The sequence below is a fragment of the Quercus lobata genome, chromosome 7, assembly GCF_001633185.2.
Source record: "Quercus lobata isolate SW786 chromosome 7, ValleyOak3.0 Primary Assembly, whole genome shotgun sequence".
In the NCBI taxonomy this organism is placed as follows: domain Eukaryota; kingdom Viridiplantae; phylum Streptophyta; class Magnoliopsida; order Fagales; family Fagaceae; genus Quercus; species Quercus lobata.
In genome coordinates this window covers 19,014,210-19,158,388 of record NC_044910.1, presented here as the reverse complement: position 1 = coordinate 19,158,388, position 144,179 = coordinate 19,014,210, and the positions used below count along the sequence as shown (strand labels likewise).

Here is a 144,179-nt window from a genome sequence, read left to right as displayed (position 1 = left end):
TATCTCCACATTTGAATGCCAAGTAAATATACTCATGTTCATACTAATTTATGTACTTGATAATCTTGTAGTTATTAAGTTTCTTTAAACTAGAACTAAGTTAATGTACGTTTCTTTGCACAAGAAAGCAGTAAATCATTTTGATGAAACCCAACAATAGCCAATCTTCCCCATCACATGATATATTTCCGCATACAAATTAAATTGACTTTCCACTAAAATCAAACGATACAGCCAGCCTATGGAATTCTCATAACCAATGAAATTGTGCATAAAAACATATTACATGTTGAATATGAATTAAAGAAAATCCAAACACCAAAAATGAATTCTTTCACCAATATATAATTTAATTTTGGTATATAAACTAATAACTGTAACCTGCATTACAAATACTATCCTATTGTCCTTCCTAGTTCTATTAAACATCTAACATAATCAGATTATTAGAACTATAGTTTAAACATAAGAAATGAGAATAAACGACATAGGTAAACATATGTGACACTAGAAGTGCATATGGAGACCAAATCAACAACATCAGAAATGAAAATAAATGACCTAGGTAAACACATGTGACACTAGAAGTGTAGATGGAGACCAAATCAACAACAAAGAGATTTGCAACTTTCAATTTCATCATCACTATGACTAATGCATGACAACCCAATCCCCAAAGGAATTTGGGGTTAAAGATCGACAGCAATCCACTGAATGGTGAATTATGACTAATCCAATATGAACTTAATGCTTAGCGATCCTTTGATAGGATGGGTTGAGTCAGTCTTCAAAAGAACTTCATCAAGACAATTTTTGTGCTTCTCATTTCCGTGACCGCACAAGCCAGAGGAGACTAAGGGCTCGAAGACGAGAGGAATAGTCATTTATTGCAAGAAGTGCACGTGCTAATTGCTTGGTTATCAATATATGGTGCATTGTTATAGTGTTTTTTTTATGCACATTGTCAACCTAGTAATTGCAAGAAAAGAAAAGAAAAAGTGACATAAAATGGCCTCATCAACAGTTACAAGAAGACCAAGTTATGTACAAGTTGCATCAAAACTAGCACCAAGCCTTTTAAATGTATGATTTATTTCACCTAGAAAGAGGACCAAGTTTTTATAGACTCTTTTCTTTTTCTTTTTTTTTTTTTATGGGAAACTGAATGAACTTCATTGAATACAAGCAGCAAAAGAAACATCTTGCAGGAGAGCCTGATCAATAAGGCTAGGACTCTCCTCCACCCAAACATTAAAATCATTAATGTTTTTTGCATATTTGGCTAATAGATGGGTAGGCCTATTGCCTGCCTTCTTTACATGAGAAATTTCTACCTTACGGAAGTCCTTAAGAGCAGAGAGGGAACTATAAACAATTGCAGCAACAGCAGAGGGAGGAGGAGAAATTTCATTAAGGGCATTAACTAATAACAGGGAGTCCCCTTCCAAAATGAAGTCATGAATAAGCATGTCTTTAGCGAATTGGAGGCCTACCTCAAAAGCTTTGGCTTCGGCTTCTAGTGCACCCATTGGAGCTTCAATTTTCTTGCAGCAAGCACCCAAAACTCTCCCTTCCTCATCCCTAACCACCACCCCAACGCCCACAGCTTTTTGCGCCCCAAATACCGCACCATCCACATTGATCTTATAGCGAGAAGGGGGAGGGGAAGACCATAATGTAGGCCTGCTAGAGGCAGGATGCTCCGGACTGTCCAGACACATCTGGTATTCAAGGAGATAATCCAATGCTCCAAAGACAATAGCCTTACCCTCCTTCCGCTTCTTACCATGCCACACTTCATTTCTATTAGTCCACAACGCCCAAGCCACCATAACTGCCTTCGCCACATCCCCAGGATCCCAATTCTTCTCCATGGCCCCAAACCACAGCAAGTCCAAGAAGGAAGGGAAGAAAACTCTATGGTTTGGCGGGAAAAGCTTGGTCAGAGCCCAAACCTCCTGAGTCCGTGAACACTCCCAAAATAAGTGACCTGAGGTTTCTTCCATAGTCTTACAAGCATCACAACTCCCGTCTAGCAGCACTTTCCTACGCTTCAAATTAGCCTTGGTGGGAAGGATATCCTTGCAAGCACGCCAAGTGAAATGACGAACCTTATGGGGGACCTTAAGGCTCCAAATATACCTCTAGAACTTGCACATTTTACTGTCATCAGAGGCCGAAGCTCTGTCATTCCCAAAGGCAGCTTCCAAGGCCAAAGTATAAGCACTTCGAACCGAGAATCTACAATTTGCAGTCGGGGCCCAGATCAGCCTATCCTCAGGCATGGCAGCGCTTAGCGCTATTCCTCGAATAGTATCTGCCTCGGATGGGAGGAAGACACTTTCCACAAGCTCTGATTTCCACTCCCCAATAGTTCCATCAATAAGCTCATTTACCCGAGCCTCATGGTGAAGCAGGGAAGGTGGAGAGACTACCTTATACTGTGACGGATTAGGCAGCCACCTGTCCTTCCAAATCTGGATTTTTTGGCCATTACCCACTTGCCAACGAATGCCATTCTTCACCACCCCTTGTGCAGCCAACAAGCTCCTCCAAACATACGGGTTATATCCCATTTCAGCTTGAACAAATTCACAACTGGGAAAATACCGAGCTTTAAACACCCTAAACAATAAGGAGTCTTTACCCGATTGAAGCCTCCAACCTTGTTTAGCCAGTAAAGCTAAGCTGAAAAGCTTTAGCTGTTTGAACCCCATTCCACCTTGAGCTTTCGGCGTGCAAAGTTTATCCCAGCTAATCCATGCCACTTTCTTTTCTTCCTTGCATTGACCCCACCAAAAACTTCTAATTATGCTAGTAATTTCATCACATAATGAATCAGGGATCTTGAAGCAGCTCATCGAGTATGTGGGGATTGCCTGGGCTACAGCTTTAATGAGAATTTCCTTACCCGCCTTCGAAAGGAGTTTTTCCTTCCATCCAGCAAGTTTTTTTGACAGCTTTTCTTTTATTTCCTTGAAGGAATTTCACTTATTCTTCCCCACCAACGAGGGTAATCCCAGGTACTTTTCGTGTTGCTTTATGACCTAGGCCCCAAATCTAGTTTTTATCTCTTCCTTTACGGTTTCCTTCGTGTTCTTGCTGAAGAACAGGGCCGTTTTAGCTCTGTTGAGTTGCTGCCCTGAAGCTTGCTCGTACACCATCAAGACCCGCTACAAAGCATCACAATCCACCCTAGTAGCTTTACAAAAAATAATGCTATCGTCAGCAAAAATAGGTGAGAAATCCTAGGGCCTCTCCTACAAACAGCAATGCCTTCAATTTCCCCCAAAGTGACAGATTTTTTAATAAGTGCTGACAAACCTTCCGCACACAAGAGAAAAAGGAAGGGGGAGAGGGGGTCACCTTGGCGAAGGCCCCTCGTAGGGGTAATATGCCCCCGAGGTTTCCCATTAATCCTAATTGTGTTTGTGACCGAAGTGATGCATTGCTTCATTAAATCCCTCCACCGTTGGTGAAAACCCAACTTCTCCATAATTTTATCAAGGCATGTCCACTCTACCCTATCGTATGCCTTACTCATATCAAGCTTAAGTGCCATCTCTCCAACTTCCCCTCTCTTCCTCTGACCAATGTGATGCATAGTTTCGAATGCTAGCAGCACATTATCCGATATAAGTCTACCATTAACAAAGGCACTCTGTGATTCACTGATAATAAGGGGCAGAATTTTTTTAAGCCTATTAGCAAGTGTTTTGGATGCAATCTTGTATATAACATTGCACAGGCTTATAGGGCGGTATTCAGTCACTCTTTTGGGATTGTTATTTTTTGGGACTAGAACTATGTGAGTTTCATTAAATTTAGGGGGAATAACCCCATTGTTGAGAAAGTCTAACACAGTTTTAGTAACCAAATTACCAACAGTAGGCCAAAAATGCTGGAAAAAGAGGGGGGGCATACCGTCCGGGCCCGGCGCTTTAGACGGGTGCATTTGCTTTAAGGCTCTCAGCACTTCTCCCGGCCCAAATTCCTTGGTAAGCTTAATGTTCATATCCGGAGACACTTTTGATTGCACAGCTTCCACTATTTCAGAAAAATCCGAGGGGTTAGACGAAGTAAATAAATCAGAGTAATACTTCACAAAACAATCTTCAATCTCCCCATCCTCCTCCCACCAAACTTCGGTGGCATCAAAAACCCCCTCAATGAAGTTTTTCTGAAATCGAGAAGAGGCTTTAGCATGGAAGAACCTTGTGTTCCTGTCACCCTCTTGAAACCAATTCTGCCTGGATCTCTGCCTCCACATAGCGTCTTCCCTTTCTAACCAGCAATTAAGATCAATTCTAGTTTCCTTTAACGCCTTAATTGTACCTGGAGAAGCAGCCAGCAATTCCAGCTCCTCAAGTTGTCGCTGAAGCCGAGAAATCTCGTTGCCCACATGCCCAAATTCAGCCACATTCCACGCCTCCAATTTATGCCTACACGACTCCAAACAACTGAGGATTGGGAAGTCCGACCCACTGACCAGACCTTCTTGCCAAGCATCCAAAACCACCCCTTCGCACCTTTGGTCTTGTAACCACATAGATTCAAATCTAAAGATCCTTTTAACATTCTTTTTCTTTTTTGTGGTTGTAAGCTGTAAGAGAATAGGGCTGTGGTCAGACACTGATGAGGAACGGTGAAAGAGTTTGGCTGAAGGGAATTTCATGGACCAATCCACAGATACAAAAGCCCTATCCAAGCGTTCCCTTATTTGAGACCCATTCCTCATTTGATAGATCCAAGTAAACTTGGGCCCAATATACTCCACTTCTTTCAGCCCACAGAAATTAATAACATTCCTGAACCCAGCCATTTGTTGGTTGGGTCTTTGTGCACCACCTTCCTTCTCAGAAGCACAACAAATTTCGTTAAAGTCTCCAATCACCAACCAAGGAAGACTAGACCCGACACAAAGAGAGCTGAGTAATCTCCACGAATCCAACCTCAATGATGTAACCGGGTTTCCATAAAATCCCGTTAAATGCCAAGCACCCCCAATACTAGAACCATCCACATTTGCATCAATATGGGATTGAGAAGAGCTGCTGACCTTCACCTTATTATTCGAATTCTAGAAAAGAGCTAACCCACCGTTGGCGCCCAAGCTTGGAACTACAAAACTTTCCTTAAAACCACATCTGTCCCTAACACTAGTCATCCACTCCTTATCAGACTTTGTTTCCATTAAGAAAACCAAATCGGGCTTCTCTATCCTAATAGCCTTTTTTAAGGCATTCACTGTCTGGGGGTTCCCAAGCCCCCGACAGTTCCAACTGAGTAGACTCATTGGGTCCGGCGGGGCTGTTCAACAGCCTCCGCCGATCCTAGGTGCGTAGCAAATAAAACGCTTAGCTTTTTTGTCTCTTCATCAGTTTTCTGCCTTTTTTCCTTTTCCTGCTTAACATTCTCAGAGCTGCACTCCTTCCTTTCCTTACGTTTCAGGCCCACATCTTCCTTAGCATCCTTATCTGCTGTCACCTGCTTGGGCCTAGTGGCTCTTCTGGTCCAGCAACCTGATTTCAGTTCACCATTTACACTAGGTCCATCAGAAACTAAGTCAGCCCCCTTCACCACTTTATTTATTTTTCTACGACCCACTTGACCCACTTTAGAAATAGATTTGGGCTCTGATCGGCCCAACACAAAAGTTTCCATAGGCCCACCCCCTGTATCTGCTTGTCCCATTTCCTGACTGTCATCTACATTTGCAACTAACTCCAACTCCCTTCGTTCTTCCCTATTTGGGCAGACAGTATCTATTCCAATCTCCGCTTGATTTGACGTCTGACTCTCTATATTAATTGCATTTTCAATTTCCTTAATGAGCGCTTCAAAATCTTGTGGAGGTTGTGAAGTTTTCTTGGACACACAGCCTCGGGGTTAGCTGAGATTGCTCCAGATTTCAGTCCTGACACCTCTGTGACTTCCCCTGTCACCGCCACCCTAACTTCCTGCACAGGCTCCTTACCTGCCCTTGAATTCCCCGAGGTTAGGTCACCTTCCTTACCACCGCCCCTGCCTGTCTGATGCACAGACTGATGCATCTCAAAGCCTTTAACCTCCATGGTCTGCCGCCTGGCCGGACTAAACTGAGAGGCTCTCAACCATGGACCGAATTGTTGATTATCTACTGATAACTCTCCCTTGCTTTTAAGCCACACTTCGCACTCTTTATCAGCATGAGTGAGCATACCGCACCAATAACATATGTTCGGCAATCTTTCATATTGAAATTCCACCCATCCCTCGCTAACATCATCAAAGATGATTCTACGGCCCCTACAAAGGGGGGCAGAGATATCAATGGTGGTTCGGACACGCATAAAAGATCCCCCTTTCATCTCCGAAACATCTTGGGACCGAGATACCGGACCTATAGTTTCTCCTATTACCATAGCAGTCTCTGGAAACATGAACTTGTATGGTAGATTGTGTAGTTGGACCCAAAAGGAGCAATGTTTGAATTCTAACTCTGCTATAGTTTTCCTCCCGTCAAACCGTTCCAACGCCACCAGGTGTCTATCGTAAGACCACGGTTCTCCCATCAGAACTTTATCAGCATCCACTTCTCTTACAAACGCAAACAGTAGCACGTTATTCCCTGTATTCGTAACCTCAAAGCCTTCTTTCGTTCGCCAAAGGGGACGAAACGTACACACTACAGCCTCCATGTTCAAAGTTCTCCTTGTAAAAAACTTTGCTGCTACCATGAAGCTAGGTGTACTCTGCTTTTGTGGCAGAGTAATTTTCTTGTCTTCCCTCGCAGAGAGAGATAACCTATCGCATCGTCTCGTTAAATCTTCCATTCACCCTCGCTCTGCACTTCACAACACAAAACAGAGGTCAAACCACTCTTCCTAACAGTAACCAAGTTACTAAAGGGACGTCTCTTCTTTCTCAGGGAGAAAGGAACCACAATACTACAGGCTAGGGTACAGAGAGCATAAGGCTCCTAGACTCTAGTCCGAGAACTGCCATTATAGACTCTTTTCTAAAAAAACAAATAAATACATAATGGGAAGTTAATAAAAAGTAACTAGACTCTATTTTTTGCAAACCCACCCCCCCCCCCCCCCCCTAAAAATTCCCAAGCAAGATTAAATGCATAATGCTTTAAAGAACATATACAAATACAACAATCACATGTAGGATTTGGTTTATTCCTCGTGTTCCAAATACCTGAAAACATACCAAAGTGCATTTAATCTTAATGCTATAGGAACACAAATTGGTTAATTATGGACAAAGAATATGAATTAAAATTTTATAATTGCGCAAGGGGTATTCCTCAAAACAATTATACTTACAGATTTCCTACTATTTTACTGACAATATCAAAGTAGTTAAAGAATTTTAAAGCAATCCCAAGAAGCAATATTCTACCATGTGTAAGGATTATCCTAGCACTGCAAATCTATCCTGTTTCAAAATTGAGTTTCATTTCATCATCATTCCTTCCTAGCAATGAGTGCTTGAACGATAGTGGGAAAACAAATAAGTGGGATCAAACCAGAATAGAAAATTATCTGCCGAAGGAATCTCTCAAGTGTTCCAAGCTTTCCTATGTAGTTTGCTACATTCCCAGATGATCCTAACCGGCCAGGTGAGCCATTGGCCAATTTCTCAACCAAGGATTGTTGCAATGCCTCCATGCCTAGTAACAGAGCATCTCAGTTAAAGGCTCCAATTGATTCACAAGAAGCTGCACCATTTGGCAAGTCAGTCAAAAACGTTACAAAATCATTTTTAAAAATAAAGAGTAAAGAAATGCTGCCAACATAGAAACAAGGTATTAAAGATTTTAATTTTTGACACATAAAGTGCCCTTTTTTTTGTCACAACATGTAAAATACATCAATTCCAAAAATGGGTGATGAATAAGAAAGCACAATGTAGAAATCAGAAGGGCTAATCAGAACTTCCTTTACAGTTAAGAAAACCAAAACTTCCATTACTCAAAACGTAAGAAAGAAGACAATATAGTCCTTACATTCATGTACATAGACTCCAATGTAGGAATCAAGGAAAAACAAAAAACGGTGGGGCAAAAGAGAAGGGCGGGGGGGTTCATTTTATACTGACATCCTTCGTTAAATATGTATGTGTGTGTGGTGCATCTTCCCCTACTAATGCCATACATGTGTTAGAAAAATAGTTAACTAAATTCATCATTGCTTAATAATTTAAACTTTTGGGACAAGTGGTAGTATGTCATACTATCAGAATAGGTGGCCTTGAGTTCAAGCTTTTGTTTTCTTGATTACAAAATCCACAATTTTAACAAGGCTAAATTCTAATCATGCCACAATTAAAAGAATTGATAATGTAGGGAATTTTTTGTAAAACCTACAGCCTTTCAACTTGTACATCCTTCTTCTTCTTTTTACATTCATATATTCTGAAATCTATTCTTTCCAATGCATTTATTTGTCTTCATTCTCTAACAAAGTCAGTTTATTCATCTGATACACCTTTTTGATGTTGCTCTTTTACATGTTAAAATATTATAACTATTGCCTATAACACTAAATTAGCTTTTCCAATTCTCAAAAAAAAAAAAAATTCCAAAACCTGTTGCTCTAATGACTCTTTCTGAGTGTCAATGTCATTTCTGAGGGTAAACAATTACTGTTTTCTATATAAAAACTTCAATAGTTTTTATTTTCTTATTTTTGGGTTTTTTGGTTGCATTTTATATGGCAAGAAAAAACCTAGGATTTTGCAAACAAATTGAGCAATGGGAGGGATTATATTATATTAAAAAAATTATTGAGACTTTAATTTTCATTAAAGAAAGGATGCCATTGATAATAGACATGGCATGCCTAACATTATTGGTGTTAGTATTTTTTTTCCCTCTTAAATTGTAACTTATTTTTTCAAGTGATCATAACTTTAAGCAAATTTAAAATTTAAAATTTTTGTTCAACTAATCCATGCACCGCATGGGTTAGCGACTAGTCTAAGTATATATGTGTGTAAATCTCCCTTTTAGAGACTTAAATCCTGACTCTTGTCCCCCACCACAAGAACTTTGTACTTATAAAGTAATTATCATGCCAAAAGTACATAATGGTATATGAAAGAGTTAACCCTTTAAGAAAATGGATGAATCAGTAAATTACAAATAAAAATCATGTACTACTTTTGTATTTCAATTTATTCTCCACTAATCACAATTTTCTAAACACAAAAAGCTGTACAAATGATTTTTATTCATAAATTACAAGTTTAGCTATACTAAAATCTAAAAATTTAATTGCTAAAAGCCTTGTAGCTCAATTAATTGGTACTTCCTAGTGTTTCCAGGACATTAAAGGTCCAAACCCCCTCTTCTCAAAATTCCTATCTATTTTAGTATAACAACCTACTTTTATATTTTTACATACTAAATTTTCAAAACACTTAACATCTGACTATCTATTTTATACTATGGGTTTGTTTGGATACTGTTAGGTTCTAAGGAATTAGGAACTAATGTATTAGAACTATATTTTGTAATGTTGGCAAACCATGATCAAAATGTTTTAGTCTTGTTTAGACTTGCTCAAAGTATATGCTTTTTATGTAAAGTTGGAATCGAGTTGCTTTAGGATTTACTGTGTAAATCTACTGGCTCAATCAATCGAGAATTAGACTTGATCGGTCGAAAGTCGTGTAGATTATTTTTTCTGCAGAATTTCCAACTCAGCCCGAGCCTGTTTGACATGTAGGGTTTTATGTTTTGCCCTAGATATAAAAGGGAAAACCCTAGCCACGTTTTAGGTTGCTCCTTATGCTGTATGTGTGAATCTTTTGTGAGATCAAGAAGTGGTTGCCTTCACACATACTTAGGGTTTCCAAGATTCAAGACTATGTCAAGAACTTGGTGATCAATTTAGTTGCAGATTCAAGAGCTTAAAGATATATAAGCGGGAGTGCTTGTACTTGCTGGGAATCCAAAAAAGACTGTCTGTGGACTCAGAATTGACACATGGTCATGATAGTAAATTTCCTACTCAAAGTAGCAATAAGATGTTAGTGGTCTAAGTCGCTATTGTGTAAACTTCAATTCTTTCATAATGGATTTTGTTTACCTTGAGAATAGCTAGGTTAAATCCTCCCCAGGTTTTTTACCGGTTTGGTTTTCCTAGGTTATCATATTGTTATGTTCTTTATTTTCCGCACTTTACAATAATATGATATATGTGTGTTAACCTAGATTTGATAATTTGACTAAGTAATCACTTGGCTAATTACCTAGGTTAATTTGGTTGTGGTTTTAAGGGGTTTAAAAACAAACAGATACCGCTTATTGCTGAAAACTAAAAACTAAAAATTGAAAACACTATAGCAAAATAATTTTTAAATGTGTGAATAGTGTCATGAGACCCAGTTTTAAAGTTGTTTTTGCTGAAAAAAGTACTTGCGAGTCCTGTGAACAATGAACGGGACCCCAAAAAAAAAAAGCACCGCTGGGAAACACAAAATGCGCTTCCCAAACAAAGGCTATATTTCATTAAAATATCAATTTTTGAGATACACTTTTTCTACTCATCAAGAAATTTCTCTCTAACTTTAGCTTTGAGGCATTTCATTTTCATTCTTTGATACATATTACCATATTTACTTCAAATACTCAAATGAATGACTAACCATAACTATTCTCAATTTGTCAATGACTAAAGGAGATTGTTTAGGAATTGTGTGTGTGTGTGTTTTTTTTTTTTTTTTTTTTTTTTTGTAATTAAATGGCATTTGTTTTACTCTAAATTTTGAAGTGTACATACATAAAAGAATTGTTACAACAAGTGTGAACGATGGATTTGAATCATCCTTGTAAAAAAGACCCATTAAATATCATTGAGCCACAATTTTCAAAATAATATAATTTCTTTTCTTTTTTTTTTTCTTTTGTTAACAGTATTCATTAGGTGCTGAACAATCCAATCCACCTTTATTTTCCTCTTGTTTTCTCTCCAACCTGAATAATTCTTTTTCCATTTTACTCCCGTAACATTTGAGATAGTACTGACTACTGAGTTACACAGCATGACAACACCACAAAACACACGCATAATGTGAAAAAAGCTATGAAACTCTCAATGTCATAGACTTTTCCTTTGATCTTTTAACAATATTGCATTATTGTTACCACTGCACTCCCTTGGTGCGATGGTCACTCTACAAGTATAAGTGTTTGTGGAGTGTGGGGGGCAAGGGCCGGGGTTCAAGTCTCCAGGAGGGAGCTTCACACACATATACACTTAGATTAGGCTAGAGTAGAATTCTATCTTGTATAAAAAAAATAAAAAAATAAAAATAAAAATAAAAAACAAAACAATATTGCATTATTGTTAGGGAAATGAATAGTGTAGGTTCACTAAATGCAGCTAAATGCCATCATGAGTCACGACATCGCCACTAACTTTATTTGAACCCTTAAATCAATTTTTTTTTTTTTTATGGAAAATCAAATCTAATTTCAAATGTTAATCTTCTACTAACTTTTTACTCACTTTTTTATATCTTTTTTAAAAAACTCCTAAATTAAATGGGGTTATAATACATTGGATCCAAATCTCCTGTTGGATAGTTCCACTTTGTTTTTTTTAGTAAGTAAGAAAATGAGAGGAGTAAATGAAGGCCTTGTAGTGGCATTTCCGAATTTAATATCAAGATTACTCCATTAATTCATTTAGGTCATTGTGGTCTTTTTTTTTTCTTGCCAAACTAGAGACAAATGAAACATGTCCACACCAGTGTTGTTGATACCGTACCGTACCGGCCGGTACGGCCGGAATATACCGTACCGGCCGGTGATCCGGTACGGTTAACCCCTACGTTTCGTACCGGTAAAAATACCGGCCGTACCGGCCTCGTACCGGTCGTACCGGCCAATACCGGGCAATACCGGCCGGTACCGGGCGTACCGGCCGGTACAGAAATTTTTTTTTTTTTTTTTTAAGTTTTGTAATTTTTGAATTTTTGTTAGGAAAGAATGGTAACTTATTTGCATTAACTTATTAGTATTATTTGTTTTTTTAGTATGCAATGGTAACTTTTAAGCTTTCTATTTTATTTTTTTTATTTTTTTTCCCTTTTAATTGATACTAAAGTTTAAAACCATGAATAATTAGTTTTGAATTGAGGAAATGTTTTATGGTAAACTTTTATATTTATTATAATATATATATATATATACAAACACATACATACATACATACATATATATATATATATTTATAAATATAAAAATAGCGGTAAACCCGAAACGGTATACCGGTATTGACCGGTATCCGAAATATATCGTACCGGTAGCCAAACCGGTACGGCCTCCGGTACGGTATTGACATCCTTGGTCCACACTCTGAATATTCCATATTTAGTAGTGGATCATATCATAGCACTATATTTATCATTCGGACAAGTCCAACTAGAGATTAATTTTCTCTAGCTACATCACGATGCATAAAACGTTGGCCTATATCCTCCCCTTGAACTTGTAAGACACCAATTTGAAATTGTAAGGCCCATTTTCTTTACTGTCAAAAGTTAGAATCTTTGCTTTCACGGTGAACCAAATAAAACAAACATGAGAGGGACACTATCATGCCACACCGCTTGCAAGGGAAATTATCGATCCCCGAGTACCCAACTCCTCAAGAAATTGTAATAAACAGTCAATTGTAAATTTGTATATCCTCTAAATCAGAAAGAAGTCCAAATTATCCTATACTACTATGACTACGAGGGCGAATCTTACTATATTGCTGGCAAAATACAATTCCTTCGATCGGGAAGGAGTAATTCTTGGAAGAAACTCTACAAATAATTGAGAAGAATCATTTGGAAAAGAAACCACTCTTCAAAAGAAAAATAATAGTAAAAAATAAAAATCTATTACCATTAGCATTAGAATTTAGGAGCAGGCGAAACATTAGAATAATGATAAATGCAGGTTTTTCATTCTTTATTGTTTGAGTTTTGTTTCGTTTTTTCTTTTATTTAGTTTGAATAATCTTCGCCCACTTGAATTAAAAAAAAAAAAAAATCCATAAATTCTTTGAGCTTATGTTAGGCCAAATCATAATAATAATTTATTATTATTATTATTTGTGAATAGAAGACATGATCAAGTTTTACCCCCCACCACATACACACAATCAAAAAAGAAAAACAAGTGAGTTTCAGTTAACTCAATTGGTAAAGTCTCTAATAATTGAATAAGAGATCTAGAGTTCAATTCCCGCCTACACCAAAAACCGATTGATGTTTTGGTCTGATGATAAGAAGCTATCATCAGAAGTGAATATCATAAGTTGAAAGTCTCTCAAAGAAAAAGAAAAAGAAAGAAAAAAAAGATTAAAAAATTTATAGTTTATAATAGTTCAAAAATAATAGATATAAATGCTGCTTCATAAACCAACTCTACCAAACATGCAAGGTTTAGGTTGGGAAAAATTGATTCTATTTTGGTCCCTGTCGTCAACCCAGTAACAGAAAATGCATACATGGCAAATGAAGTGCACTATTGACATGTTACATGCTGACGTAGCTAATAAAATTTAAAATAAAAAATAATAATAAAAAAACCACATTGGCATGCCACGTAATCATATGATTCAAAAATATATAATTTACCAATTTTAACAAAATTTTAAATAAATAAAAAAAAAACAAACAAACAAACAAACAAAAGAAAATTAAAAAACAAACAAAATACTTAGATTCAGATTTGAACATGAATACACAAAACATAAACCCAGATCATAGGAACTCAAGAACACAAAAAATATACAGGCATTCAACATCTTTCCCAAAAAATTTCTTTCAAACCAAACACTAAAAAAATTCACATCTAAAATGCCAATGCCTAAGATTTTCATCACAACATTTTCTTTCCACCCAAAACCAAATATTTTCTTATGAAATAAACATACACACACATAAACCCAGCCAATTCGACTCACAATAACAACAAACCCAACCAACCTCATAAATTTTCCTTAAACAATCATCAACATTTACCCCAGAAAATCAAGATTTGCTTTCAAACCAAACACTAAAATAAAATAACTCACATTTAACAAACAAACATAAACACAAGCCCAACCACCACCTTCACCGATCAAACCCATAAATTTTCACCCAAACCCAGAAATTTTCTTATGAAACAAACATGAACACAAAACCAATGAAAGGCCAAACCCCACAGAAACATAAAAAAATCCAGCCACCACCTCCACTACAAAAACAATCAAACCCACCACCATACCACTTATCAAACTGTAAGGTTGAATTTAATCAATCATGTGTTGGCTTTATTCCGTGACAAATTTGCTTGTAATACAGCACTTAGAAACTCTGTATTTAGGTGGGAATCATGTAAGGGTGGTGTGTGAGAGAGTGTGAAGAAATGCTCAAAACTGTGCAGTGAAGCAGGGACTCGCGGGAGGCTCACGGCTTGCAAGCCGCCAAAAGTTGCACACGCGCAGAGCATGCAGGGGAGCTGAACAGTCATGCCAACTAAAGCACTACAGGACAAAAATCCAAACTGGCCATTTAGTCAGCTCACGGCTTGAACTCGCAACTCAGTTAAGTCGCGAGGTCAAGTCGCCAACCAGCCCTGTTTTTGGAAAAACTGACTCTTCGCATTCCATTCTCACACCAGTATAAATACCCCTTATTCCCACAAAATATGTGTGGCTATTCAGAAAGAAAAACCCTAAGAGAGGTTTCTTCAAAACACCCACCAATTAGAGAGAGCTACTCATTCTTAGAGAGAAATCTTTGTAGTCTCTTCTCATTCCCTCTCTCATTGTCATACCTATTGAGAGGAGATTTATATCCAAACACTACCCACACCCATTTAGAGTGTTGAGTGTTTTTGGAGCTTTGGGAAGTATTGGAAGATGCCAAGGATGGCGAATGTTATGGATTATAGCGGAATCCGGTAAGCTAGAAAAGAAAAAGGTTTGGCGCAACCTCGTTGGAGCAAGAAGCTTGGAGGGCTTAGGTACATCGGGTAGATTAGGCTTGGAGGATCTATTGTTGTTCATGTATCTCAACTACATTTTCTAGTGGATTATTGACCGCTTGGAGGGGGGCGGAGAGGTTTTACGCCGAAGGCTTCGGTTTCCTCTTTGATAACACATCGTGTGTTGTCCTTGTGTTTGCATCTCTCTTCCCTTTATCTTTGCCTTTTATTTTCTGCTGTGGATGTGTTTTTAATTTGGCTTAGATAGTTTTCCAATTCTGTTTATAACTTTTGTTCATTTTCCGCACACTAGTTGTTTGACATAAAACTTGAATTGGTTATTTTGTTATTGGAGGTCTAAACGTTCAAGGGTGTTTTACACACTATTTGAACTTTCAATTGGTATCAGAGCGGGTACACTTGTTGTGGTTTAAATACCTAAGTGTGATCCTTGACCCCTTGTGTTTATTTGCCATGGATTGTGCTTTGTATGCCTCTTTGTATGATTTGGTTGGTGATGAATGTAACATGCCACGTGTTTGTGAAAATGCCTCTATGAGTGTTAATCCTCATAAGTGTGATGACACGTCATTTGAATCTATGGGTGGTATTGACAAACTCTTGAAAAAAAATGCTAAGAAGTTTCAAAAAAATTTGAGCAAGTTATTTTGTGAAAATGGTGATTTGATTGCTAAGCTCAATGAATCCAACAAATTGGTTGAGAAATATAAAAAACTTGCTGAAATTTCTCTTGAAAAGCTGAAAGAGTTTGAATATTTGAATATGGACTTGGATGCTAAACTTGTTTTGTCTAACAAACTTGTTGATGATCTTAAATGTGAAAATGAATCTCTTAAAATGCATGCCAAGTGTTTGATTGCTGAACCTATTGTTAAAAAGGATGAAAATATTTGTTGCAATCATGTTGTGGTACCCGATTTTGTGCCTAGTGTGTGTTCTACCTTAAAGGACAAATCGGTGTACATTCCTCCACATAAAAGAAATCAAATGGTAGAGAGAAAGGCTGTTAAGTCTAAGCCTCTGTTTAGATCTCAACCTAAGGTTTTGAATGGATTTAAGTTTGTTCCAACTTGCCATCATTGCGGTGTGATCGATCATATAAGACCTCAATGCTCCAAGTTGAAAAGGGAACAAAACAATGTTGCTAGATCTCTTCCTAAAAAGCCTAGTAGACCTAAACGCATTGTTTGTCACCATTGTGGTGTCTTTGGTCATCTAAGACCTCAATGCTCTAAGTTTCATGCTTTTAAAAGAATTAAAAGAAAAGAGAAACTTAAACTTCATGAAAGTTATGCTAAAAAGAGTAAACCAGTTTTCAGTGAAAACAGCATGTTGTTAAAGAAAGTGTTTAATGCTCTTAACTCCTTGACTATGTGCATCTCCGGTTCTCATTCTTCCAACCCTCGTCTCACTTCTCTTGAGACACTCATTCCAAACAATCATTCCATTTGGATGAGGAAGAGTTCCTATAGTTGAGCTTTTGCTCTTTTGGTCCTTGATCTAATTCTTTCGATCTTTGTAGGACCCTTCATGCATTAATTGTCATATCTTCATGCATTTTGTGCATCTTGCATTTATTTTTATGCATTGTTTCGTTTTTTATCTTACTTTTATGTTTCTGTTTTGTGTGAGTAAAAATCTAAAACCACATAAAAAGTGAAAATTTCAAAAAGTTTGATCGTATTTGTTTGAGCCATATCACATGTAAGTTTGGCCTTGTACCTTTGTACAAATGGCTTTGTGCATTTTCGAGTTTAGCTTGTTATTTTTGCACTTATATCTTTGTGGGAAAAATCTTGACATCTTTGTGTGATTGTTGTAAATCGATCTTTAAACTTGTCATGAATGATTAGTCAATAGTCATGTTGGTTTTGATACTTACGTAGACTTGTACTTATATCTCTTTCCACTCTTTTATTTTTATTGCTTAAAGAGCTCAATAAATGTAAATCTCAAAATGAAAAGAGACAATGAACTGCAAAAGCCGTCGCACATACCTATTCGACTAGGAAAAAGGGAAAGCGACTTGTATTGAAAATGTTAGATGCCCAAAAGCCAAAGGTTTGTTCATCAAATTGAAATATCAAAAATTTCAGGCATCAATCTCAAAAATGAGATATATTGCTCAAAATGAGTTGTATTGATTCAAAATGATCAAATGATATGAATTGTTAGAAGCCAAATGAAAAGCTTCAATCTTATGTAATCATTTTCTTGTGGGAGGTCATATATGTTCATTTCTATAATTGAGATAGACCACTTGACTTAGTACTAGTTGCGTATGACTTGATTGAATTGATCATTGAAGTTTTACTCTAGACTAAGGACTATTCCACATTTGATACACACACACAACACACATGCCTAATGTTCAATAAATGTCTTATTCATTTGTTAGATTGTACTTGTTTAAATGTGATGTGTGTGCTCAATCATATATGGTTCAATCTAAAAAGATTTTTGATCATTTTATATGTTTTTAGAAGTGATTTTTATCACTCTTTGTGTTCATGTTTAGTGTTTACTTTGTTTTTCATTGTTTAAACATGTTTTGTTTTGAAAAAACAAGTATTAGAGCTTTTCGCGGCTCAGCTAGCGACTCGCCAATCGCGAAACCCCAGTCGCAAGTTCATCCGGAAGCTTTTGGCGACTCACTCGCGGCTTACTCGCGACTCACTCGCGACTCGCAAAAATTTTCGGGACTGAACCTCGCGACTCGTCCAGTCGCGAAACACCCAGTCGCGAAACGCCTAGAAATAGCTTTTAAAAGGCTTTTTGTGGGAAACTTGTTTTAAACCTCTCCCATCCTCTCTTAAACCCTTCTTTCACTATTTTTACATCTAAACCCAATCAATTTGAATGGTTTTTCATTCCATTAACATCTCTAAGGTAATTACAAACTCTTTTCATTGATTTTGATCCTTAGATTATGTTTTGGAGAGTTTTATGCTCTTGGTTGGGATTTTTATCATAGGGGTTGGGAAAACTTAATTTTTGTCAAATTTCTTCATGGGATTGGTTTCTTTTGCTGATTTGCATTGGATGTTGGCTCCTTGTGGCAGAAAGAACATGTATTAAGGGTGGATTTCATGATGTTCATGTATTGTTTCACATTATTGTTCATAGTGTGCATGCTAGGTGTTTGATAAAATACCTCTTAGACATTTTCTCGCTTGTTTGGACTTCGATGAGTACCAAACTTTGGGGTTTCTCATGTTTCCTCATTAGGAACATGTTTGGTTCATTGGTTATATATTTAACACACCTTGCCCCACTTGTGCATTTTTCATGCATTGCACACAGCCACATCTTGCACACACCTTTGTTACCCTTATCATGCATTAGGCTAGACCTTACTTCTTCATCCTAGCATGTCTTGTCTACCTTATGCTCTGTAGCATTTTACATTGTCTTAGGTTTGAGCTTCATTTTCTCATTCATCTCGCATCCCTCATGCATTATTAGCATTGTTCGTACCTTCATCTCTTGCCCTCGTTTCTTTTTGACCCTTTGTCTATTCCTGACAAAAAGGGGGAGAGTATACTCTAGAGAGTATATCGGTGTGTTTTGCCATTTCTATATGACTCTTGTGTACATCCTTAGGGAGAGAAATTTTATTTCTCATGCACATTGTAGAGGGAGAGATATTCCATAGGGGAGATGCATATACTAAGGGGGAAAAGACATTGACATAATAAGAAAACTTTGTTCTGTTTGTTTTCTTGTTGGTTTTATGGTGCTTTGAGTTATGCTTTGTGGTTCTCATTGTATCATGTTTTTGTTTTGGACATGCATATATCCCTATACTTTTGTGCTCCATTGAATGCATGTTTGGATGATCATTTGCTTTGTTATGTGATCATAGTAGTCATTTCAATTTCTATATGACTGTTTTGGTATATGATCAAATTGCTCACATGTTTCACATCATGTTTACTTGATCGCAATTTACTTGTTACATTATACTTGTCCTTTTATTACTTGCTTTACCTTGATGGTCTAATGTGTTTTGTGCAAGTGTTTCAGGTTACAAGTATATATGTTCCAAGTGCATCATAGCTTCTCATCACTTTGAAGGGGAGAAATTTTGAGCACTTTTAGTTTATATTGTTTAAGTTTATATTCAGTATTTTGTGGTTTGTACCCATGTTGCTTTTGTAAGTTTTTAGGGTTTGTTTTCATTATTTGTAGGCTTTATGGTTTGTACCATGCTTTATGCAGCCTTTATGCTTTGTCAAATCAGTACTTCTAACTAAATGTCATGCATTTTTCTTTTAAGTACTGTCACTCTTGTACCCTTGTAGGATTGTTCCTAGATGCATATACTTAATGTATTATGCATTGGTTGAGTGTTGGGCATACAAGTAACTTGCATTGTTCTTGTTAACTTGTATGTTCAAGTGTTCATTCCAAGTGTGAATGAACATTGTGGTCACTACCTTGTAGTGATTGCTTGTTTGATCAAGTCATGGTTTGTTTCTTAACTTCATCTTTGCTTGATCACATCATGCCTGTTTTATATGCATTTCATGCTTTTCTGCATACAATGATCATGGTGTATTGTTGTGTTTCAGGAGATTCATGTTCATATGATTCAAGAGCTTCACAGCTTCTAGATTTAGGTGTGAGTGAGTTTTTCCATTGTTCCCAAACTCACGTTTAAGTCTAGAGTCTGTTTTAGGGTGTGTTGTCACGGAATAGCCAAAAGGGGAGATTGTAAGGTTGAATTTAATCAATCATGTGTTGGCTTTATTCCGTGACAAATTTGCTTGTAATACAGCACTTAGAAACCCTGTATTTATGTGGGAATTATGTAAGGGTGGTGTGTGAGAGAGTGTGAAGAAATGCTCAAGACTGTGCAGTGAAGCAGGGACTCGCGGCTGGATCTCGCGGGAGGCTCGCAGCTTGCAAGCCGCCAAAAGTTGCACACGCGCAGAGCATGCAGAGGAGCTGAACAGTCATGCCAACTGGAGCGCTACAGGACAAAAATCCAGACTGGCCATTTAATCAGCTCACGGCTTGAACTCGCGACTCAATTAAGTCGCGAGATCAAGTCGCCAGCCAACCTTGTTTTTGGAAAAATTGACTCTTCGCATTCCATTCTCACACCAGTATAAATACCCCTCATTCCCACAAAATATGTGTGGCTATTCAGAAAGAAAAACCTTAAAAGAGGTTTCTTCAAAACACCCACCCAATTAGAGAGAGCTACTCATTCTTAGAGAGAAATCTTTGTAGTATCTTCTTATTCCCTCTCTCATTGTCATACCTATTGAAAGAAGATTTCTATCCAAACTCTACCCACACCCATTTAGAGTGTTGAGTATTTTTGGAGTTTTGGGAAGTATTGGAAGATGCCAAGGATGGCGGATGCTATGGATTATAGCGGAATCCGGTAAGCTAAAAAAGAAAAAGGTTCGGCGCAACCTCGTTGGAGCAAGAAGCTTGGAGAGTTTAGGTACATCGGGTAGATTACGCTTAGAGGGTCTATTATTGTTCATGTATCCCAACTACATTTTCTAGTGGATTATTGACCGCTTGGAAGGCAGCGGAGAGGTTTTACGCCGAGGGCTTCGGTTTCCTCTTCGATAACACATCGTATGTTGTCTTTGTGTTTGCATCTCTCTTCCCTTTATCTTTGCCTTTTATTTTCTGCTGTGGATGTGTTTTTAATTTGGCTTAGATAGTTTTCCAATTATGTTTATAGTTTTTGTTCATTTTTCGCACACTAGTTGTTTGACATAAAACTTGAATTGGTTATTTTGTTATTGGAGGTCTAAACGTTCAAGGGTGTTTTACACACTATTTGAACTTTCACAAACAATCAAGAGAGAGTGTCATGTTTAAAGGGAGAAAAGGTCAGAGATTAAGAGAAAAACAACCCACCACCACCGATTAAAGTCGAACCCACTCGTTCGATCCCCAAATGAGTTGCCTCACTTCGACTCAGTCTCCAAGTCCGTTGGCTTCAACGTTATTTATGAGCCCAAGAAGGAGAGTCTCAATGTCGATGAGCACGACTTGACTCGTACCCTGTAGAGCCGCAATCAAGCTTAGGAGTCCAACTCCAACGCCAAGCTCGAGAACAGTCTTGTCATGGAAGTTAAAGGTGAGTCAGCCCTGAGTGGCTATCCACTCAAACAAAACTAGGGACAAGTTCCAGAGCCATGACCTAGTGAAGAAGTCAAAGGTGAATCGGCCCTAAATTGGAAGAGAGAGAGAGTCTGAACATGTTTCCAACCAAAGATTGGGGGAAGAACATGTTTTTCCTAATATTCGGGAATATTTGCAGCCTAGCATGCTGAGGGAAAACAATATAATTAGTTGACAAACGGTTGAAAGGATTTTCTAAAGTAGCATCTCAAGTTTTAGAAACTTGATTTGTAAGAAGAAGCTGGAAACAGAGCAAGAATCTAGTTTGAGATCCACCGAAGAACATCAGAAGCAAAACAGAGGAACATCCACCGAAAGAATAGGGGAAGAAGAAGAAATCCACCAAAGAAGAAGACGACGAAGGCGGAGAACTGATCTGAAAAGAAAATGGTGGAACTCGAGTTTCTAAGACTCAAGTTCTACATCACGAGTTTTAAAAACTAGTTCTAACATGGATCTCGAGTTTTAAAAACTCAAGATGCTAGTTTTCCAATTTGTTTTGCAACAGGAGAACTAACAATATTGTTAGAAAATTAACGCTAAATGGAAAGAAAATTCCCAAATATTCTAAAGAAAAGAAATTTCTTTTAGTTTAATAATTTTATTTTAATTAATTTTTAAAAATTTGTAAATTTTGAATTTTTTTGTGATTTTTTATTTATTTAGACAATGACGTGGCATGCTAATGTGGTTTTTTTAATTATTATCTTATTAGCCACGTCAGCATATAACATGCCAATGATGCACTATTTACCATGTATGCATTTTCTGTTACTAGGTTGACGGCAAGAACCAAATTAGAATTGATTTTCTGATTTTAGGAATTGACTTAGGAGCAAAATCAATTTAGGGACCAAAATGAGAATTGGCCCAAAATGTAGAGATCAACAGTGTATTTTCACATTTAAATATTTAATCTCACTATTCAATCAATTATTATAAATTATACAACTGGATCTAATGTTTCGTTTTCATCAATACCAAATCTCCAAATAAATCAAAATAGCTAATTTAATCTAATTTTTAAAATTTAAAATAAATCAAACTTACAAATCTAGAATACATATTTTATAAAATATTAATAGTGGGAGTTGGGTCAAGTAACTTTTGTTATGCCAGCTTGAACCCAAACCACTCCTAAGCTATATAATTTTTTTTTTAAAATTATAATCCAACTCATCAATCCATGAAAAATAAACCCAAGAGATCAGTCTAGGTTAAATCTGGTCGAGTTTAATTTATCGAGCTAATGGGTTAAATTCACACAACCAACTATGGATAGACATGTTGCTTTGAGCTTGACTTGTACCATTTGGCAATGAATTCACCTACAGTACTCAAGGTTACAATATGATCAATTGCTCTATAAAAGAAATGCCACATCAATTAATAAAAATTACAAGTCAGCAAATGGAGAAAACCTCCTCATCACTCCGTTTAAGTGTTTTGATCTTTTCACTATGGGCAGCATTCCCACATATGATAGGGGAGCTTCAAGTCAATTAAATACATATCATAGTGCATGAAACGACAATGACCGGACCCATATCCTAAAATTAAAGCCGTTGTATCTCTTTCTAAAATTAATCCTCAGATGAGAATGAGAGAGAGAGAATCATAGTTTCAACCCAAGGCAATGTTAGTGACAAGTCGTTGGTGTTCAATAATGAAAAGAGTCTAGTACTAAACGACATGCCGTGTTAGACTATCTGTTGTTGTTGACTACTTGTTATTTTCTATTGCAGAATTGACAGACATGTAGTTTAGAGTTATTAGTTAGCAACGACTGTAGTTTTGTTTAACATTATTCCATTTTCATCAGTCAAGTTAGTTATTTATGCTATTAATTAGTTGAGGAATACAGGCCAAATCAGTAATCACTCGGGGACCAAATGAGACACAAAAGGAAGATGCCACCATATTTGCATATCTTGCAACTTAACAAAGGATCCATTTGTACATTTTACTGATACAAGTTACGAGAATTGAGTTTTAGTGGCAATGTGTGTAAAAATAAGCAAATGAGTGGGACCTATTCATGAATTGTCTCATCAACAAATTAGAACACTTTAAGGCCAATAGATCTTTTTTTCTTTTCTTTTCTTTTCTTTTCTCTTTCTTTCTTTCTTCTATACATGGTCACAACAACTTCTCTTTCTTCTTTTCTCTTTCTTTCTTTGTTTCTTCTTCAGGCCTAGTTCTTCTCTTCCTTTCTTTCTTTCTTCTTTTCTCTGTGTCGTTGAGAAGAAAAAACTACATAAAATGGTCAAAGAGAGAAATGATCAGTGGGTGTGGGGTGGGTCAATGGATCTAATCTAATCTCTCTCTCTAACCCATGATGGAATTGTCAGTTCTCTCTTTCTCTCTTTCACTGATCTAAGATTGGGGATTTGATTCAAGAGGAGAATGAGATTGAAGAGGTGATTTTGTGTTCAATATGTTTGTGAATTCATGTATGAGTGTAAAGCAAGGAGAGAGAGAGAGAGAGAGAGAGAGAGAGAGAGAGGGTGGCTATGGATTAGGAGAAAATTGTTTTTCTCAATAAGGGTTAGAGAGAGGGAAAAAAAAAACTTGATATGAGGTGCCAAACACAATGATATTTGAGTTAGAAGAAGATTGGGTAACAAATATGAGTTAAGAGTTATGGAATATAGGATATGGATTATGAGTTATGAGTTATGATGTAACCAAACATGGCCTTAGTTACTAAATTAAGAACTAAAAATTTAGAATCTTGTTAGGACATATGTGATTCACTTGTTAGAAACATATGTCACTATTTTATGTAATTAGTTAATCCTTTGACAAAATGCACTTTACTTGTAATTGGGTAGATCTAGGATGTGTTTAATACTTCAAGAAACTTTGTTTCAAGATCAAGTGTTGAAGTCATGTAAGTTTGTCCAAGAAACAAGCTGAAAAGTGCCTGTCATTAAAACTCGACTTGAAGCCATGCAAGTTTGTCCAAGAAACAAGCTGAAAAATGCATGTCATTAAAACTCGACAGCTAGCTATCTATCGAGCTTAAAGAGCTGTTTAGCCCCATGGCTCGACAGCAGCTCGACAGATAGGGTATCTGTCAAGGTTCATGAAAAACAAATTTTCAATTCTGTTTTGACTCTACTTTGTGTTTATGTGTTTGGGCTTTCTTTTCTCACAACCCTCGACATATAAAAGGATTATTTTAAGGGCCGTCAAAGTGTTCACAAGTTGCACAAATGTTGAGCAAAGTTTGTTCAAGCAAATTGTGACCAGAGACAGAATTTGTCCCAGTTCATCGTTCTTGTGAAGAAGTTGCTGTGTTTGTACACCGTAGGGTTTTGTGACCAAGCATCTTCTTAATCTTCATCGTTAGGATGAACTGAAAAACTTTGCAGCCAACAACTTTCTCTAGTTGGTGAATGAAGTCGCGTACTGGGATCCGTGCATCAAATTGGTTAGTCACGTACTGAGAACCGTGCATTGAAAAGGAGAGATTGTCGCTATAGAACAAGTCCAATTGGGTATTGGAATAAAGGTTCAACTGTAGGTTGGTATAAGGTACTGAAATTCCTTTACTTGAAACCGCTTGTTTTGATAATAGTAGATTCTCGGGAGTAGTGACCTTAATATTACCCGGTAGGGTTTTACCTTGGTGGTTTTCCCCATTTGTAAACAAATCACCCGTGTCAAATTTATTTTTTGCTGCATTTAACTTAGTTGATAATTTGTTTGTGCTACCAGGTGTTTGCATGTTAATTTGATTAATTAATAAACTTGGCTAATTAATCAATTAATTCATCACAAGGGGTCAATACATGTTTGGCCTATCAAGTGGTATCAGAGTAGGCACACTCTGATTAGGTTTTAATTTTTGTTGTGTGATCCATTGACCCCTGCTATCATGGAAACTCTTAATTGTTTTGATTTGCATGATCTTGTGTTGAATGATGATGATTATATTCAAGATGCCTATTGCAAACTTTATAATTTTTGTATGAGATCTCTTAAAAGTTTTACAAAATTAAAAGCTAAATTTAAAAAGGTCAAGCTTGAAAAAGATGATTTGATTGCAAAATTGGATGAAGCCAATAATTTGAATGAGAATTTTAAAAATCAAATTTCATCTCAGGTGGACAAAATTAAGAGTTTAGAAGAGCAACTAGTTGAATTTAAAACTACAGTTGAAAAATTAACTAGTGTCAAACTTGTTGTTGAGCCTAACTCAAAAGAAAAAGATTTTTATATCCCCCCATTTAAAAGGAATAATGAAGAGTTGAAGGCTAATATTGCTAGGATAGACAAAGGTAAAAATTCTGATGTTAACGCTGATATTTCTAAACCTATGTCTAAAACTCCTCCTAGGAAGAATAAAAATTCTGAATTTGTCCCCACTTGTCATCATTATCATATTGTTGGTCATATTAGGCCAAATTGTCCTAAGTTAAGATCTCTGTCAATCTCCAAGGTTAGACCTCCTCCTAGGAAACCGAGTAGTTCTAAAACTACTCATGTTTGTCACTATTATGGTGCTTCAGGTCACACTCTTCCTAATTGTTTCAAGTTGTTTCCTCATAAGCGAGTGTCAAATCAGTCTCATCCTTTGTCTAAAGGCTCTGTACCTATTCTTGGTGAGTTATTAAAAGTTTTGAGTTTTTTAACTCAATTTCAGGGGAATTCTAATTCCTCTATGTCCTATAGTAGTCATACTAAGACATGTGTTTTTTCATCTTCACGGCCAAGGACTCGTGCTATGTGGGTGATACTTTCCTAAGACTTAATTGTCTTTCTGTTTGTCCTTTACTTTAATTCTTTCTATCTAAAGTTGAACTTTCTTTCTTGATTTCTTATTTGTTTTTGGAATCATGATTTCATACATTTGCGTCTAGTTTTATGCTTTACTTTGTTTAACATGTTTTTGTTTGCTTTCAGTTTTGTTTATTTTGTTTTTAATATAAAAAAATAAATAAATTGAAAAATCAGAAAAATACAAAAACAGTGTGTGTACATTGGTAGTTATGTACTTTGGATGGCCATTGAAACAAAATTTTCTAAATTTTGTATCTTTTGTAGCTTAGATGAGCATCTCTATGCACAACTAAGCAAGTGAGTTTTGTAGCTCGTGTTTGTGATGAGTAAGGTTAAATGATCTCTTGTACTTAACACTCGTATCACTCTTTTTAATGGGAATGACTAGAAAATCCTAAGAGAAATGCATAAATAATCATCTCACCACTGTTGCCCGCCAATCATAATATAACATTTGTGTACTTCGGCATAGCAAAATTGGAATGTCAAATGCTTAACATAATTAGGCATTTCTTTTCTATCTCTTATATGCCCAAGCATGATTTGCTTAAAAAAATATGCAAAGAAAAAAAATAAAAAGCAAAAAGATCAAAATACTTTAAATATGATTGCAAGCATGTATTCTAGGAGATGTGAGAGTTCTAGGACGTACCTCGAAGGTGATAGTCCCCATCAAGTAGTTATGATTGTGTGTGAGTTAAAGTGATTTTCTCATATCTCAAATCATCATAACATGTATAAACTTATGCAATCTTGCGATATTTTTCACACATAACACGCAATATTCTTTACTACTCTTGATACATGTGCAGGTACAATGTGATTTGGCCATCACAAGGTTTTACATGTGTTAATGTATGCTTATTAAACTGTCTTAACTTGTTTTTGAAATATAAAATTGGTTAGACTTGTCTAGTGTATGTGTGTTTTTGGGATCTATGTGCTTAAAATTGTTGTAGAGAGATGATTTTGAAAGTTCAAAATGTTGTTTGGATCTTTGATTGAGTTACATGCTTTATTGCATTCATATCTATGTTTTTCCATTCTTGAAAAACTATTTTTAAGCAATCTCGACACATCATTGACACTTCCTCAACACCTCGCTATCTGTCGAGCTCTTAAGTTTTTTCTTATCGCAATCTCGATAGATCCTCGACAGCTAAGTGGATCAATAGGGAAAGTTCCTAGACCCTCGATAGCTTCTTGGCAACTGGTGGATCAATCGAGCTTCTCTTCTTGTGTCTTTACTTTGTTCCTCGACACCTTTTCAATAGTAGCATCTATCAACATTGTTTTTCTCGACACCTTCCTCGACAAATGGCTCGACACCTCTATCTGTCAAGAATTACTGAGGATCTATATAAAGGACAAGTGCGATCCAGTTCTTACTTTTCTCGATCTCACTTTCAACAGAAGTGTCTTTTCACCTCCCAAACCTCTCTCCTCACTTCAAATCTTTTTCCCAAGTGATTTATTTCTCCCTCTCTTTTCTATTTACATTAGTCGTGTCTATGGCACCTAAGCGTAAGTCAACTCCGTCTCAGAACCCTTTGCATTTTAGGGCATGTCTTCGTCTTTTAATCCTACTCCTTCTCATATTTAGTTTCGTGATAAGGATGCCTGAAAGGACTTCTTGAAGAAATTTTCTCGACGAGGTGTTCATTCAAAGAGTCATTTTGACGGACTTCGCCGACATTGACCTACCCAATGTCATTCACAATCAAGGTTGGGAGTCACTGTGTAACGTCCCGATCACATGTCCTTCCATGCTGATTTAGGAATTTTACTCCAACATACATGGATTCGATTCTTCAGTACCTCTCTTTTCTACTCGCGTTCAAGGTACGCACATTGTTGTCACACCGCAACTTGTTGCAGATGTGCTTTGTGTCCTGAGAGTAGAGCATTCTGACTACCCTAGATATGAGCGTCTAAGGACTGTGTCCAAAGACTAGATGATCTCTACTTTCTGCGAGCGCCCTTCTGATTGGGGTGATCATCAGTTTACACCATGTAAGGCCTTTGTTAAAGGTCCTAAATTCATAAACATGGTGATGACTTTTGTTTTGCACCCATTCTCTCACTACAGCTCTATCATAGAGCCTCGTGCTCAATTTTTGTTGTCTCTTCTTGAGCATCTCACTATAAATTTTTCTTCACATTTTATTCTTTCTATTATAAATGTGTATAGGGATATGGCTACCCGTGATAAGCTCATCTTCCCTTCGGCTATCACGCGGATTTTATGCCATTTTTCTATTCCTTTTCCCTCTTCCAACCATTTTTCTGTCATGTGTGCCATAGACACCATTACCGTTAAATGTAGCGAGGCGCAGTTTAGGTCACTGTAGTTGGATTCAGCAGCTCCTCCCTCCTGTTCGGCTCCATCTCGATCTGCTCCATCCACATCTGCTCCCTCTTCTTCGAGCGATGTGTCACAAGGGGACATCATGGCGCAATTGTAGCGCATGGATGCTCGCCTTGATACACTCTCTACAAAGCTGTATCAGGTGAATGTTCGTGTTAGTCGTATAGCACGACGGCAGGCGACCATGGGTGGCTTTGCTCCTGAGGCTTCTCCTTCACCTCCTCCTGTTGCTTTTGATTTTGAGGATGAGATTGATGATGATGATGATGCTTCTGATAATGATGATGGAGATGCTAGCTCTATCGATGAAATGTCTACTTGACACTCTTCCCTTTGTCACTCGTGACAAAAAGAAAGAGTAGTTTTAGCTATAAGTGTAGTCATACTTAGGGGGAGAGTTAGTATAGGACAATTTTTTTAGGGGGAGTGTTGATATTTTTGAGGGATGTAGTGAGAGTTATTTGTATCTTTTTCTTTTCTCTATTTTAGATACATTTATTCTTGTATATGGGTCTTGTGACCATTATTGATATACATTGTACTTATCTTCTTTATATATGTTGATGTATGTTTCTTTCACCTACCCTTGCATGTATTGTTTCTTTTCTTTCTTTATACACATGGTTCTTATTACTTGTATACAATCTATTATTTCTATTTCACACAAAGATTCCTTGATGAGTTTTGTTTAAAGTGTTTCAGAAATACAAGTTGTCAAAGTCTACTTGCCATAAACTCTCTTCTTACAAAATTTTTCAAGAGTTTGTGTTATGATAGATTTTATTGTATTTAACAAGTGAATATGAGTTAAGTAATTTATGACTTCTCTCATTGTTCATTTGTTTGTTGTGATTTTGTTACGGATTGCCAAAGGGGGGAGATTGTTAGGACATATGTGATTCACTTATTAGGAACATATGTCACTATTTTATGTAATTGGCTAATCCTTTGATAAAACGCACTTTACTTGTAATTGGGTAGATCTAGGATGTATTTAATACTTCAAGAAACTTTGTTTTAAGATCAAGTGTTGAAGCCATGCAAGTCTGTCCAAGAAACAAGCTGAAAAGTGTCTATTATTAAAGCTCAACAGCTAGCCATCTATCAAGCTTAAAGAGCTGTTCAGCCCCGTGGCTCGACAGCAACTCGATAGATAGGGTATTTGTCGAGGTTTATGAAAAACAGATTTTTAGTTCTGTTTTGACTCTAATCTGTATTTATGTGTTTGGGTTTTCTTTTCTCACAACCTTAAACATATAAAATGATTATTTTAAGGGTCGTCAAAGTGTTCACAAGTTACACAAGTGTTGAGCAAAGTTTGTTCAAGCAAATTGTAACCGGAGACAGAATTTGTCCTAGTTCATCGTTCTTGTGAAGAAACTGCTGTGTTTGTGCACTATAGGGTTTTATGACCAAGCATCTTCTTGATCTTCATCATTGGGATGAATTGAAGAACTCTGCAGCCAACAACCTTCTCTAGTTGGTGATTAAAGTCGCGTACTGGGATCCGCGCATCAAATTGGTTAGTCACGTACTGGAAGTCGTGCATTGAAAAAGAGATATTGTCACTACAAAACAAGTTCAATTGGGTATTGGGATAAGGGTTTAACCGTAGGTTGGTATAAAGTACTGAGATTCTTTTACTTATAACCGCTTGTTTTTATAATAGTGGATTCTTGAGAGTGGTGTCCTTAAGATCACTCGGTGGAGTTTTGCCTCAGTGGTTTTTCCTATTCGTAAACAAATCACCCGTGTCAAATTTATTTTCCGCTGCATTTAACTTAGTTGGTATTTTGTTTGTGCTACCACGCGTTTGCATGTTAATTTAATAATTAATAAACTTGGCTAATTAATCAATTAATTCATCACAAGGGGGTCAATACGTGTTTGGCCTATCAAATCTCATTAAAGAACTAAGAAGCTGATTTATAAGCTAAGAGCAAGAGAGTAAGTAGAGAATTTATGAGGGGTTGGTGTGTGTTTAAGGGGTTGGTAAAGGGTTTTATTTATAGCTGCGTCTAGGGGAGTAATTAGCAAAAAATCTTAGGCAAAATCAGTCACAGTCAATAGTAAATTTTTAGAAGATCCATCCTAGGATATGGCCGAAAATGGTGTGTTCAGATTTTTGGGTAATGGCAGTTGGAGGCTGAAATCCAGCTACTCTTGGCATTTAATGTGGGATTTTGGGGGATTATTCTGAGCCAATGGGATTAGAGCATACATTAGGGCTAGTGATGTTTGTTAGTTGCTACTAGGATCATAGTTCCAAGGGTTGATTATGTCATCCTAAGCCAAGTGTCAATCTAAGAACCTATTGCTAGAAACTCTGTTGGAGATTTCTTTGGTGCACTATAAACCACATTTTCCTAAGTTTCTCTAATAGGGTTCATGTGCTTGGTTCATGAACCAAACAATACAAATTTTTAGTAAGATTATGAGTTGTTCAAGAGGAAGAGAGATTAATTGATTAAAACAAGAGAAGGTGGAAAGTGCTCATTTAGCTTCTCATGTTAAGGGAAATACTAGGTAGGGTAAGGATGCCTATCAAGTGAAGAAGAAACATATAAAGTAAAATGACTATAAAAATAAAATTAAGTGTTTTTTTTTGCAAAAGGGAGGGGCATATGAAGAATGACTGCCTAAAACACAAGAAGTGACTTGAAAAGAAAGGTAATCTCATATCTTTAGGGTGTGTTTGGTAGGGTGTATTTTAGGGAGGATGGAAAAAAAAAAAAAAAAAGAGGAGAGAAAATGAGGATGGAAAACTTTTTGGAGGGTGTTTGGTTAGGAGGAGGAGAGGAAAAAAATGTGATAAGGCTCGGGTGTTTTTCTCCCTGAGCCCACCAAAATGTTTTTGCCCCAAAATGGGAAGAAAACTGAGGAAGAGAGTGCGATTTGTTAAATGGACAAAAATGCCCCAGTTGCTTTCCTAGGCAACGTCGCCCTTTTTCTTTTTCTTTTTTTCTCTTGCTTTTCTAGACACTTTGCCTCTTTTTTTTTTTCTTTTGATTTCCTGGGGCGTGGGCAATGTTGGCTTTTACTTTTTGTTTTTTTTGTTTTTTTTGGGCAAACGTTGGCTCTTTTTCCTGGGACACATTTTTTCTTGGATAAAATACTATTTTGGTCTTTAAACTTTACTAAAAGTTTGTTTTTCATCCTTAAACTTTAAAAAAATTCTTTTTTCATTCCTAAACTTTGTAAAAAGTTTTTTTGAATAGTATAGAGACAAAAATAAGGATGGAAAAAAAAAAACTTTTTCAATTGTTTACAGATGAAAAACAAACTTTTAGTAAAGTTTAAGGACATAAATAAAACATTTTCAATAGATTAGGAATGAAATATGAACTTTTCAATAGTTAAGAGATGAAAAATGAACTTCTTAAAGTTTAGGGATAAAAACAAACTTTTGATAAAATTTAGGGACCAAAATAGTATTTTACCCTTTTTTCTTTTGATTTCCTAGGGCGTGGGGTGACAGTGATTTAAAAATATATAAAATAAAAAAACTAGATGTGAACTTTTTTTCTTAACATGATTTTTTTTAATAATAAATTTGGGTGATTGATTTTTTTTTCTTCTTGTTTGTCACTTTTTGGTTTTAATTGGACATCATTTTTTAACAAGGGTATATGAGTAAATTTATATAAACCCATTTTTTCCATCCTTCCACTTTTTCACTCCCAACCAAATAAAAATGAGGGAAATTAAAATCTTTTCTATCCTCCCACTTTTCCACCATTCCAACCAAATAGACCCTTATTGTGTCATAAATAATTTTTTGTTGAAGCTCCAAATAATACATGGTGGATTGACTTCGGTTCTACAATTCATATTATCAACTCCATATAGGGTTTTATAAATCTAAGGAAGTGAAAAGGAAAATGAATAATGCATCTATTCGGGTAATCAGATGTGTTCTCAAGTTGAAGGAGTGGAGACTTTTCGTTTGATTTAAAAAACTAGATTTGTATTAGAATTTAAGAAATTTTTTATGTACCTTCATTTTCTAGAAACTTAATTTCTATTTCAAAACTTATTGTAGTTGGATATGGCTTTTTGTTTTTAAACTCAACTTTAAGTATTTTAAAAACAAAATTCATATTGGTGGTGGAACATTAGTTGATGGTTTATTTAAAATTGTTTTAGCCCCCACTTTTGAGTATAATTATTTGAATATGCTAAAATGATTAAAATACCCTCAAAATTGCTAAAATAACCAAAATACCTCAAAACCATTTGAATGACCAAAATATCCCGAAACTTTTAAACTAGCCTAAAACACCCTAAACCTTCAAATAACCAAAAATTTAGGGTTATCTTTGGTTAACTTAGAGGTTTTAGGGACATTTTGGTCATTTTAGAGGTTTGATGATTTGTTTTGGCCATTTTAGAGGTAAAGGAGCATTTTGGCAATTTTATAGATTTTTGGATATTTTGGTCATTTTAGAGATTTCAAGGGAATTTGGGTCATTTTAGAGGTTTGGGTATATTTTGGTAATTTTAGAGGTTTCAGGGTATTTTTGATTATTTTAAGGGTTCTAGGGTATTATTTAACATTTTTAGGATTCGGGGGTTTTTTGGTCATTTTGAGATTTTGGAGGTATTTTGCTCATATTAGAGATTTTGGAGTTATTTGGATAATTTTTGAGGGTTTTTTTTTTTTTTGGCTCATTTCGAGGATTTAAGGGCATTTTGATAGTTATAGCAATCCCGGGGGGTATTTTATCATTTTAGAGGTCTCGTTTTGGTCATTTTCAAGGTTTAGATATTGTTTTTTGCTCATTCTAGTGGTTTTAGGAGTATTTTGGTCATTTTAAAAGTTTCAGGAGTATTTTGGTCGTTTTACAAGTTTTAGTGTATTTTTGGTCATTTTAAGAGGCTTCAGGGTTATTTCAGTCATTGTTAGAGATTTTCAGGATTATTTTGGTCATTTTAGTGATTTTCAAGGTATTTGGGTCATTCTAGTGATTTCGTGGTTATTTTTGGTCACTTTAAAGGTTTTTAGAACTATTTTGGTCATTTTGAGGTTTTCAGGGGGTATTTTGGTCATTTTTATTGGATTTAGGGTATTTGTTTTTGTAATTTTAGAGGTTTCATAACTATTTTTATCATATTTTAGATTTCAAGTGTTTTTAAAGGTTTTAGGGTGTTGAGGACTCTTTTTTCATGCCACATGACATTATTTTGTTAACAATCTGTGCCACATCAACATTATCATGAATTTTGGGTAAATCTCCTTTAAACCTCAAAAGGGCCATATTTTATTCAACTATATTGATTGGGCTCACATGGCCCATAATATCTTCACTTTAAGAGGCGGATTTATGATCCACATTTTCTCTTCATCAATTGGGCTTATAACCCACGACATCATTAACGAATGCCTATATTTACACAAAACAACATCAAAGTCTATGACATGTTATCTCATCAAATCCCATGGTAAGCCATCTCATCTTTAGCTCATGATCCATGCTTATGAGTCTTTTCGGGAAAACTTTGGGAGTTGTTGTTTAGAGGACTAAGAAGTATGTTCAGTAAACTCCAGTGGTTTAAAGTTGGTAAAAGAAACGTGTTACTTGACATGTTTTCTCCAACTCCTTGAACTTTGATGGGTCAATGTGTAGTGGGTAACATCTGTAAGCTTCTCTTACCGCATAACACTTAAAATGATAAAAGACTCCATTGCTTTTTGACTAAAACTTAATACTCATCATATAATAAATACTCAAAAACTCTAACCATTTAAATGCTGACCAAATAACTATTCATTCAATCTCCAACTGTTCCTATACGAATTCGGAAACCTAATCATATTATTTCACATAAATTACATTTTCAGCTAAAATCCAACTCAAACACGTGGCTAAATCTGATTGGTTATCTTTAATCTTCAAATATAAAGTATTCATGATATCTTTAATATCCAGCTGTCATTTGTCATAATCTCAAACCTAATCCAGCATTAAATGCAAGATTAGCCTAAATATTCCCATGCCAGTTGCTTGATTAGAGTATTAAATGTTCTTCTTGCTCACCAAGATCAAGTCATAAGACAATGAGACGTTGACTAAATCTAGAAATCTTCATTAAATATCAATCAATCATTTTATTACTTACTAAAAATGTCTTGTAATAGAATAATGGACCAAAATGTAAATACCCAAAAGAAGAAACATTTCCAGTAGAACACTAACAGTGTACTCAACTTTTGACACCTGGCTGAAAATGACATCATCAACCATTTAATGCATAATCCCATAAGCTAGTTGCTATACCTAAAACAACAAGATACCCTTTAAAGAGATATTACCATTTTCAGTCAAATCCATGAAATAAATATTGAATATTCTCTCTAGCTAACTCCAGCAGCTGGACATCATTCAGTTGACTTCATCTACTTTAGCTCCAAGCAACAATTGCCTTATGATAGTTGTGACAGCTTTTTCAGACACTCTGACAGCTGTTTCAGAACAGATGTGACAGCTGGCCTAGCAGCCTTGACATTACAGAATTTCCTTATTTGGCTAAAAACCAAAACCAACCAAAGAAACTATATTTTTCTTGCTAAAATCCTTTACTTTTTTGTTGGTCTTTCCTCCAGTTGATCTGATTTAGTTTCAAACTTGGCTCTATATAAAGAAGATTAAGCCACACACAATTCCACACATTAACACACCTCAACTCTTCTATATACTACTACCCATCTCTCCCTCATTCCCATATTCTGAAATTCATCTATCTTGTTGCCTATATCTCCAAATACCCAAACACATCTCCCTCTTCACTTCTCTTACAAAATCTCCTCTTAGAATGTAACATAAGCCATCACCATTCCTCATATTATCCACTACAACCTCTTCAGCAGCTATAATCTTATATTTTTACTACCTATAACCTTCATATCTCTCATTCTTCTATGTATCTTACAAATTACATATCTAGCAAAATACCTATAGATCTCTCTCATACATCTTACAAATTACATATCTCATAAAATACCCATACATATTTTCATACATTTTACAAATTACATCTCTCATAAATTATCCATACATATTTCTCATATATATATATATATACACACACACATTACAAACTCATCTCTCACCAAGTACGCATACTTATTATCTATAAATATTACAAATACTATAATCCACAAAACATTTATATATTTTACCATCTTCTTACTTCTCAAAACATATCAAACATTCATATTAATAGCCCTTTTCATGGAAGGCATAAGCTTCTAATACTAAAGCCCTTCTCCTAGAAAACACAAAGACCTCACACTAAAAGCCCTTCTTATGAAAGGCAATATCACACATATTTTACTAAGATTAAAAGAGTATTATCACGAGGAAGTTCATTTAAGTGCGTGATAAGAGGGATAAACTTAACTAGCCTTTACACATGGTTGGGCATATTCTCTCCCTCAGGTTACACCCATTTTTTTCTCTTTAATCATGAAGTCATCATGGTGGGACTCATCATGGCATATTAGCTCTCCACCGTTGGAGTCATATTGTTAGAATGTTATCAGCTCACTGATGTTATACAGCTAGAGCTACAAACAATATAAAGATAAGTGACTATGTTTTCATATTTCTAAATATACATAACTGAGTATATAATTACTTCACCTTTAAATACAAATTACTTTAATATTACATTACTATCTAATAAAAAAGATTTCACTAGGGTTTCACTAATAAACATATGTACTTATAAATTGATCTGTCATTGCTAGAAATATATAATTTGAATGTAAACCTCAGCTAGACATACATTATTTGAACATATACCACAGCTAGACATACTTGGCATACATTTTCTGGACATATTCCATTGCTAGACATACATTTTTTAAACATAAACCACAACTGGATATGAACTATTTTGGACCCATCCCAATGTTGGATATACATCATTATGATCTTTAATTCACCATTTAATCAAAATATTTCACTAAATACATTTTACTTTATTCAACTATTACCATTAATCAAAGTTATTATACAAAACATATATTATTTACTTTATTTTATCCATTATCATGATTTTTAGACTTTGGATGTTACCCATTTTGTAGGCCTAAAAATACACCGGTAGTCATTGGACTATGTAGCCCAATGTCGAGTTCTGGGCTTAACTCCCCAAATAAATCCAGGTCTAGCAAGGTCACCCTTCCAATAGACAAGATAGACAACATGTGGCTGCATAGCAAAAAAGGGCCCCCAAACATAGGGTAATTTGGTCATTTAGGTATTCCAATAGTATTTTGTGGTTTAAAGGTAATTTTGGAATTGTTTTAGGTGCTAAGGCTATTTTTTAATCAATTTGTTATTATAATAATTTTTCTTTTGAGAAATAATTACAACATGCTGCGAACCCCGCAGCTCGAACCCTTTCCCCCCTAGACCCCCAAGCACTTTGTACATGGAGAGGTGTCAATTCAGCTACAAGGCCTTTGGCGTTATTATAATAATTTTAATTGTTTCTAAGAATGTTTATGAATCAAGTATATGAATGTTACATTCTTGAATTATGATTGGAAATTTGGAATGTAATTAGTGAATCAAACACCTTAATTTTATATATATTGTTGTAATGTGAGTACATGAATTTAAGGTTGCAAGAATATAATATCAAGCCAACCAAATGCCATCTAAGAGCATTCACACCCGCTCTTGCATATTGCATACGTTGAGATATTTTACCATCAAAGCGCAAAAGACATGCATTATTTGCACTACTAATTGCAAACAAATTTGCAATAGTGCTATAGTACTGTCTTACATATAAGACGGTATTGTAGCAACTTGTAAAACTTAAACTTTATATTTTATTAATTTCTCTCTCTCCCTGAATCACTTTTCTCTCTCAATCTCTTAATCACTTTTGGGTTATATATTTTATTAGATAGATATATTATTTTAATATATTATATAGGAAAATAAAAGTTGAAATTTTAGATATGTTGTAAAATGGTATAGTATAAATTATAAAATAACTTTTAAGATAGTAAAATGGAATTTTTTTTGTAAAATCGGATGCAAAAGTAAGTTAAAATAGATAAAATAAAATTTTCTTTTTTGTGTGGCAAATGTTTTATTTTTAAATAAAATTTTTGGGTAGGCAATAGAAGAAGTACAATGCATGTGTAATAAAAATGTATAGGCAAGCATATCAAGGGGCCGTTTGGTAACGTTGTTCTAGTAACGTTGTTTGTATTTTTTAGAAATACGTGTGGGTGAAAAAGTGTATAAAAATATATGTAATATATATATATATATATATATATATATAACCGAAGCCTTTGAAACTCCCATAATTTTCCATGTCAGCACAATATTTAAATAAAATTATCATTTTATTTAAATTATATATAAAACCGAAGCTCTTGAAGCTCTCACAATTTTCCACGTCAGCACAATATTTAAATAAAATTATCATTTTATTTAAATTAAATTAAATTTTCCACCTCATCACTATTTTCTTTTTCCAATGCAAATTAGACTTCTAGCCAAATACAAGGACACTCTCCCACCACCTCTACTCTCTCCTATTTAAGAATTGCTTGCGTAGAAAACCTAAGCCCCAAAAACTATTCGTGGAGAAGATGATGTTTGAGGACACTCTCCCACCACCTCTACTCTCTCCTATTTAAGAATTGCTTGCGTAGAAAACCTAAGCCCCAAAAACTATTCGTGGAGAAGATGATGTTTGAGGACCCTCACCACGAAGTGAATATTGAAACTGACATCTTTTTATAAAGATTTGTCAATATCTTATATTTGCCGTTTTCTGTTAAGTTATTGTTTAGCTACATTGTATTGTCAACGGAAAATATACTAAGCTATGGAGGGGTAGTTCCTCCTCTTACTGAAATCCATCTTTTGCTGGACTCTTTGAGTTTTGACATATCAAACATTAATTTCAAGATTCTTATTAATACAAATAAGTTGAAGGTGCTTTCGTGGTATGGTTTTGTTTTCAGCTAATAAACTAATTTTATTAGCTGAAAACACAATGGCTCAAAAGCTCTTTGCAGTGGAAGGTTCAAAAGCTCTTTGTGGGATCATGTTATAAATCATTGTTATCTCTATTACTTGTGAATCTTATTATAGGCTACATTAGCATAAGATTGTCTCTTCCTTTATAGGATGCCTTAGAACATTTATTTAATTATTTTCAGTTAAATTCCTTAATATTTTTTGGTATTTTAGAAGTTTTAACATATGAATTTTTGAGATATTATTTTGCAATATTGAAATTATTTGACAGATTTCCATGACTATAGTGATAAATTATTTCAATTAAAGGTAACACTATAGTAACATTTTTTTATGTTGTTTCTATAATTTGTAGGTTTTGACTATTTTGATTCTTTATTTTTTTGTCATTTTGGAAGTTTTAGTATCGATATTTTTGGGTTTATTATGTGATGGTATAGTTTCATAATCAAGTTAGGATTTTATAAAATTATTTTAGCTTACTACACAAATAGGTAAATAAGCCCCTATGCATATGCATAGCATGAATTTTCGACTAATATAATTTAAAAACTGAAAATATGCGTTTACTATTATACCAAAAACTCCTTTATCAAACGACCCAAATCTCTCGAGTCTTTTGGCTGAATATTGCTAAATTTGAAGTTAATTTGTGTTATAGGTACTGTTTCAACTTATTTAGGAATCTGAGGAAAGAGAGTGAATTTCGACAATACCATTGCCGAAATTCAACAAAAGTAGGAGAGAGAAATTTTTGATTTTCGGCAACACCATCACCGAAATAGGAGGGAAAATTTTTTATTTTTTTTCCCTCCTATTTCGGCAATGCCATTGCCACATTTCACTTTTTTTTTTTTTAAGAAATGATATGTGCACACAATTTTTACAATATTTTTACAACATTTTTACAACAAATCACAGGTAATTAGTTATTATTAGTTAAAATTTGAATTTAACACTGAGATTACTTTTTTAATCCAACAAATATAACCTGCCACTTAAAATTTGTTGTAAAAATATTGTAAAAATTGTGTGCACATATCATTTCTTAAATATTAAAAAAAAAAAAAGTGAAATGTGGCAATGGCATTGCCAAATAGAAATGATATGTGATTTTAAGTGGCAGGTTATATTTGTTGGATTAAAAAAGTAATCTCAGTGTTAAATTCAAATTTTAACTAATAATAACTAATTACCTGTGATTTGTTGTAAAAATGTTGTAAAAATATTGTAAAAATTGTGTGCACATATCATTTCTTAAAAAAAAAAAAAGTGAAATGTGGCAATGGCATTGCCGAAATAGGAGGGAAAAAAAATAAAAAATTTTCCCTCCTATTTCGGTGATGGTGTTGCCGAAAATCAAAAATTTCTCTCTCCTACTTTTGTTGAATTTCGGCAATGGTATTGCCGAAATTCACTCTCTTTCCTCAGATTCCTAAATAAGTTGAAACAGTTAACACAAATAAGCCAAAAGCTTCTCAAATCTCTCCCTTTTTTTTTTTTTTTTTTTTGTTTTGTTTTGTTTTGTTTTTTTTTTTTTTTGTGGGGTAGAAAGCATATCCATTCTCTGCCACTTGAAAAAACGATAAACCCACTCACTCTCACTCTCACTCTTCTTCACTTCACTGATTTTCTTTCAATTCCGTAGAGAAGATGCTTCAAACGGCATTGTCCACTGCTCCAACAACTCTCTTATTCGCTCCATGCGGTAACAAACTAAGTCCCATTCTCTTCCCTAAACGACGTCGCTCCCTCACGCTCCTCCCTCGCTGGCATTTCAATCGTACCAGACCTAGACCTAAACCTAAACCTAAACCTTTTTCAGCGGGTACTTTTCTTTGTTTGCTCTCCGATAAAGTGTTGAAAATGCTATACATGGAAATAAATTAAAAATGATTTTTGTTGTTGAATTCAGTGCGATAATAGTTCAATTGTAAGTAAATTTCGTCAATAGCGTTGGTTTGTTTAATTTCCTTTCGCATGTTTATTATGTATACCACCCGCTGTTTGGTTGCAAGGAAAGTGGAGGAAACCGCAAATTTGAAATATCAGAAATGCAAGAATTTCAGTCTTCTTTATTTTATTTTTTGTTACAATTTCTTGGCAACCAAATGGTGTTGAATTCTATCAGGAAATTTGTTCAAATATTGTTTGGTTGCTGAGAAAATTGCACACAAGTGATGGAAAGTGAAATTTGAAGTCTTACACTGTTGCTAAGAGTAAGACTTGGTTTTTGAAAGTTTTGTATTAAACTTGGAGCCTTATTCATCACTTGTTTTTTACATTCCAGTTGCTGCAACAGAGAATGGTGTGTTTACTTCTCCAGAGATGGCAAAGTCATTTGATTTCACTTCGGAGGAGCGAATATACAATTGGTATTTTATTTTGTGATAGAGCTCCTGCTAATATATGCGCTTGAATTGATTTTTATTTCATTTTATTCTGTAAGCTATTAACTTCCCAGTGAATAAGTGATCCATTTTGCTTATTCTCTTTATTTCTACTCTGATATATATATTTTAAATTATTATATTTCTTTCTTCACTTTGGTTGATGAATAGATATTTTTCTTTATGTTAAGTTAAAATCTTACTACAATGGTCAGTATGACATATTTCATAATGACTACACCTTTGTTTTAATATTATTATTATTATTATTATTAGTTATGCTACTGCTGGAAACCAATCATATTCTATATTACCATAGTTTCATTTGGTTTCATGTTTGGTAATACTGTGTGTGGAGCCTAATATATTCCATAATGGTGATATAATTTTCATAAGCCCGTTATACATGGATGTATGCATTCACAAAACACAACCTATTTTGCTCCTGGAGGAAACTCAAAACTGATCTAGAAGCCTGTGAATCTAACATGGCAGTAACACTCCATAACAGTAGTATACATAAGATGGATACTATAGCTATTAATCTAGTGCTGTCTAATAGCTTTACAGTTGATGGGTATATAGCATTTGTGTATTTTTCTCTCTCACCCCTTATAAATGCATGGGTGCTTCTTTTTATGGGAAAGGCCTCCTGTTTATTGCATATGCTTTCATATATATATATATATATATACATATCCTTTCATATATATATATATATATATATTCTCTTTCTGCCTATTTTTTATGTTTAAAATTTTAAATAATTTATTATCTACTTAATAAAGAATGCAATACCTTTATTCTGTATAGAATGTGGTTTTTATAAAACCTTGACTTGGTCTCAAAATGAGGTATAACTTTTAAAAGCATCACTTTTTTCAAGATACAACTGTTCTCTTTCACAATAACCAAAATAAGCTCATCCAAGCACACACTAAGAGTTTCAAGAGGCCAACTCATGTATATATTGGACCTAATTGTACTAACTTAAATCTAGTTTTCACCCTTCCTTAACCTCTGTGTGTGTGTGTGTGAATTGATTGCAGTCTTGGGGTTTTCAACTTTCCTTTTTTCTCATTGTCTCATGTCTTGGTGTTGGTTATCATACTGCTGCTTGCATAATTTCTCAAGCATGGTGTTGATTGTATTTTCAGCTTTGTAATCTGGTGTTAGTAATTTTTGGAATTAGGTGGGAGTCTCAAGGGTATTTTAGGCCAAACTTCGACAGAGGAAGTGTTCCATTTGTGATATCAATGCCGCCTCCTAATGTTACTGGTTCACTGCACATGGGGCATGCAATGTTTGTGACTCTTGAGGTTGTGAAGTTGCTTTTAAATTCTTGTTCTGTTTATTATGATTTTTGGCTTGAAATCCTGAAAATGCTGATTGTATACCCAAGCTATACTTATACTGCTTTTGGAGTTGTTAATTTTGTATTTTAAATGGAATTTTTTTGTTTACTCTTGTATACTGCCTATATACTAGTGTGGTGTTCCTTTGTGCTTTTCTAATAAAATTTATAACATAAAAAAAGAAGAAGTGATTATTCAACACCTGATCTCCTGCATTGTCATGGGGATTACTACACTTAAAATGCTCTAGGACTTTGTTTGCATGTACCACTATATCCTGCTTACCATTATATGCTCCACGAAAACCTTGAATTATTATCCTTAAAGCTTAAACTAGCTCTAGCTATTATACTTTCATGAATATGTGGATGCCGTAAATTTCACTTTTCTCTCATTCATTGAAATCTCCTGCTTTGCTATGTTTTATCTTTTCGCTTATTGTTGTTTTCTTTAAAAATGCATGGTGGATTTTTACTTTCTTCTATCAGTTGCTATAAATCAACATTCCCTTAGTGTGTTAGATGTAGTGATCAATCTGTTCATGTCAATATCACACATAATCAATCCTCTGTTGTTATTATTTGAAAGTTTTCTTGCAAGGGTTCAGGATCAACTGAGTTTATAGTTCATGGTCATTACTTTGTGGACTAAGACAAGTAATGATGAAATTTTTTTCTTTTCTCCTTGTGTGTGTCTATACATATTGAGGCATTTTGTGCCTCTCCCTCTTTTTAATTTGTGCCTTTGGTAATTTATTTGTGCCTTTGGTAAGGCTTAGTTTTTTTTGTTTTTTGTTTTTTGTTTTGATAAGTGATTAAGATTTATTAATATAAAAAAAGAGACACCCAAGTATATAGGGAGTATAAATGGGTGTACAGATTAAATACAAAATTACATGCATCAAGTAAATCCAAAATTGAAGAAAAGGGTTGGTTTCTCCACACTGAGAACCAGTCCAATAAGGTTTAAAAAAATAATAACTTGAGATTAGGCCTAGAATGCTCACTGTCTTCAAAGAACCTACTATTTCTTTCCTTCCAAATACACCACCTCAAACAATGAGGAACAACGATTCATATATATCCATTACGATGGTGACCAAATTGACCTTGCCAACAAGCAAGAAGCTCAACAATAGACTTTGGCATGGTACATCTGCACCTAGAAAGAAGTTAAAAAGTTGTACATATGAAATAGGCTGGCTTATATATAAAAGAAGTTTAATCATTTTTGGTTGTAATGTATATGCATCATGTTATTGATTAACAAAAGGATTATCTGTTCTTAGTTCTTTCCTCTTGATGTCAATTTAATTAGTTTTTATGTTTTGCTCTACTAGGATATTATGGTTAGATACCATCGAATGAAGGGAAGACCAACACTTTGGCTTCCTGGGACTGATCATGCTGGTATTGCAACTCAGGTTTGTGTATGAATTATGGGCTTTTGTATCTGTATCCATGTTCTAATTGGGTTTGATATTCATGGCAAAACACCATTTTGCTCTCTACATTTTGGGGTCATAGTCAATTTGGTTTGTATAATTTGTTAGTAGTTAATTTGGTTCTTGTTATTTTTAACTTGTAGTCAATTTGGTTCTTACCGTTAATTGACTTACCAAAAATGTTTATGTGGCACACTTGAGGCTTATGTGGCCAATAAAATAATATTTTAAAATTTTTAATTCACTTTAAAACAGGCCAGATAAGTATTTGACGGATTAGAAAGTCCATGTCAAAAAAAGAAAAATTAACCAAAAAAAACAATAATACACATACCAGTTTTTTTTTTTTTTTTGATAGGTAAGAAAAAATATTATTGAAGATGTAAAGGCATGACAAATATACAAGGTTCATGATAGTGAACAAAGAGAAAAAAGAAGTAAAAACAAACAAACAAACTGACACTAAACTATTCTAAGAGACAAGAAAATCCGTAAGTGTAAAACAATCTGAGAGACCCCAACACCGAGACCAATCAAAAAGGGTCTGATGGCATAAATCTAACAACTAAGCCAGAAATTTCCTAGTATCCTCAAAAGAACGCTGATTCCGTTCAGTCCAAATAGTCCACACTAAACAACGCGGAACCAAATTCCAAATGTCAGAATTATGTTTCCCAAGCTAATGATACCAACAACAAAAAAAAAGTTTGCAACTGAACCTAGCATGACCCAATCAATCCCAAACAACCGAAGCATATACTAGTCATCAAACGCAGAAACACCATTTCGAATCCCTCAAGCTGAAACAAAGCAAATTCTTGAAATGGTCATATCATCAAATCATTGACTTGGGTTTTATGTTGTAAAATGCAAAAATCATGTCATGTGCAAGATTGGAACCTTAGGCCTTGTTTGGGTACTGACTATCTATTACTCATCACTCAAATATCATTACTCATCACCCTATAACACATCTCTTAAAACTTAAAAATACCCAAAACACACCCCAACGTTGTTTGGCACCTAAACCCGGTTCAGTTTCCAATCCAAAAACTCACCTTTTTGTGGGACCCACTCATTGACCATTGTGCAGCGCACACAAAACGGCTACCTGCGAATTCCTTCACTTTTGTTTGCATTGTCCTTACTACTCCCCTTTTATTTTCATTATTTCCTTGGGTTATGTCATGGTTTTTTTTTTTAACCCCATTTTTTTGTTTTGTATCATGGATGATGTAATTATCTATGTTCACTCAAATATAAAAAAAAAAAAAATTTCCTGTTCAGTTGTAAAACCCATCCCCACATAACTATGTATGAGATTTGTTTAAACTTGTGGGATCTGGCCAAACTTTCACAACCCACAACTGACAAAAATGAAAAAAGAAAAGAAGAAACCTAGCACCCAAACTGATGGAGCCAGGAAGAAAGATTGTGGATCTAATCTGTGGAGGCCGAAATCGGTGAGTTTGTTGCAGCTTCATCCTTGGTCTTCGCCATCACAGGTGGCGGGGAGCACATCAGCTGGTAGGGAGCATGTAAGATGGAGATCTCCTTTAGCTATGGTATGAATCTCCTTCAGATGGATGTTGTAGACTGGAGCTTTTGCTCTGGGTTTCGGGAGCTTCTTCAGAAGAGAGTGAAGTGTGAACAAAAGGAAAATGGTTAGTTGTGAGGAAAAGTGAGTTTTGACTGTTGGGGGGAGTAAAGGCTGAGACGAATGAGACAAGCCTCTAACCTTGGGGCCCAACTTGTGAGGAAAATTACAATTGTGCCATCTTAACTCAGTTTTGATAACTTGAAAACAACTTTTTTTTTTTTTTTTTGAATTCACTAACCCATAACTCAAAAATGAAAAATATGAGTGATGTAAACAAAACATGAAAATGCAGCTAAACAACTATTAGGTATGTGGGACCCATATATTTTGAGTTAAAGGTGATGAAAACAGAGATATGAATTATAGAAAACTCTAAATCCAAACAACCCCTTAATTATTTAATAGGATTGTAAGTGTTTTAAGAATTGGGATTACTCAACAAAGAATTAACATTGCTTTGCACTTGTGGTTAGAAATTTGTTCATGGGTAGAAATCGATTGAAGCTATGAGATACCAAATCAAATACAGCATCAAAATTAAAACCTTGTACACTTTGGAGGGAGAGAAATAGTCAGTGCTTTGAAGATAAGGAGAGATCCATATCTGACTTGAAACTATTTTTCTTTAGAACTGTAATGGATTGGTTGGCTGCATTGCGGAACCAATCATTTTTATCTTTTCTTGATTTCTTAGATTCTTGTAATTTTTGTTCTTGATTGTTTCAACCCTTGTACACTTCCTGCGTACTAGGGTGTTCCCCCTTTTTTTTGACATCAATAAACTTATTACTTATCAAAAATTAAAACCTTGTATCTTCCCCATTTGCTTTTTTCTTACCACCCATACATAAATTTTATCATAAAACTAAAATCCATCACATCCCAAAGCAAACCTATCAACCCAAATCCATCGCAATCCAGATCCATTCATGGTGCTATTGAGTTGCTCGTGGGTACGATTTGATTGTGGTGGTGCTCATGCTTTGTCGCTACCCAGATCGCAAACCCATGCAACAAACCCCATCACTCCTAATCGTAACCTTCAGAGCAAAATTGAAGCAATCCCAACCCACCTCCATTGCTTAAAGAGAGAGCACAAATGAGAGAAACCAAAAATAGGAGAAAAGGAGAAAGAAATGAATTGAGAAATTTTGTGGTGTGGGTTTTTGAAGGGTAGAAAAGATCAGATATGTGTTGCTTTGTATGTTTGGTTTTTGGGGATTTGGGTTGGAAAGTGATATTTGATTTACAGACCTATCTCATTGAGGAAGAGCCAACCAAAATAAGCAAATTGAGAGATGGCCATGGAGTGGTGTTCAGCAGGTCACGAAAGTTCAAGAAATTTTTTTGTCTCTAGGAAGCATTGTTTGTTACCAAGAAAGTTGGAAAAAAAAAAAAACCCTTCAATTCCTTACATTCATCCAAAAATTTTATTTAAATTTTTGTGACATGGATTTTTTTTATAAAATTGTTGATGTGGCTTTTTTTAGTAACAATTAAATATTTTTTTAATTATTTTATTAGCCACATGTGTGCTAACTGTACACACTGTTTGCCACGTAAGCATTTTTCCGTTATTAAGTTAATGGTAGGGACCAAATTGACTACAAGTTGAAAATAACAAGGATTAAATTGTCTGCTACCAAAATGTAGGGACCAAATTGACTGTGAACCCAAAATGTAGGGACCAAAATAGTACTTCCGTCTATATATTCATTTGTTCCCCCAATCTTGTACAAAATATTTTATTCTTCCAAATTTGTTTATAACTTATGATGATTTATAGACTTGATAAACTTTTTTGGTTACATATTCATGATTAGGATAAGATTTTATTTTATTTTATCTTTTAAATGCCAATTCGCATTCTTTGACTAGCCTCTATTTGCACTTACTGTGGATTATATTAATCATTTTTTTTTTTTAATAATTTCTCTTCTTTATCAGAAAATTTCTTTCTGAAGCTATTATATTGGTATTTTCTGATTTTTACTTCATTTCCTCCCAGTTGGTTGTGGAAAGAATGCTTGCATCTGAAGGAATCAAAAGGGCTGACTTGAGTAGAGATGAGTTCACAAAACATGTTTGGGAGTGGAAAGAGAAGTACTAATTCTCTTATAACCTCTGTTGTTAGTTTCTCTGCTGTCTATGTTATTCAATTATGTGTGGCAAGGCTTTCGTGCTTGCATTGATGTACTACTAGTATGCCCAGTTAAGCCAAACATTTTGAGCGCATTCTCACTATGATTAATATCTTCTTTCAAGGAAGAAAATGGAGAGCTTTAAGGGGAGAAAGGGGTGGGGGGGGAGGGGGGGAAGAAGAGCCACCTTAATAGCCCTGCATTCAAAAGTATAATTGTTAATTTTAATTAATATTTTGACATAGCTCTATGTGTGTGTGCGCTTCTCATGGGACCCTTTTCTATATTTATTTTTATTAAGAATTTACAATTCTTAGGAACTCATAGTTTACAGATTTTGATTAGTTAAATTTTGTTCACAACTAGATATGTGTCTTTGTCTAGATAAAAAAGAGAATTACATGTTCTGATGAAATAAGATGTGTTCTTCCCTTCACCTATATATATATATATATATATATATATTTTGTTGTGATAAATAACGGAATTTTATTAATGAAAAATCCAGGTACATCGGGTGTGTACATGGATAACAGTACATCAAACTCCTAAATTACAATGATCAAGCATTTCTAAAAAATTAGAACAAGGAAAAAGATTAAAGGACGAACGCCACTCCAGCAAAAGGAGAGATTTAAGTTCTGAAATAATCCGTTCCTTCCCCTTGAAACATCTTGAGTTCTGTTCTAGCCAAATACACCATAAGACAATGTGGTACAGCCCTCCATAAATCAATGCTCTGATGTCCACCTAAGGAACCTTGCCTACTTGAAAGTAAATCAGTAACACTTTGCAGCATAGCCCATAGAAGACCAAATAGAGTCCACACCATAGACCATAACTCTTAAGCAATAGGATAATAAAGAAGAAGATGATTCATCGATTCCCCACTCTTTTCATCATAAGTTCTCAATAGTCAGAATCTTACCTAATGCAGCAGCCCATGAGAAGAAAGCAATCCTAGGAGGGATCTTTGAACGCCACACAGGTTTTCAAAGGAAAAGAGAGTTAGGAGTAGAGGAAAGGGAGAAATAGTACTCACTCACTTTAAAACTCTTATTCCTTGCCGGTTCCCAACTAAGTTTGTCTTGACCTTCATCGTTAAGAAGCATAGAATTGATAAGATCCAGAAAAGTGTAAAAATGTTCCAATTCCCAATCTTGGGCATCCCTATAAATTGAAGATCCCAGTGAAGCCTCTGGTTAGGAAAGTGCATAACATCCTCAATAGAAGACCCTTATTACAACTAATGCTATATAGTTTTGGAAATGCCTTTTGGGGAGTACAACCCGCACACCACACATGATGCCAAAATTTAATTCTATTACCAACACCAACGTCGAACTGAATGGATTTCAGAAAGGCTGGCCAGCCTTGTCTTATGGTACTCCAAAGACTAACATCGTGAGGATTAGAGACTCCTTTTGTACCCCAACCAGCCCGATCATTCCCATAGTTAGTCTCAATGATCCGCTTGTAGAGGTGGGTTGTCTCTGTTCCATATCTCCACGACCATTTCCACAACAAAGCTTGATTGAAAATTCTCAAATTTCTAATGCCCAAACTGCTGAACTGCAAGGTTGTACAAACTTGGGCCCACTTAACTAGACGAAATTTAGGGGACTCATCTATCGCACTCCATAAAAAATTCCTTCGAGGCCTCTCAATATGGATAGCAATATCCATAGGAATAGGGAAGAGTGATAGGAAATAAGGTGGCAAACTTGAGAGAGTGCTTTTAATTAATAATCTTACCTCCCTTTAATAAATATAATCACTTCCAACTCTAATCTTCACTTCATTTTTTCTAGAATAGAGTTCCAAATTGCCCTATCTTTGAATTTAGCACCCAAAGGATGTCCCAAGTATGTCATTAGACACCTCTATAATTGGAACTAACTCTGACTTAGCCAAGTTAATGTGCAGCCTCGACACCGCTTCAGATGAGGATAAAATCTCCCGAAAATTATCAATCTAACTAGTAGAAGCATCACAAAAAATTAAAGTGTCATTCGCAAAGAGAATATGGGACACCATCAAGGGAGTATTAGTCTTGGTACCAACAGTGAAACCAGAGATGCGTCTAGCCAGAACTGCACCATCCAACATGCGGCTTAAAGCCTCCATAACAATAGCAAATAAGAGCGGGGAGAGAGGATCACCCTGGTGTAGCTCCCTAGAGCTCCTAAAGAAATCCTTAGAGGTTCCATTTATCATAATTGAAAATCTCACCTTGGATATACAAAACATAATCGACTTTCTCCATTTCTCAGAGAACCACAGCGCTGCAACATATACATAAAAAAGTCCCAACTTACATGATCAAAAGCTTTCTCCACATCTAACTTACATAAAGCACCTTGTACCCTGCCTTGAGCCTACTATCCAAACGCTCATTAGCAATTAAAACAGAATCTAGGATTTTCCTTTTATGGAGATTTATCGCCTTTACAACCTTGGATGACACCATATACCTCATCTTCCTCAAAAGGTCTATCTAACCAAACAGCCTCTTCCTTAGAAATCGAAGAGAATTCCACTTCATCTAGCACAAGCATTTGACCCTCATTCTCAGAGTATAATTGTTTGTAGAAATGAGAGATGCATGCTGATATGGAATTTGGATCCCATGACAACTCACCATCCACCAGAAGATTGTTTATGGTATTAAACCTTCTGTGGGAGTTTGCTGTTCTATGAAAGAACTTAGTGTTTTTGTCCCCCTCTTGGATCCAGAGGGCCCTAGATTTTAGTCTCCAATCTCAACCATAAGAATTACCTTTTTAAGCTCAATGAGAAGTAGTTATTTTTCCAAATTCTCATCATTGGTTAGAGGACAGCTATCTTCCATCAAATCTAGTTCTTCAAGATCCTTCCATAACTTGTTCATCTTATCCTCCACATTGCCAAATTCTTCCTCATTCCATTTTTTCACATCTAGCTTCAAAACTTTCAATTTTGTAGCAATCCAAAAGCTAGGGGAATCTTGAAAATGATAGGACTCCCACTAGGTTCTCACTTTCTCCACAAAACCCTTAGCCTTCAACCAAATATTCTTAAAGTGAAAAGGGTGGTTGCCCTCGTGAAAATTTTCCCCTTCTAAAAGAACTGGAAAGTGGTTTGAGAGTAGCCTATGCAGTCTTTTTTGACGATTGTTAGAAAAGTGCTCTTCCAAATTTGAAGATAGAAGAAACTTCTCAAGCCTAGATTGTGAAGCCACCTCTCTAGAATTAGACCAAGTGAAAGTACCCCCTTCCAAGAATGTGTATAGAAATGAAATCTGAAAATTCATGCATGGCAAATGAGAAGGAATCTACACCAAGGCCCCTCTGAAGGAAATCGCACTACATTAAATTCACTGCCAATGCACCAAGGCACATTCCACCAACTATGAATACCAGCCAACTTTTCCCAAAGCAATCGTCGGTCACGATCAGAATTTGGTCCATAAACACTAGTGAAAGCCCATACAAATTGATCTACCACATTCTTAAATTTGCATGAAACAGAAAATCTTCCCACTGCTTCGCCAATGTTTTCCACCATCCTTCTATCCCACATCACCAAAACACCCCCCTAAAGCACCAATAGAGCCCAAATATAGGCAATTTAAATGTTAACAACCCCACAAGCTCTTTATCTCCCTCCTTGTTATCAATTCCATTTTTGTTTCCTAAATACAAATATTGTCAACACCCCAACTCCTAATCATATTCCGAATTTGAAGTCTTTGTCACGATTGTTTAGCCCCCTAACATTCCAATAGATAATTTTCAGATTCATTGATGCACCACTAAATCCTGTTACCCACTTGAACTTCTTGACAAAGCATATATCTTCTCAAGATTCCAAGAATTTAGTAGGCTTTTCAATCCTTGATAACCTCTAGAACATGTCTTAGCCTCTTTCTTCTGAGAGCATTCTCCCAGCATTTTAGTTTTCTTCCTAGCCTTCAAAGCTAAAAAAATCCCAGTAATTTCCACTTCAAAGCTTTCCAAGGAGATTCCCACAAATTTTCTAAAAGCTTTAATTCGTTTTTCAACCCTTGGTGATAATTGCGTGGAAGCACCCACCACCTCTACAAGTGGAACATCTGGGTTGGCCATGGCCAAAGGTCACACAACCAGAGGTTCTTTAATCTTTTCACATTTTACAAGACCCCCATTAGAGTCTCACGGTTCACAATTCGACCATGATACTACATAATCATTGTCCAGAGCACCATCACATTCATCTACCTAACTAACAATATGCCCTTCTTCCTTGAAAATGTTGTTACCCTGTCCCTTAGCTCCCTCAAGATTAGAAAAATCCGACATGCTCCCAGGTGAGTGGTAGTGATTGAGGGATAGCTATTTGCCTCTCATCACGAAGCTCCAAAACCCATTTTTCAGAATTACCCCAAGTGTGCTCCAGATCCTTAATGAAATTCCTAATTGAGGAGCGAGGCTTAACGTGACTATCTTTAGAGGTAACTAGCATCGAAGCCATAGGCAAATCGGTCAACACAAATCCCATCTCTAAAGAATCAGGCTGGGAACTCATGTGATTCGAGACCATAGCACTAGTCAGTGCTTAAGTACTCGACTAAGAAGGGAGAGTGATGTCATTGTTGGTCAACGGTGGAAGGAAGATTGGTGGCCCACTCAGACCCAATCTCCAGAGAATTGAACCGTGGCCTCATGAGATTTGAGGTTGTAGAATCAGTCACTGGATAAGAGCTCAAATGAAATGGAGGAGTGCTCCCGTCATTGGTGGTCAATTGTGGAGGAGTGGGGATGGTCATTGTTGGTGGGGAGATATCGATTTCAGTCATTGGTGGAGAAGTGGTGCCATTAATGATGGTGGATGTTGGAGGTGTAGCGGTGCTATTACTGGTTGTGGTCCTCGGTGGATGAGAAGTGCCAGGCAGGCTGTTGAGAGATGGGTTGGGCTTTGGGCTTAGGTTTGGGGATCCAGATTTGGTCATTCCCATTTTGGCCCTTGAAGAAATAAGTTTTTGTAATATGATCATCAACTTTTACTTATCAAAAAAAGAAAAGAAATAAGGTTTCGTGTTGGCCTCATCCCATTGTTATTTTGATTGGAGCCCACATCTTTAATATTAGAAGAAACAACAGCCCACTGCCCCTCATTTCCATGCTTCACACGTAAAAGATGTCTAGAGTCAGCAACTCTCTTTTGGCAATGACATTAATATTAGACAAGATATCCGCCCCAAACTGTGCCACATCCTTCCCAGAATAATTCTTGCCTTGATCACAGTGGGAATTGAAGATTTCAAATTTTGAGAGACCGTAACTTTCTCCTTTCCATTATTTCTTGCACTACCATGATTTTGATGTTTTTCAGCCACCACCACTGCAGCCTTCGGTGCACTCTGTATTCTATGTAATGGTTCCTGACTGGTAAGAGAAGCTGGTTTTAAGGTTTTCCTCAGATTGAGGCCTAAGCCTTGCCAGCCACTACCCATCCTTTCCTCAAGTACCACTATGTTGCCCTACTGTCGACGATGAAGAAGTTCAGAACCCATTAAAAACGTGCCATGGGCATTGGACCCCAATTGAAGGATGAAAACTATATCACCCTTTCTAATCATTCTTGCATAATGACTAGGTGATTGCTTAGAAATCTATTCCTCCAGGTGGAACAGAAATCTGTTTGCGCTCTCTTTCCCCATAAAAACAGAACGCAGCAAGGTCTGACCTCTCTCAAAGATCTGTAATAAGAAAAGAGAACCCCCTTCCTCAATGGGAAACTCCAACGTTTTGGATTCTATGAAGAAAAACATGGAAACACTCATTGTGAGTAGAAACAAAGCAGCAGCAAACAAACAGAAAAGAGGAAAAACTATGAAGTAAGCACAAAATCTATGTCTAATTCAAGGTAGCCCGGCTTCATGCAGACAAACTAGTCTAACAAAGTTCAGTAAGCTCTCAGGAATTACATATTTGTTGAGAAGATGAATAACTCCTCAAACAGAAACCCTTTCCTTCACCAATATTTACCTAAGGATGGCAGAAATTTTTTGATTCAATCCTGATGTTAAGTGAATCACCAAACTATTTTAATTTTTAAGATTCTCTATAGTGTGTTGCCAATATATTTATACATTTGGCATTTTAATACTGCAGGAGTGGTATTGCTAGCAAAATTGAAACCAATTTCTTTAAATAATGTAAATTTTATTTTTTCTTGTTGTTTTTCTTCTGTGTTAAAAAAAGTAAATATGATGAGGCCGTGGTGGCATTTGGGGTGGGGGGGGGGGGGATCAGCTATTAAATTGATCCCAAGGGGTAGGGATAGTGAAGAATGGCAAAGGTTCAATAATTCTATACCAATGGAAATTTAGTTTTTGGGACTTGGGCTTCCAAATTATTTAGCCTTTCATGGGAGTATGTACATTTTGAGTACACTATGTTTGCTGGCTTGATTACGTGTTACCATTTAGTTTGTGATCATTTGAGTTGTGATTCAATTTTTCTTCTACTATTGTTTTTAATTTTAAATTCATTAGATTTATTATATGTCAGGTATGGTGGAACCATCACAAATCAGATTAGGAGACTTGGTGCTTCCTGTGATTGGACTAGAGAACACTTCACCCTTGATGAACAGCTAAGTCGTAAGGCAGTTTTCTATTGAGTAGAACTCTAGCCAATATAGAAAGTGTCTAAGAGAGTTTATGATGATGTTATTGATATGTTGTTATGGAAGATATTTTATATGTAAGTTATTAAGTGATATTGCATGGTGGTTGATTTTTTCTCAGTGATGCATAATTTTTCATATTTGTCTAGTGTACATTAGATGCCTCTGAATGTGTCTTTCATTAATGATTGCATTTATTGCTCAGAGATGCAAACTAGCCTAAATATTCTTTGCAGTGTTATATGTACTGAGACGCAGACTTTTTACCTTTTGTAGGAGCTGTAATTGAGGCCTTTGTCAGGCTTCACGAGAAAGGCTTAATCTATCAAGGTATTACACTTGTAGCCCTAGATTGCCATGAACTTCCCTTGGGGGTGTGGGAGGTTTTTAGTAAGCTAATGGCATTGTGAAATCTGAAAAAAATTAATGGTTTTGGATATTAGTCATCATAAATCATGCTGTATATTTAGTTAGCTAGTATCATGATAATTGACTTTTTTTTGTATAAGAGAGAAGTTGGTCCAAAATGTTGTGCAGGAATGCCAACTAGGGCCCTGAACCTTTGTTTCGGTAGAATCACTAATACCCTCTCCATATTTGAGTGTCCATGATTTTTTTTTTCTTCGATTACCTCCTCTATGCTCCTTGAATGAAGTAGTCAACTCACTCCATCCATTTGCCATTACAATTAATATGCCACATTGTCACAAGTTGTAAAGTTTCCTTTTTGCACTGTTATATTAAATAATGTAATAAAAGAATAGAATGCATGGAAAAAAGAGAAGGAAAACTAAGGGTCTATTTGGTTAGGGGGATAAAAAATGGCGGGGATGGAAAAATGGGAGAATAGAAAATGGTAGGATGGAAAAGTGGAGTGATAGAAAATATGTTAGTTTTCTTTCATATGTGTTTGGCTGGGGGTGGAAAAGTGGAGTGGAAAACTCTTTTGTTTGGTTGAAAAGAAAAATGAAGATATAAAATGGTGTTTGTATGTTAGGAACCTAGTGGTTCCTAATGGGGATGGATGAGAATTGTAGGGGAATGTATGAGAATTATAGGGAAATTAACTTAATTCAATATAATCACCCTCCATATAGATATATTAAGAGAGAGAGGAAATGCATTAAGCAATCAATTGGCTTATTCTTCAATGAATGGAAATGTGATTACAAATAGGTATCTATAGAAACATAAAACTATTCTATTGGCCCACATTACCTTATCCTAATGGTTCTATTATTCCCCATGTACATTAATAATTCCAACATGTGTTAAACATGCTTGGAATTGTAGCTAACCAACTAACTAACTAAATGCAACATTACACCAAATATTATCTATATATCTATAGGGTTCCTAACATTTCCCTCCCCCTCAAAACACCTTGTGGCCACCAGGTGTTGTTCTGGTGTTGTTCTGGTTGGCATCTTCATCAAAGGGGATCTTTCAATGAACCAATACTTTAGTGACATTTTGATCACCATAATCATGCACTTCTCTTTGACAAGTGGTCCCATGCACATGAAGGTTACTTCTTCGTAGATCTTCAAACTTCGCCTAAATTCTTGAGTCTTTAATGGTTCTTCAATCTTTAAGGTCTCATTGGTTCTTTAGACCTTGGAATGTTCTTGGATCCTAAAGACCTTATTTGATTCTTTTTTTTGATAGGTAAGAAAAAGTATATTCAAAAAACTACTAGATGCAAAATAGCACCAGCAAATCAAAAGTACAAAAACGATAAAAAAGCAAAAACAAAAAAAAAGTATTAATTACAGAGAAGAAGAGAGATAAGGAATAAAGGAATAGAGTCATTAGATGTGAGTCTCCAAGCCCTAACACAATCAAAAAGGGAACCAGAAAAGAGAGCAAACAGTTGGTCCTCAGATCTGTCCAAATTCTCAAACGTCCGCCGATTGCGTTCCCTCCAAATACACCACATCGAACACAGTGGAACTAGGTTCCAAATGTAAGATGAATGCTTCCCCAACCAATTCCACCAACTAAATAGACAATCTTGCACCGTACATGAGGGAACCCATGAAATCCCAAAAATCCTAAAGACAAAACACCATAGCCAATAAGCCTTTCCACAATGTAACAACAAATGATCCACTGTCTCACTGCAGCAATGACACATAATGCACCAGTCAACAAAATCAAAGCCCCGAAGTCTCAAGATATCTCTTGTGAGGATCCTATCCCATGCTGCTGTCCAAACAAAGAAAGAGACACACCGGGGTGCCTTAACCTTCCAAATACCTTTCTAAGGAAAAGCAATGGAAGAAGAGCCATGTAACTTATGATAATATGAGTGGATAGTAAAATCCCCGTTTTTTGTCAACTTCCATCTCAAAAGATCACCATCAGTCACGAAAGGTAAATTGGTTGCCAAGAATCGAAAGAAATCATCCACCACATCTGCTTCCCAATCATTAGGACCTCGAGTGAAACGAACATCCCAAATTCTCCTATCCCCTGCTCGTTAGGACCCTAATTCTAGAACCATTAGAATTGGTGGCACTTGCATCTTTGATTCTTGGATCAACAACACCTGGATTGCTGATTCTTGAATCATGGACTTTTGAGTGGGAGTCTCTATTGGTGCATCAAGAATTGGTTCTTGGTCCATCGACATGAAATTTGCTGGCTCTTGCATCTTAGATTCCTGGGTGGTCGTCTCCATTGATGCATCAAGTATTGGTGCCCGAAATTGATCTTGTAGGGTGCATATGAAATGCGCTCAATTTGTGCATAAACCCAATGCCTCCACATCTTGGAACCATTCCCATGCTTCTTCTTTCCATGTAATAAGAGGCAATAGAAACCATGCGATGTGGTGGTGTGTTGTTTAGAGCAAAGAATTCATAAAGCTTGACAAGCCATCGAAAAGGTTCTCCCATTGAAAAGGTTCTCCACCTTTGAAATACAACTCCATGAAAGCTTGATGAGTTGCAATGGATTTGGTCATCTCATGATTGACGGCTCTGATACCACTTGTTAGGAACTTAGTGGTTCATAATGGGGATGGACGGGAATTGTAGGGAAATGTATGAGAATTGGAAGGAAATTGACTAAAATTGAGGTAGTCACCCTCTATAGAGAAATATTATGAGAGAGAGGAAATGCACTAAGCAATCAATTGGTTTATTCTTCAATGAATAGAAGTGTGATTACAATTAGGTATTTATAGAACCATGAGACTATTCTAGTGGTCCACATGGCCTTATCCTAATGGTTCTATTATTCGGCATGTGCATTAATAACTCCAACATGTGATAAGCATGCTTGGAATTGTAACTAACCAATTAACTAATTTAATGCCTAACTAACTAAATGCAACATTGCACCAATTATTATCTATATACCTATAGGGGTTCCTAACATTGTATAAATGTTTTACTCTCATGCCCTTATTACATTTAAAAAAAAAAAAAAAAAACTAGTTTATAAGAAAAAAATGTTTACCAAAAAAAAAAAAAAAAATACTAAACGTTTAAAGCTTGAAAGGGAAAAAAGAAAGAAAGAAAAGAGACCAACATGAAGGGAGGAGAGGGCAAATGGATAATTTCTCATCTTAAGCCTACTTTCTCCCAAATTTGGGGAGAAAACTCTCCCTTCACAAAAAGTGGGCCAATTCTCCCCCGCAAAATCACTTCTTCCAACCAAACACATTCTCTCACCATTTTCTCTCCTATTTTCTCTCCCCCCATTTCCATCCCCCCTGTTTTCACTCTAACCAAACGGACTTTAAGGATTCTTTTCTACCAACTGACACAGCCACCTCAACACAGCTACCTCAATGATCAAGCTCTCTTCCATGGCTTAAACTCTAGCCCAGATTCTAACTCCATGCCATGATCACCACCCAAAAACTTTGAGGCTTTTTTCTCACCAAACCCACTAGACTAGAAGCACAACAATCCATAAAAATCCTTACTCTTCATCAAATGAGATTCCATAGCTAAAGCACCCACATCATCAGGGATGGAGCTAGGGTTCCAATTGAGGGGGCTGAAGTATAAAACAATTTTTTTTGGGTAAATCCAAATTAGCATTCATTTAGTATTAACAAAATATCAACAAAATGAATAGAAACAAGATAACTATTTCTTATTACGTTGCAATACAATTATCCAGGAAATTGGAATTTCAACTTCTTTTTATCTGTGTTTGATTCCATACTAAATGTTGCCATAATTAGGCTTATAATGTATAAGATCATATATCATAGTTAATGTGCCCATAAAATTTATGTTTATTATCTCATTATATGTCGAATAGTCTTCTAACAAAAAGACTAATTATTTTTTGCTAAGTAAATAAGAAGATAAGAAAAAAAAAAACCATTTAAGGAAGGTTATTTAGTAAGCCTATGAATGCCATAGGTAGAATACAGTAATCACTCCTAAGTTTAGGGACCAAGTTAGGTTTAGAAACCAAGCTGATCAGTTTTGAACAATTTTAGATCTAATTAGCAATAGCATTAGCCCAAAAACACTCAACCTTATAAATTATAAGGTGACCCCACTATATTCTCCAAAAAATAAAATAAAATAAAAGCAAGCAACCACACAGCCACTGGCCCACTATCCCTTAACTCATTAAACAAACAACTATTACAAGAGAAAACACCAAAAGTCTAAAACTATTGAAGCCATATCATTACAGTAAAGTGAGAGAGTGATCAGATAAAGTAATTGAGAGAGAGAGAGAGAGAAAACAAAGACTTGAGAGAAAATACCAATGAGCAGCAGATTGGGCCGCTGCCAGTGTGATGCAAATTGCAACATTGAAGGTGAATCTCACTTGCATGGAATGGATGTGTGGCAGTGTGGTGTGGGTGTGGCTTGTACTGCTATGCCACAGTGAAGGAGACAAGAGTCTCTTTATTCAACTGGTATGAGGTATTAGTATGGATTTAGGGATTTTTTTATATAAAAAAAATTAATAGAAATAGGATCTGTCAATTTGATTTTTTTTTTCTTGTTTTTGAAGGGCTAAAAATGGGCCAAAGATCTATATTTTTGTTATTGTTCGGGCAAGGATCATACTAGGGGGGCCAAAAAGAATTTTCTTGGGCCAGATGCTAGAATCTCATGTAAACATATATGGTATGTAAAAAAAAAAAAAATTCTAGGGGGGCCATGGCCCCCCATGGTCCATGAATAGCTCCGTCCCTGCACATCATCACCCACCATTGTGGCCCATAGATGAAGCACCCACACCGTTGTGGCAATAGTAGCATAGCCCTCTCTCCTCCATGAACACCTTTGCTTCAACTGTGAAAAGTCACATTTCATCAAATGGCCATTAGAACCAAGTGCTACAAAGAGCATGTGGTCTTGAATATTGAGGATTAGGTGTTGGAATTTTATAAGAAATTATATCAAGAGCTTGAATATTGGAGGCCTAATATTGATGGCTTAGAGTTTGCCTGTTTAGATGAAGCCGTGAGGCTATCGCTAGAGAGGGAGTTTGATGAGGAGATTCTTGCGGCACTTAAGGAGGTTGAGGGTGACAAAGCCTTTAGGCCTGATGGTTTTACTAATGGTTTTACTATGGCTTTCTTCTAAAAATGTTAGGGTGTACTTGAAGGGTATGTTGTGACTTTTTTTTGTTGCAATTTTTCTTAAACATTGAGTCTTTGAAAAGTCTCTCATAGCCACTTTTCTATGTTTGATCCCTAAGAAGACTAATGCAATCAATATTAAGGACTTCCGTCCTATTAGTCTTGTGGGTAGGCTATATAAGCTCTTGGCTAAGGTGCTAGCACATAAACTTTGTAGTGTTTTGGATAAGCTTATATATGATTCCTATAATTCATTTGTTAGAGGGAGATTGATTCATGATTTTGTTCTCATTGCAAATGAATGTTTGGATGGTAGAGTGAAGAGTGGTATATGATCATGTGACTTGGAATGCTTTGTTTTACCTTATGGAGAGGACGAGTTTTGGGGAGAAGTGGGGGAGGTGGATGAAGGCCAGTATTTCTACAGTTAGGTTCTCAATTCTTGTTAATGGGTCTCTAGTTGGGTTTTTTCAGTAGCTCTAGTGGCCTTCGTCAAGGGCCCCCTTGTCTCCACACTTATTCCTATTGGTGATGGAGGTGTTGAGTAGGTTATTGAAGAGAATGGAGGAGAGTGGTTTGTTGAAGAATATTAGGGCGGGCACAAAGAGCTTCTTTGGTCAGGTGGTGTATGCTGCGGGATAGGGTCATTGTATTTGGTTCTTGCATGATTTGTGGAGTGGGAATATTCCTCTTAAGGAGTTTAACCCCAATCTATTTGCTTGCTTTGTATCTAAGGAAGTTTGGATTTTTGAGTTGCTTATGCCTACATTAGAAGGGGGAAGTAGAAGCTGGAATCTTTAATTCTACCAAGCTTTTCATGGCTAGGAGTTTTTTTTCTTTTTTTTTTTTTGGGGGGGGGGGGGGGGGTCTTTATTTTTTTAAGGTGATGGTACTTTGACTTGGTAGTTGACTCGGAATGGTGTTTTTGATGTGTGCTCTTACTATAATTTTTTATCTGGTCCATTTATTGATTCTTTCTCTCAGAAGAGCATTTGATGTGTAAATATACCTAAAATTATGTCTTTCTTTTTATGGACAACAACTTAGGGTGGGATTCTTACCATTGATAATCTTGTTATGAGGGGACTACCTCTAGTTAATTGGTGTTGGTTGTGTCGTGATGGGAAAACTGTGGATCATCTTTTGCTCCATTGTAAGTTTGCTTATGCTTTGTGGAGTGAAGTTCTTCTAATGTTTCCTTTGGGATCTAGTGGGTGATACCAAAAACAGTTGATTCTCTTCTTTTTGCATGGAGGAGTTGGTTGGGGAAACAATTTTCAAGTAATTGGAATATGGTACTAGTATGTATAATGTGGTTAATATTGCAGGAAAGCAATACGCATACTTTTGAAGATACTAAGACACCTTTAGATCTCTTGAAGCCTCTACTTGTTGGGACTTTGATTGGTCTTGAATCTGGGGTTTTACACAATGTTTTTCCATTTCTAATTTCCTACAATCTGTTAGAACTTCTTGATTTTTTTTGTGATTGTTTCAAGTACAGTGTGTTCATCATCGTGAACACGGTGTAACTTTTTATTCAATAAAATTTCTATTACCTATAAGGAAAAGAAAAAAAAAAAAAAAAAAACAATGGTTAAGTAATTAAATTTTCTATTTCCTTTACAACTTAAACTTTTTGGACAATTGGTATTATATCAATATGCAACTTTAATTATACTATATAAGGTATCACTTATTCTCTCTGATTCACCTAATTGTCCTATAATGAGAAATAGCAAATGATGGGTTTACCTATGAAAAAAACCTAAATAGTAGTAGTTCTCTTATTTGTGGACGTGATAACTTTAGTGGTTCCATCAATACCATCTCTTCATGGCCATAGAGAACAAATATTTATTTTCCTAGTCTTTACATAATGGTCTTCATTTCCTTTTTGGTTATTTTAAAATTAAGGGTCCAGGTAATGGTTGCCTTTGACATTTGTTAATGGACTATTTTAGGAAATTTTTAATACCACTTTTATGTAAATATAAAAAACTGTTAAAAAAGTTAGTTACTTTTTTCTTTTCCCGTAAAAAGTTTCCATAAATATTTCCTAAACTAATGCACTTAGGGTATTTGTTAACTTTTCCCTTAAAATAATAATCGATTGCCAAAAAAAGTAGTAATAGTTTTTTAAACTTCCCATATTAGCCTTTGTCAACTATATTTATTACAAAAAATAATTGTTTTTTCACTTTTCAATGTAAAAGTAAGCGGTAATGTTGGAAGTTAAAAAATTGAGGTGGTTAGAAGCCTTTGAAAAGATCATTAAAATTTGTGCATTTTCAAGTGGAACCAGTGTTATGGGGAGTAATTCAAGATGGGAGAAGTAACTCCCTTAACTTTTTTTTGGTCTTTAAGGGTTTCAATTTTATTTTTGGAACTATCACTTATCTCACAATTGTAGGATGATAACCAATTGTTGATACTGATACACAAATTGTTATTAGAAGTCAAGTGGACTCATGTTATGTTTATATTATTCAGGGTCTTATATGGTAAACTGGTCTCCAAGTTTGCAGACTGCAGTTTCAGATTTGGTAAGTTTTTGGTTTCATGTTGTTTACTTATTTTATTTATATCTCACTGTTCAAAATGAGCATTCAACCTTTTCCTTTTGTGCATAGGAAGTAGAATATTCTGAAGAATCTGGAACTCTTTATTATATCAAGTATCGTGTTGCTGGAGGTTCAAGGTAGTTACCAGACAATCTTTTCTAATCTTTTGTCGAAGATGTGTTCTTGTTATATATGAAGCATGTACTTGCTGTTAAGTAAGCAATTTTTCATCCATGCATACTGTAGTTTTTTTAATATAATTTTTCTTACCTATCAAAAAAAAAATATATATATATATATATCAATTATTTTTGGAGAGGTTCAACTATCAATTATTTGGGTTAAATTTACTGGCACAAGAACTTTGTGTATGTAAAAGTCATGATAAGTACGATTGCTTATGTATGAAAAGATTACACCTGCTTGAATTGTAAACACCAACATTTTGAAAACCTTTGAACTAGTAAATAGTGTTGGAAAGTTGATGACATGTAGGAAATGGTCGTCCTTTTGTGGACTCATGAATCTGCAGTTTATTAGGTTGATGGCTGATTGGTGTATTTCTTTTGTACATTTCATGTACTAAGTGATAAAGAATCTCAATATTTTATAATTTTATTCTCAATAATAATCTCTCTTCTCACAACCCCCCCCCCCCCCCCCCAAAAAAAAAAGAAAAAAGAAATTGAAAATTGGAAATAAAAGAAAATTCTTGATGGTGATAATCTTGAGATTTCGAAACTTGTTTATGTTTCCTTTGTCTTTTTAATTATTCAATCAATCCTTTAGAATAGATTATTATTAGAAGGCATAATTAATGTCATTTATATTTAGCACCTGAATCCTTTGGACATCTTTCAATATGCTCAGATAAACATTACCTTGTATGGATTATTGTGCAATATTACTTCATGTATGCTATATTTGTTATACATCCTAAACAGTTCTTTGTCTCTGATGTATACTTCTTGTGTACTTCGGTGACATTTTTTTTCTCATATTAAATATATCTTTCATTACTTATCAAAAAAAAAAAAATTGTTATACATCCTAAACAAGCTGTGTTTTATATGTTTGCACAGACTGTTTAGTAGAAGCTATGCTGTGTATTCATATGTTAACTTTTATTTGTCTTTTAGGAGTGACTATTTGACAATAGCAACAACACGTCCTGAAACTTTATTTGGTGATGTAGCTATTGCAGTGCATCCAAAGGTAGGGTAATTTGCTAACTGCGCAAGCTCGCACTTTTAGTTTAAAGGAATGAGCCCAGTGCTTGGAATTTATGCTTTGTTTATATTGTTGTCATCATGGTTTTAAATTGTCTACATTAAGGTGAAGAAAGTAAGATGCCATTAGTCATGTTCATACTTATTCTGAATGTTATGACAACAAGGTTTAATTCAAATGGCACTTTCTCTACTTGGTGAATGGTGATGTCATGAGTTCAAAACCCATTGGATGTATGTGTTAATTACATTGATAGTTCATTTAGAAGGAAGTAGTTGAAAAGGACTGGGATTTCATTTTTTTTGTTTAAAATAAAGTGACAATTCTTCTATTTATGAAATTTATGGTTGAATTTAACCTTTATTAATCTGTGGATTTGAAATGATTTTGTGTAGATGTTATTTTAAATCTATAACATCATAAGTGCTTTTGTTAGAGAAAAATCCTCAAAACTCAAAGCCATCACATATATTCATTTAAAGCAATTTATACTATCAATTGTGCTTCAAACTTTGATTTTAAATCCTCAAATCCAAATGAAACAACCTAAAAGATTTTTGTAGTTGTTCAGTTGAATTCTGGTTATCTAGAAAGATGGGAATAATTTACAGTGCATTAGAAACAAATAAATTTTTGGAAGTAGCAATGAAATTACCAGAAAAAGTATGACTCTTATGGTCTTATTTCAATGGAATGTTGCAAATATGGTCTTAAAAATGACAGTGAAATCACCATTTATTTTTTATTTTTTTTTAGTGTCAACTACCTTTTTTAATGTAATTTTTTTTTTCACTTAAAATAATATTTTTCATGCTTTTTCGTCTTTTTTATATGAACAAAAAGTTATATTTGGATGTGTATAATGTGTATCCTTAAATTTCTTTGAATATGACATAATAGCAATAATTCTGAAATAAAATGCTAGACCCATTCTTTGGGAGTGTGTTCCACTGCAGTGGGAAAATGAAAATGTCTTTACAAATGACATCAGCAACTATGTTTGGAAAATTGACATTGACTCTAAGTCATGCACTCCCTATATTTCCTGCCCCCCCCCCCCCCCCCCCCCCCCTTCTTTTTCTGGTACTTTTTCCATCCTATAGATAGTTTCACAAGACTTCTATATTTGTTTACTTTTGCAGGATGATCGGTATTCTAAGTATGTAGGTATGATGGCAATTGTGCCTATGACATATGGCCGTCACATCCCTATAATCTCTGACAGGGTAAAAAGCATCTTGATGATATTTATTTAAGTATTCCATTTTTAGCTTGTTTTATTGGTGGTATGATGTTAAGTGCTCCTGGTGCTTAAAATTTCATTTGGTCTATGCACTGTACTGCAATAGTAGTTTTGAGGACAAATTTTGAAGCAGAACAATGGAATTGATAAATAATTAGATGCTTCATGGCATGGTGCTTGGGCCTTTGTTCCTTTTGACAATAAATTTCAGCTTTTGTGGGAGTTTTTTTGTCTACCAACGGTCCCTGACCTAGGTTTAGTCTGCTTTTAAGCTTTTTCACCTTCTTATTGTTGTTAATACATTTGTCCACAATAGTTTGGTAGTGCTTTTCTTTAATTTGGTGTACAGTTGATGACTGTTTGCTGATGTTCACAATGTGTAAGAGTACTTAAACTTTTAAAGAAAGCAAATTGATGGTGAATCTTTAATTCCTATCTAGTAAGGCGTGCTCGATGCTTATCCTTTCATGGAGCAAGCTTGATTGACACTGGGCTGACTGGCCTAGGTGTTAGAAAATATTATTTTCCTCAAAAAAATTGTGACATGTTTATCAAACCGGACTTTGAACCTGTCCATGATTGGCTAGTTATTAAAATTTAATTCATAAAAATAACTTGTTATCCAATTTTTAATGCATAAAATAGCCTTTTGGGACTAGAAAATGAATATGTTGTGTTTATCAAATTTTACAAAACAAATATATTTTCCTTTTTTTTTATAAATTAATTGATGAGGATCAGTGGCCAACTCCAATTTAGTTAGGATTGGATTAGTTGAGTTGATGTATTTTCTTAATTTTTTGATTTGTCATTTTAAAGCTTATTTCATATAATTCCTGGATTGTAATCCATCTTCTGGATTTATTTCTAAATCTGACAGCATGTTGACAAAGATTTTGGAACTGGTGTGTTGAAGATAAGCCCTGGACATGATCATAATGATTATCTTCTTGCTAGAAAGCTTGGTCTCCCAATACTTAACATAATGAACAAGGACGGGACACTTAACAAGGTTGCGGGATTGTACTGGTAAACTTTGCTTTATTTTGTTATTGAACAGTATTTTGGAGAAACCTTTCTATATTGCACCTAATATATGGCATTGACACCTATGATAATAGTGGCCTTGATCGGTTTGAGGCCCGGAAGAAACTATGGGCAGAACTGGAGGAGACAGGCTTAGCTGTAAAACAGGAAGCGCACACCCTGCGAGTTCCCAGATCTCAACGTGGTGGAGAAGTGAGATAATACTGTATTTCACATTTTTGATTTTGAAAATTTGATACAGGTAACAGTTAACTATTTCTTTGGGGATTTGCTCTCTCTCTCTCTCTCTCCCCCCCCCCCCTTCTTTTCTCCTAGATTATAGAGCCACTTGTAAGCAAGCAGTGGTTTGTTACAATGGAGCCCCTGGCTGAGAAAGCCCTTCGTGCAGTTGAAAGAGGAGAGTTAACCATCATTCCTGAAAGGTTTGAGAAGGTATATGTTGTGTGTGTGTGTGGCTTCATATTGATTTGATTCACTTGCAATAAAAACTTCTTTTATTAATCTTGATTTTCTTCTTGGTGTCTTTTTGCTTTTGCCTTGCTGTAACTTCCAATTTGTGGAGCTTTTGGCTTGCTGTCTAATGCTTTTCCATTTGATTTTGGTCTCTCTTAGTCATTCTTCACCCCAACCTTACGGATGGATTTTTCAACTCATTATATGAAAATATCTATATATTTTTATTATTATTTACCATAAGTATTTTAATGAGTAATGCTACATAGTACATACACAACAATTTTCACAATAGAGGAGTTGGCAGGTTTCTATTGGTTCTCATTTTACTATCACTTTATCATCTGCCATTCACAACTTGCCACCTCGACAGTTATTAATTTTATGAAAATTGTTGTGACTCAAGACTTATGGTTATAATATCATTAATTATCCTCAACCTGATCTACTTAGTATTGCAGATTTACAATCACTGGTTATCAAACATTAAGGACTGGTGTATAAGCAGACAACTCTGGTGGGGACACCGCATACCAGTTTGGTACATTGTGGGAAAAGACTGTGAAGAAGAATATATAGTTGCTAGGAGTGCTGATGAAGCTCTTGAGAAAGCTCGTGCGAAGTATGGAAACGATGTAGAAATCTATCAAGATCCAGATGTTCTTGACACTTGGTTTTCCAGGTCTATTTCTGAAAGATTAATAAGAATTCATGTCTTTTTCTTGTGCACACATTATACACTTTAGAGTACAAATGATACCACTTAACTAAATAATCCATAAATTTTTTTCTCAATGTGTGATTAAATGTGCACTTTTCCGATTTGTTGGAAGTTGGTTAAAGTATAGTTCTAACTAGAAAAGATGAGATCTTAAAGAGCTGTACATAAACAAAACAAATAAGCTAAAAAGTTAAAAGAAAAAATTTCTGGCAAACAAGCTCTCAATTTAATTGTGTTTGCATGAATTTGGCGTACTTAACGAGTGGCTTATGATTTGGAAATTGGAAGAAGTTGTTACTCAAAACTGTTCTGCCATAAAAGACCACAATTTTTATGGTTTTAGCTATTATGTGTTTGTCTTTTATTTTATTTTATTTTTTTTGAGTATTCATCTTTTTCCTTTCTTGGTCTTGGATAATTTGACCGGAGGAAATGGTGAATATTAGACAAAATAATAGTTGCAATAAGTTATGTTCCATTATGTCCTCTAGTTTACCTACGTATATTTCTTCTCTTTTTCCCTTGTCTATAGGGTTTGAGTTTCGTTTATTTAGTAAATTGGCATAGAGTACCCACCCCTATCTAGATGGGTGGGTTAGGGATTAAGAAGTTGGTGGTGTTTAATCAGGCGTCATTGGGAAGGTAGTTATGACGTTATGGGGTGGAAAAGGAGTCCTCATTAAAAATAAGGGTAAATTGCTAAGTGCACCCCTAAAGATTGGGTTTACTTGGATTTTACCTCATGAAGTTGGGAAAATTGGATTTTACACCTTAAAGTTTTCCTACATTAGCTAAAGCAGCCCCTCCGTTAGTGACATGCTTTTGTGGCCTTTGAGTGACATGCTAGTGTTTGACGTGTAATTTTTTGCCAAGTCAGGCCGCCACATGTTAATTGGCCCAATTGAATCGTGACACATGTATTTACCCATTACTTGTAATAAAATAACTTTAAAAAAATCTTTAAAAAAGCTTAAAATAAATATCTAAAATCTAAAAAATCATTAAAAAAAATAAATAAATCTTTAAAATCTAGAAATTTAAATCATATTAATTCATTGGGACAAACTACAAAGCACTAAGAAATAATAATTACACAAATCTGACCGTGTATCAGATGAATCAAGCACCAAATCATCAAACTTATACAAAAATCCCACAGAACCTTCCCCAATTCTAAAACATCCAATCCCTCTCTCTCTCTCAAACTTAAACCTCCATGGCAGAGAGCTTAGAGCTCTGCCTTTCACTGCTGCTCACAACGAACTGCCATTGACATTGTGGTGGTGGCTTTGAACTCAAACCCACCTTCTCTGTCCGTTGGGTTGTTGTGCTCTAATGGGTCATGGTGGTTGATGGGTATTTGGTTTTTGTGTTCTGATGGGTCACAACAGTCAGTGGGTATGGGTTTTTTTGTGGTTTGATGGATTACGATGGCGAGGGAGAGGATGGGTTTGCTGGGATTTTGTTGGTTTGGTTTGGTGGTTGGCTTGGGTTATCCCGCGAATGGGTTTGCTGTTTGGTGAGTGGGAGGTGCTCTTGTTAGGTGGGTGCTCCAGCAGTTGGGTTTGTTTCAATGGATTTGCTTTGATGGGCTGGTGGATTCGAAAGGTTTTTGGGTTTGATGGTGTGCTGTGTTTCATGGTTTGGTTGAGTTCGGTTCAAACTGAATTGCTTTGATTGTTCAATTTTCCTGGGTTTGATTATTTTTGGGTTTGAAGTTTATGGTTTTGATTTTTTTGGTTTCAAATTTGCTGGGGAAATCAGTTTGTTGCCAATTGAATTTAATGTGTTGATTTTTTTGGGTTTGTTCATCTTTTTCATGGTGTTGGATTTTTCTAGGTTTGTTCAACCATTTTTGTGTTTATTTATTTATTTTTAGTTTGTGCAATTTTAAATTTTTAGAGAATTTATTTAGATAGTTTTTTTAAATGATTTTTTCAATTTTAGATATTTATTTTAGATTTTTAAAGTTATTTTATTACAAGTAATGGGTAAATACATGTGACACAATTCAATTGGGACAACTAACATGTGGTGGATTGACTTGGCAAAAAATATTACAAGTCAAACACCAGTGTGTCACTTAACGGCCATGTTGGTGAATCACTAATGGAGGGACTGCTTTTGCTAACGGAGGGAAAATTTAGGGAGTAAAATCTAAATTTTCAAATTTCAGGATGTAAAAACCAATCAACCCCACACTTTAGGGGTGTGCTTTGCAATTTATCCTAACAACAAATATGAGAATTCTTTGGGAGGTTGATGCTCAAATGTTAGTAGGGGGTTGTATGGGGTGAGTACTTGGAAGCACTACGAGAATTTTATACATTATGAAGTTGGGGATGGCCTTAAGAGTAAGATTTTGGCATGATCCATGGAGTGATGACTTCAGTTTCTGGTCGAAAATTTCTGGAGCTATCTGTGATGTGCCAAGATTGGGAGCTTGAATCTATGTCATTATTTTTAAATGAGTTGTATTTGGCTTACATCTTCCAGGGGTCTGACAATAAAGTGGTATGGTCACTATCCAAGAGTTGTGGTTTTTGTGTGAAGGATTTTTATATGACTTTCAGGTAGAGGGGAGACTGATGATTTCCTTTGTGCAGTATTTGAAGCATTAAAGTTCTTCCTCGAGTAGCTTTTTTTGGATGGACAGCAACTTTAAACTGTGGGTCACCTTTTCTTACATTGTGACATTGCGGGCAATTTATGGTCTTTTATTCTTTGTCTGTTCAGTGTGACATGGGTTATGCCTAGTTTGGTGTAGGATCTATTGGCCTGTTGGATGGGGAAGTTTGGTAAGCATGACTGGGAAAAGGTTTGGAAGTCATTAACATTATGTTTGATGTGGATCATTTGGTGGGAAAGGAATGCACATGTATTTGATGATTGGGCACTCTTGACACAAAAAATGAAGCTCCATTAGGCCAAAGATTTGACTTCAACACCTAACCTTGCAGAATTTTTAGATCAGCTGAATTTTCATTCTTGACATTCTTTTATTTTTATTTCTTTCCCCGTATACTATCAATCTGCCATGCTTGTATTTTTTTTCTCATATTTATTTTTCAATAATTTCATCACTTATTTAAAAAGATTCTATTATGTCCTTCCTGATGATGGAAACCTTGATTTTATTTGTCTCAAACACTAGTTTCTGCTGCCTCACACTCACTTGTTATCAAATTTATACCGCAAGGAAAATTATTTCATGGTCTGTCTTCTTGAAGAACTCTAAATGTTATTATGAAAACCAATCTTATGTATTAAATTTTTTTTAACAATAGGAAAAGAGAGTGAAATTTGACCAATTTTCTTAGATTAAAAAATTTTAGAGAAAGCATGGATTTGTTTTATATATCATGTCTCAGATTACGGATTTCATCTTCCAACCAAACTTTTGGATAAAAAGTATTGCTGCAAATTAATTTTTTATCATTTTTTTTTTAATAAAAGATTATAAAACAAATGAACATTGGATCTTTATTTATTCATGTACTTATTTACTTTTCATGTCTTAAAATAGGACTTCCATGACTTCAGCAAAATTTTAATTTTGATCTGCTAGGTAATATTGATGATCAATGTGCTTTTAATGATTGTGTAGCTGCAAATTTCTAATCAATGAGTTAATAATGATATGCCATTGATAGTTTGTCCGAATACCAAATGGTTAATATGTCTTGCCATTGAGTTCTAGCTCAAATGACATCTCCTCCTCTTGTAAGAGCATGGTGGAGGGTAAGATGGTGGGTTCGATCCCCATTAAGTGCATGTGTAATTGCTGCCAAATAAATGTCTTATTCAAATTTTATATGGCTTAAAAGTGATCTTTTTGACAAAATATTCAAATTATAAGTTTCATTCAGTGGTTTAACAGGATTTTGCATTTATAGGTCATTTTATGTTTTTTTTTTTGAATGATTGTATTAATTGTTATTTTTAGAAATAAACCAGATTCAGTAGCTGCTTAGATGATTTGATATTTGATTGTATTACTTGATTTCGTAGTTCATGAATTTAGAATTTTAAAATGAAGCGTCCTTTTTATTTGTCTTATAGTTTTATCAAATCTCAGCTCTTGGTGTTCTACTTTGTGGTTCCACACATGAACACTTTGTCCCTGGTTGTTCACATATTAGCTCTTTTGTTATCTGTAAATGATACGTACTTACATGCATACACACACACATACATACATACATACATACATACGTAGACATTCTTTTGAATAAGCTTTTTCTTACTCCTATGTTCAGTGCACTATGGCCTTTTAGTACACTTGGATGGCCAGATGTTTCAGAAGAGGATTTTAGACGGTTTTATCCAACAACAATGCTTGAAACTGGGTAATGTGTTTCCCTAGCTAGCTTCTCCTGCCCTATTTATCTCTCTCTCTCTCTCTCTCTCTCTCTCTATATATATATATATATATATATTATCTGATGCAGTAATGCCAGATGTGAAACCTGGGGCTGCTGTCTGGGGAATATTTAGTGATGGTAACTTAATCTGATTAGTAGGTGCCTGTCATCTGCTAGGTGCCATTTATGCTGCTAATGAACTACAAATTTCTTTTTTTTGCTGATGAACTACAAATTGCTAACTTTATTTTGTGTTTTTGAGCCCATGAATAAAGTTTTACTATCATATTTGAAAGATTGCAGAAGTTGATACTGCTTTCATATATGGACAGGCATGACATACTGTTTTTTTGGGTGGCAAGGATGGTCATGATGGGAATTGAGTTCACGGGGACCATTCCATTTTCATATGTTTATCTACATGGACTCATCCGAGACTCACAAGTGAGTCATAGGTGAACCTTTTGCTTTGACATTGGTATTATATTTACTAATTGCAGCGCTCAATGTGTTGTCTTTCTAGACCTCTCTCAAAGTTCAGCATACTATTTCTTTATTTGTTTTAGGTATTTTTGGTATTTGTCTCTATAAATTTCACTTTTTAAGCAGTGAAGTCCTATGCGACTTGAGCAATGAAGTCTTGTCCAATTTGATAATGGTGTCATGGAATTTGATGTTGTGATAGATGTTGAGACAAACCAAGCCATCAATATAGGCATTGTAAGTCTATTGGACAAAATGACTACATTGCTCTAAATTAAACTTCCAAATATAGAACTGAAATTTTTAAATCTAGGGAGCAAAGTTGAGCCAACTTTTCTTATCAAAAAAAGAAAAAGAAAATAAAGGTTGAGCCAACTTTATTTTGGAGGGGTCTGTCTGATTTGCTGTAGGAAGTAGAGATTTAGCCGTAGAACTTTTCTGATAAAAGAGTTTTAGATTAAAAGTGGTCCAGTGATGAAGTGTTTTTGGATGTGGGAAATGACTAAATGAGACATAATAAAAGTTCTTTGTATTTTCAACTTTGAACCCAATTAGTTTAATTAATGGCCAATGTTTATTTAGTTAATAATAATAATGATAATTATTATTATTATTATTTAGTTGTTGTTGTTGTTGTTGTTGTTATGATGAGGATGGAATGGATTGAGGTGAGGGCAAGCTAAGAAAATAGACCCTTCCTTTTATGATTGCTTCTTTGTGTCACTTTATTTTCATTAACATGGTATAAGTGCAGGAGAGTTGAATTGACCAAATACCTTTTTAAAAATTTTATTTATTTACATATTTTATATACCTCCCTTTTTTTTTTAATTCATTTTTTTTATTTGCTGATTTTTTTTTGAACTACTTTGCTGGGTTGTTTCTAGGTAAACTTTTGTTTTGTTTAATGTTGGGAGGTGCATGAAGATGTTAGAAAGGCTTGTCATCTTCATCACCATTGTTGTCGTTGCAATTTGGTAGTGAAATGGCAGAAAAATGTCAGTGGCTATGGTGGTGGTTGTTTCTTGATGTTTCAAATTTTCATAGTTGATTGGTGTCCTCTATACTCTGTATCGATTTCTGGTAGATTCGAGGAAGTTCTTAGTGGTTTCGGTCTATTCCAGTCAATTTTGACTTTTCTGGTCGTCTGTACAGTGTCAGTGATTCTTGGTGAGAATGGGTTCATAAGTTTTTTGATTGTCAGTGACCAATTTTTGCACTAGTAGGGTGGTTGTAGGATGTTTGTGAGATTCTTTGGCATTATTGTTTGTCGAAGTCGACCCTTGTTTGGTTCTTACTGTTGGTCAGTCCCTGTCCTGGATATGGATAAACTGCGTCTTGTTTGGTTGTCTTGTGGTGTTTGGTTTGTGCATGGGCTCGTTATTTGATCGCCTTTTATCTGAAAAGTGAACATCCTGTGCCTCTATGAGTGATACCACTGATTTTGATTGCTTCACTACTACTTCCTCAGTTGTCTCTGCAAGTCTGTGAGACCAAGAGGATAGTTTGATCATTACTCTTATGCTATCCAGTTGAGAACCAAACATTGGGATTGCTCTAATGCACCTTCAGTCTGCAATGGCTATCGGATATCTTTTGTAGCCGCACATTTATTCTTGATCAGAAAATGTTGCTTCTATGGTATACATAAGCAATATTTCGATCTTGAGCAAGGTAGCCAAAGTTTGGCAGAATATTACTCTCAAGTCACTTGTGTACTCAAGGAGAGAAATATGTATTAACCAGTTACGACTGTTACTACGCATATTCAAGGGGAGGCAAACACTTTGGAAATTAGGAACCTTAAAAGTGCACGCATTGCGGCAGCAACAATCATACAGTGGACTATTATTGAGATATAATGGCAAACCCTCTGAGTTGGACAATCGGGCCTTCTCCTAGGATGACTACACCGTAGCATCAGGACATCTGCCACCCAGTAAACAAGGATGAACTCTACACCAAAGGATGGGTATGTTCAATTTCCAGCCCATCATTAGCAAGTAGCTTCCTTGCTTCCTCCTCCATAACCACTCTAGCCCAATTAACTACATCTCCTGAACATATGATTGGTGTGTTCACTCATTTCTCTGATTATCATCCTGTCTCATCACCTCAGAGTGTTACTTTAGTCAACAGTTCATTAGCCACTGTCTGGGGCTTTAGAATCACTCATCTAAGTTCCTGATATTGAGTTTTTCACATTATTCGTTTTCCTTTAATTTGTTGGCAATTAGTAAATTCACCAAATAACTTAAGTGTTGCGTTAGTTTTTATCCTTCTATCTGTAATTTTCAGGATCTTAAGACAAAGTGGATGATTGGTATGGTAAGGGGCATGAAATTGGAGGTCTCTATTAGCTGGATTTTGCACCTTTCTCTCCTCAACAAGCACTTCAATATTCACTATATTCTTTCTAGTGGCGTAGTCAACTTGGTCATCCATCCATATCCACTTTGAAGTGTCAAGTTGATGGAAATCGAGATCAAATAATTGAGAACTTGAACTAGAATTGCCTTGGAATTACGAATCAAAGCTGGATTTACAGAGAAAAACTAGAGAAACAGAGTTTCTGTCCAGGTCTGAAACAAGTTAAATCTACATATAAAAAAAACTGATTCTACTCTTACATAACAAGCCTATTTATGATCTTTAGCTACTAGGAAATAAACTAGGTAATAGTCACATCTAGGCAGGCTATCACAGCATAAGTCAAAGCTGAAATTAATGAGAATATATGGCAGATTTGAGAAGTCAAAATAAGGGGCTGGCTGGCTGCCCTAAGCAGTGGCTGTTTAGGGCTGTAATGGCAGATACAGGACTTGTTGGTTGCTGTCCAACACCAGGAGTTTCTTCTCTCCCATTTGTACTTGAATTCCCAACCTTATATTGGTTAAAAATCCCAACCATACCTGGAACCCCACTGTCCAGATCTCAAAGCAGGCCTAGTTTGTTGTTTCTCCACCAATAAAGCCCGGTTGTAGGCTTCCGGCATGTTCCACAATGATTGAAGGCTAAGGACATCTTGGATGGATGGCTTCAATCCACTCAAGTACCTTGCAACCATTTGTTCTCCACTTTCATTTAAATCTACCCTTACTACAAGTTGGTGAAATGTCTCCATATACTTCTCAACACTACCTTCTTGCCTAAGGTTGTGTAGGTCTTTGTAGAGTGCTTGGGTGTAGTTGAAAGGAAAAAATTGCTCACGGAGCTTTTTCTTCATCTTCTCACAATTCTTGATCTTGACTTTACCAATTTGTTGGTGAGAAATTTGTGATTGTTCCCACCAAGCGGAAGATCTCCCTTAAGGCGAATAGTGACTAGCCTCACTTTCTTTTCATCCATAACCTCATAATAATGAAACATCCTCTCAACGGTGTTAAGCCAATACACAAAGTCTTCCAGTTTAAGACTCCCTTGAAATTCTAGAATTTCAACCTTGAAGTTGTAGTCTAGGCTTGGCTCATTTCTTTCCACGCAAGGGCTTTCCCTTGGAGGAACTCCAAAAGGATTCTTAAAATGAGAATGAGAGTCATCAGACTCATCAATAGCCTCATGAGGAGGCTGCAAACACTGCACCACCTCCATAAGTGACTCAACTTGTCTCCTTGGTTCTGCAATCTCATATCCTCTCTTTATATTCTGATTCCATCCACCATTCCTGTTCACCAAAGGGTTGGCTTTAACTCCTTCCCCAACTTCCATTTGATTTCCCCTTTTTCCGCCTCTCTTTCCTCTCCTTTGGGCCATTAGAAGCTTCAAAATTTTTTAAAAATTGCAAATGGCAGCAACAGCACAAGTTGATTAAATCTGTGATATTTTGCAGCTGCAACAGCAGCACAATACAGATTTGATTGGTACAAGTAACCTAGATCTGATTCTAGGATCTTGAATGGAGAGAGCAAAATTTAAAAAAGAAACACAAGGAAATCTAGGGTTCAAATGATCAAATCAGTAGGGAAAAAGAGGACCAGATCTGTGCTCTGATACCAAATGATGGAAGTCAAGATCAAATAACTGAGAACTTGCTAGAATTGCCTTAGAATTAAGAATCAAAGTTGGAATTACAAAGAAAAACTGGAGAAACAGAGTTTCTGTCTAGGTCTGAAAACAAGTTAAATTTACATTTAAAAAAAAAAAAAAAAAACTGATTCTACTTTTACATACAAAGCCTATTTATAATCTTTAACTACTAGGAAATAAACTGGCTAATAGTTACATCTAGACAAGCTAACCCCTTTGGATTAGTACTCTTCGATGTTTGGGTCCTATCCATGTTATGTTATGTCAAATTATGTTCATTACTTTGTTACCTTTGTTGATGACTACTGACAAATGACTTGGTTATTCTTAATAAAAACTCGCTCTGAAATTAAATTCTGTTTGGCCAAAAATTCATATCTTATGATCTGACAATGTGAAAATCAAAATTCAATTTGGCCAGAAATTCATATCTTACGATCTGACAATGTGAAAATATGTCTCAAAGTCATCCTTTCCCTCTTATATTTTTGACAAATGCATTGTGCACCAGACCACTTGTCACTTTGCTAACTTTGTTGATGACTATTGCTAAATGACTTGGTTATTCTTAATAAAAATTTTCTCTTAACTCAAAATTCAGTTTGACTTCAAAGAGATAAAGTTTGTGCGCCTATACCCAATGGTGGTTTAGGTATAAGGAAACTTACTACTTTCAATAAGGCCTTATTGGAGAAATGGCTGTGGCGGTTTGGGAAAGAGGAGAATCAGCTATGGAGGAGGGTGGTAGCTTCAAAGTTTGGGGAAGAGTGGGGGGATGGACTTCTAAACTAAGTAAGGGAGTTCATGGGTGTGGTTTGTGGAGAGGTAATCGTATGGGCTGGGAGGATTTTAGCAAAAATGCACAGTTTGTTGTTTGATTGGGGAATAGAGTGAGATTTTGGCAAGATAGGTGGTATGGGGATCAACCTTTCCAATTGGCTTTCCCAAGACTGTATGGTATTGCTATTGACAAGGAGGCCTCTGTAGAAGCTTCTTTGTCAAGGAAAGGGGCAGAGGGTAGAAGAACTTGGGATGTTTGTTTTATTCGGGAATTTAATGATTGGGAGATGCATGAAGGGCTGCATTTTCTTCGTACCTTGGGAACCGATACTCCTTCAATGGATGTTGGAGACTAGTTCAAATGGAAGTTGAAGCCTAATGGGGATTTTGACATCCAGTCATATTATAACAAGTTGTAGGATTCTCCCTCAGTTGTCTTTCCTTGGAAAGGTATATGGAGAGTTAAGGCCCCTAGGCGTGTTTCTTTCTTCGTTTGGTGTGTAGCTTGGAAGAAGATCCTAGCAAGTGATAACCTGAGATTGAAGGGCTTAGATTTTGTGGATTGGTGCATTATGTGTCAACACTGTAGGGAGACGGTGGACCACTTACTTCTTAATTGCAAGATGGCATATTGATTGGGGAAGCACTCGTCTCAAATCTAGAATTTAGTTCCGTTGTGCATACTATAGTGTCTTTGGAAAGAACAGAATCGGCGGACTTTTGAGGATTTGGATAGTTCCGGTGATCAAATGCTTGCTTCTTTTAGTGGAACTCTCTTTGATTGGTCTCGGACTTGGGGACTCACAACTATTGATTCTCTCCTTTCTTTTCTTAACTCTCTATCTCTTTTGTAATTAATCTGTTGCTTGGTTTTCGTCTATGAATTTTCTCTGTCTTTTTCTTCTTGTAATTTTCTGGTTTGCTTTGTGCTTTTCATGCATAGAGTAGCCTTTCATATATATATATCATTCTTACTTATCAAAAAAAAAAATTTCAGTTTGGCCAGAAATTCATATCTTACAATTTGACAATGTGAAAATGTCCAAAAGTCATCGTTTCCCTCTTATATGTTTGACAAAGGAATTGTACACCAGACCACTTGTCCTCACACCACAACAAATTGGTGTTACTGAGCACAAAAAGAACCAGCTTCTTAACGTGGCTCAAGCCCTCTTGTTTATACAAACATGCCTAAATGGTTCTGGAGTGATGCCATATTGACTACATGTTACCTTATCAACAAGATGCCATCCACTGTTCTTGATGGAGCATCCCCTCAATCTATCCTATTTCCTTCTTCTTAATACTTCCATTCGCCTCCTAGAGTTTTTGGATATGTTTGTTACAATCACAATTTTGTTCAAGGATTTGACAAACTTGGTCTTCACTCTGTGTATTTCTTGGTTATTCATTGACAATTCTTGATGTCCCTTGTGGCCAATCTTGATTGTCTTCTCTATCAGTTGGATGCCAAGAACGCATTTCTCCATGGTGACCCACCTGAGGAAGTACATATGGGCAACCACATGGATTGGTTGCTTAAGGAGTATTAGGGTTGTGTCTACAATCTAAAGAAAACATTATATGGTCTCAAATAGTCACCAAGAGCATGTTTTGGAAAATTTTCTAAAGTTGTCATGGAATTAGGTCTCCGCGAATCATTGGGTTTTCAATTTACATATTAATACTAAACGCATACTACTTGTTGTCTATATGAATGACAGTAATTATTGGGGATGATTTTGAAGGCATTACCAAATTGAGACAATTCTTACAACAACTCTTTCAAATCTTAACCAATTCTATTAAGGATGAAGTTTAGCTACAAAATTAGTTGTAGTTTTAGGCTACAAACTTACTTAATATCTTTTTATAAGAGGTGAATTTTGACAAATCCACCATTGGATTATATCTTCTTATATCCTCCATGCTTGCAAAATTTTAATAAAATTAAAGATCAATAGCTATATCATTAATAAATTTTTTAAATTGTAAGTTTTTATAAATATAAATTATGCACAAAATATAAGCTTATAAATCATATAGTAAATAATATCAGATTGACACAAAATTTAATATGTGTATTAAGAGCATAAAGAACATGTAATTCAACGGCTAGATTTTCAAAATTTTGAAACTAAATTTTGTCCTTCCGTAAATTAGTTGGGAAGCTTAATTATCTCATATGTAGTTAGTGTGGTGAGTCAATTCTTAGGAGCTCCAAGAATCTCACATTGGGATGTGCGATACCTAAATAGAGCTCTAGGACAAGGCAGATTGTTGAAAAAGCATTCATCTAAGGTAGATGGCTTTGTTGATGCTGACTAGACAAGATCACTTTCAAATAGAAGGTTCACCACGGGGTATTACACCTTACGAGGAAACCTCATAACATGGAAAAGTAGGAAGCATAATAGAGTTTTCCTGGTCGAGTGCAAAAGCAAAATACAAAGAACTGTCACATATTACTAGTGAGCTACCTTGGTTACAACACTTCATTTGGGAGTTAGGCTTCTCAGTACCTACTCCTATTCCACCATCCTATGATAGATATGCATATTGCTTCCAACCCCATCTTCCATGAAAGGAACAAGTACATTGAAGTAGACTACCATTTTGTTTCTCATACTGAGTGGAGAAATAGCTACACCATTTGTGAGATTTGAGGACCAACTTGTTGATGTCTTTACAAAGTCTTTATGTAGAGTCGAGAAGAGTATTTGTTCCAAGCTAGGTTTACATGACCTATATCAGCTTCAAGAGGGAGTGTTAGTGAGAGTTGTATCATTCTAGAAAGATATTGTGATGCCTCAGGTTTGACTGGATATTGATTAAGTGTGTGTATTGTGGGTGTTTGATTAGTCCCACATCATGCATATAATGGGTTGATTTGGGATTTATTAACAACTACAAGAAGTCTCAATTGTGATAGACTAGTCCTTGGGAGGTATAGCGCATATATGACTAGCGTTTTTCCTTTCGTATTAGGTTTAGACTGCCTCCCTCTTGTACCAATCTTCTTTCAATATTTTCTTCCTGACTCCCCCCACCCAAAAAAAAAAAAAAAAAAAACTCAAAAGAAAAGGAAATGCCAAAAATGAAAAAGTTCACAATACTTTTGTGTAAGTTTGATAGCTTTTGCAGCAATATGTTTGCAATGAAGTACAAAATATACTGTGAAATGGAATCGTATGCTCTCTTTTGACAAGATCAATTTTGTTCTCATTAGGTTTTTAGGACATCTTTTTTTTCCTTGGCTTATCAAAAAAAAAAAAAAAATCTTTCTAGTGTGGCTATATAGTTTACCATTGCCCTATATATTGATCTGTCTTTGTACTTCTAATAAATCTTTTCAGGGGCGTAAAATGTCAAAAACACTGGGTAATGTTATAGATCCAATTGATACTATCAAGGATTTTGGCACTGATGCTTTACGTTTCACACTTGCCTTAGGAACTCCTGGCCAGGTCTGTTTGTTATAATTCCTTTAAATGCTGCATTGTTTCAACATTTTAACAGGCTTTATGGGCTTATGAAAATTTACCTTATCAACTGACTTATATACATTTCTTGCAGGACCTTAATTTATCCATTGAGAGGTTGACTGCAAACAAGGCCTTCACCAACAAATTGTGGAATGCCGGCAACTTTTTGTTGCAGAATTTACCTACTCGGAATGATGCATCTGCTTGGAAAAATATATTGGCTTATAAGGTTTGTTCATTTTTATTCTCTTTTGATGAGGTCAATGAAATAATACTATGATGCTAGGAAAAAACCTATATTTTATAGAACATTCTTTGTTTAACTAGAGAGGAAAGATTAATTAAGTACAGAGAAAGTGTACAACAAATACACCAACAATTATGATAGGAAATTATTAGAATTATGGTTAAGTGATTAAATTCACCGTTTCCTAACAATTTAAGCTTTTGGGAAAATTGGAATTTATCATAGTATCAAAGTAGAAGGTCTTGAGTTCAATCCCTATCTCCACTCTACCTCCAATTTAAAATGTTAAAAATCTCATGTGTTATGCCCCACTTTTGAAGGGGGAGTTCGGGTCCACACATGAGGGAAAGTGTTAGAATTATGGTTAACTGATTAAATTTATCATTTCCTTACAATTTAAATTTTTTGGACAATTGGTAATTTATTAAAAATTACAAAGATCAAGCTACACAAATAATTTCGAAAAAGAATAATATTCTGTGGTTGTCATCCAGTCATATACGCATCTTAGGAGTTAGGAATAAGAGTTTTAGGTGATCTTTCACACGCTTTTAAGATCCAACTATTTCTTTTTCTCCAAATGCTTCACATTAGACAACAAGGGTGTATTTGAAATGCCTATCCTTTGAGATCTACCAACTGACCTTGCCAACTAGATAACAGATCAATCACGCTTTGACATGTGACCCACTGATTTCAGAAAAGACTTAAAACAGTAGTCCCCAACTCTCTAGCGATATCACAACAAATAAGATTACAACCAGTCGCTCCAAAATCACAATCTCCCACACAGGCTAAAAGGGCTGAAAAACAAGTGAAACTTCAACAAAGAAACAACACTCCATAACACTATCCAAGGAGGACAAGCCTCTCAAATTCACAAAGCAAAAAAAATTTCACAAATCTGCAAATAACCATCAAACTAATCTTCCTTGGTCTGATTTAGCCCTTATGGGACTAGGCCCAACCAACAAAACAAGCAAAAAAGCTCCAAAATCACACATCGAAAAAAATATGCCGATAAACCCAAAAGCCATTGGAAAATATAGATAAGGTGATCCATTGTCTCCTTTTCTCTTCGTCATTGTCATGGATACAGTGGGTAAAATGTTGGATAAGGCTGTCAATGAAGGCTGTATATCAGGCTTCAAGGTGGGCCATCTAGAAGGAAGTTCTTTAGTAAAGTCTCATCTCTTTGCTTACGAATTTTCTGTGACTCTGATGTTGATCAACTTTTGCTACTACGTATGGTGCTCATCTGGTTAAAGGCAGTTTCAGGTTTAAAAATTAATCGGGGCAAGTCTGAGTTGGTTCCTATGGCAGTGGTTCCGAACATTATGCTTTTGGTGGATGTGCTAGGATGCAAGTAGGGTGGGTCTTCCTTTGGGTGCTAATTTCAAAGAAAGGACATGGAATCCAATTTTAGAGAAGGAGGAAAGGATATTTGCAGGATGGAAATGTTTATATTTATCTAAGGGAGGAAGAGTCACTTATATTAAGAGTGCTCTTTCGAGCTTGCCTACCTACCTTCTTTCTTTATTTCCTATTCCCACAGATGTGCTTATCATATTGAAAAACTCTTAATGGAAATTTTTATGGGGTGGTATGGGGGAAGAGACTAAACCTCATCTAGTTAAATGGGCAGATGTTTGTACTCCTCTTTCTTCGGGTGGTTTGGGTATTAGAAGATTGTTTACCCCAATATACTTCCTGTATTCTTGGGTGACTCGTTTCTTGATTTACATAATTTTAGTACTTATATAAAAAAAGACCATTCACTCTAAATGGCTCCTAAAAATTTCACAAAAATTACCTTATTTACTTTGAGAGAGAGGCAAGTAAACCATATGATCGCCAGTCCAAGCTGTCTGTACCAGCCCCAATGCCAACATGGTGTCATGCTGAGGTCAGTGGACAGATGCTGATGTCAGCACCCTCTATTATCCCAGGATCAATTTGATTTGGTCTAGGGCTGGATCAGGGCACTCTGATGCCAAGTTGAGTTGTAGAATATGAAAATTAGGGTTAACAGAGAAAAAAGGGAAGAGGAGATTAGGGAGAGACAGAAAAGTAAGGTTTAGGGCATAGTTAGTCAAGCCCACACCTAGCATCTCTATATATTAAGAGGATTCACAAAATTAGTTATTGCCCTTTTCACTTCCAAAAATATCCCTAATTTAATTAATTTATCCTTATTCCTAAAAATAAGAAATGAGGTTAAAACCGTAAATAGACAAAAGTTAAAAGAAAAAAAGCTATTGGTTATTAACTTCCCACTAGATAGTCAACATTAACTTCCTACTACCCACGTTAAAAAAAAAAAAGAAAATAACTACCCCTACCAAAAAAAAAAAAAAAGGAAAAACTATCCCATGTTTCTTTTTTAAACTATTACATTATGTATATATATATATATATATATTTTTTTTGGATGTATTACATTATCAATTTGGATTTGGATAAACACGCAAAAGCTTCTAATTAAAATAGGAATCCTATTCTCTTCAGAAAAAAAAAATAAATAAATAAAAATCCTATCTATTTTTTCAAATTGTGATGAAGGAAAAATTTTGATACTAAACCCCAACAAAAAAAGAGAGCCTCATTGCACGCACAAAGCGGTGATGAGGCTAGTATATTTATATTAAAGCAATTTAGCAAGATTGCAAAAATATACTTTAAGCAATATAAATAAAAAAGTGGATAGAGAAAGTAACAACAATAACTCAACAGGTCTGATCAAGATTAGCAATAGAACATTGCATGTGAGCCGCTAAACACTACTTAAAATGCTCAATATGATACAGTTCCGAAAAATCCTCTAATAGAACCTGATCTCTGCACCATAAGTCATGCCAAAATTTGAGAGCTAGTGCCCTTATCCACGTCAAATCTACAAAGGAAGGAGGTGCCTCTTGAGGTAGAGGTCATTGGCATGATGCCTTAATGTCAAAGACTGTAATTATACCATGTTTAATTTGATTAGGAATTTGATAAGAATACCTCTGATGTGAGGATCCTTTAAGACTGGTTTATTCTATCCAGAAAACCCTAGTTCAAATATATTCTATCCAGATAAACTTGAATTATCTCATATATTCTACTTTAAGACATTCAATAATGTTATGTCAAAAATTAAATAAAATTGAGATAAAAAATAGATAACAATAGTTCACATAAACTCAAATGAAAAAAATTAAATTAAGACAGGGTAATAAATTGGGGATTGTATAAGATAAGAAAAACTATATTTTTGTTAGTCAAATGGTACTAAATTGAGGGTATGATTGTCACTTATATTATAAATTTTCATAGCCTTTAGAATGTAGTCACCCACCTTTTTTTGAGGGAATCCACTTTACCATAGAATTGAGGTTTGGTGGCAATTCATATGCTTGTGGACATCTGAATTCCCTTGGGCTACAACCAAACAAGGGAAGGTTTAAAATATATTAGGTTCACGGGAATCTTGAAAGATGACATGAGGACTAGGAGTTGCAGTGTTTAGATAATTCCTCTGAGATTTTATTTTCCATCCAAATTAGTTTGTGTATGAAAGACAAGGTGATTTGGAAATTAAGAAAAATGGGTGTTTCAGTGTTTGCCTTGTATTATTAGGGCTCTAAGAGGGAATTCTGTTTCCAAATTCCCTTGACAGGCAATATGGAGGGTAAGGCTCCTTTGAGTGTGGCTTTCTATGTGTGGATGGCTACTCAGTACTCACCATGGAAAATCTCTAGAAATGAGGTATGGTGGTTGTTAATTGATGTGCAATGTGAAATGGCATGCGGAGCATGTTGATCATTTGCTTTTGCATTCCTCAATAGTGAGGGTCATGGAATTTCATGTGTGGTTTTTGGAGTAAAGTTGGTAATGCTTGAAGCATTGATGGGAGAACTACAAAGCTGGGGTTGAAACCTATTTCACTCATAAAGAGGGTTTCAGATGCGGCAGATTTGGAAGGAGAGAAATCAGAGAACTTTTGAAGGGCTAGAGTTAAATATTGAGAGGTTTAAGTCCCAATATGCAGGCACTCGTTTCTATTGTATGTCTTTGGATGGAGTCAACCTTGGGATATGTAATTCTATAGGCTCTTTGTACCCTTAAATGGACGGGACAATAAGGGTGATACAGCCAGTATACTCCATTTGTTTCCATTACACTTTTTGTATTTTTCAATCTTAATACAATTGATTGTACTTATTACTCCCTCCATCCTATTTTGTTTGACTTATTTAGAAAATCCAACTTGTTAAGGAAACATCATGTAATGCATTTGAGGATGCTTATCTCAAAAAAAAAAAAAAAAAAAAAACATTTGAGGATGAAATTTACTTAATTTTGAAAGTTGAGGGACTAAATTGGCACAATTAATAGTTGATGGACTAAATTGACATAATTAATAGTTCAAGGACCAAATTGAACATTAATACTCTGTTGTTGGACGACTAGATTAGTACTTTAACCAAAAAAACCATAAATGTGAAGATAAATATTTGCAATTACTCATAGCCATCATGTCATCAAGGATATATATATATATATATATATATTATTTTTTAACTTAAGATTAGGATTTTTCATTTCGTTCTAGATGTAATTAGAGCACCTATAAGGTAGGAAATACATATTTTGTATATTTAAAAGTTTTTTTTTTTTATCAGTTTGACAGTGAGGAGTCTCTAATTGGGATACCTTTACCAGAACGTTGGGTGGTAAGACAATTGTGAAAATTTGTTTTCTGTATTGCCAATTCAATATATCTCCTTTAGTTACCATTTTTCTTTCTCCTAATTCCAGGTCTCGAAACTTCATTTGCTTATTGACATGACCACCGCAAGTTATGATAAATTTTTCTTTGGAGATGTTGGAAGAGAAACATATGATTTCTTTTGGGGTGATTTTGCTGATTGGTAAGTCAGATAATAATAATAATAATGAAGATTTTATCAGAAAATAAATCTTTTTATTTTATCCATATTCAATTATATTTTAGAGAATAGTCACTTAGTGCCTGTTTGGATTGAGCATCATCCATTACTCATAACTCAAACTCAGTTCCCATAACTCATATCACTATCTCTATTTTTTCACTCACTCAAATTAAAACTTGTTTGGTTTCATTCTTGGTCCCTATAACTCAAAATATTAGAAAAAGTGCTGGGACCCATTTACTGTGCTGGGTCAGAACAGTCCCTTCTCTTTCATTTTTTTCATTTCACACCTCCTTCCCCACTTTGACATGTTTCACTTCGAGCTATCACTCACCATTGTTTATGGCTTTCAGAGAGAGACAGAGGGGTGGCATGGCATAACTTTTCTTGCATTATGCTAAGAGCCTAAGATAATAATTCAGCAATCAACCACCCGCCATTGCTTCTGTGTGGCCTGGAGCTGGAGATAAAAATTTGAAAAGATAAAAGCTTTTGCGATAGATTTGTACCAAACAACATGCATGGTGATCAAATTATCAATGTATTCCATATTTCCATTGACTCTAGACTTGATGGCTACAAAATTTATTCCTATTATAGCACAACACAAGCTGAAGATAGCTAGCCACACCATAACAGCATCAATGGTGTGTAAAAGAGAGAGGGACCATGTCCTTTGGTCAGACCCAAAATTGGCAGAACAGACCGCCAGTGACAGATCATGTCCTTTGATCAGCTTGTGTCTTCAGCTGGACAGCTTCTCAACTTTGGATGCACCAGATTCTTCAGGGGAAGAAAAGTGAGAGGAGGAAGAGAGATGGTGAAAGAGTGTGGGTGTGTGGTGCTGTGAGAGTGAGAGAAGAACAGATGAGGGTGTGCCATAGAAAAGAAAAAGAAATGAAACAAAGAAAAATGAACCCAGCCCCAACAGTCTCAATTAATATGACATGACAACACATTGTTGTGCGTAGGGCTGTCCAACCCACCCAGCCACCCACCCGTACCCGACCCATGTTCACCCGATCCAACTGCTCCAGCTGTCCGATGCGGGTCCTGATCTCCAAAACCCAACGCCGGCGGGTCGGTTTCGAGTCCCCTCCAAAACCCGTGAAACCCAACCCGCCCGAAGACAGCAAATTCTGGCGAATTCTCCAGCTTTCCGACGAGTTTTCAGCTTGATTTGGCAGATTCCGGCGACCAAAACAATCAGATCCGGCATAGATACACCAGATTTGGTGATTCTCGGCACAATTTGGGGGAAAAATCATCGGATTTGAGGAAATCCTCACCAGATCTTGGCCGGATCGGGTGAGATCTCGCCAATTTTGCCCTTTTTCGGTGTTTTCTGTTGGGTTTCGGCTTCACCCGAAACCGATGCCACCTGATGGCAAATCGACCCGCAAAACCCGACCCTCTTAACGGGTCGGTTACAGGTTGGGCACCTGCCTACCCGATCTCTTACGGGTTGGTTGTGGGTTGGGCACAAACCCAACCCGCCCGACCCGTGGACACCCCTGGTTGTGCAACCCACCAATGCAACAATCTTGCCATTGAAACTCAAATCCAATAACTTGAAAACAGCAAAATCTTGTTTCCAGTTTTCATCACTCAAACTCAAATTTTTGAGTTTTGAGTGATGAGAACAAAGCTAAAGAATCTATCCAAACATGCATTTTCTCAGTGAGTCCCACACTTTTTGAGTTTTGGGTGATGAAAACTGAGTTATATAACTCAGTTTTTGCTTATCCAAACACCCTGTTACTGGGTAGAAACAAACCTAAGGTTTCTCCATAGATGTCTGGTACGGTTGGAAAGTGAGTAGCTATCCTCAGATACATAAAAGAATGATGTACATTTCCTTGATGTACTGGCCAAGTCCAATTAGTTGAAACTGAGTAGCTATCCTAAGTTACAGAAAAGAATGATGCACATTTCCTTGATGTACTGACCAAGTCCAATTAGTTGAAAAAACCATATACGAAGTATGAAAAAAATTATCAATTATATGGTTTCAGTTTCTTTATTAGTTTTTTTATGAAAATACCATTTTGGTCCCTACATTTTTTTTTTTTTTTTTTTGGATAAGTAAGAAAGATCTGTATAAATAAAGCTATTTTATGCAAAGGGGCACAAAATAATCTAGGAGTACAAAGAAAGAAAGGAAAGAGCAAAAAAGAAAACTTAAATACAAGAGAGAAGAGAACTAATAAACAAAGGGAGGGATTCACTAGATGTAATTTCCCAAGCCCGTGACCAATCAAACCAAGAACCACTGAAAGAAGCAAGCAACTGACCATCCGAACTATCCATATCCTCAAACATCCGCCTATTACTCTCCTTCCATATACACCACATCAAACACAACGGAACTAAATTCCAAATATGTGAAGAGTGCTTTCCCAACCAATTCTACCAAACAAAAAGAAGATATGGTATCGATTTTGGTAAGACCCATATAATGCCAAAGGATAGAAAAATAAAACACCACAACCGATAAGCCTTTTCACAAAGAAGCAATAAATGTTCTACTATCTCCCCACAACGACAACACATTACACGCCAGTAAACAAAATCGAAACCCCTAAGTCTCAAATTGTAACCCGTAAGTATCTTATCCCAAGTTGTAGCCCAAACAAAAAAAGAAACTCGTCGAGGTTTCTTAACTTTCCAAATACCTTCCTAGGAAAGACGATGGGAATAAGACCTTGGAATTCATTATAAAATGAACGGATGTCAAATTCCCATTCTTCTTCAACTTCCATTTCATGCTATCCTCATTTTTAGTTGAATGGGTGCTGGATTCCAAAATACAAAGGAAATCCAACCCTAAGTCCAACTCCCAATCATTCAGATCCTAAGTAAAACTTACATCCCAACTCCTCTCCCCCACCTCTACTAAGGAAAACTCTACATATACCTCTTTATTAATTGCAATCTTATACAAAATTGGGAAAGTCAATTGAAGAGGTTTCTCCCCACACCAACAATCTTGCCAGAGTTTTACTCTATTTCCCACTCCAATCTCAAACCAAGTATGTTGGTTGAATGTCTCCCAACCCATTCAGATGGCTCTCCATAAACCACAACCATGAACACCCCTACCCAATCTTGCCAGAGTCCCTAATAAGGCTTTAATAAAGGTTGTGAGTTTCCTTATCCCCAAGGCCTAGTGGCCATAGACGCACACTCTTTGCATCTTCTCGATCTTATTAGCCACATAAGTAGGGATGGTGAAGAGTGACAAATAATAGGTAGGATGACTCGATAACATACTCTTGAGCAACGTCAATCTACCATCTTTTGACAAATAAAGCTTCTTCCACCCTGTTAATTTCCTCACAGTTTTCTCCAAAATAGGATTCCAAATAGAAAGGGACTTATTAGGAGCCCCCAAAGGCTTGCCAATGTAAGACATAGGCAAAGACCCAACCCTAGAACCCAAGATATCTACCAAAGCATGCACATTATCAACCTCCCCTATTGGAACCATTTCACTCATATGCACATTTACCTTCTAGCCTGTCACAATTTGAAAATAGAGTAGCAACATTTGTATATGAAGAATCTATTCCACATCTTCATCACAAAAAATAATCTTATCATCTGCGAACAAGAGATGTGAAACATATACCCCATCACCCTGCCTATCCTCGGCCTTGAAACCTCGAATTAAACTTGCCCCCTCCACTCTCTTCAACATCCTACTAAAATTCTCCATCATGATTTTAAAAAAACATAGGAGATAGCGGATTCCCTTGTCTCAATCCCCTTGAACTTCCAAAAAAATCAGTTGGAGATCCATCTACCAAAGTAGAGAATTGAATTGTGAAAATACAAGTACGAATCTATTTACACCGCTTCTCCCCTAAACCCATTCTCTTCAGCAAATTTTGGAGTGCCTCCCAATTCATATGATCAAAAGCTTTCCCAATATCTAGCTTACAAATAAACCCTTGGAATCTTTCTCTTCACTCGGCTATCCGCATATTCATTCACAATAAGAACTGAGTCAAGTATTTGTCTTCCACCCACAAAGCCATTTTAGGACTAAGAAATTTGCTGAACTAGTACCCCTCCCAGACGATTTTCCAAAACCTGAGCCAATATTTTATACACACTCCCCACCAAACTAATACGCCAAAAATCTCTAATATTTGAAGTATCATTCTTTTTAGGAATAAGGACAATGAAAGTAGCATTTAGAGATTTTTCAAACTTACTATATTGATAGAATTCCTTGAAAACAGTTAATACCTATTTCTCCACAACTATCCAATGATGGTGGAAAAGAGCCATAGAGAAGCCATCCAAACTTCCATATCTCTAACAACATGAAGGATCTCCTCCTTCTCAAACTTCCTTTCAAGCCATCTCCTCCCTCCCCCCCACACACCCCCCCCCCCCCCCCCCCCCACCACAAAAAAAAAAATGATCAAACTCCAAACTGTCCTCAAAAGGTCTCTACTCCTTTGTCTCTTCATATAAATTTTTTTTAAATTGTTTAGGGAAATGTGTGTTGGGTTTGTTAACTTAACCCTAACGCATAAAATATTATTTATATATAAAAGAATGAGTACAATGATATTACTATTTTGCCCCTAACTTATACTCATAACAAAAGCTATACTACCTAGGCAGCCACCTCAGATTCCTCCTCATATATCACCCCATCCACTCTAAAATACCCAAATTATTATACCTTCTATAAGTTTGCCATCTTGTGAAAAAACTTAGTATTATTATTATCTCCTTCCTTGATAGATAACATCCTCGATTATCTATGATATTTCTATCTCAAACTTCCTTTCGAGCCACCCCCCCCCCCCCCCCCCCAAAATTTGATCAAACTCCAAACTGTCCTCAAAAGGTCTCTACTCCTCTGTCTCTTGATATAAATTTTTTTTTAAACTGTTGTGAGGGAAACGTGTGTTGGGTTTGTTAACTTAACCCTAATACATAAAATATATATATAAAAGAATGAGTACAACGATATTACTATTTTGCCCCTAACTTTATATTCATAACAAAAACTATACTACCTAGGCAGCCACCTCAGATTCCTCCTCATATATCACCCCATCCACTCTAAAATACCCAAATGATTATACCTTCTATGAGTTTTCCATCTTGTGATAAAACTTAATATTATTATCTCCTTCCTTGATACATAACATCCTCGATTTCTATCTCCACGATATTTCTTCCAAGGTAAGAAAGTGTTCAACCAGGGACCGCGTTTCAACCCTTTCACACTTCTCCACATTTGTGAGTCCAAGCTCTCCTTCCGTAGCATCTAATTTCTTCAAATTATCCAATAATTTTTTCTTCTTTCAAAGCCTTCAACTTTTTGGCAAGCACAAAACTAGGCGTACCAAAAAAGGAATGTCGATTCCACCTAGATTGAATTCTATCCATGAACCCATCCAACTTTAACCACATGTTTTCAAACCGGAAAAGGCTTTTTTTCCCTTGCCATTATCCTGCCTCCAAAAGGATTGGATAATGGCCAGAATTAGGATGAGGTAAAGTTTGCTGAATCACATCCGGATAGTGTAAAGTGTTCCTCCCAATCATGAGAAACCAAAACTCTATCTATACTAAACGTCGAAGGCTGGTCTGTGCCACTAGACCAAGCATACCTCCCTCCTTCCAAAGGCAAATCAATCAAATTGAGATCCTCAATAAACTCTGAAAATTTTTCCATAGCCCAAGTCAGTCTTGAACCTCCCATCCATTCACTTAGAAAACATACAATGTTGAAGTCCCCAATGTAGCACCACGGTACACTTCAATATTGTTGAATACCAACAAACTCATCCCACATGTGACCTTCTCATTATCGTCATTTGGGCCGTATACCCCTAAGCAAGCCCACAGAAAACCATCCTCCACCCCTTGCCACCGAACTGACACAGAAAAAGTTCCCACCATGTCCTCCAATTTTTCCAAAACCGTTCTATCCCACATAATGAGGACTCCACCCTCTATCTGATCAACACCCATAGCAACCAATCTAAATAAGGGCAACTCCACAAACTACAAACCATTTGTCTATCCATGCTAGCAATTTTAGTTTATTGTAAACAAACAACATCACTCCTCCACCCTTGTAACAAACTGTTATGATCCTAGTGTCTCACATTAGTTAAGTATAAACTTAACCATGTATTTATAAGCTCTTAGACACCTTCCCTTTGCAAGCCAGTTTTCAAGGGTGAGTTCTACCCATGGGTTTGTAACATTTGGTATCATAGCCAACCATCACCCCGACTAATCGGGTGTAGCTCATTGAGTATGGGATCAAATGAGTTGCGACTTTGTGGTCAGATCTTGGAAAGGGCGACCTAGAGGCTGGATTAAAATTACTGATAGTTGAGTGGAGCCACCAAAAAGAGAAAGGGCTACCAACGGGTCAGTGTCGCTAGAGTAAGCCGTCGTGGATGTCGGCTGTAGAGCATAGTGGTATGTTATGATCCTAGTGTCCCACATAGATTAAGTGTAAACTTAACCATGTGTTTATAAGCTCTTGGGCACCCTCCTTTTGCAAGCCGGTTTTCAAGGGTGAATTCTACCCATGGATTTGTAACACAAATTTCTTACTATGATGCGTTTCCAAGGGTCATTCAAACCTATAACATTCAACAAGATCATTTTTAGCTTCATCTAAGCACAAAAATCCCTTAGCCTAAGGTCTACACAGCCAACTCCTTATCTCGTTCTTAGATTTGGCTGTTTTGTTACCTCCAGTGGCTTCCCTATTCGACAAATTGGCAGCCTCCATTTCTTGTTCAACCTTTGTAACAAAGCAATACACATCTTCTCATATCAATTTAAAGGAAGACCAACCAATTTACTGAATGGACGAATTCTGTATTTCACCAGCCTGATCATCAAAACACAATACCTCATTGACGTTATCCAGTTCCATTGACAAATCCAAGCCCATGACAGTAGGGACAATCATCATTAAAGGATTACAATCAAAAGGGTAGTCACCCACACGAGAACGCAACTCTAGAAAATCAACCTCTCCCTCCACCAGAACACTCTCCCAACAAAACCAGTCATCCTAAGAAGGTATCACCATGATGCAAGGCCGATCTAACTCACAAACGGGACTTGGCCCTAGCCATACAACATCCACCACCTTACACAGTCTTGCCCCCCTCGCACATCCAATCAAAGCCATCTCGGGGCAAAAAGACTCCACCTAAACGCCACGGTCTCATCCCCACCCTTATTGCCCAAGGCCACAGATCCAGTACTCAACAAACCCAGAAAAATATCAGAGAAGTGTCTAACAGATCGCGACAAAGGTTGAAAAGACAACGACCACCAAATAGTTGAGACTAGCCCACATTGGAAGCATCAATTTGGACCCTACATTTTGGTAGTAGTCAATTTAGTCACTATTATTTTTCAACCTGCAGTCAATTTGGTCCAAAATGCCTACATGGCAAACAAATTTCACAATTGGACATTTAATTTTAAAAAATAATTACGATGCTGATGTATGTAAATTTTATTGGGCTTATAAGTGCTTACATGGAAAAAAAAAAAAAAAAAAAATCACATCAGACACATAAAATAAAATAAAAATTAAAAGGTTGAATTTAAGGAATAATTTTAATTAAATAAAATTCCAAGCTTTTCTTGCACTTTCTTGGCATCCAAACACCACCCTAGATAGACAATTTGAGAGGGAAGATACACAATTTTCCATCCAATTCAAAGAATCAAAAGACCTTGCACACAAAAAAAAAATTCCAAACCCTCCTAAAAAAGCACAAATCCAAACCAGATCTGATTCATCAGTGGATAGCGCGTCAGATCCGGATAAAGTGTGATACAATGGTTTTGCCAGAAGATTGCTGTAGTTCCTTTACAGATCTGTGATGTTCCTAATGAGCTTCGTGTTTTCAAGCTTGAGCTTTCGCGCATGTAGTTCGCATATGTCAGAGCCAGAGATTGACAATCCTCTTCCTGCTTTCAGATCTGATCCAATTGAGGCTTGAGAGGATCTGACTTCAGTGCTAATACTGTTCTTCTTGTAGTGACAATTTTACACGAACCAGACTTGAATCCCTGATTCACACAAATCCACCCAAAAAACAATACTTAATTAAAAAAAATTTCATACATTTTTGGTAAAATTCAAAATTAAAAACAAGTTTGTTTCCCAAGAAAATCAATAAATATCATTTTTCTTCTGTTTACATTACTGATCCGGAAATGAAAGCCTAGTTTCAGCAATGAAACTCATTCACTTCAATCAAAACAATATAAAGGTGGCGGAGGTGGGAAGCGTGGGAGTGAGAAGTGAAGATTTGTTTTGTGTGTAACTGTGTAAGGTCTTCTGATTCTTTGAATTGGTAGTGTGTATCTGGGTTGCACTTTGGTTCCGAAGGAAGTGCATTAAAAGCTTGAAATTTTATTTAATTAATTTAATTTCTTAAATTCAGCCTTTTATTTTATTTTTCTGATGTGTATTTTTTTCGCACCTAAGCACTGATGTGGCCAATTTAGACACATCTTATTTAATCTTTTAATATAAGATGTGCCAATTGTGTAATCCGTTTGCCACATGGACATTTTCCGTTGGTGAGTTAATGGTAGGGGCCAAATTTATTGCTACCAAAATGTAGGGATCAAATTGACTGACCCCAAAATGTAGGACCAAAATAGTATTTTCGTCTCAGTTTTTAAACTAAATTTTATGACAAGAAATAAAAAAACATTTTTGGTGGTCAGGATGATGGTTGCTAAGGGACCATTATGTTTTTGTAGGTTGGTATAAGCCTAGTATCGTGAAGTGATCATAAAATTTCTGATAAAAGCCTGTTGTGTGTTGTATTGCATGACTGGCTTTTTTAACTTTCTTTTTAGCCACAGTTCACTTCTGCATTTTTTCAGGTATATTGAGGCAAGTAAAGCTCGCCTTTATAACTCCAGGGGTCATTCAGATTCATCAGTAGCACAGGCAGTCCTGTTGTATATCTTTGAGAACATACTAAAATTGCTGCATCCATTCATGCCTTTCGTAACTGAGGAATTATGGCAGGTAAATGTTTTCTCTAATATTTCAACACTTGTGTTGAATTTAACTTTGCAGGCTATAAGTGTTTTAGTTGCTCTTTAATGTTTAAATGTTATGTTTGGATAGATATCTGTTGAGGTTTGTTTGAACTCAGGTATGGTGTTGGGTATGATTTCAGCATTGGAATGGGTATGTGTAGATGTGTCTGGCCCGTGTGGTGCCTACAATTTAGGATGCAGGGACTGCTGAAAACAGGATTGAAAATTTTCATTTGGGTTTGGAGAAAAATAAGGAAAAAAAAATAATACAGCCCAGTTATTTTGACTTTTCAAATATCCAAACTGCAACTTTTGCGCCTTTTTTTTGTCTTTTTCTCGGGTTTTTTGGTAAACCCAAATATCCAAATTAATAATTCTAGTGCGTATGACAGGCCCAAATATTGTGATTAGTGACTAGAGTCCATATGGAGACCCAAGAGGGGAGGAAAAAAAAAAAAAAAAAAAAAACCCAAGGTGGGGGAGGGGGGGGTTGACATGAAGAAGCAGAAGCTCAAAAGGTAGAGTTATTAGAAAGCGTACCAAGGAAAATAGTGCTATGTAGTACCAATTGTATTATCAAGATGGTCTTTAAAGAATTCTAGAAATGAATAAGAAAAAAGAAACAAATAGGTAACGTAGATGAAAAGTATGAAGAAGAAGAAATGAACTAAAACTATATAGCAACAAATATATGATGATAGTTTTGTGGAATTTTTTAATCTCTTCTATAAACAGGCACTCCCTCAAAGGAAAGAAGCTCTTATGGTCTCTCATTGGCCACAGACATCACTTCCAAGACATGCCAACTCCATTAAAAAGTTCGAAAATTTTCAAGCTTTAGTGAGTATATCCATTCTTGTTTCTCCCTCAAAACGTAACAAGCAACCTGCTTTTTTAAAATGTGAAGTGCTTTCATTCAATTTTTGTTCATTATGGTGTTTAGACTAGAGCAATCCGGAATGCTCGTGCTGAATATTCTGTTGAGCCAGGGAAGCGTATATCTGCATCCATTGTTGCAAGTGAAGAAGTCATCCAATATATATCTGTAAGTGTTGTCCATTTGTCTAGCCATGGTCTTGCATAATAAAATGTTGCGGTCCTAGATCTGCATAATATTTTTTTATCATAGATGATTGTTGGGAAGAGATTGGACCTTATATATATATACACAGACACACTCACACATGCACATAAGTTTTGGCTCTATGGGGAAGGAATTGGGATTGAGAGTTGGAGTCTGGATAATTTCTTGGATATGTTTTATTCTAATTTCCCTCGTAGATGAGGAGAAGATCATATAGTGTAGAAACCAGTAAAGGCCATAAAGTTTGAAGTTCACAGTTCACTCTTATTATGAAGCTTTGAGGGGTGCCATAGGGGTCAGCTTTCCTTGGAGAAGTGTCTTGGGTGCTAAGGTGCCTAGAAATGTTGCTTTCTTCTCATGGACAGATTTAGACTCAATTTTGACAGTGGGTGGTCTTTGGGAATGTAATATGTTTATTGTTGATTAGTGTCGAATGTGCAAGAAAAGTGGGGAATCAACGGAAGTTACTCCATTGTTTGATGGCTATATATATTTGGTGTTTCCTGCGGATGCTATTTGGAGTTTTGTTGAGGATGATGGTTCAAATGCTAAGCTCTTGGAAAGGAAGTTCTTAGCTAGTAAGCACTTGCACAGCTATGGGTGCAGATACAGTATGGTGATGCGGCAATTTTTGAAAAAGTAGGATACGGGTGTGGTGGGAATATTTATATTAATTAATTATTAAATATATTTTTATTTTTATTTTCTATATATTGCTAAGCATTTTTTTTTTTCATATAATGGTAAACATATATCAACTTAAGAGCAATAGTAGATAATAAAGTGAATAACCATTACATGATATTCTAAAATTAGAATACAAGATTAAAAGTTTGAAACTAAAAATAAATAAAAGATAAGTGTTCAAGACAATCACACTTCATTATCTTCAACATGAATAGCTTCACTACAAACTTCACTTTCACTAATAGCAACACTACTAGTAGCATTCCCAATAAGATTGGCCTCCAATTGTAGCTCATCAAGTGTAAGGGTAGCAATCTCAAGAATTCCAACCCCTCCATGTATGTCATTCTCATTCTAAGTATCTCTTGCAATATTTCACTACTTTGTTGCTACAAGGGCATACTCCTCATGGTGAGTTGACAAAATTCAAAGATTAGACTACACAAATACCAAATCCTCAGCATGTGCAAGAGCCTTTTTTTTTCCTTGTTAAAGAATGAATGAATTTGTATATGCTCCACTTCCTCTCAGCACATGAGGATGAACAAGGTTGTCCAAGAAGTTTAAAGGCAAGGGTTTGAAGCCTTGGAAATGAAGACCCATGGTATTACCACCAAACCAAGGGATCTAAGAGCTACCTATCCTTCAAGGCATCTGGTGAAGGAAACCTCCCCACTAAAAATGTACCTAACTCAACTTTCACCACTGTTAATTCATACTCATCTTCAAAGTATCGCTCCAAACACTTGCTCCTTTTTAAAAAAATTTCATGATCTTAATGTGGAGGGAGATTCTTTGGATTCTCTGAAAGTGATTCAACAGAATAATACCCAGTTAAAAACAAAAAAACAAAAATGGAAGATGAAGTTAAAAAAAAAATTAAAAAAAAATAAAACAAAAATGGAAGATGAAGCAATCCTTTTACTAGAAGAGGGAATTAAGGAAATTAAAAAAATGAAGATACTTACTTAGGAATTAAGGAACAAGCTAGGCAATGTAGTGGTGTACAATATCGATCAATGAGTATATCATACGCCACATTAACAAAATGAGCAATACTAATGTTCTTGCAAGCCTTCATGCCAACACATTTTCTATCATTGAATCTCACATTTCATACACAAGATGAAAACAAGGTTTATTTGTGTCAGCTGCTCAAAGCATATCATAAATAGTAAATAGGTGTTGTGAATTCAATGATATAATCAACAACATCCCACCATAATGTAGGGATTCTAAGGGGGCTGCTGTTAGGCTTAGAATTGATTAAGGGAAATGAGAGTTGCTTAGAACAGTGAACAAGGTATGACAAAACCTTCTTAAGAGAAATCCATATCTTGAAAATAGCACTAGGCTAATCTATGTAATTGCATTCAAAACTAATCACAAAGTAACTACAATGTGGTACTTATACTAGTTGTTTGGTATTGGAGCCTTCTAGATGCTTGACAATGTCTAAATCCTAATGGCTAATGCTTAAGCAATCATCTAACTAACTATTTACAAGAGGATTAGGATGCAACAACTTGAAATGCCCTGCATCTAGAAGCACTTGACCTCAAGTGCTCTTGGTTGCCACAAGATTTGTATGAATTTTTAGCCTTCTAGGATGATGCAGTTGCGTTGTGTAATGAGTTTTCTACTGTTTGCAGCACACAAAAGGCTGCTGCTTCTGCACAGCGAAGTCCCACACAACTGAACCAACCTTCATCTTGACCATTGGCTTGGGGTTTACTTTCCTCTTCTTTGGTTGCAAATAGTAGGGATGTACCATCTTGTACATAATGTGTGCGCTACACCTTCTACCATGGGTAGTTTTCCTATCATGTTGACATGGCCTTCCACTTGCAAGTAAGAGATGACAAACATTCATGGTCTTCTTATAATAAAGAACACAATCTTGAAAGCTATTGATTGATAAGAACCCTCTTGAAACTCTAACTTCACCTCCTTCTTCCTCTATATTAGCATCTACTTCTTCTTCCACAAATGGATCATACACTAGTTCTTGAATGTATTCCTTCACTTTATTGCTTTCATTCGGCAATACGCAATCCCTTCCACCATCAAGGATTTTCCTTCCAACTGCATGGCTGACTTGCACTTGTTAGGGGCTTCATAGACTTGTCCTCCACAATTGTAACACTTGAAATTCCATTCCTTGTGCCATGCTTGCATGCAATAGCTGCCTTTGGTAGACCAGGTACCGCATTAACAATAAAACACTTTGCTGCATTTTCCTTGTCCTTCTTGGTCTGCCAATAATCATTCTTGGTTGGCCAAGATTGCTGCCAAGGACTTGCACTTGCTGGTACTTGGTTTCTTGAGGCTTCCTATGCAAATTTTGGAAAGGCAGGAATTGCTTTTGTAATTGTCTCTTCATTTTGAACCATTCTTGCACCTTTCCTTTTCTCATTCTCACTCTTTGGACCTGCAATTGCCTCCACCAAACAAATGCCCTGCCCTTGAGTTTATTTGCTACCAATTTCACCTTCTTGTAGTATGGTACCTCATGGAAATCAAAGATTGTTTTCACTTGGTTAATCCAGTCCACAAAATCTTCATGATTAAAGCAACCATAGAACTCAGATAACTCAATCTTGAAGTTGGATTCCCACTTTTGCTCATGATCCCCTGGTTGCAGAACAGGAATTTTCCTTCCATGTCATATCCTTGGGCTTTGGGCAAAAGGATCCTCATAGCTTTCTTCATTTGATGCCTCACTTCCACGATATCACGGTTGTTTGGCTGCTGTATTTCGTCCCTTTTAACCTACTCAGTCAAGGCATGGATTTGTCTCCTCAACGCTTCCACTTCTTATTCTAAGGCAAAGTGCTGCTCCAAAACTTCTGGATCATTGGCTGCATGAGTCTCCAAGGCTGCCTTTGGAACCACTACTTTCATCCCTTTGTCCTTCCTTTCCTTCTCAAACACCATCGTTCACTACCAATTGGCTCTGACACCAATTTAATGCAGGGATTCTAAGGGGGCTGCTGTTTAGGCTTAGAATTGATTAAGGGAAATGAGAGTTGCTTAGAACAGTGAACAAGGTGTGACAAACCTTCTTAAGAAAAATCCATCTCTTGAAAATAGTACTAGGCTAATCTATGTAATTGCATTCAAAACTAATCACAAAGTAACTACAATGTGGTACTTATACTAGTTGTTTGGCATTGGAGCCTTCTAGATGCTTAACAAGTGTCCAAATCCTAACAGCTAATGCTTAAGCAATCGTCTAACTAACTAATTAACTAACTATTTACAAGAGGATTAGAATGCAACAACTTGAAATGCCCTACATCACACCAAGGATCACTTAAAATCAATTCTTTTACTTTTTGAGTTTTTCCAACATCATCCTCCTTATAAGATAGACCATTGGTCACTAATAACCATGGTTTGAAGGCATCTTTTTATCAACTTCAACCTTTCAAGCACAACAATATCCAAAGCAAATCTAGTCTCAACAGCAGAAAGTAGTTTTAAAGGACAAAACTCATTAAACATTGCCAACCTCATTGAATGGTTCATGATAAAAACAAGTATGAAGAATGCATCATTAGCAATACGTGTAATCCAACTAATTCCTTATTTATAACTTCATTTATTTCAGTGTTTTTTGCTACACAAATATTCTTCAAAGCTAGATTAAGAGTGTGGACAACACATGGTGTCCAAAATATCTAGGTGAACTCACCTTCAATAAGAGATCCAGCAGCTTTCATCATATTAGCATTATCAGTGATGACTTAGACAACTTTTTCATGTTCAATCTCATTTATAACATCCTTCAATAACCCAACAATATAATGCTTGTCTTTGTACTCACTTTACCCATCAATTGCCTTTATAAAAATTGGACCCCCATCTGATGTAGCCATAAAATTAATAAGAGGCCTACTCTGTGGGTCTATCCACCCATCAAAAACTAAACTTACACCATTCGCAATCCAAGTGTCCCTAATTGGTTTCAAAAGCCTTTCACCATTAGCTCTTTCTTTTTGCAAAAGTGTTGTTCTTAATGCATTGTACCCAAGAGGAACATAACTTGGTATGTTATGGGTAGCTGCATATGCATAGGGATTACGATAATTTGGGTTCCTTGCAAAGTGAAATGGAAGCCCACTGGTATAGAACATCCTAGCAATTGTCCAATTCAACTTTAGCAGCATTCTGGAATACTTTCTCCAAAGGAGATTAACATTCACCTTCTTCTTCTTACCATCCTACATTGCATCCGAAAACTACTACTGCTCCCTTCTGACGCAGAACAATCAGAACAAAACTGAAACAACAATAAATAAAGAGATATGACCTAAGATTTAGCACCTAGGCCTTGCTTGGAGTCAGCACCAAGCGGGGAAACCACTAGGATTCAACACCTAGGATAGACTTCGAGTCAGCACCAAACCAAAGAAAGACCAAACGGCCATTTTTTCATTCATCAAAATATCAACTATCTTCTCAAGGAGTACAATAGGTTGCTTATAAAGGATAACTAAACCCTAATTTTAATTGGCTAGGAAACCCTAATTGCCTTATTACGAAAATAACCTTGCTTCCAAATTAAAATACTAATAGGACCTAAAACATAAAAATGCAATTGACTTGCAAATATAAATAATAATTTTCTTGCATCAGTACCACAAGAATTCGTTAATGTTGATCTCACCTTGTTGTCCCAGAGCCGCCACCAACAGCCATCACAAGACCGCCGATGTCGCAACAAATAACTAGTCCACCAACCCCATATCAGAGGTAAACTGATAGTCCCATCTGAGTTCTTTCTTCCTAGCAGCACTAGCGTCCTATTTCACTCTCAATACACACTTGTTTCATCCCATAAAAGAATACGAACCCAACTTGCCAACCGGACAGCTTTTAACCAAACCAGTTACCAGCCTTTTAAAAAAAAGACTCAACCCATTTTTTTTAACAAGCCCCCAACCCACCTTTTACAACATCAGCTTTCTTTTTTTTTTAAAAGTACAAGACCCAGCCCACGAAATCCCAACCTGTCAACCAGCCCAGTCCCAGCAACTATTTGAGAGTAGTTCTAGAAGCCTATTCCATGATAATCACAGCAACCTGTGCACATCTAGTGTTCTTCTACTTCTCAGAAATTTTCCATATCGGTGTTTTGTGACTCCAAGTCTGAGCTGAAAATGACTGCCTTTGATAGAGAATTTGAGAAGGAGATTAAGACGACTGGGAATACACTCCTTAACCCTCCTTCCTCCATTGATGATCTCCTCACTCTTCTTGATAAAGTTGAAAATTTGTTAGCATATGTGGAGCAAGAACCATCCAAATCAATGAGAGATGCTCTTTTACCCTCAGTGAAGGCACTAATCACTAATAAACTTTTGCGACATGCTGAAATGGATGTGAAGGTTTCAATTTTATCTTGTATTATTGAGATTACAAGGATAACAGCACCAAATGCCCCATATAAGGATGAGCAAATGAAAGAAATATTTCAATTGATTTTGGCAGCATTTGATAATATGTCTCATGTGTCTACTCGCTCTTGTAAGAAGGTGGTTTCAATTCTTGATACCATTGCAAAGGTCAAGTTATGCTTGGTGATGCTAGATCTTGAGTGTGATGCATTGGTTGTTGAGATGTTTCAAAGTTTCTTGAAAATAATTAGGTCCAACCATCCACCTGCTGTACTTTCAGCCATAGAAACAATTATGAATCTGGTCATAGATGAAAGTGAAGACATTTCCTTGGAACTTCTCAGTTCACTTTTTGCTATGGTAAGGAAGGCAAATCAAAATGTTTCACCTATTTCGTGGACATTGGGGGAGCAAATAATCACTAGGATTAATGCCCAACTAGAAAAGATAATGGCACCCACTCAAAAACTACCCAGCAAGCTTGAGGGTGCACATGATGTGAAAGTTGAAGTTGTTGAACGTGCTTCTAATCCACCCTCCACAATCCTTGAAGATCTACATCTTGGTGAAGTCGAAAAGGTTGAAACCACAGTGCTTCCTATGGTTCATAAGGTTCAAGAAGAGATTATACTGATTCCACACATTGATTTTGTTATTCCAAATGAGTTTGATGTGGTGGAATTCAAGGTTTTTCTTTTCCCTATGCTCCCTAAGGTGATTTCAGACTTGAAGCAAGTGTTATTTGTCAGCGTCCTAATCCTTCCATGCTTTAAAACTCAAGGTTGAGTTTTCTCCAATCAGAGGGGAATGATGCGGGAGATGCAAGAAAATTATTATTTAATATTATTTATGTTTGCAAGTCAATTGTATTTTAATGTTTTAGTTCCTATTAGTTTATTGGGCTATTAGTATTTTAATTTGGAAGCAAGGTTATTTTCGTAATAAGGCAATTAGGGTTTCCTAGCCAATTAGAATTAGGATTTAGCAATCTTTTATATGCAACCTATTGTACTTCTTGAGGAGATAGTTGATATTCTAATGAATGAAAAAATGGCCGTTTGGTCTCTTTTGGTCTGGTGCTAACTCCAGGTCTACCCTAGGTGCTGACTCTTAGGACATATCTCTTTATTTTATTGTTGTTTCAATTTTGTCTTGGTTGTCCTGAGTCACCTTCTCATTCCCAATATGAGGTAAGAGGCCCATGGAAGGGGGGGGGGGGGGTAAGGGAATTTGAAGTTTTTTTATCATTCTCTATCCTAATTTTCTTAACCTCGTCTTGCAATTTTTGCATTAAATTTATGCTCTAGTGTCACTTTTGAACACACTCTAATACCATGACCAATAATTTAAATAAATGAGCCTTAACCCTAGAATAGGATCCTGTGAACAGCATACCACAATAGTTGCACTTAAAAGATGTGTTTCTACTTGTTCCAGAACCACTAGCTTTTTCCAATTTAGTAACATATATCCAAAGATGAGCTTCATTCGAACATAATGAGCTAGTAGCCTCCATTAAAAATTAAGTACCTACAAATATTTTGAAAATTTTATAATAACTAAATAAGCGATCAACATAATTTTTTTCAATTAAGTAATCAACTCAACAATTCAACCTTCAAGCAAGGAAATAACCTAGGAAAGCAACTCATGAACTCAAGCAAGGAAAATAGAGGGAGATTGAGCGAAAGTGAGAGTGAGCCAAAGAGAGAGATTGATCGAGCAATAGAAAGAGAGAAAGAGAAAGCAACAGAAAACGTACCTTCGACCATTGGCCTTTGCTTTCACCGATGTACTTCACTGCATTCGTCAATAGACTTTGCTGCTTTTGCTGTAGGACAGAGACCAAGAGTGAAGTGAGAGAAGGAGAGGGATTGGGAGAGAGATTTGAGATTTAGGTTTAGCATTTTAGGTTTTGGACTTTTGTTTTGAAGTTCTGCCCCGCAAACGCACCGTTTCAGGCTTGTATTGTAAATTAAGTCTTTTTTTTATTTAATTTGTCACAAGCCAAAAAAAAAAAAGTCTGGGACGCGTGCAGCCGTGTCCCAGCTGCACGCCGTGTTGCGTTCACGTCCAACACGGTTACGGCAACCATTTAGCCATAGCCGTGCTTTCCAGATTCTTAGATCCATAAAGATTCTAAAGCTTGGAATGCAGCTCCTTTGTGCGTCTTGTGGACAATTGGGCATGAGCAAAATAGTAGAAATTCTATTAGAATTGAATGGCCAATCTATAAGATCAAGCAATCTTTTTTATGATATTTTTTATAATTAGATGATAGTGTTAAAATTCATTCTTGTTTAGTTTTAAAATTCCTAGACACTCTAAATGTGAAATTGTAATTCCTACAGCTATTTTATTTATCATAAAAGAGGTCAAACCTTGAGGCAATGGAAAGTGTTCCTTCAAGCAATGTGGTGGGTTCAAGTTTTTGGAATGAGCCTCTCCAAAAATGGGGGGTGAGGCACCAACCATCTCTCCCAAATTCCATGGAACCCTTGTGCATGTGTATGATGACTATATATGATTTTTGTGGGATCTTGGAGTCCAAGAGCAGAACATTCAGATATGGTTTTTAGTTACAAATGCTTGTCTGATCCTTGTGTGCTTTTTGTGAATGAGGAAAGGAAACAATTTACTGCATGAAGAAGTTGCTATTTGATTTGTCATATATAAACCTCCAGTCATCCTAATGTTCTCGAGATATCCGTGATTGAGTTAGGTTGATAACCTGGTAATCAATCTTTGGACATTGGGGGATTTGGATTTACTTTCTCTTTGTAGCCTGACAAATCTTTTTACCATGTTCTTTCTGATTTTCATACTTTTTGAATTTGATCCATCTCCGTATTGTTGTCTTGGATCTGGTGTATGCTGGTCTCTTGTTGAAATAGAAATCCTGGTATTATGCTTCTGTCAGTTAGCCATGTGAGCCATCCAATTGACCCTGTTTGATAACCTGGTAGTCATTAGAGGTTACTTGGATCACAAGGCACTTGGTAGTGTGACTTTTCATTAGTCTTCCACAGATGTTCATTTACGTATGTATTTGTGTTATGCAGGAAGAAAAGGAGGTTTTAGCACTTCTCTCCCGGCTAGATGCACAAAATGTCCATTTTACAAATTCTCCTCCAGGCATGTTATCTTCCAAATATTGTTTTCCCCTTGGCCAAGAGCTGGATAAGTACTTTATAAGTTTTTTGGCCCTTTTTCTAAGACAAAGTGCTAAACCATTTTTCCCAATGGATGGAATGTAATACCTCAGGGGATGCAGAACAATCAGTCCACTTAGTAGCTGGTGAAGGACTAGAGGCGTATCTCCCTCTTGCTGATATGATTGACATCTCTGCTGAAGTTGAACGTCTTTCTAGGCGCCTTTCAAAGATGCAGACTGAGTATGATAGACTTAAAGCACGCCTAAGCTCTCCTAAAGTATGAACTTTTTTACTTATTGTTAATGCCCTTCACTTTTATATGCATCAGCTCAAAGTGCTAAACTAATAAAGGCACTAGAATTAAATTACCAGTGCAGTATGCTACTGCATGCACGATACAGACACATCATGCTTTTTCTTTCTTATCATCATTTCAAATTCCTATCTTTATTGAAGAGAAGAAATGAGAAAAGTCAAAAGCTTCCAAATTTAATAAAGTCTTATAATTTAACATCATAATCAGACCTAGCGCTGTGTATCTGCCCATCAGTTTACCATGAAGAGAAGAACCATAAGAATTGAACTAACCACACATGGTACGGAATCCGATTAACCTCTCAAGTGACATTGGGTTCTTAGGATATTCTTTGGCTTGCCTTCTCCTGATGTAGGACGAATTAAGGAATTTGTCTGTGTATTCGAGAGAGAAAATAGGGCTGTTTAGGGGCTTTGTGAACGGTTCTCATGAACAGTAACTTTAGAAAGAAAGAAGAGAGGAGAAAGAACCAACAAAGGCCAATGTGCATGTTGCACAAAACACTCAATTTTATTAATCAACTCATTCCACCTCCTTGAATACATTGAGCACAATATATATAAAGACTCTTATACTAGCATTAAAAGGATTTCAATTATTATAGGACTACTAATAAAGCCTAATAAATACTATACTTGTACCCAAAGAAAATAAACCTAGAATGCCCTAGAAAATTCTAGACCAAACCAACTTACCAAAATACCCTTAATTCGTAGGTATTACGGAAATTACAGATTTTCCCCTATGGATATTGCTATTCATATTGTGAGGCTTCAAAGGAATTTTCTATGGGGTGGGATAGATGAGTCTTCTAAATTCCAGCTAGTAAAATGGGCCCAGGTTTGTTCTCCCCTGCAATTTGGCGGTTTGGGTGTTAGAATCTTGAGAGCCTTCAATCAAGCTTTGTTGGGATAATGGTTGTGGAGATATGGAAGAGAGACAACCCATCTCTGGAGGCGTGTTATTGAGACTAAATATGAGAATGATTGGGGAGGTTGGTGTACAAAGGAAGTCTCTAATCCTTATGGTGTTAGTCTTTGGAGAACCATAAGACAAGGCCGGCCAGCCTTTTCAAAATCTATTCAATTCAAGGTTGGTGTTGGCGACAGAATTAAATTTTGGCATCATGTCTGGTGTGGGAGCTGTACTCTCCAAGAGGCCTTTCCGGAACTCTATAATATTAGTTGTAATAAGGAGTCTTCCATTGCAGATGTTATGCACTTTCCTAACCAAAGGCTTCACTGGGATCTTCTTTTTTCTAGAGCTCCCCAAGATTGGGGAACTAAACATTTTTACACTTTTCTAGATCTTATCAATTTATTGCCCCTTAATGGTGAAGGTCAGGACAAATTTTGTTGGAAACCAACAAGGAATAAGAATTTTAAAGTGAGTGAGTTCTATCTCTCCCTTTCCTCTACTCGACATTTCTTTCCCTTGGAAACCTGTATGGCGTTCAAAGGTCCTTCCTAGGGTTGCTTTCTTCTCGTGGACTGCCTCATTAGGTAAGATTTTGACTACTGAAAATTTATGGTATAAAGATGTCACAGTTGTTGATTGGTGCTATATGTGTAAAAAGAGTGGGGAATCGGTGAATCACCTTCTCCTTCATTGTCCTATTGCTTATGATTTATGGTCTATGGTGTGGGCTCTTTTTGGTCTTCAATGGGTTATGCCGCATGGTGTCTCTGATTTATTTTCAAGTTGGCAAGGTTCCTTGGGTGGGCATCGGAGCATTGATTTATGGAGGGCTGTCCCTCATTGTGTCCTATGGTGTATTTGGCAAGAGCGGAACTCAAGATGTTTCGAAGGGAAGGAGCGGTCTACTTCAGATCTTAAATCTCTTCTTCTTCATACCTTGCTAGAGTGGAGTTCTTCCTTTAATCTTTTCCCTTGTTCTAATTTTTTAGTAATAATTGATCTTTGAAATTTATGTGTTTGATGTACTGTTTTCCTTGTTCACCCCTGGTGTACCTGGGCTTCTTTTTAATACAATTCCGTTATTTATCAAAAAATAAAATAAAATTGACCATAACTCATAAAATAAAACCCAAATGAAAAACTGTTTTAACCCTAAAAGACTCATACCTAGACCATCAAAATCCCATGACCTTCACTTTAACTGGACTTCACATGTGGACTCCATAAAATAATTTTTGAATAGGCGAATTTGCAAAGTAATGCAAAATTAATCTTCCATGGCTTCATCATCTCCCACCACTGTTAACTGTTCAGCTGTTCCTGGGAAGTGACAGACACAAGGGACTTGTCTGTTTCTTCTGTTTACTGCAAAGACATTCCAGGGTGTAAGACAACCACCTCACGATTATGAGCACTACTTTGGCTAACTGACCATTCTGTATAATCTCTTCTGTTTTGGTGACCTTTTAAAGGTGTAGGTCACACCATATGGGGTGGTATGTGCTATACACTCTGAAAACTTGAAACATGTTGCTGAAGTTTGAAATAGGAATTAGGTTATGTAGATAATTTTTGGGAATTACCTTGGATCTAGAAGGCCTTGATAAGCCTTCAGGTTATCTACAATCACTGAGAAAATTAAACACGGTGCTAAACTAATACTGTACTACGAAAGGATACATAATGGAGGAGACTAATTCCAATTTGGGCTACTTTTGAGTTTTGGCTGGGTTTAACTATTTTAAGGTTAATCCATATACACCTAAAACATTGTTGATTATTTTATTTTTTTTGTGAGCAAGCTAAAAAATCCTAGTTTGAAACAATTGGCATAGTGGGATGCACTGCTCGGACTTCCATCTGGGTTATCTCTTTCACTATAAAAAGGGAGGAAACAAGGTGGCTGCCACCTAGTTAAATCACTTAAATTACTTAATGCATTCTGCATATTTTCTTGGCATCAGCTATTAGCTGGTGGGTCCACTTAGCCAAATTCTTTCTAGATTGAATGTTATATCTCTTATAGCCAATTCATTTATTTATGTTTTTCTGCCTATTCTCCAAATTATAAATGGAGGACCCCTTTCCTTTCATTCCCCAGAAGTCTAAACGGCTAATATTTTTTATTTTGCTTTTAATGAGCTAGGAATTGATCATTTTCCACTAGGACGCTATCACCCATCTTCAATATGTACTATGGAGAATGTTGCTATGCTATAGCAAGGTGGAATATGGGGAATGAACCAATTTATATCACATCAACTCAGTTGTCATGGTGTTTTCCCCGTCATAAATATTGTGGTGTGTCTCTTACAATTTCTATCTTGCTCTCTACAGTTTGTGGAGAAAGCACCGGAGGATGTTGTCCATGGGGTCCAAGAAAAAGCAGCAGAAGCAGAAGAGAAAATAATTCTCACCAAAAACCGGCTAGCTCTTCTCAAATCAAGTGTTCTATTCACAAAATAGGCTTCATTAGTGACTGAATTATGTCTTTTGAGCCTGAATCCTCTTGGCAGCATTGTCACTGGATATATCTCATTGCTTGTTCAAACTCTAGTTTCTATCTGTTCAAGATTGAAGATTAACACCCTCTTCATCATTTAAGCGTTTGGCAGCTACGGATGTGACAAGCTCCATACAAATATTAGAAAGTCTGCATTAATGAAAGCTTCTATACCTTGCTTCACATACGAGTTAAAACCAGTGGATAATTGGTTGTGATGGGATGTCTACACATTCTTCGTTCCTGTAGTTCCAAAGTTGTGGCCATGGCCATGTCAATGTACAGTTAATTCACTTCGCAACATTTTAATATACTAGTCGATGACTTGATATCCTGCGTGGTGCATTTTCAAAAAATTTGTAAGAAATAATCGTATTAGAGTTCATCAATACTCTTCTTTTTAGTCATGATTACATTACGAAGTTTGCTTAAATTCAACTAAACCCTTGTTCCAGCCAATTTTTTGATTCCAAAGCTTGGTATCATCTGTCATGTAGTGCTTTATCATGAATTGTAAGTAAGGGAAGGGAGAAAAATACATTTTCAATATTTTAAGAATGCATAGACCTCAGCATCAAAGAAAAAAAGAACCACTGTCCACGTCAATATTTAATATATATATATATATATAAAAAATAAAAAAAAAGAGCACCCCTATAAAACTTTCAAATCTTCATAATACACAAAACATTTTATAAATTTACATAATATGCACAAATTCAATAATTATAAAATTGAAGCCAGAATAAGGGCTACATAAAGAATTAGATTTGAGCACATAGATTTGCAAGATATCAATTTTCAAATTTAAATTTGCATATGTTTCACAAATATTAGCAATTGTTATAATGAAACATTAAAGTTTGGTTATTCCAGTTACACCCGCATGAATGAAAGTTGGAAAGTAAGAAAATGACATTCTAATATTAGTAATGAGATGCTTTAGATTGTAACCTTTGTATAAATGATTGTAGCTATTTTTCCCAAAACAATAAAAATGAAAAGAATTCTAATATTAGTAATGAGATGCTTTAGATTGTAACCTTTGTATAAATGATTGTAGCTATTTTTCCCAAAACAATAAAAATGAAAAGAAACCTGGTACAGCGTTTTGCTACCCTATTTTCTAGTAGGGGATTAAAAGGGAATTCGATTAACTAAACAAACAATGATTTATAAGCTGTAAGTATAGTCTCTACAAACAATGTGATAGGATAATATCTTTTTCGCCCAGTGGTATAGCTTATCAAAACGGATTTTTTAAAAAACTAACTACAAAACCCAAACAATATCATTAGTTAGCAAACGTTTCAAACTAATTTCATTTATAACAATTCGAGCTCAGTGGACTCGATTTAGGAAAAACTGAGGTGGAGAAAACATGGAAATCGAGTTCAACGAACTCGGTTTCCATGTACAGAAACCGAGTTCAATGAACTCGATTTCCATGTATGGAAAACGAGTTCATTGAACTTGTTTTCATTGGACTCGGGTGATCGGAAGATGAAAAACTAGTGCCATGGTTTGGCTGCGTTTGCAGAAGATGGACTGGGTTTGCTGCGTCTGCAAAAGATGGACCTTATCAGATCGTCTTCTTATCTGATCGTGCTCAGAGAGCTTGTTGTTGGCAAATCAATTTCTTGTGGGTACATGATCGTTTTCCATGATCGTTTTTCATGGAAATCGAGTTCATTGAACTCGGTTTCTGTACATGGAAACCGAGTTCATTGAACTCGATTTCTGTACATGGAAACCGAGTTCGTTGAACTCGATTTCCATGTTTTCTCCACCTCAGTTTTTCCTAAATCAAGTCCATTGAGCTTGAATTGTTATAAACGAAATTAGTTTGAAACGTTTGCTAACTAATGATATTGTTTGGGTTTTGTAGTTAGTTTTTTTTAAAATCCTATCAAAACACCATTAAATATAAGTTATTCCAGTTACACCCACATAAATGAAAGTCGGAAAGTATGAAAAATGTCATATTCTAATTGTGTGGGACGTATATGTGGCACCCGAGAGCCCAATGAACAAGAATTGGGCTTTGGATATGAGCCCACTACAGCTAATTTATTTAGGGCAAAGGCAGACCAACGCATGGATTTCTCGTCCTATGGTCTAATGCTAGGAAACATGAATCGGACAAAAATCAATGAAAGGATTTGGATGGGAAAAATTAGTCTTGTATTGATGTTTCCTCGGTTGACCGAGGAAGATGATATACAGCTTTACAACACAAGTCCTAGCAATTTTTTCCTTAGCCTCCTTTATCATTCATCAAGATCCCTATTAATGGGGTATTCCTTTCCTTTTATAGCTATCTACCCTTGATCCTGACCCTCCAGCTATAGGGTAGCAATTTCCCCCAAACACTTGTCTCATCCCTCCATTGGGGAAGTGTAGGGTGTACTACGGGCTGTCCAGGCCTTATCCAAGCGTCACCTTCTTCATAAATGCGACTATCCTAGTTGGTGCAATGCATTTAATGCGGAGGTGATGGATAGCTTCTTCATCACACCTCCCTCCCCCTTTTCTTTATCTCGCACTTGGGCGATTTACAATGGCCCAAACCTCTTGGTAGCAGCCAAGATCTTCTCCTATTCCTTAGAGTAGGGAGGACCTTGGTAATATTCCCCGGTTATGACCCAACAATGGTGGACCCCCCCCCCCCCCCACACACACACACACACACACACAAATATTGGTTATTGAGATGCTCTAGATTGTAACATTTGTAAATATGATTGTAGTTATTTTCCCAAAAAAAACACCAGTATGGCATTTTGCTACGCTATTTTCTAGCAAGGGATTAAAAGGGAATATGATCCGCTAAACAAACAATAATTTATAACTTCTAATTATAGTTTCTACAAATTATGTGATAGTAGGCTATGTAATCTATAATTTATTTTTTGCTTAGAGGGATAGCTTACCAATACTTTATTAAAAATCAATTAGCATTCAAAAAAGGCGACAACTAAAGGGAGAATAAGGATTTGGAAAATGAAAAAAATGTCTCATCAAACAGAACATTGTGGGTTATCTATATATGATTTGTTGAAGGATCAAGACATGTGTATCCTTTGTGATTAAGATCGTAGCTAAGAAAAATGCATCATTAAGACCAAAAATCAATTTTATGATTATCGTAAGGACAAAGGTAAGGCTAACAAGCACACCCAAAAATTTCAAGAAAATTGTAATATGGAGTTTTATTATAAAGAAGTTCAAGAAGGGGTTTGATATGTGTGATAAAAGAGGGGAGCCTATTAATCAGGTAAGTGGCAGTGAGAAAAGCTTCATCCCAATATTTTTGAGGAATAGAGGCAGAAGAAAGAAGATGAATACCTATTTCAACAATGTGACGGTGCTTTCACTCAACAAATCTATTTTGTTGATGTGTATGTGTGAGAAACCACGCCCTCAGCCTAAACCTAAAACCTGAAGGTTTTGGCTATGTCTCATACGAATGGAGTTAAATCGTATTATTGTCTCTCAAGAGATAGTGGAAAGGAACCTACTGATGTTATTCTCTCACTTAGGTCAAATAAGAAAACCAAATTAAAAAGTACATCGTTTTAGTGATGAATTGAAAAAGATACATGCCTTTGATAATAACTATAAAATTATATGGTTTTGGTCCTAGATACAATCTAAAACAAAAGTACACCACTTTGATTCCTAATTACAATCTAAAAAAGAGAAAATTACAAGGACAAGCCTAATCTATTTTAGGTGTTTTTTTTTTTTTTTTTTTTTTTAATAAACTCAGGTTCATCTTATTTTTTCTAAAAATTACCCTTCATTTTATTCATTTTTCATCCAAATAAAACGCCTTCACTTAAAAAACAAAAAAAACTCGTTACCTATTTATTTTTGCTTCACATTAATCATTTTTGCCCCTAAAATTTAGGCCTTTGTTTTCCCTTTTCCATCTTGCTAAAACACTTCTAGTTTTTTTTTTTTTTTTTTTTTTTTTTTTTTTTTAACACCACTTAGCCACATACTGTAGGGGCGGTTTTTGTGGCCCAGGCCCAGCAAGTAAGTGGTTCTGGCCCAAAAGTCCCCCAGACAATGAATTTGTAGATAGTGGGTTACAGAGCTAGAACTAGACGAAGTGAACATCAGTTAGATGTACGCCATGCAACATGTTGAACGTGAGAATATTCCTATTTACATTTAATAGGATATCGGTCCGAGGAGACGTATAAGTGCACCTCTTGCTCTGTTTACAGACTACAGAGTTCTTTCACCTTTCTCTCTCTCTCTTTTTCTTAATTCCCCGATCCCCTCTTCATGGGGATCTCCTTCTCTTATATAGCCTCCTTGAATTGATAAGAACCTTACACTTGTTAGCCATCTGGACCTTCACTTGAGTGCTTGTCCCATCGGACATCTCCCTTATCCTTCTGTGAGTTGCACTGGCCAATGTAACACTGTTCGCCTATCTTCTCTACATTAATACGGCTGAAAAGGTAGCTTTCTTGCATTTAATGCGGTAGTTGTGGCTTCTCCCTGATGTCTTACGTTTTCCTCTTTCCTGCTGCGTGAGGCTCACCCTCCTACCCACGTTCGCTTGGATGGGTTCTTCACTGTGGAGGGGACGCTTATTGGGCCCATATTTGCGTGTCCGAGGAGGCATTCCTCCTCGAACGTCTTCTAGAACGAACCAGGCTCAACAGGGTTGGGCCAGAAGTCATTTGGACCCCTATTCCCCGTTGGGTCATGGTTAGGCTTCGTGTGGGTCCCCAGGCCCACTGTTAGTTTTGGGAATTTCACCCCTATAATAGCCCCTCAAAATTCCGGCTCCTTCTTTCTTGTCCGAGGAGGAAGGGCGGGATTTTGACATTCATAGGATTATCTACTGTGGGTCCCTACTTCACTTGCGCGGAAGTATGCTTCTCACGTGCCTCATTTATGACGGGGGTGGTTGATGACCCATGCAACGCTAAATATTGCTTTTAGCGGTTTTATACATTTTGATCCGACGGTTGGACGCTAGATCAACGGTTAGGATAATTTCCGTTTCCCTAGGCGGGAGTATGTCTGTCCGGCTTCTCCTGGATACATAAGATTTTCAAAAGGCATTCCCTTCTCATTTTTGGACAAGCACTCAGAGCACTCTCGCACTCTCCCTTTTAAAGCGTTCAAGCCCTCGCAGTCGTCCCCTTGAAGATTTCCTGCAAATTCCTCACCCGTAAGTGTACGTTCCTTCTCCATTGCCTTTTTCCGGCATTACTCCTTAAATAAATTGTCTTCGTGTCACCTAGGATTAGGGGGATGGGTAAACTTGACAAATTGGTAAATTCCCCGGCCGGTATGGAGGGCTTCAGGGCCAAATACCGTATTCTGCCGGAAGTAGGTCTAGAGTATTGTCCTCTAGAGGAGGTCATAATCAAGAGGAAAACGGGGGAGGTCGCCATTCCAGTGATAGCCTTTGTGGAAAGAGGAATGACCATCCCTATGGGGAGGATAACTAGGGATTATTTGTGTGGTCATAGGTTGGCCCTCACCAATGCGTCGCGAATATGTTCCGGATCCTGGGGTGCATAGAGGTCCTGAACAATCAGATGAACCTCGGCCTTACATGGCATGACGTGGTTCATTTATATGAACTGCACAGTCTCGGTGACTCATATTACTTGAAGTCCAGGTCCGATGAGGTGAGGTTGATATCCTGCCTTCCCAAGTCCAACAAAGACTTGAAGGACGACCTTTTGATCGTCTCCGGACGATGGCACGACGGTCTTCACTGCCCAGTCAAGGTAGGAGAACCAGGTGGGGCACCAGAGAGTTAGATCCCTTGGAAAGGATCTTAGTTTTGATCTTTTCCCCTTTTTCTTTTATTATTTCGGTTCTGACTTTACTTGTTTGTCTCCTCAGACTAACATATCCCTCTCTTCGGATCTTGCAGACAAGAAGTATACGACTCCTCGGCTTAGTTTGGTCAACGTCCAGGCACTCAATTTCCTCCTAAGGTCTGAGATTTACGTGAGTACAGATGGGCAATTGCGATGTGCGCCTCTAATTTTGGACTACGTGCCCCTTACACGTGCTCTAGTGGAGCCTGGCCAAGCAATTAGGGCAGGTAGTCCGCGATTGGCATGGATAGACGTCTCCGTACCAGGCTTTCTTGCTTCGAGAGATTTACCCCCCGTCCAGCTGCCTGCTCAGCGTGCCTTTCCCGCAGTTGTTATCCCAGCGGAAGAAGCTGGTTCCTCGTATTCGTCTTTGGAGGATCAGATAGACCAGTTTTGCTTTGCCGAGAAGGGAGAGGTGTCTGCCAGGATAGTAGAGCTCTCGGACTCTGATTCAGATCTAGACCGCGCCTCGGCAGCCCCTGACTTGGGTTTAGTAACCGCATAAGTTGGTACCAACCAAGAGCTTGAAGAAGAAGGAATGGACCTGAGACAAAGGTCTGGCCTCAGGGGCCTCCTCTCCAATAGAAACAAAGGGCAGTCCTCTAAGGACGTCCCGAAGGAGCAGCCGTCCTCCAAGGCTCCTCCTCCTCCTCCTCCTCCCACGTCAGATGCGGCATTGTAGCCTATGCCCAATTTAAGGTGAAAAAGGCCTGTGAGGTTGGCCAAGAAAAAATCAAACCTCAGAAGAAGGTCAAAGAGACCAAGGAGCCCAAAGAGAAGAGGACCAAGTCCATTGATAGCCGAGACGAGGCGGCTATTCGGAGGGAACAACGAATATGGTCGCCACAGCTCGAATTGGACGGCGCTCCAATTTCTTGGGATGCAACCTTGTGGGAATCCCAACGACGGGAGGCATCATTCTTGGCTGAGGCCCTGCAGCAGCCTCTTCTTTTGCCTCGCGACATGAAGGGGCTCCAGGATACTCAGCAACCAGAACTCTTCATGTTGCTGAAGAGGGACATGGCAATGTTAAGCGAAAACTTTTACTATCTCGTTCTCTTGTTACGCATCCATTTATTCACCATTCTCTTTGATTAAGCTCCTACTTTTCTGGCGCAGGTCACTCAGCAAATCTTCATTGCTGAGGAGTGGGCCAAAAAGGCACGTGAAGACCTTCATAATAGGCTCAGTCCCGCCGTATTGCCGAGAGGGCTACTGGTGACCTCAAGAAGGAAAACGATAGCCTGAGCCATGAAGTAAAGGAGGCAAAGAAGGGGCGGGACAGCGCGGAAGCCGGCCTCAAAAATGCCACTAAGCAGGCTGAGGATCTGCGCCTACAACTCCGCCAGTCCGAGGAAAATCTTAGGACAGAGAAGCAGGCGGTTTCAGATCTCAAGGCCGAACTTGCAAAGGTTAAGGGGGAGGCCCGCCTGGCCAGGGAGGCGGCCGAGAAGGTGGTGGCAGCCTCTTATGAACGCAGGGTTAAGGATACTGAGGTCAGGCTGGCCGAGGAGGTGGCTACTATATGCAGGGAATACATTACCCTATCTTGGGGTGTAGCCTTGGACCGAGCGGCAGTCCCAGCGGATTCTGATCTTAGGAAAGCTGAGAATATCTTTTTTCCTGAAGAAGTTCGTGAGATCCTCGACGAGGCCGCAACTGAAGAGCCTCTCCCAACGAAGGCTTTAGCCTCGGACTCTGCTATGCCTGAAGCTGAGGATGCGCAGCCGGCCGTGAAGGACAAGTTGCCCGAGGACAGTCTTTCAATCAGGGAGGTTGTTGCACAGGCTAAGGAGGCTGTTTGGGGGCCACAGCCAGCAAATGACCAGCCCGAGCCTGCTCAGGGATCAGATTTAGGAAAGTAGTGTAGGATTTTTCTTGTTAGACTTTTCATATTTTGTTCTGTTTAAGGGTTGTAAAAGGATCGCTTTTGGGGATTTTAATGAATGGTGTCGTTTCCTTTTATTCTTGTTGTTTTACTTTCTCTTCTGTTTTTATCATAAATGGATGTTTATTCTGCCATTAACTGCTGAAAACCAAGCGTGAATGAATGAATGTGTAAAGAATGATAGTCAATAATTTAGACAGAATTGCTGCGAGGCTAATTTTCCCCCAAGTCTGTGGTCCGAGGAGCCATGCAGGACTTGGGTTCTATTTAACACTTAGCGAGAATCGTTGCGAGGTTAATTTCCCCCAAGTCTGTGGTCCGAGGAGCCATGCAGGACTTGGGTTCTGTTTAACACTTAGTGAAAGTCGTTGCGAGGTTAATTTCCCCCAAGTCTATGGTCCGAGGAGCCATACAAGACTTGGGTTCTGTTTAACACTTAGCGAGAATTGTTGCGAGGTTAATTTCCCCCAAGTCTGTGGTCCGAGGAGCCATGCAGGACTTGGGTTCTGTTTAACACTTAGTGAAAGTCGTTGCGAGGTTAATTTCCCCCAAGTCTATGGTCCGAGAAGCCATGCAGAACTTGGGTTCTATTTAACACTTAGCGAGAATTGTTGCGAGGTTAATTTCCCCCAAGTCTGTGGTCTGAGAAGCCATGCAAGACTTGGGTTCTGTTTAACATTTAACCCAAATAGCTGTACAGTAACACGGCGTCAAGTATGGTGTCTTTCATTAATAACAGTACATTTTCAGGTTATTTACATTCCATGGACGTGGTACTACATGTTCATCCAAGTCTTCCAAAAAGTATGCCCCAATGTCGGCTACGGAAGTGATACGGTATGGGCCCTCCCAGTTTGGTCCAAGCTTTCCTCCTGCAGGGTTCCTCGCGGTGCCCAGGACTTTCCTCAACACTAGATCCCCGGGCGTCAAGGGCCTTGACTTCACCTTGGCGTCGTAGCCCTGTTTAAGCTTTTGCTGATAATAAGCTAGGTGAACCATCACACTTTCCCTTTTTTCTTCGAGGAGATCCAGGCTTTTTTCCAGAAGGCTGTTATTAGCAATGGGGTTGAAGGCAGTAGTCCTCTGGGTTGGAAAGTTTATCTCCGGTGGGATTACAGCCTCGGCTCCGTAGGTCAATGAAAATGGGGTTTCTCCCGTGGACCTACGAGGCGTGGTGCGGTACGTCCATAGGACGTGGGCTAACTCATCAACCCACCTCCCTTTCGCGTCGTCCAACCTCTTCTTCAGTCTATTCACTATGGTTTTGTTGATGGCTTCCGCCTATCCATTACCCTATGGGTAGGCCGGTGTGGAGTATCGGTTGATAATTCCCAGCTTGTTGCAGTATTTTCTAAAGGCTTTGCTGTCAAATTGGAGGCCGTTGTCCGAGATCAGGGTGTGCGGGGTCCCGAACCTAGTGATAATATTTTTCCAGACAAATTTCTTGACATCGATGTCCCTGATGTTTGCCAGCGCCTCAACTTCGACCCACTTTGTGAAGTAATCGGTGCCGACGAGAAGAAATTTCTTGTTCCCAGCCGCTTTAGGGAACGGCCCTAGTATGTCTAGGCCCCATTATGCGAATGGCCAAGGGCTGGACAACGGGTTAAGTTCTCCACCCGGCTAATGTATGTTCGGGGCGAACCTTTGGCATTGGTCGCACTTCTTTACATATTCCAAAGCCTCTTTATGCATGCTCAGCCACCAGTAACCTAGCGTCATGGCCCTGTGGGAGAGGGACCTGCCCCCCGTATGGCTTCCACAAATCCATTCATGTAACTCCTCCAGGATGAGTTCCGTAGCCCCTGGGTGCACACACAGCAAGTGTGGCCCCGAGAACGAGCGTCTGTAAAGTTTGGAGTCCTCGGACAGCCAGAATCGAGAAGCTCTCCTCCTGATTTTGTCAGCCTTAACCTTATCATCCGGTAAGGTGTCGTGTTTCAGGAACAGCACCAGAGGGTCCATCCAGCTGGGTCCTGCCCCGACGTTGTGTACTCGAATACCGTTGGCCTCCTCTGTTGTTGGGCGGCAGAGATCTTCAACTAAAATAACCCGCGGAAGGGGCTGAGCCAAGGAGGTGGCCAGTGTTGCGAGAGAATCAGCATGGGTGTTCCCACTCCTAGGTATATGCGTTAAACGGAAGTCATCGAAATGGGTCTGCAGGTGTTTAGCCCGAGCAAGGTACCCTTGCATTCTTTCATCCTTCGCCTCTAATTCCCCATTTACTTATCCCACTATGAGTCTCGAATCCGAGAATATGCTTGCGCATTTTCCACCCAATTTCCGAATCATCGACATCCCCTCCAACAGTGCCTCATACTCGGCTTCATTATTCGTGGCCGAGAATCCGAGCCTCAACGACTTTTCTATGGTTATCCCTTCGGGAGAGACTAGAACGAGCCCCACCCCTGAGCCCCTTTGGTTTGCTGCACCATCGATGTGTGCTCTCCACCTATTGTGCTCATGCTGAGAGACCGTGCTGACCAGTTTCCCATCAGCACTTGGTGATCCCGACATTTCCATCCTTTCTAGGGTGGGCTCCGCAAATTTAGCTACTAGATCGGCGAGGACCTGACCTTTTATGGCGGTACGAGGCATGTATCTGATGTCGAAGGCGCCCAGGATTGTTCCCCACTTAGCTATTCTACCTGTGTAGTCGGCGCTGCGAAGGACTGATTTCAGTGGAAGTTGAGTTAGCACAACTACTGTATGTACCTGAAAATAGTGGGGGAGCTTCCGCGTAGCTTGTACGACGGCCAATATAGCTTTTTCGAGGGGGAAATACCGGGTCTCTGCCTCCTGCAGCAATTTGCTTACGTAGTACACGGGCCGCTGCGAGCCGTTATCTTCTCGGATTAGCACTAAGCTCACCGCATGAGAGGCTACTGCGATGTATGCGAACAACACCTCGTCGGCATCGGGACTGGACATGATCGGTGGTCGGGCGAGGTATTCCTTGAGCTGTTGGAAAGCTAAAGCACACTCTTCAGTCCACTCGAAGCCCTTCCACTTGTGCAATAGGAAGAAAAAAGGTCTGCATCTGTCCGCTGAGCGGGAGATGAAACGGCTTAAAGCAGCTATCATGCCGGTAAACTTCTGAACCTCTTTGGGATTCCGAGGAGGCTGCAAGCTGTGAATAGCTCTTATTTGGTCAAGGTTAACTTCAATTCCTCGGTGGGTCACCATATAGCCCAAGAACTTTCCTGATCCCACCCCAAATGAACATTTGGATGCGTTCAGTCGTAGCTTGTACTTTCTCAGAATTCGAAACACTTCACCGAGGTCTCTGATGTGGTCGGCCACCAATTTGCTCTTTACTACCATGTCATCTATATATACTTCAACGATTTTACACATCTGCTGTTCAAACATCCTAGTCATCATCCTCTGATAGGTCGACCCGGCATTCTTCAGGCCAAAGGGCATCACCTTATAATGATAGTTGCCAACTGGGGTGACAAAAGCGGTTTTTTCTTGGTCTTCGGCAGCCAGGGATATCTGATGGTAGCCCTGGAAAACGTCCAAAAAACTCATTCGGGGGTGTCCGACAGTCGCATCTACCAATCGGTCTATCCGCGGCATTGGGAAAGGATCCTTCGGGCAGGCCTTGTTTAAGTCCGTGAAGTCTACGCAAACCCGCCATTTTCCGCTCTTTTTCTTTACCACGACTGTGTTTGCCAACCATTCGGGGTAGAATACTTCCTTGATAGCTCCAGCTTTCTTCAATTTTGCGACCTCTTCTCTCACAGCGTCTGCATGTTCTTTTGACGGGTACAGAGGAGGTTGCTTCTTTGGTGTTATGGCCGGATTAACATTAAGGTGATGGCATATGAGATCTGAGTCAACCCTGGGGGCTTCATAGGGATCCCAGGCGAATACGTCCTCATTCCGTCGAAGAAAATCAATTAGCGCTGACTTCTCCTGTGCTGGTAATTCCGAACCGATCTGAAAAAACCTCTCAGGGTCTGATCCGACGAGCACTTTCTCCAGCTCCTCACAGCTCACCTCCATGGCCGGTCCTCCACTACCCGCAGTTGGGACCGGGGTCATTGATTACTATAAGCCGTTCTCGGTTAAAGTGGAAGGTTCGCTATTTGGTCGTCGTGAGATTGCCGACACCATGCATTGTCTGGTCATTCTTTAGTTCCCTATTATTTCTTTGACTTGACCTCCTGACGGATACTTCACTTTTTGGTGCAAGGTTGACGACACAGCCCCTAGTGCATGAAGCCATGGCCGAGCCACAATAGCTATGTAGGGGGAGTATGCATCTACGACGATGAAGTTCACTTCTACCACGTCTGAGTCTGTTTGCACAGGCAGCCTAATCATGCCTTTCGGGATGACGATTTTTCCTTCAAAGCTGACCAGGGGTGAATCATATGGCGACAGGTCTTCCTGCTTCAAGTTCAACCCCTTATACAAATCCGGGTACATTACCTCCACGGCGCTGCCTTGATCAACTAACACCCTTTTCACGTCATAACCTCCTATTCTGAGCGTCACGACTAGGGCATCTTCATGGGGTTGAATAGTTCCTTACTTGTCTTCCTCCGTGAACCCGATTAATGGCGTGGCACTCATTCTGGCTCTCTTGGATCCCCTTTCGTCTGGCTCAGTCGAGAACCTGCCCACTGACATTACTTTGAAAGGGCTGGGACCGGTCCTCCCAGGTGCGGCAAGAATGACATTTATCGTGCCAATGGGTGGCCTCAATGTACCTTGTCTAGTTTCGACATTTGACTGTTCCTGCCATCCTTCAGGGCAGCACAACAGATGTCTCAACTTCCCTTCTCGTACAAGATGATCCAGATGGTTTTTCAGGTTCCTGCAATCATCGGTGGTGTGACCTGGCTCCTAGTGATATGCGCAGTACTGATTCTGATTGCGTTTTAAGGGGTCGCCTGCCATCCTGTTCGGCCACTGAAAGAAGGGTTCGCACTTCACCTTCTCCAGGATCTTGTGCAACGGTTCTCAGAACACAGTATGGACTGCCTGAGCCCCAGTAGGTCCGGACTGTTCCGCGTAGTCCTTTCTCGGCCTGTTACTGCTGTTGAAGCGGTCCGACCTGAAGTCCCTCCTCTCCTGAGGGACAACCTTCGCTTTACCCTTCCCCATCTACTGGTCCTCCTCGACCCTTTTGTACTTGTCTATTCTGCCCATGAGTTGGCACACGCTAGTGACTGGCTTCCCAGTGAGGGACTTTCTTAAGTCATGCTCTGTCGGCAGGCCCCTTTTGAACGTACTAATGGTGACGTCATCGTAGTTTCCTTCTATCTCGTTGTACATTTCCCAGTATCAGTCCGAGTAGGCCTTCAGCGTTTCTCCTTCCCACATGGACAAGGATAAGAGGGGGTCGAGGGGCCGAGGGACTCTAGTGCTGGTGATGAAGCGGGAACCAAAAGCCTGCGTCAACTGTTTAAAGGAATCTATGGAGTTCGGCGGGAGGGCATCAAACCATCTCATCGCCAGGGGTCCCAAGCTGGATGGAAACACCTTACACATTAGCGCCTCGTCCCTGGAGTGGACGGCCATGCTCTGGTTGAATTGGCTTACGTGCTCCATTGGGTCAGTCCGACCATTGTATATGGCAAACGTTGGCTGATTGAACCGCTAAGGAAGCACTGCCATCTCTATTCTACGCGTGAACGGCGACTGGGAGATGCGATCCAGGGCCTTGCTCATGGCATCATTGGCCAGACTTTGGTAAGACGAGCTTTTGTGGCTGCGTTTGCGAGGCTACTCTTCCTCATAGGAAAAAGTCTCGCTCGGAGGGGTTCTTGACCTTCACCTGTATTCGCCATCCTCATCACTGCTAGTGTCCGAGGCGGGTGAAGGACGTTTTCGCTGCGCTCGACGCAGCTTCTTCTTCAAATCATCAATCTCTTGCTGTAAAGCCTTTCGCTCGTTCTGCTTATGGGATGCATGATCTTTCCCTTTTAAGCGGCTTCTACTCGTGTGAGAGGTGTTCACACTGCCCTCTCGTTGATTATCTTGGTCCTTCCCTCGCTCGAGATTTAAAAAGTTGTCTTGTCGTTAAGATTCTGCACGTCCGGTTTGGCGCGGACCTGATCCTTCCATCTCTTACTGTTTCACTTGTCGAGACACAAGTTCTCCCTACAGACGGCGCCAATTGTAGGGGCAGTTTTTGTGGCCCAAGCCCAGCAAGTAAGTGGTTCTAGCCCAAAAGTCCCCCAGACAATGAATTTGTAGAGAGTGGGTTACAGAGCTAGGACTAGACAAAGTGAACATCAGTTAGATGTACGCCATGCAACATGTTGAACGTGAGAATATTCCTATTTACGTTTAATAGGATATCGGTCCGAGGAGACGTATAAGTGCACCTCTTGCTCTGTTTACAGACTATAGAGTTCTTTCACCTTTCTCTCTCTCTTTTTTTCTTAATTCCCCGATCCCCTCTTCATGGGGATCTCTTTCTCTTATATAGCCTTCTTGAATTGATAAGAACCTTACACTTATTAGCCATCTGGACCTTCACTTGAGTGCCTGTCCCATCGGACATCTCCCTTATCCTTCTGTGAGTTGCACTGGCCAATGTAACACTGTTCACCTATCTTCTCCACATTAATGCGGCTGAAAAGATAGCTTTATTGCATTTAATGCGGCAGTTGTGGCTTCTCCCTGATATCTTACGTTTTCCTCTTTCCTACTGCGTGAGGCTCACCCTCCTACCCACGTTCGCCTGGATGGGTTCTTCACTGTGGAGGGGACGCTCATTGGGCCCATATTTGCGTGTCCGAGGAGGCATTCCTCCTCGGACGTCTTCTAGAACGAACCAGGCTCAACAGGGTTGGGCCAGAAGTCATTTGGGCCCCTATTCCCCGTTGGGTCATGGTTAGGTTTCGTGTGGGTCCCCAGGCCCACTGTTAGTTTTGGGAATTCCACCCCTACACATACAATTACTACTCATTTAAAAAAGAATTACTTATCCTTATCTCAATCTTTTTTCTATATCAATTTTATTTATTATTGTAGAGGCCCCACTAAACTACTTTCAAATACACATTTAAAAAATAAATTATAGTTACTACATAAATTTATTTCATTCATTAACATATAAATTTCATCACACTTTTAGATATTTTGGCAATTGAATAATTTACAACCCTAAATTAATATATATGGAAAGTTTTACTCTTTAGACTAAAAAAAAAAAAAAAAAACGATTGATTTTTTTTAGCACAAAATAAAAATGAAAAAAGTGTTGGGCCATACCGGGAAGATTTTCACAACATATTATTGCCATATCAGGCAGCTGCAAGCTCGACCAGCATGATTTTCACGCACATATATATAAATATAAATATATATATATATATATATATATATATATAGATTAAATTAGGGTACAACTTCTATAAAATTAAAAAAAAAAACTATAAATGGTCGGTACTCGTCAACTCGACACGGATCTTCTCTTTTCTCTGTGTCTACAATGGCGGAAGAAGCAGCAGAACCTGCTCCACATCCTCCTCCTACTGTAATCCTCTCTCTCTCTCTCTTTCATTTTTTCTGATTTGGGTTTGTATAAAAAATGGGAAACTGATAGAATTTGGATTAAATTTGTTGTAAATTGAATGAAACAACGAACAGTTCATAGAGGTTAAATGCAGAAGTTCGGGGAAGACAAGGCGGTTTGCGGTTGGAACAGACGCTGGATTTGCTTTGTCACTAATAAATCGGACATTAATGGGTGCAGCCACAGCCACAGCCACACCCCCACCCCTTGCTCTGCATATAGAAGCCTTTAAAGAAAGAGAGGAACCCATTGCTTTTGGACCCAATTCCCTTCTCGTCCAATACGGTCATGGTTGGCAGTTGCAGACTCGAACCGAGCTCGATTTTGATTTCCCTGGTAATTTCCTTTTCTGGGTTTTTGTCATTTCTTCTTTTTTATTTTCTTTTTTGGGTTTCTGACACCCTTTTCAGTTCCAAAAGGGGAGCGGCTCCTGCCAACCCGGATTTCTACAGTAAAGGTAAGAGTGCTTCTTTTGCCTACTGTTATGATGATGTTGAGATGAATGGATTTGTATCGCCTCTTTTGCATTTGATATTTCCTATTCATTAGTGGGCATTGAATAATTGTCCAAATATTTTTACAAATAACACCCAAAACTTTTCTCTTGATGGGTTGTATTAGCAAAGTATAAGTATATGGTTTTGAGATATTTTCCTATGGTACTAACGCAAAAGAGACGATGAAGAGTGCTTCAAAAACACAAAAAAGTTGACTTAACAGAAAAACACAAATATTTGTACCCATAGCACAAATCTCCTAGGGTGTGAGAGAGGTGATTGGTAGGCTTACCTCCAAAATTATTTTGGAGAATCTGATTCCGGAATCAGAACCTACAATGTGTCGCTTTTTGCGGAATGCTTCCAAAAATAAAAAAGAAAAAAAGGCGGAAACTTTTGGTGTGGGTGTTCTTATACCTTTTGGGGCTTTCAGCTTAAGTTTGGGTTTATTCATTGTTAGACCATAGCAAAAGAAGAAAATAATATGAAGTGCCTTCACATAAGAAGGAGATTATTTTAGTTTGTGAAGATCTTTGACCAAATGTCTTATCAGAGAATCCCTTGAGATTATTTGTCTTATCAGCAAAGTAATTTCATACCTATGATCATATTTGATTCTTTTTGTTATGCTTTGTTATGGGCGGATGAAGAGTTTTCAAATTCAAAACCACCAAAAAAATTTTAATGTCTTCATTATATTCCTCTCTGCTCACAGAAGTGCAACTCATTCTCTTTGCTTTTCTTGAACAAGAAAAAGCCCCACCAAAAGGCTTCCAAAACTTTCCTCTTTTTTATTTTTGATGTTCACTTAATTATTTTGTTACATGAACATCATGAAACGATGTTCTTACTCCAAACTATCTATCGTGTTAATTGGTAAAAGAATGCAGTTATTTACTCCCAGTTATAGCAATAATTCTCATATTAGCAAACTAGTTTGTTGTTGCTCAATTGTATTGCAGAATTCATGTTATAGTAAAATGGTATATTTGATGGACATATTAGTATAGTAATCTTACATTAAGATAGTAGAATGACCCTCCCCTTAACCTAGAAAGCACGAACACTTCATTTAGGGCCGTACCGGTCGTTTTAGGTTATAATTTTTCAGAAATTTCTTGTGTTACCATATCATACCTGTGTCCGTGCTTCCTAGCCCTTAACCTTGCTTTCTTGACATCTCTTTGATTTGCACGTTCTCGCATAGAAACCTGGGGGGGGGGGGGGGGGGGTATTAAATTTATCTTATAAGCAAAGAAAACCATTACAACTGCATAACGTCATCTCCCAGAAAAACAACTTTTATTGCCTCTGGTTGCATGCTACTTCATCACATCTGTATGATCTTTTCTCCTCCTTTGTTAACATATTTGTTAACCCTCTACATTTTGAAATGATTTTTTTTTTTTTTTTGGTGGGTGTTCAATGGGGGTTTGAGATTAGGTATAATAACTACAGCATTGCACCATGTGCAATTGCTATTAGTAGCTGAGATTGAGAGTTTAAAAGCAACTTTCAATATCAACCCTTGAATATAAAAAGTTAGAAAAAGTAAAAAAAAAAAAAATTGTGAGAGGAATGGGAGGAATGGTACTTGGGGTATTGCACTGGATCCTAATCCGTTCAATGGGTAGCTCTAAGTCCAACTACAAAACATCTGAGTCTAGCTGCCCCTGAAGTATCACAAAGCAGAAAAGAAAAAGGTTAAATCTGCTGAAGAGGAAGAGAGTTCAAAATTATAAGGTTCATGCTATGATTTGTGTGCTAGTTAACACAAAAATTCCTTCTCTGTCGGTATGCTACATAACAAATTGACCTTCTTCTTCCATAAACTTCAGCAGGATTGGACTAGATTCCAATTAGGATGCAGATCACGAACCCCATTTTCACCATTTTAATTACTGTTTCAGAGTAGGATTCAGTCTGAAATCTGTGTAATATGAGTTTCAAGACCTGTATAACCCAAAATTTAAAAATATGATTGTGGAAAGTTCCAAATGGAAGGAAAAGTGTACCCCCCCCCCCCTTTTTTTCCCCCACTTTCTCCTCTCTTAATTATCTTGCTCCTGCTAACTCCAGTTTACTCTTTGAACAACCATCAACATTCAACTTCACCCAACCAGCCTCAAGAAAAAACCAAGTATATACCACCTAGATTTTTTTCTAATCTAATGGGAGGGCACGGACACTTCATTTGGAGAGCCATACCCATGCTTCCTAGGTAAGGGCTAGTAGGGGCTAATTTTTCAAAAATTGATTTGTTACCATCGTACCTGTACCCGTGCTTCCTAGCTGTAATCACAAGCACAATAATCAGCTTCCCCTTAATGCATAAGAGGGACGTCAAAAGGAGGGCTGAATACTGATTGGTTACTCCATTTCCAAATGCAGTAGTGAGGGCAAATGAAGCAAACCATGCTAAGTCATCATTTGTTTCAAAATATTTTAAGTTCCAATCAACCAAGTCACCATGGAAGAAACTAATAAGTAAAATATTGGGCACCATACTGAGCCAAACATTCCTTGCCCTAACATCATCTTTAATTGCAGAAAGAGCTGTTTCCTTTTGGGTTGTATTCTGATGAAATCGTTTCTTCCCTGCTAATAGTCTACCATTCCGATGAGATCTTTTCTTAAAAGCCACAAGGAAATTTTGACGACTGCTAAGGCCAAAACAAACATTAGTAGAAGTAATAAAAAAATAAAATAAAAAAACATGTCAATTAGGGAAGTAACAGAGAGTAGGACTTCAGATAGAATGGAGAAAAAGAATTCATGTGATCAACCCAATCTGATCCATACCTAATCCCAAATTTTGGGACTAAGGCTTGGTTGTTGTTGTTGAGGAAGAGTTGTCATTTTTCCAAAACTCGTTCCAGTTATGATTGTTAGGTTTAATGAGAGATGAATTAGTAGAACTTTCATTAGCTAATTTGGTAGTAAACACGTCTAATGAAGAAGGCTGCCAAATAACTTTGTCACAATTACTTGCTGAGTCAAAAATGTAATGATTAAAATTTCCTTGACCAAATTTTGAGGAAGGCAAGAATAAAGTTCTGAGACTAGCCAATTGCCCCTTTGAGAGAAATCTAACACCTTTATTCATTGACCAAATTTCATCTTCTCATTTGACTTTCAATATATTTTGTCTCCTCTTTATCCATATATACATTTTCCCATTTGTTCCTTGAAGGAAGATCTAATTCAGTGGAACCGGAGTGAGTTTGGAAATGTGGAGCGTTAGAGAAAAGACTTGTTGGAGGCTTTGAAACTATTGGATGTTAAGGAAGGGGAGTTTGGCCTTTCCGAAGTGGAATTAGGTGAGAGGATTTTGTTGAGATCTCAAATTCAAAACCTTATCTCATTGGAAGAAGTCTCGTGGAGACAGAAATCGAGGATGCTTTGAATTAAGGAAGGAGATAACAATACCAAATTTTTCCACAAGGTGGCCAATTCTCGAAGAAGATATAATCATATTAGCATGTTGGAGGTGAATGGGGTTATTTATGAGGACGAATTTGAGATTGCAAACCAAGCTATACAGTTTTATAAAAACTTGTAAAAGGAGACAGAGGAGTAGAGGCCTTTTGTGGAAGGATTGAAGTTTGATCAGATAGAGGAGTTGGATAGGGACTGGCTCGAACGAAGGTTTGAACAGGAGGAGGTTCTTCGAGTGGTTAAGGAATTGGAAGGAGATAAAACTCCAGGTCCTAATGGTTTCTCTTTGGCTTTCTATCACCATTGTTAGGGAGTTGTGAAAAGAGATGTGTTAGCTGTGTTTGATGAGTTTTATCAACACAGTAAGTTTGAAAAATCCCTTAATGCAACTTTCATAGCCTTAATCCCTAAGAAGAATGGTGCCTCCAATATTCGAGATTTTAGACCTATTAGTTTGGTGGGAAGTGTTTACAAGATTCTGGCTAAGGTGTTGGCTAATCGCCTGAAAGAGGTTTTGGATCAACTGATATCTGAGTCTCAGAACAGTTTTGTAGGTGGTAGACAGATACTTGATTCAATCCTTATTGCTAATGAGTGTGTTGATAGCAGGGTGAAGAGTAAGATTCCGGGGGTTATTTGTAAATTAGATATTGAGAAAGCCTACAATCATGTGAACTGGGAGACTCTCCTTGTTTTGTTGAAGAGAATGGGCTTTGGGGTGAGGTGGTGTAAGTGGATCCACACTTGCATATCTACAGTACAATTCTTTGTCTTGTTTAATGGGTCTCCTGCTGATTTTTTTGGGAGTTCGAGGGGCTTGAGACAAGGGGACCCGCTATCTCCCATGTTGTTTCTGGTTATGATGGAGGTCTTCAGTAAGATGATGAAAAGAGTTGAAGGGGCTGGTTTGCTTCAAGGGTTTAGGGCTACTGGTAGACAGGGTGGAGGGGTAGAGGTCTCGCATCTTTTTTTTGCGGATGATACGATTCTGTTTTGCGATGCAGATGAGGAGCAGATTCTCCATGTTCGGATGCTTCTTCTTTGTTTCCAGGTAGTGACAGGTTTGAAGGTTAATGCGTTGAAGAGTGAGATGGTTCCCATTGGTGAGGTCCCTAATGTCTTTGTCTTAGCAGAGATTTTGGGATGCCGGGTTGGGTCTTTGCCTATGATCTATCTTGGTATGCCTTTGGGGGCGTCCCATAAGTCTCCCACTATTTGGAATCCTATATTGGAGAAATTTGAGCGTAAGTTGGCCAGTTGGAAGAAGATGTATTTGTCTAAAGGCGGAAGACTAACGTTGCTTAAAAGTACTCTATCTAGTCTTCCCACTTATTATTTATCTCTTTTTACCATCCCTACGCATGTGGCCAATAAAATTGAGAACCCGCAAAGGGATTTCTTGTGGGGGAAATCCAAGACTCATTTGGTGGGTTGGGACAAGGTGTGTGCAGCTTTGGAAAATTGTGGGTTAGGAGTAAGGAAATTAACTACCTTTAATAAAGCCTTATTAGGGAAGTGGCTATGGCGGTTTGGGACTAAGGAGACAAGGCTTTGGAGAAGGGTTGTAGCTCTAAAGTTTGGGGAGGAATGGGGGGGATGGTCATCCAAGCTAGGTAGAGGGGTTCATGGATGTGGCTTATGGAGAAGTATTCGCATGGGTTGGGAGGACTTTAGTAAAAATATTCGCTTTGAGGTGGGGGTGGGAGATAGAGTTAAGCTTTGGACAGATCATTGGTGTGGGGATTCTCCACTTCAATTGACTTTTCCGAGTGTGTATGGGATTGCATCCAATAAAGTGGCATCGGTGGCCTCTTCTCTTGAACGATTGGGGATAGAGGATCGGAGAAGTTGGGATGTTCATTTTATTCGGAGACCTAATGATTGGGAAATGGGTGGGGTGGATGATTTTCTCCGTACCTTGGGCTCAAATCTTCCTCCCTCTGTGAATAGAGATCGTATGCGATGGAAGTTGACAAAGAATGGGGATTTTGATATCCGATCATTTTACAATAAGTTGAGAAGTCCAGTGCCCATTATTTTTCCTTGGAAAGGCGTTTGGAAGGTTAAGGTTCCTCGGCGTGTTTCCTTTTTTGTGTGGACTGTTGTATGGGATAGGATCCTTACAGGTGACAATTTGAGGGGTAGAAGGATAGATTTTGTTGACTGGTGCATCATGTGTCGGTGTAATGGGGAGACGGTGGATCATTTTTTACTTCACTGTGGTAAGGCTAATTGGTTGTGGAGTTTGGTGTTTAGATCTTTTGGGATCTCTTGGGTCTTGCCAAGATCAGTTGCAAGTACTCTTTTTGGTTGGTGGAATTGGCTTGGAAAACACTCGTCTAGCATTTGGAATTTAGCTCCTTTATGCTTAATGTGGTGTCTTTGGAGGGAGCGAAACAAGAGGACTTTTGAGGATTTGGATAGTTCGGATGACCAACTATTGGTTTCCTTTAGTGGTTCTCTGTTTGACTGGTCTAGGGCTTGGGGACTCACCTCTAGTGATTCTCTCCCTAGTTTTCTTAGTTCTCTCCTGTGTCACTAGTATCTTTCTTTTCTTTGTTCTTTCTTGTATTTTCTCTCTGCCTTATGTTTTTTTTGCATAAGGTAGTGTTCTTCATTATATATCATTATTACTTATCAAAAAAAAAAATTCCCCACCAGAAAAACCTGCTTTTTGCCCCATATTAGAGCTAGTACACATGTGACCAAATATTTCTGCACTAAGTCACCTTCTTTTTTGGATACTTTTTAGACGTAATTACTTTTTTTTTTATCAATAATAAAACTAACCCACTTGCCACCATTGCAAACCCCGGCCCAAAATTAACCCAGCAAAAAACAACCTAATCACCACTGTGACCACAACCCAACCACCACCACCATTGTGCCCACAAGCCAAAATCAAACCAATAACCACCACAAACTCCCAAACCCAAACCCAAATCTCCAAACTCAAACCCAAATTAACCAATAACCAAACAAACAACAGAGAGTTTAGGCCATAGAAAAAGGAATTTAAAAAAATAAAAATAAAAAGATAGAAGAAAGGGAAGAGGAGCGACAGCCACCGCAAGCCAGCAACCCAGAACACCAATGACATTGCCGATCTCAATAGCCACCACAAAACTGCCAATCTCAGCCATCCCAATCTTGCATTTTGCTGAGAGAGTTTGAGTCTGAGGAGGTAGGTGAGAGAGGAGAAGAAGGGAGAAGACAGAGAGAAACAGAGAAGCTGAAGAGAGAAGAAAGAGAGACAAAAAAAGATTTTAAGTAGAAAGAGAGAGAAATAGAATAAAAAAAATTGTTTTTTTTATAACTTTATAGCTACAGTAAGCTATCATTTTTGGCAATTTACTGTGGTTGGGTGCTAAAATTCTTAACCTTAGTGCCACCAATGCAGCATGTTTTTTAGAGTTTTGGGTGCTAAAATAGCATTTTAGCATCACCAATGTGAATGCTCTTATGGATGTAGGATAGAAAATACACTTTAATTTTATTTTTTTTTATCTTTTTGGTAATTTCGAAATTTTCTAAAATATGAGTTTATTTCCTTTTCTTTTTTAAATAAGCAATAGAACTTCATTGATAGAAAACTAATAAAAAAGGCCAAATCACACAAGAAACCTACTAAGGTTGGCATGAGAACAAGACAGAACTAAGAATTATAAAGGCTACATTTTTCAAGTAAATCAGACAAAGAATTAAAAAGGAAAGCACCCAAAGCGTTTGTCCACCCAAACAAAATCTGGAAGAAAGACGTCTTCAATTCTTGAATCAACCTTTCGGTTCCTTCAAAGGTCCAAGCATTCCTCTCCCTTCAAATACCCCACATAGACAATGAGGGACCGTGTTCCAAATCACCTCATTTCTATGTTTACTAAACTTGCCTAGCCAGCTAGCTAGAAGCTCCACTACATCCTTGGGCATGACTCAAGATAACCTAAAAAGTGTAAACGTCATACTCCATAACTCTCTGGCTATCAAGAAATGTAAGAGTTTATTTCCTTATTTAGAGAGTTTTAAAGTATTTTAGTCAATATTGAGTCCTTATGGCTTATATGGTAGGGCAGTAACTATTTATTTATTTTGGTACAACTTTCCTTTTTTTTAGCCTAATTTTGCGCCTAACACAAATTATGGTTTTTTAGGGTTTCTTAACCACCCTAGGGGCTAGAACTTGAATTATAAATTTGTGACTCTAGCCCCTGAGCAAGGAAATTATTAATTATAATAAAATTTCAGATAGATTTTTTCTTCTTTTTCTGATGGATTCAACAGTTTTTCTTGTGAATTCAAGAAAAGCCCTTTATGGATTCAAGGGTTTGTTCTAGACAAACATGTTCTATTTCTTTTGGCAGATATAATGCTAACATCATGCATTTTCTTCTTGATGAATTAAAACAAAAAAATGTTTATTTGTTGATATTAGATGATGAAGTGTGCGTTCAAGATTGGCTATTTTAGTTGTTAGGAAGTTTATTTTCACACTCAACAGTCACTTATTTAGTATAAAACAACATTTTTTATTTCATTGTGAAAGACTAGGTCATTTTTGTTCACTATACAAAATTCCTGTTTTCTTATTGTTATTTCGTCATTGGAATTCATGTGTGCACGATCATACAGATATGTAAAAAAGAGGAGGGGAAGAAAGAAGAAGATAACTAACTGGAACACAAATCTCCTGTTTTCTGATTGTCCCTTAGAATTCACGTGTGCACAAGCATACAGAAATGTAAAAAGGAGGAAGATAACTGTTTACACATCTGCCTCTGTTCTTTATTTTGGCAGTCCTTTGCATTGTTTGTTAATTACGAGAATATTTCATCCAGATTGCTTCCTACAACTGGCATTGGAATGTTCCACACTCTTAGCTAACGCACTTATTATTTGTTTACTTTTTGTAGGGTACTGATGGCTCACATCCTGTAGAGAGGGCTGCAAAACCAGAAATCAGTTTTGTGTACATTGGAAAAATAATTTTAGCTTTCATTTTGATTTTTGTGCTTGGTGTAATTTTCACATTGGCTCTTGAAAATCTTCCTAGGCTGATATTGTTTATTAAGTCATCCATGTAATAACTATTGTTATTGAACATGTGGAATAGTATAATGCAAATGTAGATCCTTTTGCAACAGTTAATTGAACTGAAGTTTCTGAGCCACAACCAAAAATATAAATTCGATAAGGTACAAAAAAATTGATATTTTGCAAGAGAGTTATAATTTCTCATATATTTATAATGTAAATTATTTACTAGTGTTCCTTGAATGCGCATAATTTTAAACATTCTTTGAAAAATTATGTATGTTGAATCTATAGATTTTTGTACATTCGTTGAAATATTGTGTATGTTGAATATAAGGAGTGTACACTCTTCTAAAAATATTGTTCGTTGAAGGTGCAGAATTGTGTACGCTCATTTAAAAATTGTGTACTTTGAAAATACAAAATTATGTAAATTCTTTGAGTAATGGAGTTCATTGAGTTTATATAATTTTGAACATTCTTTGAAAAAATTGTGTACATTAATCGTGTAGAAATTTGGCCATTCTTTGAAAAATGCATACTTTGAACGTACAAAATTTTGTGAAATCTTTGGGTGATAGTGTCTCATTCAATGAGCGGAATTTTCAACATTCTTAGAAAAGTTTTGTATGTTGAACATCAATAATTTTTAGTGTTCTTAAAAAAATTGCGTACTTTGAAAGTACAACATTATGTAAATTATTTGATTACTAGTGTTCCTTGGATGCATATAATTTTAAACATTCTTTCAAAAATTGTGTGTTGAATCTATAGATTTTTGTATATTCGTTGAATTGTGTACTTTGAATGTAAAAAATTATATAAATTCTTCGAGTAATAGCGTTCGTTGAATGCACATAATTTTCAATCTTCTTTTAAAACTTGTTTACATTGATTTTGCGGAATTTTGAGAGTTTTCAAAAATAGCATTTTGTACAAAATTATGTAAATTCTTTGAGTAATAGAGTTCATATGCATAGAATTTTCACCATTTTTTTGAAAAATTGTGTATATTCGCCATGTAGAATTGTGTATGTTTTTCGTAAATTACATACTTCTAATGTACAAAATTATGTAAAATCTTTAAAGTCATAATGTTCATTGAGTGCGCAAAATTTTCAAAATTCTTTGAAAATTTGTGTTCGTTGAATGTTCATAATTTTGTACATTCTTCAAAAATTTACGTATTTCAAATGCACAAAATTCTGTAAATGCTTTGAGTAATAGAGTTCATCGAATACGCTTAATTTTCAACATTTTTTTTTTTAATGTGTACATTGAATTACAGAATTGTGTACGTTCTTCAAGAAATTGTGTATTTTGAATGTATAAAATTAAGTAAATTATTTGAGTAATTCTGTTCGTTGAATACGTAAAATTTTAAATATTCTTTGAAAATTTTTGTTTGTTGAACATGCAAAATTTTGTACCTTTTTAGAAAAATTGCGTACTTTGAATATACAAAATTATGTAAATTCTTTGAATAATAGTGTTCGTTGAATACAGTTAATTTTCAACATTCCTTGGAAAATTTTGTAAGTTGAACGAGCGGAATTTTGAGCATTCTTCAAAAAAATTTATATATCGAAAGTACAACTTTATGTAAATTATTTGAGTACTAGTGTCCCTTGAATGCACAGAATTTTAAACATTCTTTGAAAAATTGTGTATGTTGAATCTATAGATTTTTTTTACATTCATTGAAATATTGTGCATGTTAAATATAAGAAACAATGTACACTTTTCTAAAAATTGTGTTCTTTGAAGGTGCAGAATTGTGTATGCCCATCAAAAAATTGCATACTTCGAACATTCAAAATTATGTAAATTCTTTAAGCAATGGTGTTCATCGAATGTACGGAATTTTCAACATTCTTTGAAAAATTGTATACACTAATTGTGTAGAAATTTGACTGTTCTTCGAAAAAATTGTATACTTAAAACGTACAAAATTATGTAAATTCTTTGAGTAATAGTATTCGTTGAATGTGCGGAATATTCAACATTCTTTGAAAAAAAATTGTGCGATGAATGTGTAAAATTTTGAGCATTCTTCAAAAGTTGCATACTTCGAAAGTACAATATTATTGAAATTATTTGAGTGCTAGTGTTACTTGAATGCGTAGAATTTTAAACATTATTTAAAAAATTTTGTATGCTGAATCTATAGATTTTTGTACATTCTTTGAAATATTGTGTACATTGAATATAAGGAACAATGTGCACTCTTCTAAATACTGTTTTCGTTGAACGTGTAAAATTGCATACATTTATCGAAAAATTGTGTTCTTCAAACGTACAAAATTAGGTAAATTATTTGAGAAATAATGTTCGTTGAATGTGCATAATTAACAACCTCCTTTTTAAAAATTGTGTACATCAATTGTGCAAAATTTTGAGAGTTTTTCAAAAACTTGAGTTCTTTGAACATACAAAATTATGTAAATTTTTTTAGTAATAGAGTTCGTTATATGCGTAGCATTTTCAACATTTTTTTGAAATGTGATGTACATTCAACATGCAGAATTGTGTATGTTCTTCAAAAAATTATGTATTTCAAATGTACAAAATTATGTAAAATCTTTAAGTCATAGTGTTCGTTGAGTGTGTAAAATTTTCAAAATTGCTTATTTCGAACATATAAAATTATGTAAATCTTGTGTAATAGTGTTTGTTGAATGCGCTGAATTCTCAACAATTAAAAAAAATTGTGTATGTTGAAAGTGTAGAATTGTGTATGTTCTTTGAAAAATTATGTACTATGAACGTACAAAATTATGTAAATTCTTTGAGTAATAGTGTTCATTTTCTTTAAATGCGTAGAATTTTAAATATTCTTTGAAAAATATTGTACTTTGAACATGCAAAATTTTGAAAGTTCTTAAAAAAAATTACATACTTCGAAAATACAACATTATGTAAATTATTTAAGTTGCCTGAATGCGTAGAATTTTAAACATTCTTTGAAAATTTGTTTATGTTGAATCTATAAATTTTTGTTTATTCATTGAGACTAGTTGCTAATCCGTGCAATTCATAGGATTATATAACTCTGTTTGTACATGCTTTGGGAGGATCCAAACTGTCTAAGGAAGATAGTAGATTTCTTAATTTACTCAATAGAGACTCACCAAAATAAGAAGAGATACACAATTCTTGAATAAGAGCCGTTTACAAAGTAGCAACAATTTCATATAAAAATGTGCAATATATATACACACTACCATAAGTGTATATATGCAGGAGTAGTTTTTTGTGTTCAGATCTAACTAAATAAAGATTAAAATAAAAAAATTTAAAAAAGAAATACCTTACCATATGATGCCTTTGAATTCAACTTTCTTGCAACTTCATGTAGATTTGAAACACAAGGAAAAAAGAAATAGCCTTAATTTTCATGGGTCAAATAATTTGGTTAAGAATTAGAACACAATTACTTAAGGACAAAAGATCATATCACTGTGAATAAAGTTTTATTCTTCTAAATTAGCGAATTAATTAATTGGTGGCATGTTATGACATAGGCAAATAGTTCCCATGATTCAGAATTCCTAAGCAAATCTGAATATCCCCAAAAGGCATATATATTAATCTCCAAAAGACATATAAGCATAGCACTTACCAAGTTAGACAACTATATTAATAGAAACAAATTTCCCCAAAGCCAAAGCTTATCTACAAAAAAAACAGTGAAACCCAGATGGCATTTTTGAAAATATTTTGGAGGTTCCGTCAAAATGTATATCTCAATACTGCTCTCCTCATCTCATGAAAATTAGAGATACTTCTAGTAGTGGTGATTGTATTAAACCTATTATAAATATTCATATTCAAGCAACAACATTAATTACCAAAATACAGTAGAAATTCACAGAAAAAAAAAATATATTGAAAAACATGTCCATGAAGGGCAAGGCCACGACCACCACCACTACCAAGTACTAACAACAACCCATTAACTTAAATTCACACACAAACAAATCCGGGCTTAGGAATTAACGACTGTCAACATTTAAAATTAAAAATGAAAAGAATTGGCTGAATTACTTCATTTTCAATCTTAAAATTTTTTAAATTATTTTCTTTTCAAATTTGGAAAAAAAAAAAGTTGGGGACAGAAAGCAAAAACTTTTTTTTTTAATGTTTTCTCTACTGTCAAACTGAGAAAACTAAAAACTTAAAAAGAGAGAGAGAGAGAGAGAGAGAGAGAGAGAGAGAGAGAGAGAGAGAGAGAGAGAAATAGGAAAAGAAGCATACCTCAAGGCTTGGAGATTATGCATGTGGGTGTTTAAGGTTTTCATTCTTTTTCCAGAGGAGATCTGTTTTTGTGTTTAAGAGAAAATCTATAGTCGGTGTAAGGACCTCGAAATCTTACAGCCCAAGCCCACTTAAAACAGTGGGTTTGTACAATTCAACTTTGGCCTAAATCTATGAATTTATAAGAGAATGGATCAAACAACAAGAGAGGGCCTCGCCCGAGGATAAGAATAAGGAAGAGAGACTTGATATGATAAAATATGTAGGTAAATGCCTTAATACAAGTACGCCCGAGGAGGCTGCTGATACAAAGAATAATGCACTGTTCACTCTCTTCTTTTAGTGTTCTTGTTCTACCTCTTCCTTTTTTTGATATTTTTCTGCTTGGATCCCTTTCTCTAGAAACTTTCTTTCTCTTATATACTCTCCCCTACTTTCATCTTGACCCCCCATCTTTACCTAACAAGGTTCTCAGTTTGACACCTGCCCTTTTAAACGTCTGATGAAGATAGTAGAAGGAGCTACTTAGCTGTGAATTATACTATTCAGATCACTTCCTCATCAATGCAACTGATAAAGATGTTGCCCACCATTTAATGCAGAGGTAATAGACTACTTCTTGCTGGAAACTTCCCCTACATTCATGATTCTCTCTCTTCAGCCAACCCTTCCCACCTGAAACTCCTAAGAATCTTTTGTCTCTTCTCCCCTTCTCCTCGGGTGAATTCACTCCTCGGGTACGTGATGACCCAACACCAGCGCTAACAGTTCAACAATCCCTTTCTCGATTCTCGGGCCCCCATAATAGCCCCCTAAAACTTTGCTATTAATTATGAGATAAAAGCAAGGTTTTAGTTACACGAGCGAGCCTTGTACGTGCCATATGCGTTCCCACGTGGTAACGTCCTTTCACCTATCTCCAGCACGCTCCTGACACCTCAATATCCACGATTTCACATTTATGGCATCAGGTGGCTACTCGTCCCCCCACGTTCTACAATGCGATGAGGATCCTATGGTCCTCGTTTTCTCTCATTTATGGGCGGGAAAATTACTGCTCATTTTTACCCCTATATAAGGAGAGCTTAGGGCTGGCTGGAGCTCATTTACGCATTTGTCAATTCGAGTTCAACCAACTGCCCGAGGAGAGATTCTTCTGTCGCTCATAAGTGTGTTCAAATTCACAATCTTTTACACAAGTTTGTATTTGTTATACCATAAATTCCATGGATAGATTCGCTAGATTAGTAAACACTCCCGAAGGTATGGCTGCCTTTAGGACTCAATATAGGATCCTCAACGGTGTTGAACTCCAACATTGTGAACTGGGTGAATGGCTGGTCATGAACAGACCTCCTGGCTCTGTAGTTATTCCGATGATCACCTTCATAGAAGGTGGGATGGAAATCCTTATGGGAAGGGTCACCAAAGACTTCCTAATGAATTGTAGGCTAACCCCCACCCAATACTCCCCAAACGTGTTTAGGGTCCTCGAGTGTGTAGACATGATAAATCGAAAAATGGGAACCAACTTCACATGGCGCGATGTAAATTGGGTATACAACTGCCAAAAGAGGGAAAAGAATAAATACTACATTAAATGTAGAGTCCCTGCCGTTAGGTTAATCTCCTGCCTACCTGACTCAAGCAAGGTTATGGACCAAGACTTCCTCATTGTCTCGGGAGACTGGCATGATGGATTGCACTGTCCCACCCAAGAAGGGAAACCAGGTAGGGTTCCCATAAACCATAGACACACATAGGACCTTTCCCTATCTTTATAATGTTTTTTCTTTTATTTGATTTATAACTCCTATTGTTTCCTTAATGACAAACGAGTACCACACCACCCCATTCAAGCATCTCATGAACTTTGTTGACCTAAATCGAATCCTTAAGTCGAAGATTTTCTACATACAAACAGTCAGCTTCGAGCGGTGCACGTCATCCTCAGATTCAAACCCCTTTCAAAATGCTTCCAAAACCCAAAGAACGTCATCAAAGCTAAGGACGCACGACTAGCTTTAATTGACGTTGCTGTCCCTGGCTTCCTACTAGCTGAACCTCCTCCAACCGGAACCCAAGATACTCAACTCCCAGCTCCACTCGCAACGAAACTCCTCTACTCACTAGAACCTCTCATTCCCTTGGATGAAGAAGCTAAAGAGCCCATACCAAAACTTGTACAACAGGAAGAAATAGACAAAGACTTCGAGGTCTTCTACCAGCAAGAAGACCCCGAGGACACTTCTAGCACCTCATACCGCCCTCTACGCCTCGCCCAATTCAGCTCCAACCAAAAGGGGACTAACATTCTAGAGGGAATGGGTTTCGAAGAGAAGACCCCAGATCTTCTTGCTTTACTAATGGCCCACAATGAGGGCTCTTCTCCAGCTGTCCCAGTGGTGCCCCGATCACCTACTCCTGCTCCGACGCAAACATCTTATGTTGATGCCATTGATAAGAAAATGAAGAGGGGCCAAGGAGGTAAAGGCACTGAAGGTGCCGAGAAAGAAGAAGTCACCCACTCCTCCCACTAGCCCCCAGCCAAGGAAGCCCCAACAGAAGAAAAGCACCTCTTTTGGGACCTCAAAAGAACCTGAGGGGAACCGGCCACCCAAGCCTTCTATTTGGAGACCCTCCTTCACGCTGAGCTCTGGCAGTATTATGATGGATGATGCCAACCTGAGGGACCATCAGAAAGGCAGTTCAGGTCTCGTGGTAGAATGCCTGAAGAAAGTTCTATGCTTACCTGAGGTCATGCAGGAGCTCAGGTCCTTTAGAAAACGCGAGGTCTTCTTATCGCTGAAATGAGACTTGGCAAAGGTACATAATCACCTTCTTCTTCTTTTTCTTTTTTCTTTTTTGAAGTAAGATAATATATGTACGAACACTAACTAGTATCAATCTTGCAGTCTGTCCAAGCTGCCTTTATGGCCAAGGAATGGGTGGACCGCGCTTAGACCAAGCTAGGCAGGCTAAGGGCAAGCTGACAGCAACTGAAAAGGCCTGAGCCCAGGTGGACAAGAAGCTTAAGGAAACCCTTACCCAACTAACCAAGGCTGAAAAGGCTCAGAAAAATGTTGAAGCTGCCCTGAACAGCTTTGAAAAACAAGCAGCAGAGTCCCTAGAGGCCTAGAGGAAGGCCGAAAATAAGCTGGCACTAAACATGGTAGAGTTGAAACAGCTGCAAAAACAATTGTAGAAATAGTTGGAGGCCAAGGATGCTAAGAAGGCTAAGGCCGAGTAGGCGGCCTATGATGCGAGCATGACTAAGACGGCAGAAAGTCTAACCGCCTAACTTAGGGACGTTGCTCGGGCCTTCTACCTGGAAGTATGGGGTCAAGCATTTAATGCAGCTAGGATCAGCATTGAGTCAGAGCTCAGGGCTCCTGACAAGGTTTACTATCCTCCAACCCTGCGCTTGGCCCCCAGTCCTTCCCAGCCTTCAACTGACCCCAACCAAGCCCCTACTTCTTTCTCGACCCAGCCTGCCACCACCCCGTCTGCCACACCAGCAAAGGACAAAGAGAAAGAGCAGCCAACTCCAACAAACATGGTGGATGTGGAGGCGGAGGAGATAGCTGAAGTGGCCCAGTTGAAGAGGAAAAAGAAAGAGAAGGAACAAGAAAAGAAGGGAGGGAAAGAAAAAGAAGCCTCTACATAGCGTAGCTTTAGACTTAGAAGCTAATAGCTAACTTTGTAATTGTGCTTAAATCTAGTTGACGCCCTCTTTTTCTTCCTATTGTACTCCAATTCTCAAAATTTAATGAAAAAAGTTAAACTTTAGTTTATGCTCTTCCGTCTATTTAACTTTTACTTGTTAGCTTGCATTTCATGTTATTTCATTTTCCTTGTGACAGTTGCACCACATTAACTTGTGATTAACTTACTCAACACTTTTGTCCCTCAATTTAATCTAGAACGACTTATAAGACAATTACTAGACTAAGTCATAGAACTTATTAAAAATGTGAATCAAAACTTACCTTAAGTTTGTCTTGGAATCCAAAAGCACACCCATTTGCACTAATCCTGAAACCTAAGGAAGTACTCAAACTTCTTAACTTCACTCCTTACTTAGGCAGCTTCCTGCAAAGACCAATTCATTTGTGATTTGTGACCCAAGGAGCCACATCAAACCTAGATCCTGGCCAACACCTAGAAGTTTTTTCTAGAATTATTAATTTACCCAAGGCTTGTGACCCGAGAATTCGAACAAGGTCGGGGTTCTGTTTAACACTTAAAACTTCAACATACAAGGTTAATTTACCCAAGGCTTGTGACTCGAGGAGTCAAACAAAGCCGAGATTCTGTTTAACACTTAGAACTTCTACATACAAGGTTAATTTACCTAAGGCTTATGACCCGAGGAGTCGAACAAGGCCGAGGTTCTGTTTAACACTTAGAAATTTTCCGTACAAGGTTAATTTACCCAAAGCTTGTGACCTAAGGAGTCGAACAAGGTTGAGGTTCTGTTTAACACTTAGAACTTTTCCGTACAAGGTTAATTTACCCAAGACTTGTGACTCGAGGAGTCGAACAAGGCCGAGGTTCTGTTCAACACTTAGAACTTTTCCGTACATAATGATTACCTCAACAAACGCATCCATAATGAAGCGTAAATAAACCTAACATGAATAACAAAGAAGTTCATAGCATTAATAATAATAACGCCGCAAATTATTTATATTCCAAGGACGAGGAATTACACTTTCATCCAAGTCTTCTAAGAAATAAGCCTCAATGCTAAAGTTATCCTGTATGGCCCCTTCTAGTTGGGCCCCAACTTTCCCCAGGCGGGGTCCTTTGTTGTTTCCACCACCTTTCTCAAAACCAAATCTCCTGGAGCTAAAGGCCTTAACGTCACTCCCTTATCATACCCTTGCTTAAGTCTTTGTTGGTAATGTGCTATTTTTACTGCGGCCACTTCTCTCATTTCCGCAGCCACATCCAAGCTATCTGATAGCAGATGGTTATTTTCCTCAACACTGAACTGATCAATTCTTAGGGTCAGGAACCCTGACTTAAGAGGGATTACTGCTTCTGCCCCATAGGTCATTGAGAAAGGAGTTTCTCCAGCTGATCTCCGGGGTATAATACGATAGGTCCACAATACATGGGGTAGTTCATCCACCCATTTCCCTTTTGCATCATCTAGCCTCTTCTTCAACCCAGATATTATGACCTTATTAGTAGCCTCGGCCTAGCCATTTCCTTGAGGGTAAGCAGGTATAGAATACATGTTCATAATCCCCAACTCCCCACAATATTTTCGAAAGGCCTTACTATCAAACTGAAGTCCATTATCTGAGATCAAGGTATGTGAGACTCCAAACCTAGTGATGATATTCCTCTAGATAAACCTTTTGGCATCCACGCCCCTGATGTTAGCAAGTGGCTCAAATTTTACCCACTTGGTAAAATAGTTTGTCCCGATGAGGAGCCACCTTCGGTTCCCTATGGCTTGGGAAAATGATCCCACTATGTCCAAGCCCTACTGAGCAAATGGCCAAGGCCTGGAAAGTGGATTTAAGACTCCCCCTGGTTGATGAATATTTGGGGCATATCTCTAACATTGGTCACACTTCCTCATATAATCCTGAGAGGTTTTCTGCATGCTTGGCTACCAATCCACTACTTCAGGATGCACACACAATAAATACGGCCCTGAGTAAGAGCGCTTGTACAACTTTTGTTCTTCAGATAGCCAATAATGTGGAGCCTTCCTACGCCCTTGTCTTCAGGCAACAAACCCTGTTTCAAAAAGGTTACCGAAGGGTCCATCCAGCTTAGCCCAACTTGGATGCTATGCACTCCAGCCAAGGGCCTCTCCGTAAGACTAGAATTAACCATATCTTTAATAATAACAATCCGAGGAATACTTGACCCCAGAAAAGTTGCTAGTATCGCTAAAAAGTCGGCATGACAGTTCCGTCCCTTAAGGATTTGCTTTAAAACAAAGCTCCTAAACTGGGCATGAGCTTGCATTACTTTAGCAAGATATCCCTGCATCCTCTCATCTCGGGCCTCAAACTCCCTATTGACCTGGCCTACCACCAACCGAGAATCAGAATATAACTTTACCACTTTTTCTCTTAGCTGACTAACCATAGCCATTCCAGCTAGTAGAGCTTTGTACTCAGCCTCATTGTTGGTAGCTAGGAAACCCAACTGCAATGATTTCTCCATTACCAGCTTCTCAAGAGTGATCAACACAATCCCTATTCTTGCTACTTTTTGATTAGCTGCACCATCAGTGTAAACTTCCCAAGGGGGAATAACCAAGGCCGAGGTGGTCATAACACCTAATGCTTTTTCTTCCTCACTTACTGTACCCTCGGAGAATTCCGCCATAAAGTTAGCCAGGACTTACTTTTTTATGGCAGTCTGAGGCATGTACTTGATATCATATGCACCCAGCATGGTTCCCCACTTAGCAATTCTACTTGTATAGTCTAATTTTCGTAAAAGAGTTTGTAAAGGGAGCTAGGTTAGCACCACCACGGTGTGAGTCTGAAAGTAATAAGGAAACTTCCTAGCGGCATGCACAATGGCCAAAACTGCATTCTCCAGGGGTAAATAACATGTCTCAGCCTCCTGCAAGGACTTACTAACATAGTAGACAGGCCTTTGGACCCCATCCTCATTCCTGACCAAGACCAGACTGACGGCATAATCTGTAACTGCCAAATATGCATATAGCACCTCCTCCTTCTTAGGCCTAGAGAGGATCGGGGAGCTTAACAAATATTGCTTGAGCTCCTCAAAGGCCACTACATACTCTTCGGTCTAATGAAAGTCCTTCCACTTATGAAGAAGCTGGAAAAAAGGACGACACCTATCTGCCGACCGAGAAATGAACCTATTCAAAGTCGCTGCCATCCCAGTGAATTTCTGCACTTCCTTGGGGTTCCAAGGAGGATGCAAGCTATTAATAGCCTTAATTTGATCAGGATTGACCTCAATTCCTCGGTGTGTTATCATGTAGCCCATAAATTTTCCCAAGTTGACCCTAAAAGAACATTTAGATGCGTTCAAGAGTAACTTATGTCCCCTTAACACCGAGAATACTTCCCCTAGGTCTGCTAAATGTTCCTCAACCTGCCTGCTCTTCACCACCATATCATCTATGTATGCCTCCACGTTCCTCCCAATTTGGGAGTCAAACATCCTTATCACCATTCTCTGATAAGTGGACCCTGCATTCTTAAGACAAAAGGGCATCACATGATAATGGTAGTTCCCATTAGGGGCACGAAAAGAAATCTTCTCTTGATCAGACAAAGATAAAGGTATTTGATGATACCCTTGGAAGGCATCCAAAAAACTCATTTGAGGATGCCCCACTGTTGCATCCACCGATTGATCAATCTGAGGAATGGGATAAGGGTCTTTTGGGCAAACCTTATTCAAATCTGTGAAATCCACACACATATACCACTTTTCATTCTTCTTCTTCACTATTATAGTGTTAGCCAACCACTCG

General features: G+C 37.2%; 2 protein-coding genes across 8 annotated transcripts; both read left to right on the top strand.

Annotated features, from left to right (window-relative positions):
• The first annotated feature begins 39,879 nt into the window (after positions 1-39,879).
• LOC115952900 (valine--tRNA ligase, chloroplastic/mitochondrial 2) lies at positions 39,880-108,619 on the top strand. Of its 7 annotated transcripts, XM_031070237.1 has the most exons (27): positions 39,882-40,142; positions 40,605-40,689; positions 41,897-42,023; positions 43,399-43,482; positions 47,112-47,206; positions 53,778-53,869; positions 54,172-54,225; positions 61,958-62,010; positions 62,098-62,165; positions 63,168-63,243; positions 64,401-64,484; positions 65,382-65,530; positions 65,623-65,740; positions 65,864-65,980; positions 66,463-66,683; positions 70,982-71,071; positions 71,419-71,530; positions 79,732-79,842; positions 79,952-80,089; positions 84,772-84,822; positions 84,908-85,020; positions 93,955-94,102; positions 94,852-94,956; positions 95,060-95,161; positions 104,352-104,424; positions 104,555-104,721; positions 108,016-108,619. In XM_031070237.1, exons 1-27 carry the CDS (start codon positions 39,968-39,970, stop codon positions 108,142-108,144), a joined length of 2,937 nt encoding a protein of 978 aa, XP_030926097.1. In that variant the 5' UTR covers positions 39,882-39,967; the 3' UTR covers positions 108,145-108,619. The 7 variants fall into 7 exon arrangements, with proteins under 7 accessions (XP_030926098.1, XP_030926099.1, XP_030926097.1 ...); XM_031070242.1 differs by lacking the exon at positions 47,112-47,206 and having other exon boundaries at positions 39,952-40,142; positions 108,016-108,592; XM_031070238.1 differs by lacking the exons at positions 104,352-104,424; positions 104,555-104,721; positions 108,016-108,619 and adding an exon at positions 95,628-95,850 and having other exon boundaries at positions 39,880-40,142.
• Positions 108,620-123,303: 14,684 nt separating this feature from the next.
• On the top strand, positions 123,304-132,614 carry LOC115953573. The gene is made up of 4 exons (XM_031071303.1): positions 123,304-123,431; positions 123,545-123,806; positions 123,881-123,927; positions 132,313-132,614. Exons 1-4 carry the CDS (start codon positions 123,387-123,389, stop codon positions 132,481-132,483), a joined length of 525 nt encoding a protein of 174 aa, XP_030927163.1. The 5' UTR covers positions 123,304-123,386; the 3' UTR covers positions 132,484-132,614.
• Positions 132,615-144,179: the final 11,565 nt, after the last annotated feature.

Bases quoted from the DNA above. Each gene is read 5' to 3' on its own strand.
- LOC115953573 (XM_031071303.1), top strand. From the start codon at position 123,387: ATGGCGGAAGAAGCAGCAGAACCTGCTCCACATCCTCCTCCTACT. The intron at 123,432-123,544 runs GTAATCCTCTCT...AACAACGAACAG, and splicing joins CTCCACATCCTCCTCCTACT to TTCATAGAGGTTAAATGCAG. The intron at 123,928-132,312 runs GTAAGAGTGCTT...TACTTTTTGTAG, and splicing joins CCCGGATTTCTACAGTAAAG to GGTACTGATGGCTCACATCC.
- LOC115952900 (XM_031070237.1), top strand. From the start codon at position 39,968: ATGCTTCAAACGGCATTGTCCACTGCTCCAACAACTCTCTTATTCGCT. The intron at 85,021-93,954 runs GTAAGTCAGATA...GCATTTTTTCAG, and splicing joins TGGGGTGATTTTGCTGATTG to GTATATTGAGGCAAGTAAAG. The intron at 104,722-108,015 runs GTATGAACTTTT...TGCTCTCTACAG, and splicing joins CACGCCTAAGCTCTCCTAAA to TTTGTGGAGAAAGCACCGGA.